At 41.2% G+C, this 123,928-nt stretch overlaps 12 protein-coding genes, 2 long non-coding RNA genes and 1 other non-coding gene across 18 annotated transcripts; 2 read left to right on the top strand and 13 right to left on the bottom strand.

Moving 5' to 3' along the window:
- Window positions 1–4,593: 4,593 nt before the first annotated feature.
- Window positions 4,594–9,527, bottom strand: snrpd1 (small nuclear ribonucleoprotein D1 polypeptide). The gene is made up of 4 exons (XM_085445230.1): window positions 9,386–9,527; window positions 8,751–8,827; window positions 6,640–6,831; window positions 4,594–4,834 (listed from the first exon to the last, which is right to left on the bottom strand). The coding sequence occupies exons 1-4, from the start codon at window positions 9,397–9,399 to the stop codon at window positions 4,758–4,760; spliced, it is 360 nt and encodes a 119-aa protein (XP_085301356.1). The 5' UTR covers window positions 9,400–9,527; the 3' UTR covers window positions 4,594–4,757.
- A 1,932-nt stretch (window positions 9,528–11,459) lies between these two features.
- Window positions 11,460–32,923, bottom strand: LOC146683164 (ankyrin repeat and IBR domain-containing protein 1-like). Of its 2 annotated transcripts, XM_085445227.1 has the most exons (21): window positions 32,657–32,922; window positions 28,850–29,179; window positions 24,617–24,788; window positions 24,368–24,499; window positions 23,329–23,520; window positions 21,093–21,210; window positions 20,763–20,983; window positions 20,080–20,168; window positions 19,838–19,982; window positions 19,532–19,692; window positions 18,964–19,052; window positions 18,588–18,718; window positions 18,319–18,453; window positions 17,168–17,254; window positions 16,862–16,928; window positions 16,485–16,630; window positions 15,881–16,059; window positions 15,627–15,678; window positions 15,382–15,435; window positions 15,092–15,215; window positions 11,460–14,759 (listed from the first exon to the last, which is right to left on the bottom strand). In XM_085445227.1, exons 2-21 carry the CDS (start codon window positions 29,035–29,037, stop codon window positions 13,318–13,320), a joined length of 3,924 nt encoding a protein of 1,307 aa, XP_085301353.1. In that variant the 5' UTR covers window positions 29,038–29,179; window positions 32,657–32,922; the 3' UTR covers window positions 11,460–13,317. The 2 variants fall into 2 exon arrangements, with proteins under 2 accessions (XP_085301353.1, XP_085301354.1); XM_085445228.1 differs by lacking the exon at window positions 15,382–15,435 and having other exon boundaries at window positions 32,657–32,923.
- Window positions 32,924–33,981: 1,058 nt separating this feature from the next.
- Window positions 33,982–36,489, bottom strand: LOC146683163 (receptor-transporting protein 3-like). The gene is made up of 3 exons (XM_085446682.1): window positions 36,360–36,489; window positions 35,995–36,166; window positions 33,982–35,522 (listed from the first exon to the last, which is right to left on the bottom strand). Exons 1-3 carry the CDS (start codon window positions 36,433–36,435, stop codon window positions 35,174–35,176), a joined length of 597 nt encoding a protein of 198 aa, XP_085302808.1. The 5' UTR covers window positions 36,436–36,489; the 3' UTR covers window positions 33,982–35,173.
- A 566-nt stretch (window positions 36,490–37,055) lies between these two features.
- LOC146683162 (receptor-transporting protein 4-like) lies at window positions 37,056–38,757 on the bottom strand. Its single transcript, XM_085446544.1, has 3 exons — window positions 38,673–38,757; window positions 38,310–38,481; window positions 37,056–37,829 (listed from the first exon to the last, which is right to left on the bottom strand). The coding sequence occupies exons 1-3, from the start codon at window positions 38,686–38,688 to the stop codon at window positions 37,469–37,471; spliced, it is 549 nt and encodes a 182-aa protein (XP_085302670.1). The 5' UTR covers window positions 38,689–38,757; the 3' UTR covers window positions 37,056–37,468.
- A 337-nt stretch (window positions 38,758–39,094) lies between these two features.
- On the bottom strand, window positions 39,095–40,335 carry LOC146683161 (receptor-transporting protein 4-like). The gene is made up of 3 exons (XM_085446545.1): window positions 40,229–40,335; window positions 39,936–40,107; window positions 39,095–39,744 (listed from the first exon to the last, which is right to left on the bottom strand). The coding sequence occupies exons 1-3, from the start codon at window positions 40,236–40,238 to the stop codon at window positions 39,390–39,392; spliced, it is 537 nt and encodes a 178-aa protein (XP_085302671.1). The 5' UTR covers window positions 40,239–40,335; the 3' UTR covers window positions 39,095–39,389.
- A 3,254-nt stretch (window positions 40,336–43,589) lies between these two features.
- Window positions 43,590–45,669, bottom strand: LOC146683160 (receptor-transporting protein 3-like). The gene is made up of 3 exons (XM_085446644.1): window positions 45,502–45,669; window positions 45,007–45,178; window positions 43,590–44,210 (listed from the first exon to the last, which is right to left on the bottom strand). Exons 1-3 carry the CDS (start codon window positions 45,515–45,517, stop codon window positions 43,871–43,873), a joined length of 528 nt encoding a protein of 175 aa, XP_085302770.1. The 5' UTR covers window positions 45,518–45,669; the 3' UTR covers window positions 43,590–43,870.
- Window positions 45,670–53,945: 8,276 nt separating this feature from the next.
- Window positions 53,946–67,176, top strand: sack1hb (scaffolding CK1 anchoring protein Hb). 2 transcript variants are annotated; one of them, XM_085445187.1, is made up of 8 exons: window positions 53,946–54,396; window positions 60,031–60,222; window positions 60,304–60,630; window positions 61,499–61,663; window positions 61,799–61,923; window positions 62,007–62,564; window positions 62,698–65,032; window positions 65,510–67,176. In XM_085445187.1, exons 2-8 carry the CDS (start codon window positions 60,100–60,102, stop codon window positions 65,528–65,530), a joined length of 3,654 nt encoding a protein of 1,217 aa, XP_085301313.1. In that variant the 5' UTR covers window positions 53,946–54,396; window positions 60,031–60,099; the 3' UTR covers window positions 65,531–67,176. The 2 variants fall into 2 exon arrangements, with proteins under 2 accessions (XP_085301313.1, XP_085301312.1); XM_085445186.1 differs by having other exon boundaries at window positions 62,698–67,176.
- A 129-nt stretch (window positions 67,177–67,305) lies between these two features.
- LOC146683156 (synaptonemal complex central element protein 1) lies at window positions 67,306–74,191 on the bottom strand. Its single transcript, XM_085445189.1, has 9 exons — window positions 74,048–74,191; window positions 73,403–73,585; window positions 69,009–69,083; window positions 68,887–68,934; window positions 68,720–68,774; window positions 68,152–68,241; window positions 68,005–68,068; window positions 67,848–67,914; window positions 67,306–67,737 (listed from the first exon to the last, which is right to left on the bottom strand). The coding sequence occupies exons 1-9, from the start codon at window positions 74,061–74,063 to the stop codon at window positions 67,637–67,639; spliced, it is 699 nt and encodes a 232-aa protein (XP_085301315.1). The 5' UTR covers window positions 74,064–74,191; the 3' UTR covers window positions 67,306–67,636.
- LOC146683158 (U8 small nucleolar RNA) lies at window positions 69,204–69,336 on the bottom strand. Its single transcript, XR_014917775.1, has one exon. It is a non-coding gene; the product is annotated as a U8 small nucleolar RNA (small nucleolar RNA).
- Window positions 70,451–73,396, bottom strand: LOC146683157 (uncharacterized). Its single transcript, XM_085445188.1, has 3 exons — window positions 72,723–73,396; window positions 71,567–71,849; window positions 70,451–71,385 (listed from the first exon to the last, which is right to left on the bottom strand). The coding sequence occupies exons 1-3, from the start codon at window positions 72,947–72,949 to the stop codon at window positions 70,741–70,743; spliced, it is 1,155 nt and encodes a 384-aa protein (XP_085301314.1). The 5' UTR covers window positions 72,950–73,396; the 3' UTR covers window positions 70,451–70,740.
- A 915-nt stretch (window positions 74,192–75,106) lies between the features above and the next one.
- On the bottom strand, window positions 75,107–88,859 carry grinaa (glutamate receptor, ionotropic, N-methyl D-aspartate-associated protein 1a (glutamate binding)). Its single transcript, XM_085445384.1, has 7 exons — window positions 88,627–88,859; window positions 79,743–80,081; window positions 79,411–79,529; window positions 79,099–79,299; window positions 78,576–78,704; window positions 78,173–78,316; window positions 75,107–76,872 (listed from the first exon to the last, which is right to left on the bottom strand). Exons 2-7 carry the CDS (start codon window positions 80,044–80,046, stop codon window positions 76,723–76,725), a joined length of 1,047 nt encoding a protein of 348 aa, XP_085301510.1. The 5' UTR covers window positions 80,047–80,081; window positions 88,627–88,859; the 3' UTR covers window positions 75,107–76,722.
- LOC146683155 (uncharacterized) lies at window positions 77,169–78,470 on the top strand. Its single transcript, XR_014917386.1, has 2 exons — window positions 77,169–77,320; window positions 78,146–78,470. It is a non-coding gene; the product is annotated as an uncharacterized LOC146683155 (long non-coding RNA).
- A 611-nt stretch (window positions 88,860–89,470) lies between the features above and the next one.
- mapk15 (mitogen-activated protein kinase 15) lies at window positions 89,471–98,696 on the bottom strand. The gene is made up of 15 exons (XM_085445383.1): window positions 98,405–98,696; window positions 98,140–98,291; window positions 96,491–96,589; window positions 95,823–95,852; window positions 95,237–95,327; window positions 94,695–94,825; window positions 94,163–94,326; window positions 93,912–94,051; window positions 93,765–93,822; window positions 93,226–93,363; window positions 92,911–93,016; window positions 91,214–91,541; window positions 90,905–91,035; window positions 90,636–90,788; window positions 89,471–90,435 (listed from the first exon to the last, which is right to left on the bottom strand). Exons 2-15 carry the CDS (start codon window positions 98,236–98,238, stop codon window positions 90,241–90,243), a joined length of 1,863 nt encoding a protein of 620 aa, XP_085301509.1. The 5' UTR covers window positions 98,239–98,291; window positions 98,405–98,696; the 3' UTR covers window positions 89,471–90,240.
- Window positions 98,697–100,841: 2,145 nt separating this feature from the next.
- Window positions 100,842–102,718, bottom strand: LOC146683152 (uncharacterized). Of its 2 annotated transcripts, none has more exons than XM_085445998.1 (5): window positions 102,404–102,718; window positions 102,037–102,213; window positions 101,838–101,897; window positions 101,674–101,742; window positions 100,842–101,557 (listed from the first exon to the last, which is right to left on the bottom strand). In XM_085445998.1, the coding sequence occupies exons 1-5, from the start codon at window positions 102,480–102,482 to the stop codon at window positions 101,454–101,456; spliced, it is 489 nt and encodes a 162-aa protein (XP_085302124.1). In that variant the 5' UTR covers window positions 102,483–102,718; the 3' UTR covers window positions 100,842–101,453. The 2 variants fall into 2 exon arrangements, with proteins under 2 accessions (XP_085302124.1, XP_085302123.1); XM_085445997.1 differs by having other exon boundaries at window positions 102,037–102,216; window positions 102,404–102,714.
- An 8,910-nt stretch (window positions 102,719–111,628) lies between these two features.
- Window positions 111,629–114,344, bottom strand: LOC146683151 (uncharacterized). The gene is made up of 2 exons (XR_014917679.1): window positions 112,783–114,344; window positions 111,629–112,406 (listed from the first exon to the last, which is right to left on the bottom strand). It is a non-coding gene; the product is annotated as an uncharacterized LOC146683151 (long non-coding RNA).
- Between the last annotated feature and the right edge of the window lie 9,584 nt (window positions 114,345–123,928).

Here is a 123,928-nt window from a genome sequence, read left to right as displayed (position 1 = left end):
CACAAAAAGAGCAAGAATTATTATCAATAGCAAAGCGACATCTGAGAAATTCTTTGGAAGGGTAAATACCAGAAGGGATTTTGTATTGGACCTCCTTAGCTTTGGGAGGAATGGGAAGTTTTAGGTAATTTTTTCTGATCTCTTTCTTTTGATCACCGGAGAACAGATGTGAGATGGAATTTGGATTGGATCTATAAGGGAAAAAAACATTAGTAAATAATTCCCTAATTTGGGAGGTTTTTAGACTGTTAGCTGTAATGTTATGCCCATTTACCAAGAGTTCAGAGAGGTCAGGGGATCTATAGTCAGGGTTTTGAAAAAGATTATATGCTGTACATAGAATGTTTTGAGGGATAGCCTTAGTAATGTTTTGAAATTCTTTGTTATTTATTTGCAGATTATAATTGGCTCAACTATTATCAAATCCAGACAGAAACACCTGGTTTAAGGAGTGTCAAGAGCATCTGGCTGCAGCCACTGTGGAGCTCCACAGTAACCGGATACACGTGACCTCCACAGTAGCCGGAAGCACGTGACCTCCACAGAACAGATGAAGTATACAAAACAACAGAACATGAACACAAAAAGCCAAGAGTAAAAGAAAAAGGTAACAATTATAAGAATACACACAAAAATTCACATACATATATTGTTTTGAAAGCCTTTTTGTTGGTGGAGTCTGATATTGATTGTATGTACATTTCCACATCCTTAAAATAATGACAGAAATATGGTGTTTTGTTAGTAAACTTACATTTATGGATAAAAAATTTAGCTAAAAGTATTAACAACTTTATCATAAAAAACATTTATCATACTTCTTGGGGAACTTAAAGAAACAGAATAAAACATTTTCCCATCGTAAAGAAAACTCCCTTAAAATATGGACAATAACAAACCTGCTAAATTCCTTCCAGAATCTCTGTGTAAAAGAACAGTACCAAAAAAGATGTGTCACAGTTTCTGGATGATCCCCACAGAAAGTACAATTAGTATTTATGTCCCTTTTAAATTTGACCATGTAGTGACTGGCTGGATAACATTTATGTAGAATTTTAAATGAGACTTCTTTCACCTTATTTACAATCAAATATTTATGGGGGACCATCCAGACTGTCTTCCACTTGATATCTGGAACAAATCGGTTCCAATAAGATATTATATATGGGAGAGAGACTATCTTCTTGGAATAAACTACGTATTCTCTTATTGCTGTTACCAAGTTCCTGTGAAAAGCAGATTTTTCCTATTGGTGACTCAGCTGGATCAGAGAGAGTGACTGAGGTAGAGATCAAGCTGTCAGTGTTTTTATATAACATTAAAGTCCCTGAGGGTATGGCACCAAGCACCATTGAGAATTCCTGAACACTAATTGGAAAATTATATAGTGCAATAAAGTCGTTGTAAGTAAGTAGTTGTCCCTCTTTACTAACCAGCTGAGCCACCAATAGGATCCCATTTTGGACCCAAGTTTCCAGGAAAAGTGATTTATTTTTATATAAAATATCTCTGTTGTTCCAGATAAGGTATTTGTGAGGTGAGAAGTTGTGTTTATAAATGAGGGTCCACGCTAAGAGGACCTGCTTATGGAAGGATGAAAGCTTTACAGGGAGTTTCTCAACATTGTAATTACAATTTAAAACAAAATTAAAGCCACCAAAACGAGAGAAAATATAATATGGTATAAAGTTCCAGATAGAGGTAGGGTTTTTAAGAAAATGTTTAGCCCAATTAATCTTGAAAGTGTTATTTAAAGTAGAAAGGTCTAAGACGTTAAGCCCACCTGATTCGTACTTATTCATCACAACAGTTTTTCTAATATAATGCGTACGGTTTTTCCATATAAAATTAAAGAGCATACGGTCAATATCTTTACTAATTTTCTTATCCAGATGTAAGGAGAGTAATATTAGTTGCAAGAATTTGTGTGCAAAGTAAAAATAAATATGGTGAAATAGGACATCCTTGGCGAATAGCACGTTTCAGGTCAAATCTCGGGGTGGAGCCGTTAATCATTTTAATAGAACTATTGCCATTTGTGTATAAGGTTTTGACAGCTTTACAGAAAAACTTGCCAAAGCCAAATTTTTCCAAACAGTGGAAGATAAATTGATGTTCAATTGTATCAAAAGCCTTATAAAAATCCAGGAAGAGAATGAAGCTATTGTCAGATACCAAATCAGAGTAATCAAGTAAATCCAAAACCAGTCTAATGTTATTAGAAATGTGTCTGTTTCTCATAAAGCCTGATTGTGTCTCATCAATAATTGTTTCCAAGACCTCTTTAATTCTGTTAGCAAGTATTGAAGCCATAACCTTATAGTCATTATTGAGCAGGGAGATGGGTCTCCAATTATCAATAAAAAGTAAGTCTTTGTTTGGTTTTGGAATAAGTGTTATGAGACCTTGAGTAAGAGAAGGAGGGAGGGTGTTATTCTCTATACTTTCTGTAAAAACCTGCAGTAAAAACAGAGCCAGGAGATTAGAAAATGATTTATAAAACTCTGCAGTCTGTGCAGAGATTTATTGGCCTTAAGTGCAGAAATGGAATTACAAACTTCCTCCACAGTCAGAGGGCTGTCACAATAACTTCTGTCTTCCACAACAATAGATTTTAGGTTTTTAATATTATTGAAAAATCCTGTTGAGACAGCCTCATTATATTTTGAGTTGTATAGTTTAGTATAGAATTCGGCACAGAAATGTGAAATTTCTCTAGGATTGTCAGAGACAATGCTATTAATATTTAGTTGATGAATAGAGTTTGTTTTTGATCTGTATTTTTCAAGTCTGAAAAAGTAAGCAGAATTTTGTTCGCCCTCCTCCAGCCACCTCTTTCTGGATCTTATAAAAGCACCCTCAGCCTTGCGTCGATATAAATCGTCCAATTTATTTTGAAGTTCTAGTAAACTTAATTTATCTTCCTCTGAGATTTCTTCTGGGGACTTCTGGTAATAAGAGCCAATTCTGCTTATTACTACTTGTTCTTCAGCTTTCCTTAATTTAGCAATTTGACTCCCGTATCTTCTCAAGAATTTGCATGCTTCAAATTTAAAAAGTTTTCATTTTCAGTTTTATTATTGTAACCATATATATTTACTGCAATGAAAGTACTGTTATTGTGTCTGATTATTGAGCAGAGGTAGTGTCCTAAGGTGTCACAGTCAGAGTGTAACACATCCCTAGAAAAATAATTTTTAAGCGTGGCAACTCCAGCAGAACGCTCAGAGCCATGGGACAGACTTCATTACCCCATTGTGATTTCCAAAAATTTGTATCAGCAGGTGTGGAATGACTCTCTTGGAAAAAGCAAAAATCTGTTTTAAATTGTTTGGCAAACAAAAATAAAGCTTTGCGTTTACAGGTTTGTCCTAAACTCCTGGTATTAAGAGAAACAAGTGAAAAAGACAAAGTTATTAGAAAAAAGAAAGAGAAAAAGTAAGTTCTAAACCTCTACAGCTAAGAATATATCTATAGAATAAGGGGACCGGGTGCTGCACAATTTAGGTAGTAGAACAGTAAAAACCCTGAGTGACTAAGCTTATAAAAATACAGTATTTAACTATCTGCTATGGTTTAAATATAGCTTTTTTGGCTGCAGCCAGGTGCTCTTGGAAATATGCTTCCCTTAAATTTTATGCTTTTCCGGTGGAACCGACCCTAGCGCCCAACAGCAGTATTGCACCTTGGTTTCAGTTTTTTATTTCTAAAACTAAATAAAATTCACTTCCATTTTATTCATAATTGCGGACACCAACACAAAATGTTTGCTGATATTACTTAATGTTAAGAGCTTAGCCTCCATATGTGTACCTAAATGTATTTTTACTTTCATTATTATTACCACCTACACACACAATGAACTGTACCCGCATACACACAATAACATGGACTGAACCACCACTCACAACCACTAGCACTTTATATAGCCTCTGTAGAAATTATCCACATATCTCACTTATCTTAACTGCACTACTGTATAAATAATCTTTCTGTACAATACAATAATTTTTAAATTACAACTTTATAACCTGCACAGTTCACACTTCTGTATATCTCATATTTCTGTAGTTTTCCATATTTATATCCTGTTCATAGCCTGTACATACTTATAGCATATTCATAACATACATCATACCGTGTACATTATAACATACCATAATAGACCCATTTCTGTAATATACTCACATATCTATGTTATTGCTAATATATATTGTAATATATCTATATCATGGCTAAAGCACTTCTGGATGGATGCAAACTGCATTTCGTTGCCTTGTACCTGTGACATGTGCAATGACAATAAAGTCGAATTCTATTCTATTCTAGTATTGGCAGCTGAAGATCAAAGTTTTAGATCCTTTTTTATTTAACATAAATTAGACAAAGTGTAAGACTGTGTGCTATTTTATAATAACATTCTTCAGATTTTGACCCCTCTCACAACATAACCTGTTGCGTTTTGAGCGCTTCAAATTCATTTTCTGTTAAAATCATGATCATTAACAAAGAAACTTTATTCAACCTTGTAAATAAAGAACAAAAGTTTAACCTGAACCCCTGTCACACAGGTATTGTAATAATGCACTGGAGTCAAGTTTATCCTCTTAATGAGGAACATTTTTAATGTACAAAATAATGAAAAACACACTGAAATTCACAAACTGTTTCCTTTGAGCAAATTGTGGGGAAAAAAAAAAAAAAAAGAATTCCTGTACAAACAGTGGATGGTGAGATGCAGCTTTAAGGCCTTTGGATCATCTCCTTGGTCCACCCCGTCCTCTTCCTCTTCCTCTGCCACGTCCTCGTCCTCTGCCTCGCCCCCGTCCAGCCACTGAGAGGAGAGCAACAGATTTGTCACAAACATTCACCTACATGTGTTGAGTTGCTATGTTACTATAAACATAAGGCAGGTTGTTCTATGCGCAGTTTAAAAATCGAATCTGTGCTACCCTATTCAATTTAAATCTGAGCATTTATCCTGATTTACTTCTGGTTTTAGTAATGTTTAATATATTTAAAAGAAAGTGTAAACACATTGCTTTGAACAGGAGTAACATTTCTTTGAGCAGCAGCATCATTTCAGGGTCTCACATTGCGACTAAACACTGTTGCATGGCTCGAAAGTACAGTACGAGGAGTAAATATGAAGAACAAAACCAGGAGAACCAGTTTTCTGTCACATGTTTAAAGATGCACATGTATGTTGTTTAGTAGGGGTGGGGGAAAAAAATCGATACTGTGTAGCATCGTGATATTTTGTTTTCTAATAATGTATCGATACAGGGACAGCAGAAATCGATATTTTGTTACAAAAAAAGTTTTTGTGGACCCTGACTTCAGAGCATGTTGATCCTTTTTCTGAGCAAGAATAATATCGTATCGTGAGTTAAATATTGTGATAATATCATATCGTGGGATGTATGGTGATCCCCACCTCTATTGTTTAGTGTGGTAAATGGAAGATATTAGAGACTGAATAAAGGCCACATGTCTGTGGTGAGTATAAACTCAGCCATACTGACCGGTGTTTGGTGTTTAACCCCCAATAAATCAATCATCCTTATATCTCCAATCTAATTTTATAAGTTTATCAGTATCAACTTTGTGTCTGGTCATCTCATGCTGTGAAGACAAACTCACACAAACCCTGCTGAAACGCACACCAGCGATAACTCAGCACGAATCAATTTCCATTTCTTAAGGTGACCGTATAACAGCCTGTATCTGACATTTTCTGGGCTTCATGCTCCCGTAACTACAGCAGGACAGAGTGTACAACAGGCCCGAGTACAAACAGCCCTATTAAAGATCACTTAGATACCACAATTTAAAACTGCATCAACTCTGAAAAACTTCCTATATACAAATTTAAAAAACACAGGCCCTGAAAATATAATTTTAATACTGCAGAAGTGAACAAATGTGATCACTGAAACAACCCTGAGCACCCAAGTGATTTCTAAGTGGGCTGTTTAACCACATGTTGATGTGGAAGAGACCAGGCAGAGGGACTAAAAAAAATCTGATAGTACAATTTGCACTAAACAGATTTTAAAAAGACGCAGAAAGAGCTGCGAGCAATTAAAAACCTGCTGGAAACAGGTTGTGGGTGAGTGAGAGCTTCAGACGTGACAGAGGACATCAGTGGAAATGCTTCTGAGGCATTTTATGTTATTGTTACGATAGACGCACCAGTCATTGCTCGCACCAACTGTGACGTCAGCGCAGCACTGTTTTCATTTATGCTCACACTTTAGATGCGCATGAATAGCTACAATGTGTTCCTATATGCTTACACAACTCAGGGGAAAAAAAACACAAAAACAAACAAAACACACCACAGCTTCAGCAGCGGTATGGAAGAACTGTAAACATCAAACACAGCGATCGTGCATAAGGCCGCTACGCTCCCACACCCACAGCCCTCGTTTGCTTTTCTGCACAAAGCTTCCAGATTTAACTTTTCCAAAGGACATGAAAAGCTGCCGTACGGATACTGGTTCACGTGCCTGACCCTTTGTCCACATTCATGTAAAAAGTGTTGGGAAGTGACATTTATAAACCAGCCTGTGGGTACAAAAAACAAGCCTTTAAAGACAACAAAAAGAGCCAGGTGCACAGCAAACACTTCCTCACCTGCTTCTCGCTTCTTGGACTTGATCTTTGGCTCGATGTCGACCAACAAGGTGTCCAACGGGAGGCTGTCCGGCAGGATAAAATAGCGGATGTTGTTGCCACGGATACTCAGCGACTCCAGCTGAGTGGGTTCCCGGTTTTTCAGGGTCATTTTCACCGCCTTCAGGTGGGTGTTCATGCTCACGTCGACACCTACGGAAAGGAAAGGAAAGGAAGGAAAAATCTGAAAACTGAATACAGTAGATGGAAGTAAGACTCTGAGTGAGTCCAAATGAGTGTAGAAACATCTGTTCCCGACTGTTCTGACTTCCATCCTCCACCTGTGTGCTCCAGTGTGGACAACTACAACTAAACTCTACTATATGAACATTATTATTATTTTACCTGCAATGTAACTGCTGCCTTATGTTTTTGGCTCAGTTGGTCTGACAAGCAGATAAAGAAAAAAAAAATGCAGTTTTAAGTCTTTCGGCTCAGATGCCCACTTTCTGTGTTCTGCACTGCATTTTTTGTCAGCCGTTCTCACGTCCCTCATCATTGTACATCATACAAGCACTTGTCTAAAGTCTGTCTTTTATCCAGTGGCTGTGAAGGTAGAAGCGAAGACTGTCATCACTGACACGGTTTAGACTAATGCTGAAATTATGGTTCAGACGTGGTGTGTTGGTTTTCCGTGGACAGCTCATATACCTGCAGAGTGTCTTGTCAGATGGGGGATGTGTCAAAGAAGGGTGTCTGTGGGCCACATGTGCTGATGATCAACCAGCCGACCGTGGAGAAGGGCGAAGTTATGACATAAACACCTGAAGTGTCAAAACTGTGGAAAGTATAATCTCACACCCTACCATCCCAGCACACACTGAGCTTCGCAGAGCACGCCTTCTTCCAACTATTAGATACGTTTACAGAATCAACTGACTGCCTTTGCAAAATTGTATTTATATCATTCACACAAACCCTCCTTACAATCAGCACGATTATCAACACATTGTTTTGCTGACTCCTATTCCACCACTAGATGTCACTGAAACAAAGCTGTGAATGAATGAACCCACTTTCAAGTGGGTCAGTACTGGTTCTCTGCTTCATTTGCACATCACTACTTTGTTGTGTTTCTCCCATTCCTGGTGAACGCCGCTGTTACTTCCTTCCCTGTTGGAACCCACACAGCATCAGCTATGTTGACCACTGTGCAGTTTGGATTATGGAGGGCTGCACTGGAGCACATTTAATAGACATGTCACACAGTACACTGAGTAACCAAAAGCTAACCGTTTTATCTGAGAGTTCTGCGGGAAATCTTTCTAGGTCCTACAACATTTATGCTGTGTGTGGTGCAGTATGTGTTAATTACAGTGCAGTCATGTCCCAACGTTTCATACGCAGTGCCAGCTGATAGAAACAAATAAAATATCTTCGGTTACATCTCTTTACTGAGGTTAGATTTTTTTTTTTTTTTTTAAAACTGTGTTTTTCCACTTCCTCCTTTGACCATTCCCCCTCTTCCATTTTGATAATTTCTACAATCTCCCTCCAGGAATTCACTGACATTTGTAAATCCTTATACTGATGCTATGATTATTCTTTTATTAAGAAATTAAAAAAACAGCAGTGAAAAAGTACAATGCACAGGAGGACTTGATAGTGTTTTCTCACTGAAGTATCACTGGGACATTAAAGGGAATACACAAGCATATGAAGACTATGGAACAAACTTCACTTTTTATGATGCTCACTGTATTTACCAACAGAGGGAGCTGGGAAAGTTGCATTCAGCTAAAACCAGTTTATTGATCTTTAAAATTATTAATTGCAAACCTGGGACCTGCATACTTCGTTTATATTTATATTTAAGTGAGCTATATATAAACATTTCCCAGCATTTCCACAGGACTCTAGCTTTAGGAAGAATTGGGTGCTGGCTTGAAAATGAGCCTTACTGGCCACCGTTACATTAAAATTCTGAGCATTACTTTGAAACGCCTGAACTACAGCATTCTTAGCGGAATGAATTGGCTTAGAGTGGCAGCACAACTAATAAAAGCGGTAAGGAGGTGAGCCCAACACCTGTTTAATACCTGTTTAATAAATCACCTCCAGCTGAGTCTTACCTGTGATGGTGCCGTGGACCTGAGTGCCGTTCTTCAGCTCGATGGTAACAGTCTCATGGCTGAGCTTCATCAAAAACCTGTGGGCATCGTGGAAGAAGATGAACATCTATGTTTGAGTTCAGCCTGGAAATGAACCAAAAACTAGCCTCAAGCTAGCTACTAGCTGCATAGCTTTCACCTGCAAAACAAAACCACCCCTGGAGTGAGACGACCTTATGAAAACCCGCTGAAACCCTCCAGAGTTAACCGCCATAACTAAAATAAATACTGGACTAGCTTTATGCTCCTGCTACTACACATTTAGGCTACGTTTATTTCGTTCGCTGAGTAGCAGCTTAACCGAGGCCGGACCTACGAGTCTGCTAACGTCCACGAACCAAAGTACGTTTAAAAATCGTCGATGCATGCAGCTAATTCCAACTACCGAGCATGAGTTAACACTACAGGTGTAGTTTAACTGTGAATGCGATCACTCTAACTCCGGACAGCCTCCATTCATTCGGCCCGACGGTTCCCGCTCATATCTTATCCTCCTCTTCTTCGCTTTCTATCTAAACCCATCCAGCCGCAACGCCTTCACTTCATCATCCCACGTTCACTCGTTCGTTAAATGGCGCATTCCAGACTCCGCTTACCTGACTAGTTTCATGATGGTGATGGACTGTAGAGACAAATCCTCCACCAAAGAGAAAAATTGCAGCGATCGGGTGAAAACACACACAGGCCGCTGTGGTAACAATTACGTTTGACTCGCGCACTTACGACGTCATTAAAGGAGCGACGGCGATGAAGAAGAAGACACGCTGCACGACAACACTGCCGCCTACTGGTGGAAGAATAAACAGCGTTTTGAACTTATGCTCCGAATCTAACAAATATTTGGATTTATTGAACTTTAAAGAAAATATTTAATAGAAGGAATGCGTATATACATTTTATTATAATATATGTTGTCAAAGTGTCAACATTAGTAAACTATAACGACAGTAAAAACTTACTGTGTGTAAACTAAATAACAAATAATCAGAAAACGCTACAATATAGTGCAAACGTCTTGAGATATCCTTTCTACTTTGCTAGGAAAATGGATCTTCTTGACAGACATCCTTCCAGTGAAAAAGATTTCTGATAAGACTGACCAGTAGGTCTATGAACTGAAGAGCCAGATGCATTCCTGAGCTGTAAATAAAAACTGAAAGACCTTCAGAAAGCCTCAAGAACAGAGATCAAGAAGTTTGGCTGCTTAAAAGCAAAATATAAAGACAGCAAGGGGTGACTCAAGTCTTTTGCACAGTGCTGTGTCTTGTTTAAGTCTTTGGCAGTTTGGTCGTACTTAGTGAGGCTGAGATGCCGCATTGGATTTGTGCTGTAATAGCTGCATATCTAAAAATTTTCCTCCTGACAGATTACAGAAATAAATCGTGAAACTAATCAAACTGAACATTTTACACAATGAAAACAAATTAAAATAAGGAAAGCCTTCCCAAACCCCAAATCAATTTTTAAAAAAAGTAATAAAAACAAAAATCTAACACTTCTGTTCTCCTGATGTGCAGCTGTGTTAAGTTTTTTAAATAAATGCAGTCTAAACCTAAAGATAATGGGTTTACTTATCATTTCCATGTACATGCTAAGAGCTGTTGTGGACTTGACAGCAACATGAAGTGAAAAGACGTCAGTCTACCATGTACATTACGATAAATAGGAGACTAATCAGGGAACATGTTCCCTTTTCTTGCTGATGGAAGCTCAGAAATCAAAGCACTAAAACAAAAAAATAAAAATGTCACTGCAGTGCACTTTCAGTTCTTTTTATTGAGAGTAAACTTTGCACTGACACTTTCATTTTTAGTTTTGGCCACACATCAAACCCTTTCTTTTGACCAGCTGGGAATGTATCAAGTATAATCTGTGAGAGTGCAATTTCAATCTCTTAAACTCTGAAGATGTCAGATGAGGGAGCATTAAATCATAAACACTAATGCAACCGCTTGCGTGACGCCATCGATGCCACACACACACACAAAAAAAAAAAAAAAAAAAAAAAGGGAATATTTAGCCGCTGTCCCTCCGCAGCCCCACCAAACATCCGACATTCGGCAGCATGTTTCTGCAAAACAAAGACGCAGCGTGTGCCCAAACACTGACGTGAATCCCCTCCATCCTCAAGGAGCGGAGCCTGAAATGTCACAACTGCCCTCACATCTCAGCGGGCTTCGTGCAATGCTATGAGCCAGCTACCTTCACAGTTCTCACTTTATCACTTCAGGTTTCAGAAAATGCTTAAAAATCAGTTTTAAGTGAGTCAGTTTGAGTTTTACAAAGGGTGTCTTTGTATTTGTTTGGCATGCCATCAAAGGACATTTAAAATCCCCACATTTATTCTCATTTCACTCCCCAGAGCACCAAATCAGTCCTCATCACAGCAGGCAGTGTTTAGTTCCCTTGTAAACATTGTATTTGGGCAATAAAGTTTAAAGATTTGAGGCTTGATGACATCCCAGCAGTTACATTTCCAAGGCGGCGTCAAATCAAAGTTCAACATTCACATAAAGTGTTTTTTGATCATCGTGGAAAAGCAGCGGATTCCTTCAGAGAGGCTCAAAGAGGTTTTTCATTCAGGGCTGAAAATGTGGGCGCTGCGACTCACCCGTGGGGGGGGGGGGGATTAAACAAAATCAGTGTATTAAAGTGTTATCATCATCATCATCATCATCATCTTTCATTAAGAAGCATGTTTAAAAAGCAATGACACTAATAAATAGCAACAGATAAATACAATCAGAACAAAACAAAACAAAGAAAAAGGCACACAGATCCAACAACTCTGGTCTCAACAGAAAGAAACATCTTCTCTATAATTAAAGGAATAAAAAGAATCAAATACAGCAGAAACCCAAACCCACGTCCCATCGATTAGAGCACACTGCAGGGTGCTATAAGTAGTGGAAAAGATATGATAAAAAGTTACATAAAACCATAAAATGTGCTCACATTTACAGTATTTGTTATGCCTGCTTTGGCTCAGAAACCGCACGACTCAAAGAACCAGCTCACACGAGCACCAAACAATAAACAGATTCATGAATCAGTGCAGCAGCGTTTTAACAATATATTCTCATTTATTTTACAGTCGTATAAACACCGTTTACAACAGCTTCTGTGAAGACAAAACTTGTGAAAGTGGCTGAAATCTCGCTTTTTATGAAAAATCAGCTTGTTTAAATGTGCTGCAGGGTAAAGTCAAACTTTAAAACACATTGTGTATAATCCAAAGTGATAAAGCATATCTTAGTTTACCATCTGCTAACTGTTTACTCTTTTAATTGGTTTAACATTTAATAATTTTGATTGGACGACTTGTTTGAAGCACTTTAAACCTTTTGACTGTATTTTATTTATCAGGTTTAATAAAGTAAAGGATCATTCTGAAGTCAGTCGTCAGCTTAAAATGCCAAATTATTTCCTCCGTGATATTTGTAGTTTTTTTAAAATCAAAGCAAGTATGAATGATCTGAGGAGGTTAAATACTGGATATCATTATTCTCAGATTAATTTGATTGGTTGATGCATTACCTCATTTAATACCCACTGTATTTTGTGTGCTACGTGAGATCTGGTGCACTAGCCAAAGTGGCAGAAAAACACTGTAAATCTCTGCAGATTAAACATGAAGATGCATCTTTGATACAAAACATTTGAAATGTGCAGCGAGTAGCAAAAAAACAAACAAAAACAACCCTCCCCCCCCAAGAACAAAAAAAACAAAAAAAAAACAAAAAAAAACAGAACTCAATCTGCTCTGCAAACAAGCACCCACTGAACTTCCAGCTTTATGGGCGCTGCTCTGGCCTCTGACCTTCACGTGCAGAGAGGTGCTGTAATAGTGTGACGTTTACGCAGCAGACTGTGCCAGTCTGCTGAAAAGAAAGATCAGGACTGTATTGGCACTAACACAAACAGGCACAGTGTGCATGAAGGTCCAGAAATCAGAATTAGGCCCTCTGATTGTACAGCACGCTATAAACAGGCTCCAAAGTTACAGTTATCTTCATATATTTGGCTCTTGGAGCTCTGAACTGGCTTGTGGTTGGGTTAGTGTGAGAATCAAGTGTAGTTAAATGAGGCAAGTTTGGATTTCAGCATGAACAGCACCAAAACTTCACCCTGAACAAACTTAGGAGACAAACAGAAGAGGTGGGGAATTAAATTAAAATAAGAAAAAAACTAAACTAAACTAAAACACGGAGCATTTTGTTGTGTTATGATATCAGTAGCTCTCCGTTCATGGTTTAAACACTTCAAAGAATAATTTGTCTGTTTTTAGAGCAGACAAAAAGCACTTAAAAATAATCAAAACGTGTATGACATCATCTTTCCTGGACAGAGTCTGCAGGTCTTTAAGTCCTCTCTAAATACAGTATAATACATACAGTAAACACTCCACCCCCCAAACACAGGCACCACCATCACACATCTTGCATCATCCATCAGTGCTTCTCTCTGATTGGTTTTCTTTCTCTTTATCTCGGCTCTACCTTCTCTTTCTCTCTAACATCTGTCACTTTCACACTAGGTGTTCCTGCTCCGTCCACTCTTCAGGTGACCGGTCCTCCTCTAACTGAAGGACGAGGTCTGAGTCTCTCTCCATTGCCGGGGCAGTGTGTGCGGGACTGTTTCCATGTTGGGAGTGTGAATGCGGGTGTGTGTGCGCTTCGTCCAGCGACAGGTCAGCCACACACCCTGCATCCACACCCTCTTCTCCAGCGTCTCTTTTTTCCAGCTCCAGAGTGCTCGGCCTCGACGTCTTCACGCCCTCGGCTCCCGGTGGGCCGGTCGCCGACCCTCTGCCTACTTCCGACTCGCCCTCCAGGGGCTGCCGGATGGGGGCGGAGGTCTGGCTCTCAGTCTCGGTGTGTGTGTCGGGAGAGGAGTCTGTCTCTGTGGTGGGCGGGGAGGGGATGAGAGCCAGGCTCTGCGGGTTATTCTGGGGGTTTATGTTGTTGTTAAACCAGGCCATGATGTTATCCAGCAGCTGAGCGCTGGCTGTGGGGTCCAAGGGCTCCAGGCTCTGAGGGTCACTGGGGGTGAAAGGGCCCCCTGGGGGAATCACTGGTGAGAGCAGCAGCTCTGGCTCAAGCTCTGGAGATGGGAGGCACAACTGGGTAGGGGGCTGGGGGTCTGATTTAGGGGGACGTTCGACGGCGTAGGCAGCAGGGCGCTCTGCGGTGTAAGAGCTGCTGTGTTCGGGGCAGGGGTTGTAGGAGCTGTCTGGTTTAGGGTTGCTGTTGTACGTGGCTGCATGTTCCCGGCTATAGGAACTAGGATGTGCGGGGTTTGGAGCGGGGAGGCAGGAGGCGGCGTGCTCAGCCTTGGCTAAATATGCACTCAAATGGCAGGAAGTCTGCTCTTTGCTGTCATAACGAGGGTCTGTGATGGTGATATGATCGAGCACATATGGGGCAGTCAGTGCACTCTGATCCTGTCTGTGGCTGCTGGGGTTGCTGCAGGCAGGTTCAGTGGTGTAAGGAGCAGCATGTGTACTGTGTATGTATGTGTGGTGTGAGCTGAGCTGCTCCTGCGTGTTTGTGTCCAGGTCGTAAGGAGTGGTTATGCTCCCCAGTTTCATAAGGCTGTCTCCCAGCTCCAGCAGCTCTGCGCTGAGGGAGGGAGGAGGCGGAGGGAGGGGGAGGGAGCTGGATACACAAGGCTGGGAGGTGGAGTCTGTCCTGTTAGGCGGGTGAGGAGGATCCAGGATGGACGCGGGGAAGGATGAGCCTCTGGCTCCTGGAGGACCCTCTGTGTTGAGAGAGTGTAAAACAGCATCGACCAGGTCTCCCGCTGGAGCCGCTCTTCTCTCCTGATCCACCCTCCCCTCCATCCCTCCCTCCAGTCCTCGTTCTCGGCGCGACTCCTGCAGCGACAGCTGGATGGCCAGAAGGATGTTGGGATCGTCTTCGTCGAGCGAGCCGAGCGCTCTCCTGCGACCCTCGCCCCTCTCCGTGCCTTCTGAAACACGAAATGTCACATTAAAGCACAGACTGCTGTGCGTGGCTTGATTACAAATTGATCCCAGTGATCGATGGCTCTGGGTGCTTCGACTGGAACAGACTGATGGAGCAATAAAGTAAAATCCCATTTACTGGTTGTCTTGTGCACTGACAAGACAATTTATTAATATAGGCAGGATCCAGAACAGAGTGTTTGCCAATATACTGCCTGTACCGGCTGTATACAGAACAATAAATTAATGAACACTACACTGTATTAATCTGAAAATTTTTTTTTGTTAAATACTTGATATAAGCCAGTTATACGGTGCATTAAAATGCTTGCCACACCTGTGTTGTCACTCCTCCTGCTGGTCTCTGGTGTGTTACTGCTGCTTCTAAGGCTGTGCAAACTCAGCATGTCTCCTCTGCGCCGTGGTCTGTGTCTGCGACGGTACTGGATGTCAGCATAATCCTGCAAAGAGTTATTCGAGTTCTATTATAAGAAAAAGACAACTTGAGGGAGCTATTTTGTGTCAGGCAGCATCAAAATCTCAAGCACAGAAAACAACATTCAGCCCATCATGCTTGTCCCTAAATATGCCAAAAAAAAACAAAAAAAAAAAAAACTGGTGAATTACCTGCGACTGTCTCTCTCTCTGATCTGCTCCCAGTACGGAGTGCCGACTTCCCATCTTAACACACATAAGCAAACTATGTCAGCTGCTGCCGCCGCAGTCATGCATTAATACGACCTCATACACAAGTAGGTCACTAAAGCGGAGGTTTAGGAAGTAGCATTAGCGAGGCATGAGCCAAGATATTAGCAGAACGAAGAGAAGTTAGTGTTTGTGAGTGTGGTGTGACAGAAGGCGTTTGTGTTTACCTCAGGAGAAGCAAAGCCAAGGTACTCCCAATCCCACGATCCTCCAGGGTAACTGAAATGAATGTTAGCACACAATTACTTTTTTTAAAAACACATTTGAAGCAAACTAAACAACACTCAGCTTCAGTTTAAGTTCTTATGCCACTTCTTTATCCCCTGAATCCCTCTAAGTGGCTCTATGTAGTGAATTTGTTAACTTGAGCCAAAATTAGAACCATATTGTCTCTCTGTGCGTTGTGTGTGTGCTTTCTTACTTCCTGCGAGGAGGCTCTGGAGAGTCATTGGGAGCGACGCCACGGGCCACTGATGCCAAGAACTCCTGCCTCTTCTGCTGCACCAGGCGGGCCGCGCTGATGATCTTATGGCACGGCGTCCTCAGGTACGGACGGTTGACCTTCTGGGCCAGATCCTCTACGACCATCTCTAAGTCAGTCTGGGAGGACAAACAGAAGAAAGTGTTGAACACCGTCTTCCCCCCGTCAGACCGTGTAATCGTCTTGCAATCAACAGTGGTAGGTTGATCGTGCTGCTCAACTTCTGCATGACCACTTGGTTGCATCAAGTACTTACACTTGCAAAAATAGCGCAATCACTGATTTTTCCTAATAAGAGGTTTCCATCCCATTTATAATCTAGTGTGACTGAAATGCGAAAAAACCCATTAAACCGACTCTTTTGCGTGTATATTTTAACAGATGTACCCAGTCCTCTGTCCACCAAGGCCACAATACACCCCAAAATTTGTTTATGTTCTATACAGTTTACCCCTACAGAGTCCAGGAATCCCTGTAGGCACTTCAGGGGTGTTAGTCCTGTTCATGCAGAGGATGCACACTTGTTGGATATATATTAAAATACCTGCATGAGCTCAAATATCTCTTTCTGGGTGCTGCCTTGCTGGAGGAAGAAGCCGTATGGGTAAGAGCACTTCAGCACGCGCCGCGTCTTCAGCAGCTCAGTCACGCCGTCCTCAATGAAGCGTGTGTCTGGGGGAGTGCCTTCACCTGCAGAAGAAAAGACACGTGTTTTATAGCTAGCCATGACTTTAATGAGCACAGGATTAATGTCTTATGACCCGGACGCACCAAAGCTTGGGTGTGAGTCTGAAAGGCATGACCTATTTGCGCTTTGGCAAAAACAAATATGCTATTCTCGGGCAAACGGCTTGCAGCTGACAAGCAGTTTACTCAGACTTCTTTTGAATCCTTTTCATGAGATCAGTGCAGGACACTTACGGCTAATGAAGGCCCTGCTCAGCTGCTCCATCTTCTCTTTAGCCGTTTTTAGCAGCTTTTGTTCCAACTAACACACACACAGACACACACAGACACACACAGACACACACACACACACACACACACACACACACACACAGACACACACACACACACAGACACACACACACACACACACACACACACAGACACACACACAGAAGAGAGAATACACACACCAAATGATCACGAGATGTTTCTCTGGAAGCATTTTAGATTTTTGGGCGAGGTTTGCATCGTTATGAACGTATCTGTCGAGTGTATTACCTTGTAACTGTGTTCATGGTTCTTGAAGCGAGTGTAGTAGTGCATGAAACGGTCCAGCTCCTGGAAACTTTTGTGCTTCTTTTCTGCCTGTAAAAAAGAAAAACTCTTACTTCATTTAAACTCCTCTGTGTGTGTGTGTTTACTCACTGTACTCAGTGAAAGAGACTGAACAACTTCTATATTTGTGTGAATACAGACTCACTCAGCTATACCTATTTAGCTGCTCATTAATACATATATCTAATCAGCCAATCACATGGCAACAACTCACTGCATGTAGACAGGGTCCAGACAACCCTTTGAAGTTCAAATTGAACATAAGAGCGAGGAAGAAAGGTGATTAAAGTGATTTGGAACGTGGTGTTGTTGTTGGTCTGAGTATTTAAGAAACTGCTGATCTACTCTAAGGTTTACAGAGAGTAAGAAGAGAAAATATCCAGTGAGCAGCAGTTCTCTATGTGAAAATGCCCTGTAGATGCCAGAGGTCAGAGGAAAAAGGGCACACTGCCATGAGCTGATAGGAACACAACAGTAACTCAAACAACAACATTACAACTACGATATGCAGAAGAGCTAAGAACAGGAAACATACATGCTCAGTGAAATTTGACAGAGGATTGAAAAAAATGTTGCCTGGTCTGATGTGTTCCAATTTCTGCTGCCAATGACAAAGTCAAAAATAACATGATAGCATGGATCCATCCTGGCTTGTATCAACAATTCAGGCTGGTGTTGGTCATTTAATGGTGTGGAGGCCCCCTAGTACCAAATAACCATCGTCGAAACACCACAGCTGCTCCATCCCTATATGGCCACAATGTAAGAGTCTTCTGATTGCCACTTCCAGCAGGATTATGCACCTTGTGACCTCTGTGGCCTCCAGTCACCAGATCTCAATCCAATAGAGCATCTTTGGGATGCAGTAAAACACGAGATTCACATCACAGCTGGGCAGGCAACTGTGTGACCCTATTATGTCAATATGGACCAAAATCTAAGAGCAATGTTTTCAGGGGGAAAGGGGGTCCAACCAGGTACTAACAAACTGGACCAAAAAATAGTGTCCAGCAAGTGTTTTTACATCAGTGGAAGCTTATATGGGATAAAGTGTGTGTGTATTCTCCATTTTATGAGTGAGTAAGTGTTTATACCTCTACAGTCATCTCTTTGGACTGCTCTTCAAGTTGCTGGATGACCTCATAGCGAGTACAGCGATAGTAGCCACCTGTTGATGAGCTGTGTTTCTTCCACTCCTCCAGACAGATCCAACAGAAGTCATACTTACACTACACAGAGAGAAAAACACCAAGGTTAATTTATTAGGAATAAAATTAAATACAGAAAAAAATTTTAATACACCGAGCAATCAACATTCATGCCTTTAAACGAAGACACACAGCAGACAGAGTTTAGTGTTTACCTTAGCACACTGCATGTGGTTGCAGCCCTCATTCTTCTGAATGGGAGACTTGCAGTTGGCACACGGTTTGGAGTTGGTCAGCAGCCACAGGCAGTTAGCAGCATCCTCATAGGCCTCGCTCACACCTGCCACTGTGGGAAAGCACACACAAACACACAGGTGGACGCACACACATTAGCAACATCTCTGCAGTCTAACACCTGGCCTGCAGACACATTCCGGCACATTACGCAAATATTAGTGACTTAAACACCTGCCAGCATCACATAAAATACAGCAGGCACATCCAGATAAGACGTCCTGACAGCTGCTCTTAGCTACCATATTGCTGGGCAGTTAAAGTTACAGTAAAACAAACAAAACAGCACAGGCATACACTCTTCAGGCTTCATCTCTGTGACTTTCTGGAGCCAGTTCCTCCACATCTGACAATCACATGGCTCGTGGGCCTCGCCAAGGCACTCCCTGCAGACACCGGGAGATAAAGAGAGAAGTTAATAAAGTCAAATCCAGCTAACCAAGACTACATAAGCATAAGAGCAAACACAGAATCCTAAGAGTTTCTGGGAATAAAGAAAACAGAAGGGAACACAAAAGAAGTAAAAGTTTCTGATAAAACAGATTTGGCTGGCGTGGTTTCAGATTAAGCAGTAATAACTCTTTTTTGCGTAGTAAGTTAGAACATGTGTATGCACATTTCATAAAACAATATTTATTCATGCCATTATGATCTGTGTGCACAATGCTGACGTTACTGCTCACACAGCAGCCTTTGTCCAGCTGCATGAACATAAAATGACTATAATATTTAGGTGTTCGGGTTAAATAACACACTAGCCTGTAATGTAACAGATCCAGACTTGTGTCCGACTTTGCTAAATTACATGTCAGTGACAGTGTCAATAAAACATGGCCATGTCTGAATCATAAATCCTGCAGCTTACCAGCAGAAGAGGTGACCCTTTCCACAATCAACAGCAGGTGAGGGCAGAAGGGGGAAGCTTGATGGGTCAGTGTCCCCCGGGCCCGGTCGGGTCAGCCTCACCGCCCGCTCGCAACGAGCTGCAGGACACCAACGGATGGATGGATTGTTCTCCACAAATGCCTGCAAACGGGGATGTTGGAAACAATGTCAGAGAACAGACAGGGAATGTGACGAAACAAAGAAAATGTCACTAAATAGTGCAACAAGAAACAGAACAAAGGCCCAGTCTTGAAGAGAAGGTGCAAACGATTATTTTGATTTCTACCTTGATGTCAAACTGCAGATAGCGCTGGTCCATCTCTCTGGAAACCACACTCTCTATCACATGGACAGGCACAAGCTGGTAGCACTCATATGCTGGACAGAAGATATTATGAGCATCTCCCTCCTGAATCTTTACATTGAGGAACCTGAGAAAGACACACACACAGAACTGAGCTAAAACACATCTGCTTCAATAAAAAAAAAAAACACACACGCTTACACACTGAATGTTCATGCGCGTACCCTTCCCAGCAGGCTCTGCAGAACTCGTGGCCACAGGACATGTCCACTGGGTCCTCAAAGACTGAGATGGAGCAGAGACAGATTCCACACTGCAGGGGGGACGGAGCAAATCAGTCACATGATTTCAAATTTTTATTTTTATTTTTATTTCTGTTGATAAGATTACTTCTCTTTGACATGTCATTTCCATCCTCATACACAGAGAAGAAATGCAATAGCAGAACCAGTTCAGGATGTTCTGTCTTTGATTAACTCTGTACTTTTGAGGCCACAGATTGCTGGACTGTTGTACTTTAGCCATATCAGACTCTCTGGCATTTCTTCTACGGCCCAAACAGCTTTTATCTTATTCTGCAAATGTTCCACCTCACAGGTCAAACATTCTGAAAACCTAACAGAAAACCTCAACGTTGATTTTCAGGCAGACTTCCTTAAGACTGACAGTAAACCAGAGGCTAATGTTTATATGGAATGACAAAGAATTACTGCTGATGGCCTTGATCCCCTTTTTAGTAGGATTAGACATTAACCTGCAACCACTAGATAAATGAGACATCGTTTTCTGCCTTCAAAAAGAAAGCGCACAAAGAGTCTACCCTGTACTAAATATGCCTTCATACATGATCTATTTTTCATCATGAATGACTGATGTTCTTATATTAACATATATCGCCACTGCTCACCATGGCCAGGCCCTCCTCTCCAGGCGTGAGGCAGCTGTCGGTGGTAGAAGTGAGAGTGAGAGTGAGGGGAGAGCGTGGGGTCCTAGGAGTGCGGGGGGAGGGCAGGGTGTCCCAGGCGTTGTACCCGCTAGGCGGTGGGGTCGGCATGGTGACACCAGAGCGCTGGCAGCAGCCCTCAGCGTCGGACATCCAGGCTTCCAGAAGCTTTTCTCTGTCCCAGTCTGAGCAAGTCAAACGTTATTAGAAAGACTGAGACAAACGCATGCATCGTGACAACAGCGCTGCGAGGGTTACTTAAGGTCACATATGAACGTCAACTTTATGACAAACCATGTGCTCGAAGCAGGGCCTCTGCAGTGAAGAGGGGGGCTTGCAGCATGTCGGCTGTCTCTACAATCAACATGTCCTTCAGCCTGCGCAGATCCTGAATCTTCAACCCCTCGTAAGGCTGAGAGGATACAGAGGGGGAGAAATGTTAGGAAGAGAGAAAAACCCGCAGTCAGAGAGAAGGTAAAAGATGGAAACAAAAACAGAATATAAAATATAAGACTGAAAAATGCTAAAAGAAGTGAAAAAGATAATGTGGAAACGATAAAAAGGACTGGGATGTGGGGCATTCGGGGTTGGGGGTGGAGGTGGGTGAGACAGATTAAGCATTAGCATGGATTTGGCTGCAGGAAGGAAGATCAAAATGCTATCAGCTGGCAGCAGCCGCAGCTATACAGCGGTGCTGGTGACCTCGGTTTAATTGGGACTCTGAGAGACGTGGTGTGTGTATCTGTGGATCTGTGGATCTGTGTATTACTATATACGTGTAAGAACCACTGTAAGTTGTGGATTGTGAAGAGAGAACATCAACAAGGGACAATCTGGCCAAGAAGCTGGAGACCCAAGTAGAAATATTCTAAAAATCTATAAACAGTGTCTGCACAAATGCAGAACACAAAACACTAAGTACATTTCAGGTTGGACACAGTGTTGAAACAAAATCACATACATGACCTTCAAAATACAGACAGCACATTTCGCCCCCAGATTGTTTTAATCTACACAGATTAGCAATGGTGACTTCACTGTCCTAAGATATATAGTCTTGAATCTGAAAAATAAACACACTGTACAAGTTCATGAGGGCAACCATCTACCTCTTTATCTTCACATGATTTAAATTTGACCTGCTATGCTTACGCTTATTTTCTGTCATATTCATGTTACAATGATAAACGCTTATGTTGATGTCCAAAGTTTCAAATAATGAGGTCAACGTGCGTGTAAGTAATCCGTGTAAGCCTAAAGCTCAGGATTCAGAGTGCCATAAACGCTCTGCTTCACGGACAGAGCGCCTAATCTTGGATCTTTATGATATCAGTGGAAACTGATAACAATTCTCAATATGGTCATCTGAGGCACACAGCTCCGACTGTGAGACAGAAGCTCCTCGCCGTTTCGTTTTTTTGGTCACGATGGGCAACCACTCAGAAGAAAGCCGCCTTAAAGAGAGAGGAGCTAAAGCAGCTTGTTCCAGGCAGTAGATGAGCTTAAGTGCTGCACAAACATAAAATAAATACACATTATTCTATACTGTGAATTAAGCAAAGCTATCCTTGATTAGTGCTGTGCCATATCATATAATGGCAATAATACCGGTATAAATTCTGGGCTTGTCTCATTGTGCAACAACACAGACAAGCAGACACGTCTGAGAGCGAAAGCTACATGTCATTCTCTGATAACAATTCAGTATCTAAAAAAGGAGCCACTACAGTACTTTGCAAAATATGCAAGAAACATTAAATTTGTTTCACCAATTGAGGCAAAACAAACCATTGAGTACAACCAGGCTATGAAGAAATGTGAGGAGCAGATACTAGCAATCAAAACTTAAATGACTGCACCGAGTCCCGCTGGAGCGCTCACTAGCTGCACTCTATATGACAAGAAGACCAAGCTGTGGGTGGAAATTACTGATGCATTTATATGGTGGTAAATGAGGGCTTTAAGCAACTGGTTAAAAAGCTTGACCCAAGATATTTTTGTGCTTATGCCATGTCACTGCTATTGTACGTTCATGCTGCTGCTGCTGCTCTGAATCAATGGCAGTAACTTAATGAAAAAGAAGAATGGAAATGCTATTCATTTCATTTGCACTAATAAATGCTGCTACCTGCAATCACAGATAATCTGCTATTCAGTATTTTGTTTTCTCCATTATCACCAAACCCTAGCATAGATATAGTCCACAAGTGAAAATAGGGAGCTGGAAATGCTCCACCTAAAGAGTAATCTGGTGTAATCACATTATTGCCATACATTTACCAGTCCTCATTATCTTCATAAAAAAAAAGTCGAACCTTAAATCTGATAAATATTTCAATTCTTGTTTGAATTTTTACACAAGAGTTGTTTTCTATGCAAAAATATAATCATAAGATCTAAATGAACATGCTTGTGCACAGTAAGGATACTCCTTGTCAAGCAAATGTTTTAAAGACTCAACAGTGACTAAAAAGCTTAAAAATAACTTAGGCCAGCAGGGAAACCCTACATCGGGTAACCACGGTCTCACCTCCTTGTACTGCAGCAGGTTGGTTTCACCGTGTGCGTCTGTGTGTGACTGCTGAGCTGAAGAGGAGGAGAAAACCATCTGCGACTCCAGGCTGAGGGCCAGCTCGGTGTGGTGGTGCCGCTCGGCGTGATCGCATGGCGTCAGCTTGTCTTCGTCCTCCACAAAAAGGTCCGCCTCACTCTGGATCAGCAGCTAGAGGAGGGACGAGGCAACAAAAGGAAGGGGAGAAAGAGATAATAGAGAGAAACAAGAAATTAAGGCACTTTCAACAAATGACGCAGAGGAAGGAAGAGGCAAAGACAATGGGAGCAAACAGCAGGAACACAAAGGGGAAGATGAGAAAACAACAGGACAGGAAACCAAAAATATGGGAAAGGGGAAGAGATGAAAAAAATTACAAAAGGAGCAAAGGCAGACAGTGAAAGAGATTTAAATCAACAGGAGTCAAAAGACAGTTTTTGGTAAGTATAGATCAAGAAGGTTGAAGGAAGGATGCAGAAGCCAACGGAAAAGTCTTTAAAGTTTTTATCTTAAAAAAATTGAATTTCTGATTTTCACAGGGTCGTACATGTGAGATTTATGAAAACTTTTATTCCAGAAGGTTAATTTTCTGCCGAAGTGCTTGTTTGAGCTGGTAAAATACAAAGCAGATATACGAGGAGTTGGCATAATTCAAAATCATTGGATTGTAGATTATTTGACTGTTCCAGTTACATAAAATACAGATCACCTGCAGAGAAAATAGGTGACCTTTGGGTAGTGACTACACATGCAAGCATTCATACAGGGTTAAAAGAGTCTGTTACTTAACAGACGTATCTGTATTTTACTGTCATTACAACCACTTCATATTCAAAAAGTGTATTTTAACTTTGAATCAACTAAACCACATTTTAAAAAAGGGTTAAATTATTGTTTTTTAAGCACTGCCCTGCTTTTTGACCTTTGGTTGAAGGTCAAACCTCTTTGTTGGACTCCAAACATTTTCATATGCATGAAAAACCCTGGAGTTTGAATAGCGTCCAAGACTTTGTCTCACCTCCACACAGCTCTTCATGCCTGCAGCGGCAGCATAGTGCAGACAGGTGCTGTGGTGGTTGTCGGTGGCGTTAACATTAGCTTTCTCGTACTGGCCTCCCTCTAGCCTGGCCCCAGTCCAGTTCAGGATCATCTGGTAATGGAAAGACACACCACATGTGTCAGCTGTGGCTTCATAGAATGCAGTTTATTCCCACTACCATGCAAGCGTAGACACTAATCTATATTTGCCCCCCCCGTGCGTCTGTACCTGCAGGCAGTCTGCACGGCGCTGCTCGTCCCTCTGTGGTCTGGCCAGTCGTGGTGACAGCGCTCCCTCTGGCAGCAGCAGGATCTGTGGGCCTTGGCACAGCACATGCAGGCAAGTCTCATTGTGCACATTGCGCTTGTTGGGGTTTCCTTCTTTGCTGAACAGGAAGGACCTAAATGATGCAGACAAGAATGAAGAGATTAGATAAAAGAGGGTAAAACCGGTTCAGAGGTATTCACATGTGAGGTGGAAAGAGAGGAAAGGCCTGACAGTAACAGGAGGAAGGCTTGAAACAGAGTCAAAGAGAAGAGGAAGATGAATTATGGAAGTAAAATGGACAGTGAAATGAAGAGACAAGGTAAAGATGGCATAATATCGACTATTTCTGTTTAACATCTTTGAGATAATGGACATGCTGGCTGACGGGTGTGAGCGCAAACACATGCACACAAACACACACACTTAGCGGGTGATGGATGTGCCAGTTGCTCTGGGAGTAAGACTGTAGCTGCAGTTCTGTTTAGTAAAATAGTTTCCCCTGCTTTATGTCTGTGGAAACCTCCATTTACTGATTACCTCTCCACTCTTTTATATGCCTCAGCACCTTTCCCTTTTCAAGTTTCTTTTTACATTTTAAAAACCAAAGTCTCTTTTTGTTTTTCCCCCCACACCTTCCTATTTGCGATAAAGCCAGCGAGGAAAAACAGATTCTTTTTCATCAGCGGCACAGCACAAATAGTGTTGCACATAAAATGATTCTCTCTAATGCAAATCCAATAAAAGGAGAAGAAAAAAATAGGATGTCACAGGATTGACAATTGTAAGGACACCAGCTGAAAAGATTTTGTAAAGCCTCGCCCTCTCTTGCACAATTTGGACACGGCAGTCGATGCTTCTGAATTTGAAGTTTCTCAGTGTGTAGTCCTTCAGTGTATTCCTCCACTGCTGCCCTGCTTTTCCACTTTTGACCCTCTTATCCTGTCAGCCACAAGTCCCTGCAGCTTCTCTCTAATGACAGTGCACTGCCAATTCATCCGCACAGCAATAATCACTAATTATTCCCTCCCAACCCCAACCCAATACCCCCTCCACCACCACCTCGACACACATATGCATGCACAAATCCCGATGTTCAGGATGGATGGCCCTAATATAAGCAGGCTGTGGGGAGGTCACATGTTTTGTGTTGTTGCTGTGAAGTTATTAGTGGAGGGCAGGAAACCTCAGCGGAGCGTTAAAACTAACTACTTTGTCGTACACATGGCTGAAAAGCAAATCAGCTTGAGGAGACTCAATGCGTCCAAGATATAAATAAAAAAATAAATAAATGAAGTCGGCAGTTGAAATGTACTCTTTTGATTCTTTCAACAAAAGAAAAACCAACTGTTCACAATGACGTCCGAGTTGTTATTTACATATTTTTTCCTGTGACTTGTCGTGGAGGAAGGGTTACACTTCCTGAACTACACCCAGTTTTCCAGTAATAGGTCTACTTGAGATTTTCCAGTTTGCACTTCTCACGGGATTACTTGCCAATTCGACCCACAGAGACGACTAGCAGAGAGCGAATAAACACGAAGCAGATACGTGTTAAAAATAATCTGAAACAGACTCTCCATCCACCAGCCCACGCTCGTCCTCTGTGAGTCTTTATTTTGTCTGAGATTTCTCGGTTGTCTCTCTATTGCCACTGTCCAACTGAACTGCTGGAACAAAGAAGCCTTTCCTCTGATGCTTATCAGGAGCAGAGCGCTGCGTTCAGCACGCCTCTCTGGCCCATTATAGGTTAGTAGGAAGGAACACAAATAGCACATGGATTGATTCACTGTGTTATATTCTCAGACGCATTAAGCAGTTGCCGAGTCTCAGTTTTTTTCCACCTCCTTTAAACACAAACGGCCGTGTGCACACATGCAGATAGACAGATAATGAACCCCCCGCCCCCCGACCCCCCGTAATCATGGTAAGAAAGGCTAAGAGAGAGGACAAATGGGAGGAGGAGGAGAGGAGGAAGACTACTGAGTCACTGAATCAGCTGTCATGGTCAAGGCCAGCAGCTTGATTATCTCTGCAGGAGGTAACAAAGGCCCACTGGTGTGCTGCTTGCTATATTTTTCTATAGTTTGACCCCTTTTCTTAAGGCTGTGTTTGACTTAGTGACTCTGTGGTTTTTGTCAGTCTGTTGACTTGATTGCTGTTGATGGTGCTGTCTGTCTATTTCTGCGAACTCTTGTTTTGAGAAAGTGTGCAGGCGGTGAAACTCCTCACAGCACAATAGCCATGCAATGAATTCAAATCTTTTAATACTCTTAAAGAGGAACTGTAGTGATTTAGCACCGCACTTCATTAAGCAGAGAGACTCACAAGAAAGAGCTTTAAAGGAATGTACACAAAAGCGGATGGAATTTCCCAGTAAGACTTGCATAGTACTGGAAACACACAAGCCTTAGATCAGATCTGCCTCTCCAGCATCCTTATCAACTTCTCAAAATTGTAATACAAGCTTAGTCCACATACTCTGTGAAGTCTATGAAGCTTTACATGAGATGACCTGAACAGCTGTATTTTCAGACATTAGGAAGCTTCGTGCTGATGCAAAAATATTCTAACAAGAAGCAAGAAATGTGCCAGTGAAGCTAAAAATACTGAAATGTTTTAGTTACTTTATTTACCAGGATGTTGCGTTTGTCTTTGACTTCACTACAGTGTGAATGTCTCGCTAGTTTCTCTGTAATTTCTCTCACCAGATTTCAGTTTGTGGCTATTACTGCGTGTGTGCGAGAGAGCAAGCAGGCGGGGCACAGTAGAGCAAGCAGCATGGTAGCAGAGCAGGAGTGCTACTTGAGTTTATGACAACTCGTTAGCCTGCAGCAAACATCCAAGAGGTGTTAATTTGTCGAACAACCAAAGGCGGACAGATGCTGGAAGCTACTTAGACCACAAGTAGCTCAGTGTCTGATTTATAGAGGAACCACCTAAGGCCTCAATCACACAGGCCTAGAGATTGGTCAGTGACCATCCAGTCAACCACCGTTCACAAAGGAAAAATTTGTTGGCAAGAGGTAGTTTGAAGCTGCTGCTTTTTGATAGGTGAAATTTGTCGCAAAGAGGATACTGCACTGACAGCCACTTTTCAACTGCTTTGGTTGCTAGCAGGTTTGTGCGATTGCTTGTAGTTTGTATGAAAGATGCCGACTTGTCTGCAAATGCTTGCAAAGTGACAGTGAAACTGTGAGATGTGCGATGCAAAGTGAGACTGACAGATGGAGACCAGAGACTCTCCCATCCCCGCCATCCACTGTTCTTTCTGTATATTTAGGGCTGTGCAGTTTCTATGTCTGGAATGGTGATTGTACAACTTTTACACAGAAGGCTACATTCTCCACTTCTGGTTTGTGAAGCATTCTCAAGTGTCACTAGAGCTCTTAAGAGTAAATACCAAGTGTTTACAGACAAGTCGGCATCTTCCATGCAAACTACAGGCAATCTGCTATCAACCAGAGTAATCACAAAGAAGTTTTCAATGCAGCACTCTCTTTGCGATCAATTTCCAGCAACCATTCGCCAACCAGTCAGGGAATAACATTTTTCCCTAGCGACCAGCAGGGAGCAGCAATCAGTCTCGAGGTCTGCGTGACTGAGGCCTAACAAATCCAGCAGGACCAGCTCGTTTCAAAGACAGCAGGGGAGCAATACTTAAGCCAAGTTTTCTTCTGTGCTGAATAACACAAAACAAAACAGAATGACAGAGAAAACAGCTGTTGTGTGCACGGTCAGCCTAGAAATAGCAGTTCTGATAACAGGTCCCGTGAACTCATCGCGTATTAAAACAACAACAAAAAAAATAAAAATCAGAACCTTTAACGAGACTCTCAGAAGTGCTCATTCAAGCCATTGGTCATTTTTGAGATGGTGGCTTGCAGTTTTATATCTTACAAAGTAAGTGCCTTTAAGGGTCTAACTACATTTTATTTCCACAGCTCCTCATGGCTAATGCACTTTCCCCGCTCCCTGTAACATCATTTACATAATCTTACAGTATATATGCGACTGGCGTCTTTGGGCCTCCGCACATTAAGTGGCCTTTCTTGCCATCAAAGGCAATTACAGATATGGTGATTCTCAGAAATGTCTTAAATCTGACATGCTGCTAATTGTTATTCAATTTAACATGACTCACTGCCCTCCTAACTGCACTGGATAACTGCTGCATTGCATGAGACTGACTTTTACCTGAGCAGACGTGTCATGGCGTGGCGGCACACATAGTGCATGGGTGTGTTGTGCTGGTACTGCTCTCCATACGATGCGTTTGGGTCCAGACCATCCCTGAACTGAGGGTTGCCCTCGTACAGCTGCCAGGCCAGGGCCTCGTCACCGTTCACAAGGGACTTGCGGAACTTGGTGGCTGTGTTTCCCATCGCTTCGGGCTCGCAAACGGCCACCTAAAACGAAGCTGTGGCCAATGCCTCACTACTCCTCTCTTCCTCCTCCTCCTCTTTCTCCACCCCCCCGTACTCCACAGGTCACGACTTAGAGCAACATGGTTCAGCGTTTCCTTCCCTGCAAAGAAGAGAAAGGTGGGAATTGGTTAGAGAGAAAATGAAGTTGGAAAGAAGGAATAAGAGCAGATGAAAAAAAGGCAAACAATCGATTGAGTCCATTCATTGATTAGCTGTGTGTTAGATGGACAGATGCCATTTTATAGAAAATAGAAAAGAAAACAGAGAGACAGAAAAAAAAGACAGTTGTAAAGAAGCCAGGCCAGAGGGGAAGGTTGATGATATCCAAGCCATTGATTTGTTAGTTGGTTGATGAAAGACACAGTCGATATTACCACAACTGACCATTCTGGACCATTGTGTGTCCAGTTAGGTCACTGTTGTAAGATAAAAAAAAAAAATCTGCATGTCTTCGACTGTTTACATGCTCTTCTGCTACTGAGACTCTGAGAGTGTGTTAAACCATGCAGCACTAACATGCTGGACCCAAACCAGTTTTACTTTGGCCCTCAGCCGCTAAACGAAAGAATCACAAGCGTCATAGCTATGGCTGCCCCAGCAGAGCTTACTCTCCCAGCAACAGCTTATAAACCTACTGCAGATTCACAGGTTATCAAAATATAACCGTTGGATTCCCACCATTTCCTTAAAAAGAAAAACTGGCCTGGAAAGCTTCCCCCCCATATCTATCTATATATATATATATATATATATATATATATCTATATCTATCTATCTATCTCTATATCTATATATATATGTATATATATATCTCAAGCAATATAAGAGATGAGAGATATGGGACACAAACAAACACTTCTGTCCTTTCACATATTGTACATTATCTCTGCTTGATGTACACGTCTTCTCCACCTCTCCTTCTTTCTCTCTCTTACTCACAAACACTTACACAGTTTGGTGTGCCTTTAACACACGGTATTACATGCTGTAATGAGTGGACTGTGTAATGAGTGCATGGGCCTCTGTGTGTATTGCGCTGTTGAGGGTATCATTACAGTCTTCATTCTATAGCCATCTGTCTGGCCTTCACAAAGAGCCTCTTTTTAGCCCGGCTACAGTTGGCCGCTGGCTGGCCGGGCTCTGGAACATTTGAATAACATGGCTGACTGCCTCCCTTTTCTTTGCTGTGACAGAAAGGGACACAGACAGGAAAAATACACACTGACAGACCGGTGAATAATAGCCACTGCAAGTTCTCTCGTGATGCACTCAGCAGACCGGATCTTGTGTGTGTTTGTGTATATCTGGAGGGAGGTCGTGGAGGGGGTCGTGGGGGGGTGGTGGTGGTGGTGGTGGTGGGGACTGTAGTTAATAGGTCAGTCTGTCTGTTTGGCTCTGTTTTGTGCATGCTGGTTTACTTCCAGTTCACTTCACATCTCCACGTACCTCCCTCTCTGTCTCTCATACTAAATAAGGACAGGAAGTTTGGACATGAAGGAATTTTGGAATTCCAGCGATCACAAGTGCCGCTGTTCACAGTGGAGTGCAGCTATTGACTTTATTACACATCATTCGATGGTGGGGTGGAACTGAGGCACAGTAAGTGTTCCACTGCTTGTTAACTTGGCACTCATCTGCTAGGCTGAATTTCAGAGGCATGTTTTATGAATCACGCTTGAAAGTCAACAATATTTAGTTAGCCTCATAACACAGAGCTACTCAGAACAGGCCTCTGATACATATGGTCTTCCCCATTTTAGGCAATGCAATAGTTGTGACGTAATGACTCATGAGCTCAAGAATCCTAAACACATGAATCCCGTCAGATGACTCCCACTAACAAGGACTCAGTCATGGTGCTCGAGCTTCTCGGAAACCCAGTCAGCAACACACCCCCATTTAGACCAAATCACGCAAAAAAAGCAATTTATGGTGAAAGTTTGGAAAGCGTCTGCAACTATTGCAACAAAACAAGTAATGGATTGCTCTTTGCTTTCTTTTTTTTCTTTTTTTTATAGACAAATGAATCACTTAATATCAAACAAGATTTAATGTCATTAGGATTTTGACTAGCAGTTATTTTTTACTTATTTATTAGCAGTCTAGTCTCATCCTTAGTCAATAAAATGACAGAAAACAGTTGTTTCAGTGTCATAAATTGTAAGATGACACAAAAAAGACTGTCCTTACTGACCAGTGATTTATAATAGCATTCATACCAGCAAATCTGAATTTTAGAGAAGACAGAATATGGCAGTGTGTGGCTGAGGGACCGGGTTGTGGATTATTTTTCTGCTGATCCAATAACTGACTAATGATTTGAGATCTAATTACAAAACAGGCATTCAATGCTGGGTTTCAGTCAGTCCTGTTAGGCAACAGCTTAAAAGGAAAAACCATACCCTCTTTCCCCTATAGTGTGGGGATCAAGTTGCTCGGTTATGTTGGTGGTGGGTTGGATGACAATGCAACCATTTGTAGGGCACACTGGGTCACTGAACAGTTTAATACGCATGAAAATGATAATAATATTATTTAAGTCCAACTGAAACACCTATTAGGAGAAATTTTGGACTGATGCAACAAATTTAGCATTATCGTGTTTATCAAAGCTGGAGGGATGGAGGGCCTTCCCGAGCATTTTACAGCCAACCCCAAAGAGTCCTGAAGCTGTTCTGAAAACACACACACACTTTGTTTGAGGGTTTCCTTGAATTTGCCAATCTTACGTTCCTCTGATTTTTAGGTTTTACCAGTTATGATGTGCTGCAAACTATTGTGAAAGTAAATTCAAAGAGGATCAAAGCATTTACGTTCAACCTGTCACAAGCCTAATTTAAAGCGATCGCTTTAAATGAAAAACAAAAAACAATCAAACACACATAAAACATGACAGCCACTGGAGTGTTGCTGCTGTTATCAAAAGTTGCTGTCAGCTGTAACACGTCAGTGGTAAAACCTACCCAAACTCTGGGCAATCAAGCCACTCTATAACTGCTGCGGGACAATGTATGGTCGTTAAAGGGGGCATAAAACTTGTGAGTCAAAGGCAGAAGCTGCGTTACAACATTAATAATAATAAAAATAATACGATAATACAGCGCGACTGACTTCACTAGCAGCTGGGCATTTTACCAAAATTAGCTGGGTCGCCGTATATCGGCTAAATATTCAGGTCAGACCTCGTGTGGGTGTCTCCGAAGTGTGTCAGCATGAAATGGAGCACAAAACAAACAGTGGCCGACTTCTCTCTTCATGTTTGTGTCCATGCGGCCCCTTGGTTAAAGCTCCTTTGTTCAGCAACCGTACAGTCTGCTTGAATTACTACCCCAACTGGGAAGCGAGTAGTAGGTGTGTAGTTTCTGTAATGCTGCCGAACAAAACCCTTTGCCGGTAGTTTTAACGTTTTCGCAGGCTGTGGCGGCGCCGCTGGGAAGCGTTAACACCCAGTGCAGCTTACCTTTCTGCCGTTACCGACGCTAGCAAAGCGTCTATTTTCCTGTCTCAGGTTAACGTTAGCGAGATATGTTAGCCTCAACTACCTACAGCCGGGCAGCATCTCCGTCGCTCTACTTACACGGTCGTCTCACTTGGTCACTTCATTCGGAAACTTGCATACATCCAGGGACATTATCCTGTGGCTGTCATTCGCATCCCCGGCTGCGGTTCCGCTGGACCATCCTCTCTGCCACCGGACCCGGTGGGGACAATGATGCTGTTGCCGACAGCGGAGGGGCGAGACTGACTTCGTTCTCTGTGTTGTTGTTGCTGCCAAAGGGAAAAGCGTGTTGCGCATGCGCAGCACTACCTGTCACGCAGAGAGCTTTCACCGGATTGGTCGGCTATCTGCGCTCGCTGGTTGGTTGGTTAAGGTCAATATCAGTTAAGAAAATAATAATAATAATAATAATAATAATAATAATAATAATAATTTTAAAATGTAATTAAACTTTAAAAATCCGAGAAGAAAATTGAAAAAGAAAAAAGAGAAACAATAACAACATTTATGATGACGTATATGAAGGCATGAGAAATACTTTATTTGTCCCATATTTGGGAAATTCTTTTTGTTTTAGCAGTAACGAAAACAGGAGACCTAGCTGGAGGTGCCAGAGCTGGAAATCCTAAGCCCAAAAGAACATTCATGGGTGTAGTGAAAGAGGACGTGCGAAGGAGTGGTATGAAGGCAGATGATGCTACAGTGACCCCTACAGGAAGCAGCTGAAATGATGATGATCATCATCATCATCGTCATCATTTGTGTATGTTATTGGTTGCATGTAAATGCCTTTTATCTCTCTGATTTTGTTTATTGACCTACACCACAACTCCAAATGTCTTTTAGTCACTCAGTCTTTTGGTGTCACCAGCTCCAACAGTGCTCTACCAGCAGACCAACAAACTACACTGCATTCTCAGCAACTGAGTGAAAGCCAAGCGCCATCATTTTGCTGCACGTGAGTTTTGGATACAGCCTCTGCATTTGGCCTTCCAGTACAACCTGTAGATGTGAATGCCTAGGTATTGGACTGCTCCATCAAGTCAACATCTTGTCCCAGGACAGAAACGGGGAATATAGCCATCCTCTTTCAGAAGCAGATGATTACTTCCAGACCACCCCACAAAATCACCCACCAGTGCGCTGTACTAGTAAAAACAACTGAACTGTTATGTTATTTGCCACAAACACTTTGGGGTTAATTCCTTGTGTGAGTTTGACAAATTACCAGTGTGATATATATGAACATAAATGATCATAGGCCAGGAAAGCATTTTTATATCTTTGTCCCCTTACCCTGCACCCTGAGACAATGCACCACATTTTGATTGGCTCAACTTTACAAGTCATCACATGTGAGAAGTGCATCTAACCCTAGTAACACCTCAAAAAGGAACAGGAAATGCACAAGTGTATAAAGAGTTTAATATAAGAGCATAAAATGAAATCTCAACTTCAGTTTTGATATTGAGATATATGATCACACAGTCAAACCTTCAGCCTTTACAGGTTGTGCACATTTATCTATTTAGTTACAAAATGAATATCAAAGATTCCCCCAAAGATTTTGGTGGGATGTGATAACCACAGTTGCAATTTGGGAAATGAACAAGGCGAAACTTATTTATTTGCTTGTTTAATAAAACCTCTCCATAAACATCATAACTTCAGTGTGATACAATATAGAATTATATGCATAGATTGTAACACAAAGTGCAACTAACAAGAAAAAAAACTAGATCAAAGTACTGTTTGATGTACCCACTCTGTGTTTTTGAGCATGCAATGTAGGTACACATGCAGACATATAGTTTGCACACCTCTGTAATTAGTTTGTTATGTTGTGAGAATTTGGGGCCAATCAGAAATCTGCTTGTAAGTGTCTGAGTCATTCAGCAGTGAAACGGTATCACAGCATCGTTAAAACTCCTGTTTTAATATATCAGCATCACATGTTTCACGTTTTTCATGTGAAACCTTTGTCTGCTAAACATAACAAATACATGTGGTGAGAAAAAAAAGCATCAGATGAGTGGAATGATGACGCAAACCACCCATCCATACATCCATACATCTTCTTTCGCTTATCCGGGGCTGGGTGGCAGCAGCAGCCAAAGCAAGAAGCCCACCTCCTCCAGCTTATCCGGGGGAACACCAAGGCGTTCCCAGGCCAGCCGAGAGATATAATCTCTCCAGCGTGTCCTGGGTTTGCCCCCAGCCTCCTCCCTCCTGATAAACCAATTCAAGTAAAAGTACAGTAACTACAATTTTTGGATTATACCTCAAGACATCACACCAAACAAACCAAGAAAATAATCAGGACACACCTTCAGGTTGCACAAAGTCCAAAATAAACACACAACAGTGATGAAATCTTATTATTGCTAATGAAGGTTTTCATATTATTTATTATTATCAATAACTTAGATAATTATGAATAAACCAGCTCATTAAGGAAACTTTTGTGTGTAAACTAGAAAAGAAAGATCTCAAGAAAACAGCAAACAACCAGACTGCCACTCTCTTTACACCTCGCTGTTGCACACACACACACACACACACACACACACACACACACACACACACACACACACACTACTTAACATTTTGATCATCCTGACAGCACAAGCCAAAACAACAGGCCTCACACAGGGTTTTTTCGTGGGGTTTGGACCTCCGTCTCGTAGCGCCTGAGTCACCTTCTTCATTCTTATCCTCCTGTCCATAGCAGTTCTTCCGGATTTCAGAAAACAATCTGAGCAGAACCTCTTTCGCCTCTTCCTTGTAAAAACCAGGGAGATGAAAATTATCGTCTTGGCATCGCCGGCAGGCTTGTCCAAAAGGCCGCATGGTCACCGCCCCCTTACCGCCTCTCAGCCGATAACGGAACAAAAGCACCACACGCACCGAAGGCCAGATCCTCCTGCAGGATGCACACTGAAAACTGTGGGAGAAATTATGACTATAGACTCTGGTCAATGGTGATTTTTCAGGTTAGTAACTCTGTCTGTGTCCCATCAATGCTTTGAACTGATGTTTTTCAGTTTCAGATTGCCACGTCAGCGGAAAGCTTTGATTCGCTGGGTCAATCATACCATGCGAATCGTCAGAGTCTTAATAAAGCAAGATAACTGTTCAATTATCGCTGTAACTAAACTGCAGAACCTGTTTTCCCCACAGAATAGCATTGTTTTAATACCGTCCACTGCTGCTCCCTGTCACACAATAACCTCGACAGGTGACCCACCTGCTCCCGTGAACATGAATAAGGTGGAGACGGAAAAAGCACAAGACAATCTTTCAATTTATACCCACTACCTGAAACATGATTGATGCCTTTTTCTTTCCAGCATAGTTTCTACTATTATTATTACATACAGTGTAAGGTAAATATGATTTCATTAAATTAAACATACTTTCCATAAGCGCAGTGGGAGAAGACCTTCCAGCCTCTCCTATTTTCCTTCTTGGATAATTTGTCTGTCTGTTTGTAGCTGAAGGTGAGCGACCATGGCTCTCCATAGTCCAGCGCATTATCCCCACAGAAGAGCTCCTCAAAGGTGTGTGTCCACAAGGAAGGAGCCCAAGCTGGACAAAGAGGAGAGGGAAGGACGTTAGGCTTATGCTATAGCCTACAGGCAAATCACTCTTATATTTGTCATTACAAGAACACAGGAAACGCTTTTAAACGCCTTGATCAAAACAAATATGCAATGCATTAATTACAAATCAATCACCCATATACGCGTTTAAAGAAACAAATAGTAGCCTGGTGTGTTACCTGTATATCTCGATGGTCTGATACATAAAGTCTGATATTTGGAGACCTTCTGGGAGACGAAATGAAACGTTGACATGAGACAGAGTTTGACTTGTGAATGCTGCTCTGCAGGCAGCCTCTGTTTATTTATGCGTGATGTGTGGAAAACGAAACTTAGAATTCACGTTCCGTCTAGCGACTTGTGCTGCTAGTGTGAGATAGTGCACATCTTGAACTCATACCAACTAAATACACGGCCAGTATTGCAGATACCAAACTTATAAAGGTTTATGTAGGGAGAGCAGTGTGATCGTGATCTATGAGATGAATCATCAGCGGTTTTCCAAATTCTGAACACATTTTAATGATCTCTAAATCACCGTAACTTTTACCTTCATACTATATGAGATTATTTCTTGAGTCTATGAAAGGGCTGTGACAGTGGGCTCTGTCGCTGTGCCGAGAGTCTGGGCCATGTCTGGGGGATTTCCTTCCTCCTCTCTGCATTTATTTTTGCTGCTTGTTCCGGGTGAAAAGTCTTTGCATGCAGTTACTTTATCTGGGAGAATTTGCAAGACTGACTCTATAGCCTGCAGTTTAGTATGACTCCGGCTGTACCTTGGTTTGCTATGCTGTTAGAATTTGGGAGCATTCATAAGCTTCCCTGACAGCTAAAACTGACCATTGTTACTTCTATGGCATGTACGTTTTAGTATAATACCAGCATTTCTGGTTTCATGTTTTTACTTGTATCTGGTATGACTATCAAATAAATGGGGTGGAAAAAAGATCTGATCTATAGATGAATGCAAAGTACAGCAATTTATAGCACGTCTGCCACACAAAACAAATCCATAACACACCAAACACCATAAACAAGACTTGATCAGACTTTATTAATAGCCACAAAATACAATGAACGCACACAAAAGTGATATGATCATATACTGCACCATGAATGTGGATCGTACTCTTAAAACTGTTAACTTCACGTGCAAAACAGATAGAGTATCCCAGGAACCAGTAAACAAGAAAAGAGTTTCTCTGAGCACTTTTAGCACACAAGTAGACACACACACACACACACACACACACACACACACACACACACACACACACACACACACACTCTAGTTATCATCCTTGTCATCCACACAGCAATGGCCCACACGGCATGCCTGGCACAGGTGGTTTTTGTGGGGTTTGGTCTTCGCTTCAGACTCTGATGATGGTCTTCCATTGTCTTCAGCCTTCTCCTCATCCTCCTCATGGTAGCAGTTTTTCCGAATTTTGTAAAACTGCCTGAGGAGGGCTTGTTCCACCTCTTTCTTGTCAAAACCAGGGAGATTGAACTTGTCACCTCTACAGCGAAGACAGGCCTGACCAAAAGGACGCATAATCACTGTCCCTTGGCCCCCCAGCAGCCGGTACCGGAACACCAACCTCACCTGCGCTGAATCCCAGGTCTTTTTGCAGGATACACACTGAAATCTGTGGAGAAATGATTACATGCTGTGAGGTACACATTTATTTTTATGTACTTACATTTATAGCTTGCTTTTTCCACATGTAGTAACTGAGCCTCCCTATGAGTCTGTGGCTCAAACAGTATTGTGTGGTTCTCTGAGTCACCATAAAGAAATTACATTTAGCAGCAGAACCAGTTTTTTAATCACAGAATGACATTGTTTTGATTCTGTGTGCAACCTCCTCCCAGTCACACGATCATTTGTCAGAGAACCTGCACACTCATGTGATCAGAGAGAAGGTGGAGATGGAAAACTACAACTACACCCACAGTCTGAAACATGTTGCCTCCTTTTTTTCTTCTGGTTTTGCTATGCTGTTGCTATGGATTTATATATTTTTATATATTTTTAATATTTTTATGTTGTCTTGCTGTTGTTTCACATTTTCAGTAACTATTACTTTACATATGTTTACGTTTTTATTGTTTATAAGTTAACATACTTTCCGTTTGCTTGGTGAGTGGAGACCTTCCAGCCTTTCTTCCTCTCCTCATAAGTGATTTCATCTGTCTTGTTGTAGTTAACCTTAAGAGTCCACCGGTCTCCATAGTCCAGCTCACTGTCATCATCCAGCAGTTCATTGAAGGTGTCATACCACAAAGAAGGAGTCCATTCTGGACAGGAGAGGGAAATAAGTTAGGCTGATGATCTCAGTGAATCATACACTTTTACAGAGATCAGTGTTATTTAATGTTGTGTAAAAGCAGAAGAAATGGTGTGCTGTGATGTGCAAGTGATGCACACCTAATCAAAAGAAATGTTTCACTGCCGCAAAAAAAAAAAAAAAATACATTTAAAAAGTTACCTGTCGATGTGGCCATGTTTCTCGATGTTTTGTTCTGTAAACCGAAGAACTTCTGGCTGATGCGATAAGTCACTGATGCTTATCAAGTTGCTCTGCTGCACGAAGCGTCTCTATTTACATCCTGAGAGCAGCTGTGCGTTTGGAAAACGAAACTTAACATCGCTTTCATTTTCCATGCAGCCATGTCCGACCTAAACAAGCCGGTTACAACAGAGCATGCTGTTATTAAACTGGCTACAAGGCACATTTCATTATTTTAAAGATTAATTTTGGTGGGTGTGTGCTTTTCATGTCTAATCATGTGTACTAACCACATTTGAACTTCATCTACAGTGTAGATGAGTGCGTCATGTAAAAGTGCAGTAATTTCTGCCTCACAAAACAAATCCAGAAAGTAATAAAATCCATAAAAGAAGACTTAATCAGACTTAAGACTTTATTAGTAGCCACAAATACAATGAAAATCACACAAAAGTAATAGAATCACATACAGTACAATTAATGTGTATCATATAAAGACTGGTAACTTTAAAATATGAAGGAAAGGTTTGTGTGCAAAATGCATTAAAAAATCCCAAAAGAACACCCCCCCGCCCCACACACACACACACACACAAACACACATTAATCATCATCTTACGCGCGCGCGCGCACACACACACACACACACACACACACACACACACACACACACACACACACACACACACACACACATTAATCATCATCTTCATCATCCACACAGCAAATGCCCATGCGGCATGCCTGGCACAGGTTCTTCTCGTGGGGTTTGGTCCTCGCTTCAGACTCTGATGATGATCTCCCACTATCTTCATCATCATCTTCCTCGCGGTAGCAGTTTTTCCGAATTTTGTAAAACTGCCTGAGGAGGGCTTGTTCCACCTCTTTTTTCACGAAACCAGGGAGATTGAATTTGTTGCCTCTGCAGCGAAGACAGGCCTGACCAAAAGGACGCATGATCACCATCCCCTGGCCCCTCAGCAGCCGGTACCGGAACACCAACACTACCCGCGCTGAAGCCCAGGTTCTTGTGCAGGATGCACACTCAAAACTGTGGAGAAACGATTAGACTGTGTTAGGTCCAAATATATTTTACGCGCTTGCATCTTGCTCTTTCCACTTGAATAGCTACGACTCTGGTTGAAATAATACTGTGAGCGCCACATAAAGCGAACAAACACTCATGTATTCATATGACCTGCATATTTGAAAGTTTATAAATGCAGGACGTGCGGCACATACTTTCCACGGGCGCAATATGTGGAGACCTTCCAGCCTCTCCTCCTCTCCTCCTCGGTGACTCTGTCTGTCTGATTGTAGTTGAAGTTGAGAGTCCACCGGTCTCCATAGTCCAGCTCATTGTCCTCATTCAGCAGTTCGTTAAATGTGTCCAACCATAAAGAAGCGGTCCATTCTGGACAAGAGAAGACGATAAGTTAAGCTGATGCTGTCACAAAGCAAAGCGGTCTGTTTTACAGTACACCAAAGATCCAAACAACCAGCACAGGTGCAAATTCTAAGCTAAACCATGTTACCTGTGTCCATGTTGATCGATTGTCTGTTAACTGAAGAGCTTCCAGCTGATGCGATGAGTCGCTGATGTTGTTCGAGTGGTGAATGTGGCTCTGCTGCTGGAGCGTCTCTGTTTATATCCTGAGAGCAGCTGTGCGTTTGGAAAACGAAACTTAACATCGCTTTCATTTTCCATGCAGCCATGTCCGACCTAAACAAGCCGGTTACAACACAGTGTGCTCTTATTTAACTGGTACATTTAATTATTTTGTAGATTTTTGGTGGCTGTGGGTGAAAACTGAATTGGCTAAGAGGGTATCAGTGTATGATCGCCGCCTAACATCACGGGCAAAAGTCAGTCGGTCACCTTCGTGCTTTAGTCAAGAACAGTCAAGAACTGCACAACCTCATTTGCTTTTCATGTCTAATCATGTGTACTAATCACTTATAAATCATGTGTAGTTTCAACGTTAACCACATTTGAACTTCATCTAAAATGTAGATGAGTGCGATAAACAGATAAACTGAGATTATTCATGTAAAAGTGCAGTAATTTCTGTCTCACAAAACAAATCCAGAAAGTAATAAAAGCCATAAAAGAAGACTTGATCAGACTTAAGACTTTATTAGTAGCCACAAATCAAATACAAAGAAAACCACAAAAGTAATAGAATCACATACGGTACAATTAATGTGTATCATAAAAAGACTGGTAACTTTAAAATATGAAGGAAAGGCTTGTGTGCAAAATACATTAAAAAATCCCAAAAGAACCCCCCCCCCTTCTATTACGCATGTGAGTGCGTGTGTAAAAGCAGCAGGATATAGCAGCAGGCCATAGTGACGGGTGACGCCCTCTCGCTGCGACGGTGTGCCCTTCCGGGGTCAGAGGGCGCCCTGTGTGTTGTTGTTGTTGCTGTGCTGTTGCCGCGCTGAGCAGTTAGCTAGCGGCAGTGTTCTTCTGCAGATGTCAATAAACGGCTGTGCTCCCTGGCTAGCTCACGGGAAGCAAAAAGACTGGTAACGTTAAAATATGAAGGAAAGGTTTGTGTGCAAAATGCATTAAAAAATCCCAAAAGAACCCCCCCCCCCCCCCCCCCCCCCCCCCCCACACACACACACACACACACACACACACATTAGTCATCATTCTCATCATCCACACAGCAAATGCCCATGCGGCATGCCTGGTTCTTCTCGTGGGGTTTGGTCCTCGTTTCAGGCTCTGATGATGACCTCCCACTGTCACCCTCCTGGTGGTAGCAGTTTTTGTAAAACTGCCCGAGGAGGGCAGTTCCACCTTCTCAGGTGTGTGTTTGGAAAGCGAAACTTAACATTGCTTTCCTTTTCCATGCAGTCTCCACTATTGCATCATTTACTTGGACTTTTTCCTCTCGATTCAGTGTAGTTTCAGTTCATTTCCAGAGTGTTTGCTCTTTTCAGTTTAGTTTTTATTGTTTGCAAATGTTTCAGTTTTAGTTTTTATCGTTCATGCACGGAGGACATATGTCAGAGGCAAGAACATCTGTACAGGTACAACAATAAAAACAAGCAGCCACTCTTAGTCCTGTAGACAACCATAGTCTCAATAAATGCCTCACCAGGCAAGTTTTTATTATTAATATTACTCATTTATTTACGTCCATCCATCCATCCATTCGCTACCGCTTATCCTTTTCAGGGTCGCGGGGGGTGCTGGAGCCAATCCCAGCTGTCATAGGGCGAGAGGCGGGGTACACCCTGGACAGGTCGCCAGTCTGTCGCAGGGCTAACACACACTCATTTATTTACGTATTCTTTTATTTCAATAAACTAACAGATACTGAAACTCAGGATATTTCATGTTCCTATTCTGGGCTTCTCTGCTCGGGCTGCTGCCCCTGCAACCCGGCGGAAGTCTCAGCTGACTGCAGGTTGATCAGTGGTTGTTAATCAACGGTTATGAGAATTTGCATAATTATGATGAAGGAACTGACCTCACAGCCCTTTGTTCCTTCAGTGGGCTGGTTTCAGTCATTGTGCAAATGTACTGTTTATAAGGTTGGGGAAACCTGCAGTCAGCTGAGACTGAATAAGTCACTTGGATGAGTGACGAAGCGTTTCTCCCACTGAAAACGCTACGTCCAGATGAACAGAATCAACTTCTGGACAGATAGGATAAACTGAATCAAATGATAGTGCACTATCACTGCTGCTCATATCAGGAAGTGCATCCAGTGCAAAACCTGTGCCAGGTCAAAAGATGCAGATATGGGAAATAAAGGAGCTCCTGCAGGAGTCAGGAGAGTGTCCTGAAGTGTTACTTATTACCTGACATAAACAACTAAATATGAAGTTGAGTTTTCTCATGTGTTCTTGATTCTCCTGTGACTTTCCTCTGCGCTGTGGCATTCTTATCTGAAAGCACTTCACACCCGTGGGGAATTTTCTCCTGTGTATTTTGTTAAAACACCCCGGAGCACAGTCACCTTCAGCAAAACTGCTGCATGTCTGTCCTGATAAGCTCTGTGATAACTATAATCTTTGGCTCATTCCTGAATGTTTGGATGAAGAAGAAAGCTTATCAAACTTTTCTAATTGTTTTTACCCAGTTTTAGAGCTTCACAGGTGATTTTTACTGTTGTCTATTAATTTCTAGTAAATTAAGGGGAAATAATATATATTTAGTGTTATGTCTGTATTAATGATGCTTTGGATGCATTTTATACTTGTGCCTCTGTGTTCTGTGGTTACACAATATTTGTGCAAAAAATAATGAATGAAAATAATTGAAATGTTTGTAAATTATTCTTTGAAAGTGAAAATATGCTCTAAACTTTCGCTGTTAAATATTTTTCGCTGCTCTCCCTTTTTGACTTTACACGGTAACAACAATAGAAAATGAAAATAAATGAAAACAATGGGAGGTGCTCAGAATAGGAAGCCTGAAGTCATTGAACCAGTATTCGTGCACACGTATGTCAGTTTAGTAGTTCAGGCTTTAACATTCCTGTGGACTCGAGCTTCCTGTGGTGTTTTATATTTTTATGTGTAGTTTAAGTTTATTATCACGTTCCCATAAAAAAAAAATAAAAAATCAAGGCCAGCAGTTTTGTAGCTCAGCTCAACATAATGACAGTGCTGGATTTTTCCATATTTGACTCAGGTTACTCTAAATTTGTGTTACGTGCAAATAAATCCTTCCTGAACCAAATCTTTCCTCTCGTCAGACATCCTGAAACATCTGCAGGAACTTTTTTTGGGCAGTTCTTTTGAAGGATGATCTAAATTAATTTCAGCTTCTATAAAATCCCATCCCATAAATCCCATTTATTCTCATGTCTATTACAGTAAAAGATCAATTCAAGAAAAATAAAAAAAATAGATCGGAGAAACCCAACTTGATCACAATTTCACAAAATTTTATTACTTAATTAGTACGAATACAATACAATAAAAAAATATAGAAAATTTATCATATCTGGTGATTGGTCCTGTTTTTTTGTTGTTGTTTTTTTACCCGACCAAGAACCTTCATAACAGTAAAGAGCCTTTAAACTTCAAATTGCTGAAGAAAATTTCATGTGCAAACTGGAAAAGGAGGCTGTCATGGCACTCACACTTTGATAGACACACACACGCGCACACACACACACACACACACACAAACACGCATGCACACACTTCTAGCTGTCATCCTGACAGCAAATGCCCATACAGCATGCCTCACACAGGGTGTCCTCGTGGGGTCTGGTCCGCACTACGGTGGACTCTGTGGATGACACATCGTCGTCATCATCATCCTCGCCGTAGCAGTTCTTCCTGATTTTGGCAAACACCCTCAGCAGAGCATGTTCCACCTCATTCTCGGAAAATCCACCAAGCTCAAAACCATCTTGGCACCGACGACAGGCCTGACCGAAGGGCCGCATGATCACCGTCCCGCGGCCCCTCTGAAGCCGGTACCGGAACAACACCACCACTCGTGCTGAGGGCCAGGTCTTTCTGCAGGACGCACACTGAAATCTGTGGAGAAGTGATTAGATACAGAGCACAGAGTTATTTTCAGCCTAGTAGTTATCACTAACCTTGCTATCTCAGTGCAGGCGTTCATTTTTCCCATATCGCAGCTGCTTTATCATATTGCTCTTCTAAACCGTATAACTTTCCAGCCAGATGACTTTATAGGGGAGGGTGGATGGGGCCAGTATGGTTGAGGTTGGATGGAAGGATGATGACAAATCACCACAGGCCACATCAGTCCTTTTCCCCTTCTTTCTCACGCTTATCATTTGCTTATTGAGGTGTGACTGCCACGTAGAGATAAACCACGAGGAATAAGAAATGATAAGACTTTTTGTGCAATCCTCAGTTCTGTTTCTAGAAAATGAACTGCTTCTTTCCTCCCTTGTTCCTCATTAATTAAATGAACGTTGTGCTTCCTTTGAGTGGAAAACAGACTAGGAGACACACAAGGCTTTAGTGGGCAGTCTGGCACCTCGTGGGTCCAACTTTCTTTCTGATTTTAGGTTAGAAGAAGAAACTCGCTCAGGTAACTTATTTAACCAGGTGGCAGAACAAGTTTCTCTCCATTTGAGTAGACTGCTTGGTGAGACAGCTGTCACACAGACATGTCATCAGATCAGCTGTTTGCTCATGTGGACAGGAATGGGTGGAGATTGCGTAACCATAGCAAGGAAATATTTGTATCTATGTCTCCTTTGCAGCATATGTATTAATATTTTCAGTGACTGTTACCTCACACAGGCTCTATTTGAAGGAAATTAACGCAAGAAATGTTGAGAGTATTCAGGGAACGTACTTTCCACGGGCACAGTGGGCATAAACCTTCCAGCCTCTTTTCCTCTCGTCCTTGGTGACTGTGTCTGTCTGGCTGTAGCTAAAGTTGAGAGTCCACTGGTCTTCATAATCAAGCTGATTGTCCTCATACAGCAGGTCATTAAAGACGTCTAACCATAAAGCAGGAATCCATTCTGCACAAAGGAGTAAAAAAAGGAAAAGAAAAACTAAGAACACAAAAACAAACTAAACTACACAACATCACTGTCATTTGGATAGAAAAAAGCAAAAACTAAGAAAAAAAAGCAGACAGTGAAAAATAAATGTAAAAAAATCATCAAGCTCATCAAAAAGCTGTTTTCCCCTCCTCGGTTTTAAATTAAGAAGTTTAACGCGGCTACTTAAATGCTGACGCAGCAGCCATGGTGATCAAAACAAACACTGCAAGAAATTTAAAAAAAAATTTTTTTCCCACCTCAAATTAATAAAATACTCAATGAAATAAATGATGTCTTACCTGTGGATCTGCCCATGCTGCTCGGCTGTGGATTAACTCTGTCCGCTGAGGTGAAACGTCGACGTGAAATAATCAGCGTTTGATTCGTGAATGTTGACCTGCAGGCAGCTTCTGTATATATGCTCTAATATCAGCTTTGGCGTGGAATCGAAACTTAACATCAGTTTCATTTTCCCTTCAGTCTGTGCGAAAATATGACGCAGAGCTCGCGAAACATCAACAACATAAACAAAGTGTTTGCGCCACAGTTTGATCCCAGTTTTCCTGACGTTTGAATATGCGTGCCCTATTTTAGAAGTGGATTTTATGAATAATCTACAGCACTGAATCATGCACAGAGTCGTCAAAACATTAAAAAAGGGCAGCACAATAATGTGAGACTCGGTTAAAACATGATTTCATTTATAGCAATATCAGTGAAAGTGTAACAATAAACCTCAGAATTACAAGATGGGAGTTAACAACAGTTTATTTATTTATCATTTTTCACAATTGATCAATTATTTTACCCTCTTCAAGATCTCCTTTTGTATTTTTTAATCTTATTGCTATCAAGTCTAAGGAAAAACACGTTTAGTCGCCTTCGTCAGTGGATTGCGTTTATTATTCGAGGTTTTTGTTACATTTTGAAGAGATTTGCAAACTATTTTAAACTTCCGCTAAGGACACTTTCAAGTTCCGCCCAGTAGAGGGCAGTATAACACAGATAGCTAACACCATGCTCCACTGCTGATGATCCTCTGGATCTCAGTGGAAACAAGGCTTTAAGGACTCTGGACTCCTGTCATAAGATGGTTTCTTCTAAGCAGGATCAGCTTTCCATTACGATACGTAAGTGTGGTTACATATAACATATTTAGTATGGCTGGAAAGCTGGGGAGAGGAACCACATAAGGTCGTACTGATGACTCTAAATGACCCCCACAAAAGTCACCTGCTAAAAACATCCACAGATATTTTCTGTCTTCAGTGATCAGGGTACATTTCTCTAAATTCAGTCATAGGTCGAACTGTCTCGTCAGCCTGTTTTGTGGCAGATAGCCATCATTACATCGCTGCATGTTTACACCTTTAACATTCTTAGTCACCTGCTGATCTGCAGTTTCATCCTGCAGCCCACATATGACACTTTGGCAGAGTTCAAGTCAGAGTTATTAGTACAAACAGAACCTCTTGAGATTTGCAGTCGTGGTCAGAAGTTTGTATCCACTCATTAGTGACTTAAATCTTAATGTGATCTTGAGCTTTTGATAAATTCTTTGAACTGTTCTTTTTCCAGGGTCGAATGACTGTATATCACATATCTTTAATAATAATTGAGTGCACAAGTATTAATTTATTTTGGATTTTCTCTAATCCCCACAGGATCAAAATTATATATACACTCACTTTGGTCTTTTAGTAAGTGGTGCTGAAGGCTCTATAGTGTACTTTAATTTAAAATAGCCAAGAGCTGTAAACATCACATGACTGACTACAACTGGCAGTTTCTCTTTGCAATCATAAAAAGGATTTGCGTAACTGCACTCACTGGATTGACTGATACTCAGAAGAACAGGAAAGTTCAAGATCAATTTCCAAACAAGTACTGACTCCAAGATCATCAGTTCATACATTTGCAAGTACAAGTTTATTCAGATATGTCGCTACTTTGCCAAGGTCTCTGGGAAGACCCAATCTGTCACCCTCAGTGACAGGAAATTGGTTTGGAAAAAAAGCTATTGTGCCAAGATTGACCATGAAGGAGAGGCCACGTGCCTGTCAAGCATGGTGGTGGTAGCATCATGCTGCAGGGCTGTTTTATTGCTAGTGGTACAGGTACAGTGCACAAAGTGGATGCACTTCTTCAGCTTCTTTTCAAATCTAAGGTAGGTGTTGGGTGTACCAACAAAACTGGTTTTGGATTGGATAAAGCAGATTAACCTTAAGCTTTTGGCTTTTCAAAACACCAACCTCAACCCTCCTGAAAATTTGTGGACTAGGCTGAACAGCATGTACGTGCCAGTAAACCAACCAATCTAAATGAACCCTCCTGCAAAGAAGAGAAGTCAAATATCAAGCCAGAATAGAACCAGAAGCTTGTTGTTGAAGTGCAACTTTCAAAGGTGCAGAGAAATGACAAAATATTAGTGGGGCTGTATGTATGGATACTTCTGACTCTGTATGGATTAGAGAAAATCCAAAAATAAATTCAAACTTGTGCACCCAATTCTTGTCTTTTAAAGTTATTAATATTGTTCGTGGTACAATCTTTCCACTTTGGAAAAAGAACAGCTCAAAGAAATTATTAAAAGCCCTAAAATTACCATGGCATTCAAGTTCAAGGTGAGTGTCTCTAAACTTCTGACCACAACTGTGAATCTGAAGCACGTTTCATGTCTAATAAGGTTCATCCAAAACCACATTATAAAGGTCTGAACTTCACTTAGGAGTTAGCAGTGATCCGTGAGGTCCTGGAACAAATCTGTCTTGTCTGGTGACATTCATGTCCAAAGGTGGACCAAGCCCTCTAAAATATGTAATTTTACCTGATATAAAACTATATTTAAACCCCCCCCAAAAAAAATAGTTGTTAAAGGGAAGGCCTCGGGTGTTCTTGTTTTCCTTTCCTTTTTGATTGACTGAGCAGCAGCAGGTCACAGCAGGCTTTCAGTCGAAAGGCATCCAGCTTTGATAAATCAGCCCCCTATTTGCTCAGACTTTGTGTCCGTCTGTCTGTGAAGTTATGCACATTGTTTCATAAATAATCATTACCATCACGTGTGACAGGTGGTAATAATAGCGTTAAAACGACAACACCTGCCCAAAGTATGTAGTGGCGCTGGTCTGTCATTTCTCTGCATCGCACCAGGAACACATACTTACTGTAAATGAAAACGCTTCACTCTCATTGGGGACTTTCCTTCTACCTGAGCTGTTTATAGTTCATAACAAGGGCCCGCCCAGTACTAAAAATGAACAGAGTCTTCTTGGAAGGCTTTAGGCGTCAGGCGTCAGGCTTCAGGCTCTGGATGAAGCAGAAACGCACACAGTCACACGCCAGTTTGTCAAGCTCATTAAATTAATTTTAGATCCAATTAGCAGGGATTATGCAGGTGTCATCTTTTGGAACAACATAAAAAATATAATCAGGTCATTAAACACTCGGATGTACCAATATTTATCAATATTTATCATCAGACCCTGGGTAGTAATGGTGAATGCAGTGTTGTATTGTTAGCATTAGACTCCACGTTTACTCAAACTCCACAGAAACACAGCTCCCCCCCACACAGCCACCTACAGTACAGTGTACTGTACAGCGTTGGGCACCTTTCCTCTCGGCACAGTGGTGTAAAGATGACCTCAAAGCCTCTGGCTCCAGGGAGTCACCTTATACTCCGGTGTGACATTACATCGTGAGAAAAGCATGCTGGGAAAGCTCACAGAGAGCAGTGTGGAGACAGACAAAGAAGGGCACACTCAAAGAGCAACCTCCTCTTATTGTTGCTCCTAGAAAATGGTGATTAAGTCTGCACTGGAAGCTGCAGCAGACATGGACACACGTGGTGATAAGACATGAAGTCAGATACAGATACTCCAGATTTTGACTCATATCACTCTGTTCTGCACTCTGAGACTAAAGGAAAAAATGTGACTATGAAACAGTCACAAAGAGAAAAATGCCATGGTTTATTAGGGTCTCCTAGCAACACAACAGTACAGCCTTCATGTTTGTTTGACTGATCACATGACGTGAACTTTGCGGTGGTTTTGGGGCTTGTGGTGCTTTTGAATTGCTTCGTATTATACACGCAAGCACAGCACCATGAACATAAATGGGATGGACAAAAATGAGAAACGCCTCCTATAATATAAACAAAACTCTGACATTTCTTTACCTTTTGCTCCCAGGAGGGCCAGCCAGTCGTGAGCAATGGTTCTCTGTGCTTTGTGAAGGTTTTTCAAAGTTTTTCCTTGGACATTGGCTGCCTTTTCTCTTATTTTCAGTCCAGTCCTTGTAACTGGCCATTTTCAGAGAGTCTTGTTTGTGTTTTTACTTATTATATTTCTTAAAACCGACGTATGAATCAGCATCGGCGTAAAAAGGCATCCCTAACTCAAGGGATGAACCTGTGTTGTGTTTACACTTAACGGAGAATCAAGGAATCAATTCTACATTTTCTTTAGACATTTTATTTGGAGAGGTATTCTCAAAAACTAATTAACGGAAAAAAAGTTTATCTGGCAAATATTGACTTTCAAGATCCTTCAATAAGTCGCTGCACCTATTTTTCATTTTCCTGGCAAAGCATAAAGAAATGAGGAGTGTCTCAAAACTTTTGCTCTATCTATCTATCTATCTATCTATCTATCTATCTATCTATCTATCTATCTATCTATCTATCTATCTATCTATCTATCTATCTATCTATCTATCTATCTATCTATCTATCTATATAAAAAAAAAGGTCACAGGATTTCTTCATCTTCATCTAATTCTACTGTCAATTTTGAAGAAGCCTTGTCAATAAAGGTTTTTTGAATTCAAATATACCTGACACAGCCTACTAAGCCAGCCCTGCTAAGGTGCAAGCTTGGATTTAGCTCCTGTCTGGACCTGCATACCTGTTCCAAGCCGGCTGGGTGACTCAAGAGAGGGAGGAGATCAGGGGGGAAGAGAGGGGTTGAGCAAGGAAGAGAGAGTGTGTAAAAAAGAGAGAGGGAGCGAGAAAGCGAGAGAGAGGTTGGGTGTGGTGAGATGCCTTGAGCACATTCCTGGCAGCTGCCGCACCCTGTGTTTCAGCGTCTTTGTACCTGCTAGTGTTTGTTATCAGAAGCCGATCATACTTTCTCTCATGGCCCTCACTTTGATTTCACAAACATGCATATAGTATGGTTTCCCCTTGTCTGCACTCACACAGCTGTATGCTGTATGCACTTCTTAAGTGCATTGTGCTTAAAGCGCGAGCTCAGGAATATGGCCACTGCAGTGTATGTGAGTACATGAGTACTTTACAGATTAGGACATGGATGAACAGGCAGACACTCAAACAGGAGACACACCCTCGGGAACAGGACTGAACATAAGCCATAACTCTGTGTGTAGGTGTGTGTGTGTGTGTGCGTGTGTGTGTGTGTGTGTGTGCGTGTGTGTGTGTGTGTGTGCGCGCGCTATCAGGGGCCTATCAAAGAAGGTGTGTTCTTTATGATAGATGATAGATGATTTAGGACAAAGGACAGCCAAAGTGCGCACCAACACACACACACACATTTCTACCTGCACAGCACTTTGTTTAATGTTATCACTACCGGTGCATTCGAGTACAGGTGGAGAGCCCAGAGAGAGTGAAAAGGCAAACAAAAACAGACAAAAGAAAAGTTAAACTGATAAAAGACTGAAACTGAATGCATTTACTTTATATCAGGAGGAAACACATCACAATAATAATTCATGTTTTCAAGTTTCAGAAAAATCCAAATCCAACCTCATCTCCAGATGATGGTTGGCAGAAATGACCCTGGATCCGTGTGGGATTTGAGGGGTACAAACTGTTGGTAGTGCCTGCACAAACGACTTTGTTACAGTGGACTCTTATAGAAATGAGAACTCTGGAAGTCTGCTGAGTCAGCACTGGTGTTTTGCCATGGAGAAAAACAGCACACTGACTCATTTACAAGGATTCAGACAGGAACACGTTCTCCAAAGAAACCACTTTTTCCTTTAAAGCAGCCAATGTAGCATTTGCAGAAGACAAACTTCTCCCTAACTGCCCATTTGGTGTATTTTTGTGAAATGAGGAATCCCCGATTTAAGGGGATGCTGTGGTTTTAGCAGTTACAGTAAAATGCATTAAAGGTAGCGAGGAAAGATCTTAAACACGGCAGCATAACATCTGATCGTGACAAAGCAAATGAAGCTGTACACAGCAGAATTGTCTTTACTTGAAAAATGCTTCACATTTTGCCTCAAAGAAATGAAACAGGATCAATTTAATTTTTGGTTTTAATGTGCAGTGGACTAGGATGTGTTACAGGAACTTAACATGGTATAACAAAATAAAAGAGCAACATTTAATATAAGTTAAAAGCACTTTACTTAATTTTATATATTAAAAAAAACGTCCATCCATTTTGTCTCCCTTCTGGAGCCTATCACTGCTATCACGGGGTGAGAGGTGGGGTACACTCTGAACATGTCTTCAATCTGTTGAGAGACAACTATCACACCTACAGCCAGTTATAGTCGCCACTTAACCTAATATGCACACTTGAGAAAGCCGGAGTACCTGGAGAGAACCCACACAGACACGGAGAGAACATGCAAACTCCACACACACCTCAGCCATCTGGTGGATTCATGCCCAGGACCTTTTTGCTGTGAGGCAACCAATGCCACACCACCCTAAGCACGGCCGATCTCGTATTATCTTGGAAGCTAAGCACCATCGGCGTAACTTTGTGTTGAACATTGGGTGGGTCAAGATCTCTGTCTAAATAAATAAATAAATCTGGGTAAATTCTCAGATGATTAAACATGCAGCTATTTTGCTTTTAATACCTGAAATGAGTAAAGAAAATCAACAGCCTATTTATGCAAGATAATTCCATCCATCCATCTTCATCCGCTTTATCCGGGGCCGGGTCGCTGGGGCAACAGCCTAAGCAGAGAAGCCCAGACCTCCCTCTCCCCAGCCACCTCCTCCAGCTTATCCGGGGGAGCCAAGAGATATAATCTCTCCAGCGTGTCCTGGGTCTGCCCCGGGGCATGGGACATGCCAGGAACACCAACCCCAGGAGGCGCCCAGGAGCATCCTTGTCTGAACCACCTCAGCTGGCTCCTTTAGATGTGGAGGAGCAGCAGTTCTACTCTGAGCCCCTCCTGGATGGCCGAACTTCTCACCCTATCTCTAAGGGAGAAGCCAGCCACCCTTCGGAGGAAGCTCATTTCCACCGCTTGTATCTGCGATCTTAGCTGTTGACTAAGCAGACCTGGGTGGTTTTGAATTTTTGTTTTGTTTCTCTTTCTTCTTCCTTTCTCTCTGACATTTTCTCAGGTGAAGTTGCGGGTCTAGTTCTGGTCTCTCTGCCTGAGGCTGGTGTCTGTCAGTGTTAGGCTCCCTCCGTTTGTGTCATCTGGCTCAAGAATCAACTTACCTGCAATCTGGTAACAACTCAAGTTGTTGTGGTTCACGTTCGCACCTCCAAATGTCTGTGACCCACTCTCAGGATGTCTGCCCACTTCACAGTCTCAAGAAATGAGTTGATCTGGTTCTATTTACACATCATCCTGCTTTATTCACCTCCTGGACAGCCAATTAACTCTCATTTTCTCCCCTGACAGAGCTCAGTGATCCCATTTGCATTGAAGCCGTTCTTCTTTCCCAGCTACAGTCCTTCATCTGCTCAGTTTCTTTGCAATAAAGTTTACTTAATCAAAAGCCACTGCTTGTTGAGTCTGCTCTTTTACATTATGACTCCAGCAGAATGAAGCTTGGGGAGGGGCAGCCATCTGTCGCACCGTTTGGGAGTGAGGGGAGGGAGACAGGACAAAGACACATTGTGGAAGAGAGCCAGAGTGAAAAGAGGTGAGTGAAGGAGACTCAGTGCATTATGGGAATCCCCCAGCAGCCTAGGCCTATTGCAGCATAAGTAAGAGAGGATTCAAGGTCACCTGATGTAGCCCTAACTATAAACTTTATCAAAAGTCAAGTTTTTGGTCTAATCTTAAAAGCAGAGAGGGTGTCTGTCTCTTGAATCCAAACTGGGAGCTGGTTCCACAGACAAGGGGCCTGAAAGCTGAAGGCTCTGCCTCCCATTCTACTTTTAAATACCACAAGTAAGCCACCGAGTTAGAGCGGAGTCCTTCACAGTGGTGATATGGCACTATCAGGTCTTTAAGATATGATGGAAAGAAGATTAAACAGGTGGTGATCTCATCTCTGTCATAGTCCTCTGATGTAGTACACGTTGCAATTACAGGTTCACTGGTTTTATTACCATTTAAACAGCAACAACCTGCAGTATGAAGTATATCTCTCCTCTGTAAAATTTAAAGACTAGACAACTGAAACATTGATTAAAATACTACTAATTACAGATTTGAGGTAAAATATTAACACTGATTCTTTGCACTTCTTTGGTGTATGTGCAAAAAGCATAGATAACTACATTCAGGGACATAATTTCTTTTTTAAAGGTTAGTGAGTTTAAGGTTGTAGTTTAAATTAAATAAAGTCTTGCTTGTGTTTATAATGTAGCACTAAAATCCCTGATATGATGCATTTTATTGATGGAGAGTTTCAAATTGGTTGTTTTACTGACAAAACATTTCGCAGTGCAAACAACACGAGAGCAAGCAAAAAGGAGCAAACATCGGACAAACATGTCAAAGAGTCAAGTGCAAGGATGAATAAAGCATTCATTGTACGGGCCGCCAGTTGGGCCAAACTCCTGCACGGGCACGGAAAAAGTTTGCGAGTTTGGAGAAACTTCCTCTTTTGCTTGAATCTTTTGCAGCCATGACATAAAAGCTACTTTTGAAACGTGCCCGGGGCGATCAACTGGTCTGGGAGGAGTCTCACCGGTGGGAAAGCCCTGCCTCGCAGGAGTCGCCCCGACGCTTCCGTCTCCGTTTATTGTGACAGCGGCTGCTGCAGGGTCACACACCGCCGGGACGACACTGAACCCGGGCCTGGAGTCCGCGCAGAGTCCGCTCTGTTTGCCGATCGGCGGTGGAGGGTGCACGCAGCTGGAGACGGGGGGGAGGTTTGGGTGGAGTTTTTTTTGTCCGATCCGAGGAATGTGACGCGCGGACGGGAAGCAGACTCGCATCAACGGTTTCACCGGGAGGAGATAAAGCCGTCGGTGCACAGAGAAAAAGAGAGGAGGCGAGTTCAGCAGCAAAGTGAGGAGGTACGAAGTTAAAACGAGGGCAAGCTGAGGGACAAAAGAGCCATTGTCTCGTCCTGCTCTGTTGTGATCTGTCCAGTTTTATATTAACCTCTAACTTATTATCTCCTGTCTTCAAAAAGCGTCCTATTTATCTTCTCCCCTGTCCATAAGCGTGAAATGTGGACTCTGCGGATTAATAAAAAGTGAAATGCAGCCTACTTTCCTCATTTCCTCATAAGCCGCTGGAGGTTTACACAGAATTAAGTCATCCAGGTAGCTGCAGTGCAACAGCGATGTTATTACAGCCCGCGTACACAGAGGGCTCAGTGCTGGGAGGCTGGACGAGACAAACTGTGCTGCTCTTTTTCCAGCCCTGTGAAGACTTTCATAAAAGACCAGAAAAAAAGCACGCTTACAACCTGTTTAGTGCTTTGTCTGCGTGGCTCTGTAGGAACTACAGCTAATAAATAATGCTTGAGAGGGCAGGGACACTTTTACAAGTGTGCCTAATGCACTGGTTGCACAACAGCATGCACGCACTGCCAGTCACTGTCATTAAAACCAACTTGAAATCCTTCCAGTAACACAAAGGCATTAGCCTGTAACCGTAAAAACTTGTTTGTCGAAGAAAGAAACAAACACTTCAGGGAGAATAAAGGTTTTAACCTAAAAAAAAGAAGCAAAATTAAATGTGATGCAAGAACAACTCACTTTATGTTCAAACTATTTAGTCCAAACATTCAGAGTGCATCTCTCTTTCACACCTACTCCCTACCTAAGGCTTTGGTTTAAGGGTTTTTTACTGTGTCTTTATTACAGGCACTTTGGCACTTTTGTTTTGACTTGAGTGTGTATTGATTTTAAACTTCACCATCGCATGCTTTTTCCCTCGCTTCGTTCAAAGTGAGTCACTGTTCAGAAATAGCACGACATGTGGTTATAATTTGAAGAGTAGTGGGAATGTTAGTGCCATTTTCCCCCTGCGCTGGGTCTGTGCATGTGCATGTGTGCTTCCCATTATAGGTTTAATCTTGTCACACACTGGCCTTAAGGCCAAGGCTGTGTGCCATTCATTAATTTGTTTGCACTGCTGTGTGTGGTATAGAAAACGGGGGTCTGGTTACAGAGGTGTTGTTATGTATGCGTGAGGTTTAGTGTGTATGAAGTGGAAATATTTTGATGCCATCGCTGCTGGGTTTTCCATACAGGATGACTGCAGGCCTTTAAGGCGGTTGGAAAGATGGCGGGGATCTCAGTGGACCAGTTTTTCTAGCAGTACTGCTGCATTAAAACCCCAGCTACACACACAACACAAAGGGGAGGATGCAAGCCGCCGTGTGTTCTCACATACTGTATGGATTCATTTAAGCTGTCTTTTGTGCAGCGTTCAACAGCCACGCTGAGGTGTGATGATATACAGGGAGACAACCAGCGCCGTGTGTGTGTGCACATATCTACATCTCTGTAGGTTCATCTGACAAAAAAATGTCACTGAAAGGTTCTGACGGGAGCATCTGGAGATTACTGGCTCATCTCTCCAAACCTGTTTTTAAGTATTGTTTTCTCAACCTGGGTTCACACACCGAATTATCACACAGCACGAACCGGCCAATGGTATGCCGGATCAATTGGAGTGTTTGTTTAGTGAGGTGTGTTCGGATGCGAACGAGAGAAAACAGAAAGAGGCGGCGAGGATGTAGTTTGTGTTTTTTTTCTTGATAGTTTGTGTCCTCGGGCTCGCGTCTAACGCGTCTCATGATTCACATGTCAGGACAGATGTAATTTACACTCCCTCTGCTCTTCACCTTCCAGTTTCTCTCCTTCTTTTCAGCATTTGCGCAGGAATGCTGAGAATGGGCCGTTTGTACGCTTCGTGAGCAGACGCTGTGCACGTCTGAATATTTGGTTTATCGGCTCAGAGACGCCGAAGTCTTGCTGCTGCCTTCATGTCCTGTCTGCCAGGGTTTAGTGTTTCAGACCGGCCTTTGTTTATATGGTACATTTAGGGCAGCCTCGTCCTCCTGTGGGCCTCTGAAAGCTTCACAACAAAGGTAGTAAAGACAGGGATCCTGATCATCATGAGACACTTTCTGCAGTTTGATGCTTGCTGCAGTTGCTATAACAGCAAACAAAGCAGCAGTATTTGTTTGAATATCCTACCAGTAGGCCAGGTGAGGCGGGGAAAGTCTGTCATGCTTCTGACATTGTGTTATTCATCTGTTGCCCCACTCTACGGTGACACAGTGATGACGAGGATGCAAAGGAAACCCCCATCCCCCTCTACCCGCCTTGGCTCTTTTTAATGCCACCATGCTTCTGAATTAACCAATTAGGTCATTTCCTCCCCAGGCTGCCTTCCTTCAAGCTGCTGTCAATGCTTTTGATAATCACTTGATTACAAAAACAGTAACACTGCCAAAAATACTTCTTGTTAGTTATTTTTGCTACATTTCTTTCTCAAACGTGACAATGAACTTATTGCTTGTTCCTACAGATTAGGTTTGTTCAGCTTGCACTCTATAATACAACTTTCCATTCACGAGGGAATTAACTCTGACTTTTGGACTGTTGTGTTGCTACATGTGAGTTTTTCTCTTATTTTGCGTCTGTCATCGGTTATGCACTTCATTTGCAGCTTCAGTGCAGTACACCTATGTACACAATGGGCACCGTGGTGCTGCAAATGACTTAGATACAAAGAGCAAAACTAGGCAAATCAAATGACTTGGAATTCAGGGGCAAAATAATTCCATGCAACAAGCATGTGTGCCCCGGCATTCCTCCCTGACCACCGTGGAGCATGGAAAGCCAACGGCTTGCCACAAAGCCCTAATTTCAATGGCTCCACATGAATAGGGAAACAGGATGTCAGCCATTTTGTCAGCAGATGAATCACCATCTCGGCAGTCTGTTGCAAGTTATCCCCAGGCCACGCCAACCAGGCTACTCGATGACTCACCAGGTCGCTGAGTAAACCGGGTTGTCCCACTGATTGTGGGTTAGGACTTTCAGCCCTTAGCTATCACCGTCATTAATCTCTCAAGTGTGCTTGGAAGTTTGCAGAGAACATGTCAAACACACACTTGTAAAGCAGGTACAGCCTCACTAAATACTTACCCACCCTACCTGTCAGACCCCGGGTTACACACACGCCCTAATTTGCTCAGACTGTAGGTGTATCCACTTCCTCTTTCGACCACATGCTACATAAGAAAATAAGCCACGTATGTTTCCTAACATTGCCAGCTTACTTTAAATACTTAAGCAGCGTGGTGGTTGTTCACTCTTTTCTCCACCAGAATGCAAACCCTCCAGCATGCAGCTGTCAGGACCACATCAAACATCGCTCAGTGGGTGCTCTGGCTGGCTCAGTGATGGTTCATAATATGCAAGTGTGCTGTGGGTTGGAATCAAGCCTGGGATTTTCATTGTTTCTTTATCTAATGCCAAAAAAACCCCCTCAAAAGCCAAATTAGGTTTTTAGTAAAGTATCTACTTTACCTTTCGAAAGCAGGTACATGGATGTACAAAAGTGGCCAACTAAACACTCCACTGTTTTATTTGGACATCATTTACAATCAGCAGTAATAGATGAAAAGTTAATGGGTTTGTTTGTTTGCTGGACGACACTGTGGTCGAGTGGCTGTCTCATTATTAGCTATTTACCAACATACAAGTATCATTAATTACAACAGCTGACAAGTGAAAAGTAAAGAAGAGATGGGAGAGACCATCAACCACAGTGTGAGTGTTGATGTTGTGTAGTTGGTCCATTCTCTTACTTCCCTGTTGGGAGCTCGTGTTTGGAGCTCCACAAGCAACCAGCTGATCCAAGCAGAGTTGGACGGAGCATAAACGACTATGACAATGAAACAAGATTATTTTTAAATTGCACACACACACACCCTTAATGGTGAGTTTTGACATCTTGGTATATATTAATAAGGATGGTTTGATGACCTATAGTTCGGTAGCGGCCACCATGACTAACTAATGCAAATCCAGTTATTTGTTTTATAAGCAGGCCTGAAATATGACAGAAACCACTCCGCTCAGACTTCAAAGAGCTTTAAGGGTTCAACGGCTTTTCTTAGTAAGCTGTCGTGTGTTAAAGAGTTTAAGTGACAAATATCAGTATTGGTTGGGCTCCAGTTAGCATTGTTGACTCACTGCAAGAAGTTTCCTGGTTTCAGTCCCGTGGGGACCTTTCTGTGTGTAGTTTATGTTTTCCCTGTGCTTTTGGTAGGTTTCCTCCAGGAACTACAGCTTCCTCCAACAGTTCAAACACATCTATGTGATTCTAAACTGCTTGTGTGCAGGATGTCAGGCAGAAAACGTGCCGTAAGAAAGGATGGTTTGCTTGATGAGATTAGAAAAGTGCTATATATTACATTTTACAGCTCAAATTATGTGAACATTTATGTTGGTTTTCGGTGCTTCTTTAGCCGATGTGGTTTAGCTGTTTTTAGCCTCTCACCAGCTGCTTTTCCTAACCGTGTTTTATCTGATGACTGTATTCATCCGCGTATGAAACTAGAAGGCCACACAGAGAAATAACACTGAGGCTAAACCTTTGTTTTATCTTGTTTTTTTTTAGAAAGAGCTCGAGATCACCATCACGTCATTTTCACATTTTTGAAAGCTTCATGAGATTGTTTGTGTGTTTGTGTAGGTGTGTTACCCTTGCTGATAGATGAACAATCAAACCTGCGTCTTAGTCACGCCAAAGTCACCTCTTAAAGTTTGGCATGTGAATCAAAAATGTCACTATCTGGTTCTCGTTGAAACAGGCGTATATTCACACAGTGTTATGTAACAGCGGACCTGTGACTTCTTTAAGTCATGCCCATCTAAATAAGTTTGGTTGCCATGACCGGCAGATTTTTCAGGATAAGGTCTAAGCAGCAACATGAATTATGACGCACCAGCGTGGCAAGTTTACTGTGATATGAAAGAACCTGTCTCTACAACTCCTCACGCCTCTCCCACCTCTCCTCTTGCTCTCTTTAATCTCGTCTCCTCCCTTTGCTTTTTCTGTATCCAGCTGTTCCACTTTGTTCTCACCTTTATATACAGTCTTTCAATAAGCCGCACTGAAGGTTGATTAATCGCTGGTATTATTAGAGTGAAGTCTTTTCATTTAATTCAATTAATCATACTTGAGAAATATGATACTTTTACCTGTTCTACGTTTAAGTTGAAGGAGTTGCTCTCTCATAGCACCATTCTTTTATGCATGCTTTCTTCAGTATTACTCATTACTACCTGCAATCCCACACAATGTCAAAAAGTATTGTTAGTTTCATAAAAGTATTCTAATTGTGTAGGCAAGCAATAAATATCTGTTACAGTTGTTAACATTGAGACAAATTTGCCTGTTAAACTGTTACTTGCTGCTAAGCCGCCGTTGACTCAGCGACAATAGTTGCTTTGTGTGCGTGGTTAAAGGTAACGTCTGTTTGTGTGTCCAGACACAAAGGTCTTTTCCTCTCAACACCCAAGGGGATATTTTGTTGAATCATAAGTATTGTGTCTCATGGATGGGGGAGTGGTGTGATATTTACAGTATGTGCAAATAGAGTACAAAACCAGCTGTGATGACGTTAATTATTAATTATTGTGGGACCTCATTTTATATTTTCCTTTTCCTTGCAGGTTTAAATTCCTCCTTCCTCACCTTTTCTTACTCCTGAGCCTTAAACTTTGACCTGACCCCCTCCAACCATGCCGCACCGGTCTCAGAGTTCATCGATAGGCGATAACCCTCTCGACCCAAATTACCTTCCTCCGCACTACCGTGAGGAGTATCGTCTAGCCATTGATGCTCTGATAGAAAATGACACTCAGGTAAGCGTTGCTCTAATGCATGAAAACACATACACACAGCTTTTACGATCTCCTAAACTTTTCTGTCTCTTTGCACACCAGGGCTACTATGAATTCCTCCAGAATGCAGATATGGCCGGTTTTCTGGCACAGCCAGAAATTGAACACATCAAGTCGACAATCCAGGGGCCTAGCCAGCCCACCGGCGTCCCGGAGCTGACGTACCACGAGGGAGGCGTCGAGGACGATGGGTCTTCGGACACCTACTGGCCAGTTCAGTCGGACCTGGCTGCCCCGGGGCTGGATCTGGGCTGGCCGCAGCACAGTTTCGTTGATCCCACAGAGGTCACAACTCTAGTCAACCCCTCTGATCCTGACATGCCGAGCATAAAGGAGCAGGCGAGGAGACTCATCAAGAACGCACGCCAAGTAAGCAGAAGAGGATAAGAATGTGTTAAAACATGCAGGAGTGGTTTTGTTTCACCTTACAGTAGAAAGAAAAATCAACCAAAAAATTCAGTGTTTATAAATTCATATATTTAAGGTGCCGACTCAGAACATGGCACATATCCAGTTTCACAGATAAAACACGAGGAGCTTTTATTTATTTATAGGTAATACTGCAGTACAAGTCTTATTACATCAGAGTGTTATTACCTTAGAAGATAGCGAGAAGAAGCGAGATAGAGAGCTGCCAGGGACATGGTGTGAGCGACGGTTATGTTATCTCGCTGCTGAGTTCATCTCACTTTTTATGCTCTCTGCCAAGTCTGCCACCACGCCCTTTCAGAAACATTTGTAACTGGCTTGCCTTTAGCTAAATAAAATACCTGATTAATGGAAGCGAGAATGCCAAATCCAGTGAGCAGTCAAACCTGTTGGTGTGGTGGGTTGTTTGTGTAACTGTCCTCCATTTCTTGCCCATGTGTTTATGGAATACATGTCTGTATCCTGCCAAAACTCAGAGTTAACTGTCAACAAGCACACAGAGGACACTCAACAACACCCTCTTACTGAAATTTATTCTTAAATCTTATATAAGCCTTTTTTAATTCGTTAGTGTCATATCTGTTGCTTCCACTGGTCTGTGCTGAGTTCTTGTGGCTGATCTTCCCACCATGCTTTCCACATGTGGGTGTGAAAGGGCAAAGAGGTCCCAGGATAGCCGAATATAAATATTAATTACTACAGATCAAAATACCAGACTTCCTTTTGACTACAGTTGTCCTGACTGAACTGAAATAGACTTTTGTTGATGAAAAAGAAAAACTTTTTTGTGTGTTTGCTCCTGCTCCAGGTTATCGCTGTGGTGATGGACATGTTCACAGATATTGACATCTTCAGTGACCTCTTGGACGCAGCAGGACGACACGTTCCTGTTTATATTTTACTGGATCAGCTGGAGGCTCATCACTTTGTCTCTATGGTCCTCAACTGCAAAGTCAACCTGGAGTTTATTCCGGTCAGTTTGAATTTTATGATATTATCTGAAAACAACATTAAAAAGAAAAAGGCGCTAACAGCTGGGTCTTGTTATGTATTTGCTTATAATTATCAGATATGCATGTGTAACAGAGTTGAAATTCTGATTTTATAGATGATACGTGTCCGGACTGTGGCGGGAATACCTTATTACACCCGGACAGGGAAATCATTTAAGGGGCAGGTGAAAGATCGTTTCCTATTGGCTGACTGCAGAGCTGTACTCAGTGGGAACTACAGGTGACTAATTTAATAGTATTAATAACATCAGCACTCAGTTATTCTTTAAATAATCTTTGCCTCTACTGTTCTTTATGTTATAGTTTCATGTGGTCCTATGAGAAGATCCACCGCTGCATCGCCCACCTCTTCCTTGGGGAGCTTGTTGCCACCTTCGATGAAGAGTTTCGCATTCTGTACGCTCAGTCAGAGCCTCTGGTTATTGACCCAAACAATACAGCGCTTACTGTCTCTGATCCCAGCAGCACCGGCAACTATTTAGGCAGCCAGTTTGGATTAAAGAGGTCCCAGTCTTTGCGTAACACAGTAGGTTACCGAAGGCAGCCTGAGATTCCACCTGCCTTCCCCTATGGTGACACTGATCGTAACCCCGTGCTTCCTTTCCGGAGAAATGACGCGTTTCGTCAAACCCTGGAGCCCGGGTCAGGAATTACTATTGGAAAGTATTCACAGCAGCAGTTTCGTCTTCAGCAGTCATTCCTGGAACAGGGGCGGTCCATCGTGTCCAGGCAGATGGAGATGAGCGCCAGTGCCTTCAAGAGGCACAGCTATGCAGAAGGAACCCAGGAAACATATGCGTCTTCAAGACAGTTTATGCAGCAAAGAGTCATGAACAATCTGGACGAGACAGACTTCCACAGGTAGGAAAACCTTTAAAACCTCCTGCTGTGATCAGAATAATGCAGAATTATCACATGGACCATAAACATAAAATGTATGGTTTATTATTAAGTTATTAAACAATAAACAATATGTGCTGCACTTTCGTTACAGAGAACAGATTCAAAGCAGCCATTTTTACAGTGAAGGGCCCGGGCCAGGTTCTGGCCACGGACACTTCGACAGACTTCGAGGCCGTCCTCCGCACCTCTCCATTGACCAGTATTCAGACTCAAGTTATCGCTCAGACCAGGAGCCTCCACCTGGGCAGTATGGCAGAGACTACTTTTCATCTGAGGACCTGAGAGGACCCGAGGGCCACAACGCCCCTCCGTTAGCTGGGAGGTATGGGGGAGGATCCTCCCATAAGAGGCCAACCATAGGACAGGCGTATGCTTGTCAGAGCTCACCAACACACCCCCACCCACCTGAGAAGAAAAACTTTAACAAACAATTTGATCAAGAGCATGAGGAGGACTCAAGTGCAAAGCAAGGCCTGAGAAGCTGGAGAATCCACTCCTATCTAAATACTTATGAGGACACTGGAGAAGAAGGCCTGGCTCAGCCTATGGGTCCTGATGCTTTTGATGAACCTTCTCAAGCTGTGCAACCAACTGAAACTGAAAGTTCAGCTCCACGCTATGGAATAAAAGAGCCACCAAATGTTCCTCCCAAGCCCAGACCTGATATCCTGAGGCCACGTTTTGGAAAGCCTAAACTACCTGAGAGCAGCAATAAAGACTCTGGCCTACCAACATCCAAGGATCTACTTCCTTCCCGCCTTGTACTGGACAGAAAAGAGAGGGAGGAGGAGAAGGAAAGAGAGCCAGAGAGGAGTAAAGCAAGGGAGGGGGGCACAGATGTGGAGGCGAAAGGTGCTCCAGAACTCCTTCTATCCAAACACGAGTCATTCCGGTCGCGTGTTAACCCGCTCCTTCAGCGCAGCTCTCGACTGCGCTCCTCACTTATATTCTCATCTTCTAAAGCAGAGATACACAGTGGTAGCTTAGGTCTAAAACCAGCGACGGAAGAGGATGAGGAGTTGGATTCAGTGCGCACTTCATCCATTGTGGCCCAGATCCTAGAAAAGAGGAGGTCATTAACTCGTGAGCCTTTTGATTGGCGAAGGAAGACCGAGGAGAAGAAGGAGAAAGAAGAAAAACAGGAGAAGCTAGAGGAAAAGGAGATACGGTTAAAAGATGAGATTAAACCTAAAGAGGAACCTAAAGAAACTAATGAAAAAGTAAAGACAACATTTACGCTTGAAAAACCTAAAGTCACAGATTCATCATCTCTGAACATGAATGATCCGGCCAGCCGTTTGCAGTACTTCAAAGACCTAGCTGCCAAGACAAAAGTCTCGAAAACAGAGACAGAGCCATCGCTAAAAGCCTTAGAGCCCGCTGAAAAAAGGCAAGATCTTTCTGATAAACCTCCCAACATTACAACAACTTTGAAGACCCCAGCTGTCACACTCAGTACAGCAGAGCCTGAGCAGACAAAGCCAGACATCTCAGCAAAACTGGCTGAGATCAATAATCGCAGACCTTCAGTCAGTTCATCAAGGCCACCACTAATCTTTCCCAAGCCTTTTATAAGCTCACAGAAGCCTTCAGAGATAGTGCAGTCTCAGAAAGAGGAGAGTGCATCAGAAGGTCAAAAGAAAGATCTATTCAAGTCTCTAAAGCCTCTGCATTCACCTAAGATCTTCAAGAAGGAGCCGGTGAAACTTAAAGGGATACATCCTCGTCGCATCTCCTGTGGGGAGGAAATTTTGACCACAGATGCTACAGACGCAGAGAAGACTGAAATGAAAAAGAGTCGCTCTCACAGTTCTTCAACTCTGTCACATGAAGACTCTAAGGAAGGGCTGCAAAAGGTTATGGGCTCTACCACGTCCATCAATACCATTGGTGAGGGAAAGGGTGAGGGTAAGACACTCGACTTCCTAAAGAAACAGACTCAGAGGCTAAAGGGATTCCTGGGACCCAAGGACAAAGAAAAGAAAACCTCAGGAGAGGATAGGGGCATGAGCACGGTCATAGAGGTCACTGACAATTCGAGCAAAAAACAGAGCTCATCGTCTAAAGATACAGCGTCTACGACTGCTGATCAATCCACCACCAATCATAAAACATCAACAACCGGAACATCTGTCATGCCCCGATACCAGCCCGCAGGCGGCTCTGTTCTGTACAGCAGCAACTTACGAGACGACACCAAAGTCATTCTGGAGCAAATCTCCGCCAACAGCCAAAAGAACCGCCAGGAGCGGGAGGAGACGGGAGGGAACAAAGATGGAGATGCTGGAGATAAAGGAACGGAGAAACAGAGCTCCTTAAAAAGGAACCGATTTCTGCGACCGCAGGGCAACAACCAGGAGCGGGAGGGACTGCTGAGGAGGATAGAGAGCCTGAGGAAGGAGAAGAAGGTCTACAGCCGTTTTGAGGTAGTCTATCACAGTAAGGGAGATGTTTGCAGCGTAGATGGGAAAGCAATATGAGGAAAAACAACAACACAAAAATATGTTTAGGTGTAAACCACCAAGAGGGGAGGGAAAGGAATCCAAGAGGGAAACCAGGGTTTTAGCTTAAAAATGATATATTTTGAAATGTTTGAAAATAGTGTTTGTTCTCAAAAAGCAGCAGATGAATGTTATAAATTAGCTTCTGAGCAGTGACTGGCTAAATGTGATTGTCTTATATGTACAGTAAGAGACTGGCAAAACCACAGTTCATCACTGTTATGGATTTTTATACTACTTTAAAGAGAATCTGCTTTCAGAAAAAATAATTAACAGATTAAGCTGAACAAATGCAAGCGTGATTATGGCGCAAAGAGCACGGTACGTCCTGCTGAAGGCCAGCGAGGAGGAAAGGCAGGAGGTAAAGAGATTTCACTGTTATCCCTGTTGTTCTGTTAACAGATGGGGAATAACCTGGGATAACGAAAGATGGAGGAGCGACCTTTTACACGGAAACTTATTTAATGCAAGACTATCAAAAAACCTCTACTGTCCACGTTTGTGCCAACGACATTGTGAGAGTTCCTCTGGGCCTTAACACTACAGCGTTTTCTGGATTTTTCCACAAGAAGTAATAAAACTTGAAAGGACGACTTATAAAATGGTGAAAACAAACTCAAGTCATTGAGTCTGGAATGTGCCTTTTTGCCAAGACCTTGTTCTATTTTTTTGCCTTATATGGTGACTGAGAGAAACAAGACTCTACTTGGATACTGGCTTAATGGGCCGGTACGTGTCTCAAAAAAAAAGAAAGGTAGCACAGGTTTACCTGTAAATGAGCTTTTGTGAACAGGACTAAAAGACGAAAAGGGAAGTGTTGCATCTGAGAATCAAAAACATATAATGTGCCAGTCACAAAACACGGCACACGTGTAGTACCAGTGTTGTGTGCAGGCCACTTTGTAGATGGAGCTTGCTTGAAACTGAATGGGAGAAAGTGTCTTTGTGGATTCACCATGTGCCAGTGGCCCATTGAGGGTTTTGCCAAGGTTCTGGTGGGGGGTCATTATTAGTAGTAGTATTAGTATTAACCTGGACAAATAACCAAAACATAGGAATAAAAAGACAGCTGATGAAGAGTAAAGGGTAGAGAAGAGTGAGATCAGAGGGTAGAGTCAGTGTGAAAAGTGTGGGAGGAAAAAACTGAATCAGAAGGTGAAAATGTTGGGGGACTACAGTTTGGATGGATGGTAGCGGCTGTGGTGAACGTAACACACTCGACTTCTTTCTAATAAGCCATATACCCCCTTCTCAGGGTTGAAAATAAATAAATAACAATTCCTAGGAGACCTAGACGCTTCCATGGAAAGGGGAGTGGTGTTTATGTGTGTTAGTGTTCGCCTCATGTAGTGTAAATAAATATGCAAGATTTCCAGTTGGCCTGAATCAGAGTAAATAATAAAACAAAAAACTGACCTCCGTTTTCCTTCTTGAAAACCAAGAATTACCTCTACAAGGTATACAAGAAAGAACAGGTATATTACACAGTACTGGAGCAGCGCCACGCTTCCTTACATAACTCATTTAACTCCTGAGAGCTACGCCCTGCACAGGATTCCTAACTCCTTTGTTGGTCGGCACAAACTATTAAACCAAAGACTTACTGGCCTCGTGTTGCCTGATATCTCGACAGGGCATCAAACCACTTACGGTTCACTGTGTTTTTGCTGAGTACGTCAAAAAAGATTAAAGTATATGTTGTATGGCTGTAAAGACACTTCTGGGTGAGGGTGGGGTGACACTTGTTTTCTACACAGGATTATGCTGTAAATGTTTATGTTAAAAAAAAGGGGGATTGTTTATATTTTAAGTGATGAACTAGATTGTGATCGCCCTCACTGCGCTCTGAACGTGCCTTGTGTTTATTTTGGATTATTTGAATTGAAATGTGAGAATGTGGTTTGTCTGTAAAATAGAAAAAAGAAGTAAAAAGAAAAAGCAATTGTCATTAATTCGGGGAAGTCATTGTTGCACAGGTTTAATGTGTTCTTTTTTAAACCTCAGATAGTATTACATTTTGTTTGAAATACTGCAACAAACTCTTCCATTAAATCTCTTTTAAAATTGAACGCGACTGTGTCTCTGTGCATATGTATGTATGTATGTATTTGTATGTATGTATGTACACAGCAGGTGTGCATGTAAACTGCAGGGAAGGGTTGTGCTACTTTTAGGATTTCAGAGTGATGAAAACAATGTTACAACAATTCAAACAGGCTTTATAGTTTTTAAATATATGAACACAATAAATAACCTAGTATCAAACAGATGACAGTATATAGCATGTCTCTATGTGAAAAACACTAAGAGATCAACCAGAATTTATCCGTACAGCAAATATATTATATGATATGAGAAAAAACATCAGAAATACCCAGAATTCTGTGGTCAGATATCTCAGCTGGATGTCAGGGGTATAAATAATCACTTAGTTTGAACGATTCCGGCTGATAAAGTTGAACTTGGAACTTAGACAAGACAGATGTGTGATCACAGCATATACCTCTGATTCTTTAAATCAGAGCAAATTTACTCCTGAGTCTCTGCAGCTGCTTCCTGAGCCTGCTTCTGGTTCTTCATCTTTTCCAGCTCCTCATCGAGGTTGTGCAGCTGAGTGAGCTTTAGCTTTTCTGTCAAAACACAGAAGAAATTCAGTGACAGTGCTGGAAAGTGAAAACAAACGCTGTATTCACACACATACAACATTTGTGCTGAGAGAAGAGTGTGCGGAGATGCTTACCAGCTGCCAACAGCTGGCTCTTTGTATTCTCAACACTCTTTAATTCATCTGGGAGTCTCTCTGGAGTCTGAGTAAAGTCATAATAATAATATAATAATAAAGTCACATTTGAATCTTCTCACAAGAGTTGTGGAGAGAATTTAGCACAAACACTTACAAAGACATAGTGCAGATTCTTGTGCTGGTCTATCAGTTGATGAAGCTGGTTTTCAAATCTCATCCTGCAGAAACATGAGTTTCTAAATGTGTAACAACAGCCAGAGGTTTTTCACAGAAAACGAGTCTTTGCACTATTAAACAGTACCGCAGTTTTCGGTGTTTAAGCTTGACATCCTGGATTTCATATCTATACTGCTCCAGCAGCTCCTCACTTTTCTTATTCAGTTGTAAATGTCTGAAACACACACACAGATATAAACACAAAATACAATAAAACTTAAAAAGATTAAAACTAATAAAAGATTTTCAAACAATAAATGTAATAAAAAGCAGATTCTAATCTTAAATAAAAAACCATTATATCTCTGACTACCTGTTTACACTGACTGAATGTGGGAAGGTGCATCCTTTTCAGGTATTTAATTGAATAAATGGGCAGATTGTGGGCAATTAAACACAATTGAAAGAAGAAGCAAAAGCTAAGACAGCAGTATCGGGCTGTACAACATTATCTAACTATATAAAGATTCAACCCCAAATAAAATAAAAATAAAATAAAAAAAGTATCCAGGATGCTAAAAAAGACAGATTACTGCCATCTAGTGTTCAACATCAAAAAACACAAATGAAGCCCATTGATGGTTCAGCAAAGAATGCTCCTTATGACTGAGCAGATCCAGTAAATCTCTTCAAACTTTCAGCACGGAGCTCACCTGGCAGCGTCCTGCTCAGACTCTTCACACTGAAACTGCAGCTTATTGCACACCTCTGAAGAAACAGACGAGCAACTATGTTCATCAGTGGGCTCACATTTAATGCCTGTACACTTATAAATGATGAACTATACGTGTACAACTGTTTGCCACTAGCACTTGCATACCTTCCTTTTCTTTGTGGATTGCCTCCAGTTGGAAGACTTTAGTTTGTACTGTGAATCAAGGACAGTATCTCAGTTGCTGGTTTAGTAAAGACTGTGTGAAGATCATTAACTTCGTGTCTTACAGTTTTCCAGCTCCTTCTCCAGTGAGTCACTGACTGACTTTGTCTTCTCAATTTCTTCTTCCAGGGCTCTTTTACCTTAAATTGAGAACAATGCCTTAGACACAGCACAACAACATTACATAACATAGGTTTCCAACAAATAATACAAAGACAGGATAAACTTTGCAAAATATTACAATTACATTTCACAAGTTAATCAGAATGGCTCTTAAGGAGTGTTGCTGTTCCCCAAAAGAGGGAGATACTAATCATATCTCATAGCTCTCCATTCATCATTTTCTGCAACTCCATAAATGGAGTAACAGGTAAGGATATACCTCACTGACGATACCCAACCATAGTTCACAGAGACATTATCAACAACGCATATGCATGTTTTACTCACGGTTTTAAATTTCTGTGTAAATATTTAGCACTTACATTCTGCCTATAGTGCTATAAACAGCACGGATGTTATGTAAATTTGTAAAGAAATTGAGCTATATTCTATAATATTTCTGTTAAAGTAAACAGGGAGCGCGTGTTCATTAGCATATCGCTATATACTGCGCTCTCATTGGTGCGCATAAATAACGTTTCTATCCCTCCGTAAAAAAGTTGTTAACGTGTTTTTCACGTTGTACGCGTGTCTCATCACTTGAGAAAACATGAAAATGTCACAAATTCGCATGCTATCGCGATTTTTGTCTAATATAAGGAAAATTATACGGGGCTTGCTACCGGAAGCGGAACTTGTGACTACCTCCCATTTGGATAGAGACACATTATGAGCTGACAGACGGACTGGTTTGTACTAAACACATGTACTTAGTTACATGCTTAGTGCTCCTACAGATCAAGTGAATAAGCTCATTATTCGACAGATAAAAATGACGCCAACGGCGGATTTATTAGTTATCTACAGGCCTTTGTATAACGACACGCATGCGCGTCGCTATCGCAGGTCAACACGAGACGGAAAGACACGACAACGAGTTCGTTTGCTTTACACGAATCCTTCGATTAAGCCAAATTTACTGCAAACACAGCAAAACCAGGCCCACAAGGCTTCCGATAAAACCCAGAGTCGTTTATCATTTTTATTATTATTATTATTAGTAGTAGTATCATCATTATTATTATAGGCGAAACATTGTTCGTCTCCCCAAAACTCGTCTGAAAAAACCGGGGAGAAAAGGATCACCGGCAGATGTCGCTATTGAGTCTGAACAGTCTTACCGTAAACGTTATATATCTGCCGTCCTGTTACAGTTTTTGCCCACTGCTTGAACACATTTTGCAAAACTCCGCTCTCTGTGCCAAAACTGTACACACAAGTACACATGACACAACACTGGGAAATATACCATTCACATCTGTGCCAAATTGAAACTCTACTCCCAAAACCTAAACTCTGCTGTCAAAACCTGACATTCCTTTGTCAAAATGTAACTGTTGACAAAATGACACATACTTGCATCATATGCAAACACTGACAGATCAGGGGGAACACACTAGTCTTCTTTATATAAAACACTGCAGTCCTTGATTTCCATTGTTTATTCAGAAGGCACATTTACAGGAGACACATTTTCAAACAACCAAAAACGCAAATAGACCTACTCAATATTGTACATTGCAGTACCATGAATTCAGATAAAGCAAAAAAAACAACAACAACACAATAATACTGCAATAGAAAAAACACTATACTGTAAACACAAAAAACCATGACAATTGTGCATAAGTGGGCTCATGGATCCCGCCGTCTGTTGGGGTCTGGCCACAGGACCTCATCAACATCGCAAGCAATGTCCTCTCCCGCTAGGCACCGGGGAAAATATCCTCTTGCATGTCGAAACCATCCATGGATTGCTGTCACCTGAATGTCGCCGCAGGCCTGTTCCATTGCCTGCAGAAGAGGCATGCGGGCATGTGGTTGGCGGTCATATACTCGCCATCTCCAAGCCGAAAAAAATTCCTCTATAGGGTTCAAAAATGGTGAGTAAGGGGGCAAGTATACCACTTCAAATTGATTGTGGTTGGAGAACCAGGCCTGGACCAGAGCAGCCCGATGGAAACTGACATTATCCCATATCACCACAAACCTGGGCTGATCTGGTCTGTTCTGTACAACTATATCATGGAGAGCATCTAGAAATGTGAGTATGTGTTGGCTATTGTATGGACCTAGTATTGCATGATGGTGCAGAAGCCCTCGAAGGCATATGGCGGCACATAATGTGATGTTTCCCCCGCGCTGCCCTGGGACGTGCACAATTGCCCTTTGGCCAATTACATTACGACCCCGTCGTCTTGTTTTGCTCAGGTCGAATCCAGCTTCATCAATGAAAATGTATTCATGAGGCTGTGCAGCTCCATCCATGGCCAAGATTCTCTGAAAAAAAGGGGAACATATCACTGTACTACAGTGCTACACATTCAGCACCCTCACCCCATCACACAGGTACCTGTGTAGCTCTCAGAATAGATCCATGTGGTACTGATATGGTACATATTCAGCTGCTACTGGACTTCACCAATACTCTATTGTAAATGTAAGGGACAGTTACACGTACCCGTACATATTCAGCTCGAAGTCCTTTGACCCTGTCACTGTTCCTCTCGAATGGGACTCTGTAGAGCTGCTTCATGGTGATGCTGTGTTTACCCAAGATGCGTCTGATGGTGGTGATGCTCACATGGTCTATGTTGCTGAACACTCGCCTGTCTGCAAGTATTTTCCGTCGTAGCTGGTGGAGACGGATGGCATTGTCTGCCCTCACTAGGTCCACAACGGCAAGTTCCTGCTGTTGTGTGAACAGGCGTTGCCGTCCTCCCCCAGAAGGTCTTCGAGTCATTCTGGAGAAATATGCTAATTTGTTGAGAAACCATCCCAACAACAGACTGTTCTCTCTGTTGAGGTCAGGAAAGCGATTCCGCTCCCTGAAGACCAACACAGAGAGACTGAGGAGGAGCTTCTTCCCGCAGGCGATACGGTCTCTCAATCACACCACCACACAGTACTGACCCACACATATGGTTCTTACACACACACTGGACTTTCTGGACATTGTTTTTGCACAACACTGGTCACTATATTCTTCATTTCCAGTTAATACTTGTACAGCTGCTGTTATTGTGTATATATTTATTTATATTTAGATTTCTTCATACATTCTTATATAGTTCTATATTGTGTATTGTGTATTTTGTTGTACAGTTATTTTATTTTCAACTTTAATTTATATATTTTATCTTATTCTTCCCAGTTAAATTTACCCTTCATTCTAATTTGTGTTGTACAGTTATTTCATTTTTAACCTTAATTTATATTTTATTCCTTCCTAGTTAAATTTACCCTTTTTAATTTTTCATATTTATTTCCTATCTTATTCATAGCCTTTCCTTTTTTGTTTTCTTTAGGTCACGAGCAGTTGTCCAAGCATTTCACTACATATCGTACTGTGTATGACTGTGTACGTGACAAATAAAATTTGAATTTGAAATTTGAATTTGATATTGTCATCGGTTTGCTTATTTTTCTTACAGTACTTTACTGTATGTACTGTGTCATCCACTGTACAACACTGTACTTCAATATAAGGAATCAGCCACTTTGGCTGCAAAAGGAGCATTAGCACCCCGTACACTTGATATGGTAATGTGATATACTGTAGAACAGTGTTATAAAACCATCTGAGTAGAGCAGAAGGTATGGAGGTGAAGACATACCTGTTTTCTAGTCGGAATGTTCGTATTACAGATGCCACTGTGAAGCGGCTTAGATGTGGGTGGACTCTCTGCCCAGCTTCCCTCATAGTCAGGCCATGGTTGATGACATGGTCCACCAAAGTTGCTCTTATTTCATCAGAAATATGGGTCCGTGCATGGCCTCTTCGGCCTCCTCCTCCTCTTCCTCCTCTACCTCTTCCTCTTCCTCTTGCTCTCCCTCCATCCATGCTTGCAAAGTTCTTGAAATGGCTACGCTGAGGGCTTTTTGTAGTTGGCTAATTGGTGTTCGGTTTTGCAAGTAAGTGCCTTCAGGTGTGTATTTGAGTGGTTGCAATTACCCGATGTGTTTTGTATTTTGGATACATGTGTTTTCCGAATGGCACCCTGAAATTTCATTTTGTGAGCGAAGTGTCTTATGTATGAAATGGAGTGTAGCATGCAGGACCATGTGTGTTGCATAAAGGAGTAGGTGTGTTGCATAATTGGAACTGGGGTGCAAAGCAGCGCTTTTGTTTAAGGTAGGGGTACATGTGTTTGAGGTATGGTAACAAAAGCTTCAACTTGTGTTACTTTAGTCTAGGCATGGGTTCATGGTGTTCAAGCAACGGGCAAAAACTGTAAGTAATACATTTAGCAGCTATTCAAAAAACATCTGATAGAACAGATCAATCATACATTACCCTGTTTAAGCCTCCCGAGTTTTCCGATCAGCTGTTCAACCTTTGGCTCGTGCATTTGTCCACCTGAAGCGCACGGAACCGTATCAGGCTCGAGGTTTTGAAGTTTATCAGTGTGCAGTGAAACGTCAGCTGGTTTACCTCCTCTCAGCGGTTTCACATTAATCATGTTCTCGATGCTGAACCCTGTCACGTAATAAAGTGAAACGTTAGAGTCATGTAAACTTGTAATAACTTTACCTTTCTATAATATTCTTACTTACTCTGGTTATAATCTGGTAATAAGTACAAAATAAATAAATAGTTACTTTTATAAATCATCTTTAACCTGAGGTTAAATTTAAGCAGGTAAGGTTTTCTGGCTAGCTTGAACACCTGCCCGATAGGTAGCCAAGTGGAAACGCTAGCTTAGTTTTTTTGCTAACCTAAATAAAGACTTATTTAGGCTAATATGAGAGGCTTTAATGTTTAAATTAAGATGATGGTAGAATATTTCACAAAGAGGTTATACTTAAGGGGTAAAATACTGAACATTTACTTTAAAACCTTTGGCAAATATGAAACCAACGGTTGTTTAGCTTTTTTTTTCCAGGTTATTTTTTAGATCAGTGTAAATTTCTCTCTCCAGCTTAATGTACATCGCTTTACCTTCGAAATCACTCATCTCTATCCTGACACCACCTTGTTTTCTTTAACTGACCACAAGAGCAACTGACAGCTTAACTGACGCGCGAAGTTTCTCCTCCTTGCTCCGCTCTCATAGGTGGGGCGGCAGCACGAGCCGCAGTACTGACGGGCGCGTGCACAGCACTGCATGATATTTAGCCCTTTTGCTTATTTATAGCGTAAAACAACTTAATATTACAATAAATAAATCATAGCTGAAAAACAGGGTGGTATGTGCTTTACCTGGTAATTACAGTTTCACTATAAATGTTTTTAATTAGCATAAAGCAGGAGCAAGACATGTTCGTGTCCGAGTGCATAATTCATGTTTAAAATAATGTATTCAATTATGACTGTTGGAATTTTTTCAATACCCCCCCAATGCAACTGTGTAAATAAACTGACCAAGAAGACCATTAAAAGGGTGATCATAATATGTTATCATTATTATGTACATAATACACTTATTTTTAAAAAAATTTTTTATTTTAATTTTTGCTGAAATACTAAAAAAAATGTCCTGAAATGTGATGTTTCTAGGATGTCAGGGTAGCACAAAGGTTTTTATTCATCAATTTTTTGAGTGAAGTTAACCAGAGCAATATGGAAGCTCCTTTCCACCACTGAAAAATGGATTTAATAAATTCACTGACTAAACGAAAGGGTAAAAAAAAGAAAAAACAGAAAGAAAAAAAAAGAAAGACCATTTCAGTAAAATTTGATTACTCAAAAATGTTTTCATTTTCTCACCATTTCCAGTACTAAGGCTCAGCTCTAATTTGTAAAGACTTTGTGATACCAACACTGAAATTTTAATATAACAAAATGTTTTTACTTCCAAAAGGCAAATCAAATTTGGTGTTTATATTTTCCTCCCTTTAGTGGCAGAACCAGTCTTCCACAGAGCCAACCTACTGCACTGGCTGTGCTTTGTTTTTTTATTTAAAACAGAAGTGTTATTAATAAGGCCCAGAATTTTGTATTTCCTTTACGTGATCATTTTATCACAACTGAAACACAAAAATCAACACACAGAGCTCAAACTTGTTAATCACTGTATCCATTTTAATGAAAAGCCAAACAGCTGTGTAGGGGGGTTTAGTTCAAGTTTGATTTGATGCAAATATACAATGCGAACAGACCTACAAAGCCCAAAACTTACTTTACCTATACACACCACTAAGGAGCTCTATATACAGACATGTTAGTTGAATACAAACACAGGAATTTTAAAAATAGTCTAATTGGGGTTCAATACACCAATGTGTCCCCAAAACAAGAACAGCTGTACTGTGTACATTTTTCACACATGCAGACGAGGAAAGGGTCATGCAAGGGGTGAAAAAAATCAAAACAAGTTAGAGAATAAAAATATTGTTTCATTCAACTTCAATGTCATTGCATGTATTTTGGCTTCCAGTGCGTTAAGATTTATTCTGTGAGTTTCACTTTAAAAAAAACAAAAACAAAAAAAACCTGCAGTCAGTAAGTAATGGTTTCAAAATGCTATTGTGTGATGACGTTACAGTCTCCAAGTTTCCTCTAAACCTTGCACCAAATTCAAAGAAACCCCAGTATCTACCACAAGTTCAAAGTTTCATGTCTTTAAAGCCCAGTACCTGTCTACATTAGTTTTTAAACATGGACAAAAACTGCAAAACCAAAAATAATATTAGTTATGACAAAGAAACCCATACAAAGAGTAATTTTTAATTCACATTAATGACCCCCCCCCCAAAAAGGAGTAAATTAAAGAAACGGGAAAATGAAGAGAACATTTCAGGTTTTAGAACAACAAAAAAGAAAAATCCTCATTTTGAAAAGATATTCTGTAATAATACAATAATTTATGTTCATTTATGTTACACATCCAACAACAAGCTTCATTCTTATGCCATTCAAAACATTTACCATTTTCAAAACAGCTTTTACTCGTTGCTGGACACATCCATATAAATTACTCCAGCACATCTTTCAGAGGTAGGGGGGATACTGGCATCATATACAGTAAAACACATCAACTATTTACAGCTGTGACAAGCAAGCTAGAGGCATTCCTCTTATAGCTGTAGATAACCATACCACGTCTTTAGTTGTGTTTCCAGTTTGCCATGCAGAGTTACTTTACACCAGCAGGCTGAAAGGGAGAGACAAAGTTTGTGAAAACAGACAGTCGAAGGAAGATGGCATTCCTAACACTAACTTCTCTTTAGGCAAAGCTGGTTTCATCTGTGTGTCGGCATAATCATTCCTGCTCTTTTTCTATTCAACTTCTGCAGCAGAGCCTGCATGTTTAATTCTGCCATACGAGAAGTCGAGGTGTAGGTATAGACATAGCCTTCTGTGTTAATAGAAGCAGAGGACAGTTAGAGCAAGCACAATGGTCAAAGGTGAGGACAGATGATTATGCTCTGTCATTAATTGCAATATTTTTATTCCACTAAATAAATAGTGCCCCTCTCAGCTGACTGTCAAGACCAGCTGCATCATCTCCTCAGCACCTACTACCTCTTAAAAATAGAACTCTGTGTGATGGGAGAGGAAACAAAAGGGGATCAAATAAAGTAATGAAGTCAACGAGAAGGGGCATTTTAGCAACATTTCAAAATAAAGGGAGGCGTTCCCCATCTCCCAGCTGTTCTCCTCTAGGTGCTGCCTCACTCGCGGGAGCGTCCCACGATTGCCAGGATGTAGAGGAAAATGTTGATGATGTCAGTGTAGAGGTTAAGTGCGGCAAAAATGTATTCCTCTGGACTCAGGGCCAGCTTCTTGTTTCCCAGGAGAAGCTGAGTATCAACAGCCAAAAACTGCACAGACAAAAGATGGAATTAGTACACTTTGTATACCATACACTGATAAGGCATTGCATTGTGACCATCTGCCTAATATTATATTGAACCCCTTTGTGTGGTGATATCTGGCACCAAGATGTTAGCAACAGATCCTGTGAGGTGGGGCCTCACATCCCACACATGCTTGATTGGATTGAGATCTGGGCAATTTGGAAGTCAAGTCAAACTCGTTGTTGTTCTCCTCAAACTTTTGCTAAACCATTTTTGTTTTGTGGCAGGGTACATTATTGTGCCAAAAGAGGCCCCCACCATCAGGGAATACCGTTTCCATGAAAGGGTGTCAATGGTCTGCAACATTGCAGAGGAAGGTGTTATGTATCAAAGTAACATCCACATCGATGGCAGGACCCAAGGGTTCTCAGCAGAACATTGCCCAAGGCATCACATCGCCTCCACCTGCCAGGTAAGTAGCGCACATGCACCCGGCCATCCACACGAGGTCAAAGAAAACACGATTCATCAGACCAGGGCCGTTCTGATGCATGTGCGCCCTGACTGATCAGTGGCTATGTAGCCCTATATGCAACAAACTGCGATGCTCTGTGTATTCTGACACCTTTCTGTCAGAACCAGCATCAACTTTTTCAGCTGTTTGAGTTACAGTAGCTCGTCTGTGGGATCGAACCACACGAGCCAAGCTTTGTTCCACATGTACAACAATGACCCTGTCACTGGATCAACACAGTTTCTTCATTGGACTGTTTTTAATACAGTGACCACGTCACAAGAGCTGCAGCTTTGGAGATGCTGTGAAACAGCCGTCTAGCCATCACAATTTGTTCCTTGTCAAACTTGGTCAGATCCTTACAATTGCTGATTTTTCCTGCTTTTAATGCATCAACTTTGAAGAGATTAACATTCCCTTGTTCCCTAATATATCCCACCCAATAACAGGTGCCATGATGAAGAGTTAGTTGGTGTTACTCATTTCGCCTGTCTATGGTCATTATGTTATGCCTCATCTGTGTATGCTGCCTTAAACTGCCATTTGCACACTGAACATGATAATGTAAGGTATATCGTTTTGCTTTAGTTAATACTGTCATGTATATTTAAAAGTGACCTCAGTTTTGTAAAAGTTTACTTTGTAACCCTTGCAAGCCAAATATTTCTCACCATTTAGCAGGGCACTGTCAAGAAATGCAAAAAGCTGACAGATAAACCACTTGGATGCGTAACAATCCTTCAAACTCATAAGTATTTGTTTTTCTTTTTTTTTTGTACATAGAAGGCGAGATATATGTGCGGCACTTACGCAAGTGAAGAGTAGCGCTCCCAGTGAGGCATAGACGATGTGCAGGATCTTGTGGCGGATGAAGATGCACAGGATGGAGAAGAGCAACAGCACGATCAGACACACGAACAGCACGCCCCGACAGGAAGTAAAGTCATACTTGCTCTGTGAAAGAAAAAGAAAATAGAACAGAAGAAAATTAAAAGCAAGACGTTTAAAAATGGTAGACACGGCACTCTACGGTTAAAGAAATGTAATTCTGAAGGAGCTTTTATACACAGTCTGAGTATTTGCTTGTTATTGACTGGGTAAAACACCACAGTGCGAACAAAAACAAACAAATGATCTCTTAAGAGAATGATGTTTGGATGCTTTTATGGACACTCAAACGCATTTACAGAAGCAGCTGTCTGCGCGTGCTGACCTGTAGCGAGAAGAGGACGACGGTGAAACAGACCACCGCGGTGATGCCCACAGCCATGATGACGCTGTCTGTGTCATAGAAGCTAGCGATCATACCCACCATGTAGGAGAGACTCAACGTCAGGATGGACTGTACGAAAGAAAACAGACAAATTACTTATAAAACTGTTTACAAAGAAACATTCAGCTTTGTGTGTGAGATAGGTCACCTCTTATTATTACTATAAAATCAATCTTAACAGGACAACCTTGTGTGATTTCCATCTGGCCTGTTTTGATGTTTAATTCATCTAGATTAATTTGATGCGAGATGTCCAATCTTGGCAGTATCACCTATATGATGGCACTTACTTAATGGGTCTTAAAAATACATTTGAAAAGCTCAGCAGCAAGCAGTCCATTTCCAGAAATCAAGGCCTGCAGCTAGCCAAAAATACAGCTGCAGAATGGAATGTATACATAGCATTCCTTTCACAACTGTCTAAGCTGTTAAAGGAGTGGAAGGAGTTTGGAAAAGTTCTCACCAGAGCAACCAAATTCCAGGGGTGCTTGCGGCGGAAGTCACCACAGCAGCTGAGGACAATCAAAGACACGAAGAAGACTGCGTAGGACACGTAGTACGTCCACGTATTCTTACGCACAAATAACTTGGCTTCATCGACAAAGGTGAAGACAGCAACGAAGGAGAAAGTGATCAGCAGCTGCACAGTGAGAACCATGAAGACCTGGAAATAAGGAGGAATTAAATTACTTTGATTAGGGATCTTGTTTTGGTTGGATTGTGTGTTCACGTCAGTTATGTTCTATATTCATCTGGTAGAAACAGAGGAACCTACTTTTCTGATGAAGGCTTGTCGGATGTTCTTGTCCTCGAATCCGGAGTTGGTGAACTCATCGTTGTCGTAATAAGATGGAGGCCCGTCACCATGATAACCAGGGCTACCTACAGGTGGTGCTACGAAAACATTAGAGCATGATAATTTGGGATTAAAAAGGGAAGAACACATGATGTTTTAGCACATTTTGACTGTCATGTGTCATTTTGTTAGCAAAGTACGAGAAGAGTGAATATTTAGATCTGTGGACTTTTTGACTCTTATTGCTCATTAAGAGCTCTTTACACAGACACACTATTAGTTTTCTAATGATCTTTAGTATAACCACTCACCCATGGGGTCTCCAGGAAAGCCTGGCTGTGCAGGTCCTTGCTGATATGGCCCCTGAGGGTACGGTCCCTGTGGATAGGGCATCTGAGGGTAGGGACCGGGAGCGAAGCCTGGGCCTGCCTGGGGAAAGCCCGGCTGTCCGTATCCGGGCTGCCCATATCCGGCTGCAGGTGGGTAGGGCCCCCCTGGGGCTTGGCTGTAGTTTGGGGGGGGTACACCGAACCCTAGCTGAGGGGGTCCATAGACATCATTATGAAGTGGGTTGGTCTCACCCATTATGGGGTACCTACTCTTGTCCTGGGACATGATGTAGAGAAAAGCTCACTCTGCTTCAACAATCTCTGAAAAGCAGAAAAGCAAAAATATAATGTAGCTACTTACAAATATGTACAGAATAAAAGCACATAATATAACACCAACATCTCAGCCAAACTGGCAAAGACACAAACACCGCATCTGCTTGATTAAAAGGAGAGAGGCGAGTAAACAAATTCAACAAAGGGAAAGGCAAAGGCACTAGGCAGACCAACAGGATGTTCAAGTTTTGTTTCACAAGCAAAAAGTCAGCTATTTTATCATTACCCGGAGCAAGAGCAGGCCTAGAATTAGTGTTAGCTTGCATCATTGAGGCAGCTGAATGTCTGCCTCTGGGTGCCATCACATGAAGATGTAGTTCTTGAGACAGTTACATCAGTGGTAAATACTACAAACATACTGTTTTATGTTGTTGTAACTAGGGCTGGGCTATATCATACCGTTCACAGTAATACCGGTGTAATGTTGGGCAACGATAAGAAAATGAAATATCGCGATAGAATATGGGTAAAACGCGCATGCGCAGTGCCTTTGTTTACATGCGCACATGGCGGCGACGCAGAATGAGAAGAGCGAAAGTGGATTGTTGAATGAAACGGATGAACGAGAACTGGTTTGTAAAAATGCTGCAACTTCAGTGGTGTGAAACTGGTTTGGCTTTCATCCGTCAGATACACAACAAAGCACTATTTTTGGTAGAGCATGCTAGCGGGCCGTCGTTATTACTGTGTTTTTTGGAAAATACGGCACACTTAAAATCAATTCTTTGATTTTTCTGAAAATCGACAGTGCCCCGTATAATCCCGTGTGCCTTATGTATGAATTCTGGTTGTGTTTACTGACCTCGAAACGACTTTATGTGGTACACGGCGCTCGAAAATCTGTCAAATGTTTCAGTACGACTTTGCTAAGCTACGAAGCCGCACCGCTTGATGGATTGTCGGAGCTTTACAGCTATCGTAGGCAGGAGCCTCGCGGAGTGATACGTACTGTGCTTCAACATAATATTACCGTATTGTGTGTGTATAACCTCTTTTTAAGTTTTGTGGATATTATACATGGTTATGCTGAGGATATCTCGGCCAATTTCCACTGGAAATGCCTTTTGGTTAAAGTGTCAGCGAGGAATTTGCATTTGCACTTAATTTTTTATATAACTTTAATGCACTTAAAAAGCTGCTTGTTTAATTGAAAATACATTGATGTTTTTTGTTTTTTTTGCACTAATAAAGTTGAGGAGTTGTAAAGTATTTTGTCTAGTGTCAATTATATCGTCAGTTATATCGTTATCGCAAATTTTCAAATGTATATCGTGATAAATATTTTTGGTCATATCGCCCTGCTCTAGCTGTAACTGTGAAAGAGGCACTCACAGCTTCACAGGTGTGTAGCTGGTCTCTAAGTGAGCTGGGTGTGGTCCAACCACTAAGTACACAAGGGTGTTTGAAGCAGGTGTTGCACACTCAGTAACCTCATGTCTATAGGGTGAACTTCTTTTTCTTTCAGCTGTACATTTGTTTGAATTTAATGTTTCAGTCTGTTTAAATCTACTCTTTGCCTCTGTCAGAGCACTTTGTAAATCATAAAGGTAAATAAAATCACAGTATTAAAAGCCAGGCTAAGTTTATATATAGGTGTGGTGACAAGCACATGTCTTCTGTTAAGGCTGTTTGTGCCACTGAAGCAGAGCAGAGGTGGAAGAGACCAAAGGGTACGACCTCAGACTGTGGTATTTCAGTGTGAACCACTGTAGTGCAGTATGAGTTAATGTCAGGAAAAAAATGGCCAAAGGTTACTGTCTGAACACTAGACAAGACACTTGCAACACACTCCTCTGTGAAGAAAGATAAGGGGAGGAGTGTCTGATAGTCCTAAGTATACAGAAGTACAAGCCAACATAGAGGAACAAAAACAGGAATATGTCACAATGTTACACAAGTTGGTGGCAAAGACCGCAGACCCTAGAAAGACAATTTGACAATACACATATTTAGCCAGATAATGACAGTACACTAACATTGTTTGAGTAGCCCCACTACTACTCTTAAAGGGATAGTGTATTATTGTTACCAAGACATCTGAAGTAGGTAAAATAAAGGAGTTTTTATTTTATTTTCTTTACACAAACAACAGATGAATCTTTGCTACTACAGATGTATGCGGTTTTGTCAATAAATCCGATCTGAGCGAAAACTTTCAGAAGAATGACCGGTTACCCTGATATCTACTTAAAGCTGTCATGGACGTGAGAGGCAAAAGGAAAAGAAACTACAGTACAAACATTGCTCACACACTGGTGCTGAAAGTGTTTCCATGGATGCAGGCGCCGCCTTGGTAACTGTATGTATTATTAATCTGCTTCAGGAGGCAACCTGACATATTGGCCATTACTGCAGTGACCCTCCTCCCACCTGGGCTCCCCGCACAACTTGGGTCAACAGGTTTATATCCTGTAATCTGTAATCTATAATGCTAACAAGGCATCTAAAAGCACAGAGCTCCACAACAGAAAACAAAATTACTCCGCAGAGAGGTGCACAAGGCAAGCAGTCGCCATCTTCCAAATGTGCTGTGCAGGTTTCATAATAAGGCCTGAAGTTCCCAGAGGAGAACTTGCTCAAAGGGCAGGGAGCCAAAAAGCCACTGAGTCAATTGCTGACTTCAAAAGAACACCTGGGGTGCTATTCATTATGTTAACGTTTGCCTCATGTCCTCTCCTTAAATTGGGAAAACGTTCTCTCTTCCCCATAATAAATTACTTTCTAATCTGTTAATTTGACTTTAAGCAAACAAGGAGAGTGGAGGCTTCTAGAGGAGATTAGAGAGAGGAAACCTTTTTTTAAATCAAGTGCATGACATTTAAATGCCACTGCTTAGAAATGAATATTTCTTCCATCATTGGATCTTATCCTTGCATCACTTAAACCATTTTACACATCCAATCAATGAGAATCAAGATGAGATATCCTCCACATTTGCCTTCGGCCACACATGTAGTAAACAGCAGGAGATAGCCAGCTTCAGATACAATGTCCTTTTCTGGAAATACTGCATCGGGTTTATTTTTAGGGTGACACTGTGGTTATGTATACAAGAGAAGAAAATCACCCTCTGTTAGGACTATAGCTCTATTCTTACAAAGCTACAACTGGGTTATGGAGGACCAGGAGTCATACACATTGACATAAATCTTTTCATGAATGAATGGATATCTAAATTGTGCAATAAAATATTAATTAGTAAATTAAGTAGCAAATTAACTGTTAATGTATTCTATTTATTTAGACATTCAAGTAATGCATTATTTGAATATTTAATGGACAATAAAAAGAGTATTTATAAATACATTTTTCAAACTACTAATCCATTAATAAATAGTTCAAATACAAAAGGGATTTACAAAAAAGTCAGTAAAAACATTTTCAGGTTCAAAAAAATAAAAAATTAAATAGTATTTTCAAAATCTTTTAACGTAAATGGATTAAAAAAAATAAAATTAGGAATACAGTTTTTCCAATTCTATTTCTTTTCCTGGGAGCTATTGGACTAGTTTCTCCATTTAGCATTTCCATGGCTCTTTTTCTCCTTTTGAAAGTCAGAAAACAAAACAAAACCATGTGGTGTGATGTAAGAAGCTCTTCAATAGGATGTGACCTCCTGGATGTTTAAATCGATGAATTTTACTCTGATAGCTTTGCACGGCTAAGGCATTTTTTAGAAGTGTTTAACATCAGCATAAGCATGCACAGACTGTGAAAATATTACATCCCAGCAGTAGTAGCTAGCTGACATTTTTTAATAAACTAATGTGCTTGTCACAAGAAGCTTAGAGCAGCAAAAACTGTTAGAACCAGGAAGGAGCCCTGTTACAATTCTACACAGAATTACAGCAATGACTGAAACCTACAACCTTAAAAATGAATAAAAAGCTGTCTCTAAACACTCATCAGTTCAGATGTTTTTACACTACTTTCTGACACTTAAGAGTTAAAAGAATTGAAATAATGATACAAGTCAGTCCAAGTAAGTCACTGAAAATAGATGATATGTACAGTTTTAGTTGTTACATGATGGCTGTTCAGGCCCACTTTTCAACTTTTAGTTTCACTTTTCAGTCAGCATACTACTGGCACGTAGAAGGTTGGGCTATGTGCTGCTACTTTATTGAAGGACTGCACACAGGCACTTCTGCGTGGGTTTCATATTCTTCACTGCTTACAGCCAAATATAAATGCATACAAAAATGCACAATGAGAAGCAATGGTGGAGCAGACTGCAGGTTACCTTTATAATAATAGAGAAGCCTGTGGTGTTTAGACTACACCTACTACGTGTACAAAACTGTAAACAGTACAAATACACTGAGTACTGAAAAAAAATACAGAGGTGGATGGAAGTATCCATTCATTTCCAGATCAATCTAGTAAAAGTTGTTTACTCTTTCCCCTTCCTCTCTTTTCAGGGCACACCGAATTAATGGTGAGTGTTATGCAACACTGCTCCATTTCACTCTGGCAAATGCATCCGGACTCCAGTGTGCATCCTCATGATCCCTATCTGTCCATCAGTAGGACAGTGCAGTGAGACACTGCAGACAAACAAGCTGGCAGTGCTTCACAGTGACAGTCTGCATTAAGACCATAACAGATTACAATCATTATCTGAGGAGTCAAATCCCTCCCCGAACAACAATGGTTGCATAAGAGGGATGCAGTATACACCCAGTAGCATATTTTTGTTAGATTTCTTGAAGAATCCAATATGTGGTCAATGTTAGCTTACATAAAAAGATTACCCTCCCCTTGTATAGACAGAAATATTAGTCAATTAAAGTAGCCCTGGTGAAACTATAACCAAAGAGGCCTTAACTAATTACGTGAGTCACCCAAAGCATGTGATATCCACCCCGTCCAATGTTTACAAAAAGTGTGAGTGTGCAACTCACGGACACTTCATGTACACTTTTCAAAGCTATACACATCCCCATTTTATCAGTTACTGATTTTAACTAATCTGGGTTTTTTTGGTTTTTTGTTTAAAAGGGAGCTTGTTAGGCTTTGAAGTCCATCATTAAAGAGAACATTAAAAACTGAGAACATGAGAGAAAATTTTGAACTTCACAAAAAAAGCAGCTTCAAAGTCCTCGTAGCTGACTGCTCACTTGCTTGTCTTGAGTAAAGCTAAAACTTCAGGATCTTTTTCTATTAATTTGTAACAGCTTAATGTAAATGATTATCTATATAAAACTTCGGTAAAACTTATCTTTCCCAGTTGCATAAATTCAAAAAACATCAGCTGTTTTTATATTCATGTTACATTTAACAGCCGTGACTTCGCACTGTGTTTTTGATTCTGAATTTATCTGCACTGCTCTGTTTGTGGCTATGTAGAATGGATTACCTCCTATAATCCAAAGTAACAACACAGAGTTCAAAAAACACGACAATATTGTCAGAAATACACATTAACCCTCAAGTTCAAAAATTCAATTCAGCAACCAGTAACCACAACAGTTTCACTTCACCGTCTGGGAAAGAGGTTGGTATAGTCACAGTTGGTTTTTTTTTTAGAGTGAGTTTGAGGCATGGTTTGTACAGCTTTACAAGCATTACGTGAGAGATTTCAAATCCTCTTAGGACAGACGCTCCATCGCCGTGGATAAAGACAGTGCTGCTATCCCTGGCTTCTGCTGATAGCTATCGCTAGTGGAATTAGGTTGAACGGAGGAACTCAGTGGGCTAGACAGAGAGCCAAGTTAACACAATTAGGCTACCACAATACATCGACAAACCCACATTCAAAACATCACGTACATGCCTGAGCCACACAAGACGACAAAGTGACAAAACAGGAACAGCTGCACAAAACAGTGGGGCCAGTATGGAGGTGAAATATCTGGCACTGCAACAACTTCAAATGAGAAGTGCTACACTTGAAAGTCCAACATATTTAAAAACAAAGCATACAACACTACAATAAAACTGTTCAACACTTCCTAAAATCAGAAAACCCAAAAGCTTTTCAGTTAAAGTTTGAGTTAGTTTTCAACTCAAAGATGTAACTGGCTGAGCAGGAACCCTTTGCTTTTCTTTTAGTCGCTGTAGCATGACTAAGTGATATCATCAAAATAAATGCTGTTTCACAGTCACACGGTGTTCATGTAACTCTGCTGCAAGCCTGTTTTGCAACATAAAAAGACCCCACGTGCTTTAAAACCACTACAGAGACGGCTGTGCTTTAAACCAAACCCCTCAGCTGACACTGTTCATGTCCTATTAACGAACAGCTAACTGGACCACTTGGCTGAGAGAAGCCTACACTGAGTTGCTTCCTACCAGCCAGCCAGGGCAGCAGTATGATACTGTCATCGTGACATACCATGTCAGCAGCAGCTTTGACTTTGTCAAGCCTGCAGACACCTTGCCTTGTGGCAGATGGATACACTTTAGGTAGGTAGGTTAGCACAGAATAGCAACAGACTGCCACCACTGTGGCATAAAAAAAAAAATCTACTCAGTTTCTTCTGAAAGTAGAAAAATTACATCATTATAATGATATTTATTTTGTTCTCATAGTTCTATATTAAGAGTTACATATTTCAGCCGTTTTTCTCATTTGACGTAATACGCTCTCATTGCCGTGTGAAAGTTAATATTGTAACAACATAATAATGAGATACTGAGTTTTTAAGCTCACAAAATTAATGTAACTTAGACAATAGAGTGCTGTAGCAAAACTGCAACTACAAGAAAGCTATTTATTACTAGCTCAGAGTTAAAAATCAAATATTCACTCTCTGCGGGGTTGCCAGTTTCAGGAGGTGGTGCTGGCAAGAGAGATGAACTGTTAGTTGTGTGGCCAAATCTTATGCATCTCCAAATGTTTAATGCAACTCCTCTACAATATTTCATCATCATCAGTAAAACACTACAGCCATATAGAATTCAGTAATCAAGGTATAAGATAAGATAGATAAGACAGATAAGATAGATCTTTATTGTCACTGTTAGCAGAACAATGAAACGCAGTTTGGCATCTCTCCATTTGTGGCTGTAAGTTTTTACATTCAACATTCAAGCAAGTTAACTTACTAAGCAAGTTAACCTACAACTGTACAATATTTTTCTCCACATATCACAGGATCATGGTTTTGTCTTTCTCTGTACTTTATCAATACCCCTGTCAAATGAAGAATTGACAACTAAAACTGTCAATAATTTATTTGGAGGTTTGTAATTACAAAAACAACCGAAGATGTCGCTTCTTTACCAAACTGGGTATATTTTAAAGGTGTGTGAATTATTCATGGAGGTTAGAAACAGGACATGAGTAATATAACACAGTCATAGTTTCACAGTTTTAGAGCACATATCTCAAAGTCTAGGCCAAATCTAGCCGCCCATATCAGGATAACATAGTTTTTATTGTAGCCTCTCCTTTTTTCACATTGTATTTTTAATGCTCAGCCCTCTGAAATATTTTGTTCAACACCTGTTACATATATGTGCAAGAACAGTGGTTTACACATTCACATAACGAGCAAAAGAGCCTTGGTTCGTGTAAGGCGACTCTAGGATACAGCAGTATATCCCCACGGTTTAAGCTGGAGGGAGCCAGGAGTCAGAGTTTCTTTCTTCCAAAAAACATAAACAAAAAAACCCACCTTAATATTTGTCAAGGTGTGCACAACCAGTAAATACTAAACGCATAATTTTGTATATATATAACTATGATGACACAGAAAGATAGCGATTTCATGCGACTCAGTCCGGATTCTACCTTCTGAATCCTCGTGATTAAATAATAAAGCCACTGCTATGAATACTGCGATATCTGCTCAGTCACACACTGAGAAACACCACAAATACTCATAAATACGACGCAAACTCACTGATAAAAACACCGAAATGTCAGAAAGACTAAACTCAAACAGAAATCCGGACTAAAAGTGGAGCAACGCGACATGTTTAGATGAGGTGAGCGACTCTAAACCAAAAACGAAAGCATGCATCGAGCGGTCTCTTTTTCTTTTTTTTTTTTTTTTAATGCTGCACCTGTATTTAGGCGCATCCCCTGCAGGCCTCACCAGCGCTGATAAATGCGACACTGCTACCATCTACTACATGGCATTCACGAACGTTACGCCCAAGCTGCCGAGACCACCATTAATGTCGGAGCGTGGATAAACTACGAGCGTGTGGGCCACAGACACCCGACAGCACCGAGCTAGCCTCGCCATGATGAATCCAATCTGGGTTAGCTACGTTTTTCGGACGCTGACCACACGCCTCGCCCCCAAGCTGAGGACACCGAGAGCTCCTTTTAAAGCCAAATTGCAGTTACACAGACCTTTTGGTATCTGGGTACAAAATGATTAACTAATAACCCTAAATAACAGCATGTGTTTTTGGAATTTACTGCTTTCTATTCCTCTGACAGTTGGCGATAGGCAAGATGCTGACGATTGCTAACAAAAAAGAAAAAGGCGCTCATCATCCATACGTGTTTAATAAAGGGGAAAATTACTAATAAAACACAAAATACTCATTAAAAAACATTACAGCTTTTTACCTGAGGTAAGTTTACTCCGAAGTAACTGCCGAATTGTACTCTCGCCGTCTCCTCCTCCTCCTCTGTGCTCGCGCTGGGTTCTGGACAGCGGCCCCTGACGTTTTCGACACAGCGTGGTCACGTGTTGTGTGGGAATCACCAGTCATTACAGAAAACCGACACAAATGACTTCACAAACTGCCACATGACATGCTTTCCCCTCCCATAACATCATCGGGATAAAGACAAAACAGAGCCGCTCAATTAAATATGCAAACAAAATGCTTCTGTGGAAAGATCCAGATTAATCTGGAAATTACTGCAGGACTCATGCTGGTCTTAAGTCACGTGGTTTATTATCGGTCGCGTTTACGGGTTTTTCTCTTTAACCGAATATATTCACCTGCTTTTACTTTGTCATTTTCAGATAGAAATGTATAAAAACAAACACAGTTTCAAGATTAACTGCTTTGTAAGTTTGGCTTGTGCTCCCTTTGGGCTTTTTAATTAAGTGAAAAGAGCAAGGTTTTCCGACAGCGATTCACTGATAACTACATTATGTTTAATTTTGTCATTAATTTCAGTATGTGATGTAGTCTGAACCGTTAACATACAGCAGGACGAGTCCATGCTTTCATATTTATGTCAAATTCTGATCCTACAGTTTGAATGTTGGGGCAGAAATTGAGACTCATCAGACCCAGGCAACATTTTTCCACTCTTCTGTTGTCCAATGTTGGTGAGCCTATGTGAACTGTAGCTTCAGTTTCTAAGGACCTTGGAAAGAAAAGCGACTGGACTTCTTAGGTTTCTTGAAGATATTTCGCAGTCAGTTTTAGAAACAAAACTGTGGGAGGAGAAGAAATGTGTAAAAAACAATGTTTACTTTGTTTTTTCTTTACATGGCTGTTCTTTTACAGAGACACTGAGAGTCTGAGTTCTTCCACCTGAAATTGTTCATAGACATTTAAGTGATTCAGTGTTAAACATTATAAAATTCTGTACACATCAGAACAACAAGTAGAATTCTTGCTGGTATGTTCACAAATGAAAAATAATCACTTATTAGATATAATGAATTCACCAAACCATCTATTTGCATATTTTACATGTATCTGCAAGTATTCTGCACCCAAACCACTGGTTCAATGTTCCTAATGTAGTATTAAAACATTAAGCCTCTAGACCAGAGTCAACATGAGACACCAGGGCTTATTTTAAACCGACAGACGCTCCTGAGACAAATGCTCAAACTTACTATTTAGCATATGCACTTTAATACAGAGCCTCTCTACAGACAGACAGGCTAATCCAGCCTTCTAAGAAAAGGTTTCCAAGTTTTTTTTAAAAAAATACACACATTTACATATATTCATACATTGGTATTAACGCCTAGAATTGATATATATATATATATATATATATATATATATATATATATATATATATAGTCACAGACAGTGAATAAATTCATGTATCCATGGGTAAAATCTAAATGTGACATAAGAGATGTTTGTTTGATCTGCCTTTCAGAATCGTTTCTAGTCCTAGTCTGAAGGAGATCAAAGCAAACTTTGTTGTGTGTTTAAACACATGTGGCACCGGACCCCTATGTAACTGCAGGTATGACAGCAGTCACTGGTTGCAAGGGCGGCCCTGAAGAAGACTGTCCAGTCCAGTCTTGTTGATGGTGCCATAGGCCTGCGAATAGCTGCCTAGTTTGGCTCGTGGGTCGCCAGCTGCTGCCACGTTACAGTTAGTCTGAAACACTTTCTTGCTGAACCGCGGTGGTGGCCGGGCCTCATGCACCTGAGTGGTGGAGCGATGGTTCTGCATGAGAAGAAGAAAAAATTAAACCTGGTCAGACACACGTGACAGTGACCAAGTTTCTTTTCTTGCCCCTAAAGCCACCAAGTTTCAAAATAATCGCCATCTATTAAATCCTCAAAAATGTTTTAAAAGTCACTTCATTTTTTTAAAATTGCATCTGTTCTTTCATATAATATTTTACATGGATGTAGTGGACTGACCAGACGTGCTGATGTGATGTAAAGCCCAGAAGACAAGGATGTCTCATCTTTGCGTACTAACGGGTTATTCTGGGTGTGGTTTAGGGACGAGGAAAAGGAATGGTTATGGGCCACGGGGGCTGAGCGACCACGCTGCAGAATCTGGTCCATCGACTAGCAGAAGTAGGGTGAGGAGACAGAGAAAAGTACAAATGGTAAGTACAAAAAGAAACAAGGCTTACATCACTAAAGGAAAACAAAGCTGAAGTGGACTGAGGTCTGACGCTTACTACACCAGCGCTGGTGCCCTCTGTTGGTGATGCAACTGCATTACTGTAGCTGCTCTGTCCCACTGGTTTCCTGCTGGCTGTAGTGGATTGGTAGGAATGAGGAGGATCACCTGGACTCCGAACAAAGACATCTGAATGAAGAAAACAAGAGTTTGAGGCAGTATAAACACAGCTGTTGTACTGTGCTCATTAAATACCTGACTTTCTGATGGCTTAATAATTATGCTTTTCAGGAATTTTCAAACCCCACCATTTTTTAAACAAAAAGACAGGTTTCATATTTTACACCAAAAAAATAAACTCTCATACTTGGGGCATGTGTGATGGGGTTATATGTAAGTTTTCCTATGCCAGGGCCAGCTAGAGGGCTCGTCTTCTCTGCTGCAGGTGGGGTGGATGCATTCACCGCCTCGGTTTTGCCAACTCCTGTACATGGAGGCGCATGGGTCGTCTCGTCAGTTTTTTCAGGTTTTGGTTTTCTTTCATCATCACCATCTCTGATGCTGTTTGCAGCCACTTGGCTCTTCACTCCTTTATCACACTTCACACTGGGCTTCTCACTGCTGCTGACACAGCTTCCTTCCTTTGGCTGGATCAACCTCAACATCCCTTGGTTAGTTCTCCTCTCCAGTATCATCTGCAGGTTAAAAAAAGATACAGACTCTAGCATTTTTAACTAGTTTGATTAACTTCCAGTTGTCTCATTTGTATAGAAAATTCAGAGACCATGAATGTTCAAGCATGATCACACAGGTATTGTTTTAAAGCTACCTTGTGTGTCCAATGAAGCACTGAAAAGCCACCTTTTGTTTTTAAACTGTGGAACAGTCTGCCTTTTGTTATCAAATGATGACTTCTTGAAAGAGATAAGCACAGTGAACCCAATTCAACGCATTCTTTATAATGACCAGCAGAGACCGGAACATTGGAATAATTGTATAATTGCAGTAGATGTATTGAATTATACTGAAACTGAAGTAAAGCCAGATGTTTCAGAAGTTGCCTTGGAATCTTTCGGTTTTCAAAATCTCTTCAGCATTAAAGTAATGCAGTGAAAACAAATATGGATTAAAACAGCTCTTGTATTGCTGCCACAGTGTAACTCAGGTTAATGCAGTAACCTGAACCTGACCATCACAGAGGTTGAGGCAGCACTCCTTTGAAAGTGTTTTTCTGTGACGCGTTCAAAACTGTCAAAAGTCCGTTTATTAAAGTGAGCAGATTCGAGCTTTGAGAGCAGAGTTACCCCTGAGAGCATGAACCTGCTGCATCGCTCACACACCAGAAACTCTCCTGTGTGTGAAGGCTTCGTTGTGCTGTTGAATTTACATGTGAGTAAATTCATCTTGCAAGTGGCAATGAACACCTCCGCTCGCGAAAGTAAATTATTTCCTCCTGATTACATTTTTTTTACTGCACGCAGCTTTTGACATAAATATAATTCCATAGTTGTGTCTTAAGGCCTAACCATGAATAAGATCTCCAAATTCAATGTGCCACAAAGTCCTCTGTACATTTCATCAGCTGCATTTGTTTACATGCAGCAATGTTAATATGTATCATGCCTGCTTTATAAATAAATATAATACAACTCATGATCCGACTGAAAATGCTCAGCTTGAGGATTTCGCTTGGGACTAAATTCACTAATTGTGTGATGGCACAGTAACTATGTCCATCTTTTATATACAGTCTATGTCTTAATATTTAGAAAAGCAAGCTGAAAGCCCTAAATTCTTAATTTGGAACAACGTTACAGCACATTCTTATGCTGTGAGGGATTTCATTTGTTCTTGACTCATTTTTTGAAATGTATTTCTAAATTTTGAAACTGTATTGTTTTCTTACATTTGCTTCTTTCGGTCTTGCTATGTGAAGCAGGCAGAGTTGCATGTTTGTGTGAAGGGTCCTACAGCCTACAGAGCTTTTTCAGTAGTTTTTTGTAGTATACCTCAAAGTAATCTGATGTACTCAGTACTCAAACTCAGTTATAAGTCACACTGTACCTCATATAGTTTGTTGCGGTATTGAACCACAGATAGCTGGATGTCATCATCCACTGGCAGCACTACGTCGTAGTTCAGTGTTGGCTCTTTGGCTGGATTGTGAAATCTTCAGAAATGGATAGCACACTTATAAACATATGACAGCACACATGAACATATAATGACAGTAAAATCATAAAAACCATTTACAGATTACAGATTTACCACAAGGGGAATAACACACAAATCTATTCAATCTGACCAACTGAGCAACAAGAAAACAGAATAAAATTTGACCACAGCTCCTAATCCAGGGGCCAGTCTGATCCTTAATACCTGGCTAAGTATGGGTGTTGGAGGGCTTGCTCTGCAGTTAGCCGCTTGTCTGGGTTGAAAACCAAGAAACCCTTCAACAGGTCGAGAGCATCGGGAGGCACAGAAGGCTGAAGAAGATCCTCCAAAGGCACCTGTGGTCTGGTGAAGGATGAACAGATGAAGAAGAATAATTAACAGGGGTTTATTATAGTGATCTGTCTTTCAGTTTCTGTGGCCTATTTCACCTGCTGTTGCTCAGTTTACTGTTCTGCTGCATCAGTACTTCTGCTCCTTAAGTATTTAATCAGCCTTGCTTCCACTTGTAAGCTCTAATTCTAGTTTTTATGCTGAAGTGGAGGAAATTTGTTAACCTAGCTCTGTGTTAAGAGTGACAAGGTCAGCTGAGGCCACGCATTAACTGTACACACTGTGTACTCACATAAAAATAAAGGGCAAAAAACGCAGGGTTAGTATTTAAGATTACCAGATTCAAACAGACATTTGATGAATAATTTTATGATTTTCACAACATAAATTGCAAACATAAAATATTGTCTTACTTTAGTAACATTCTCTGTATGACAGAGGATCCATATTCTGACTTGATTGCGAGAATATCTGAAAATTAAGGCATATTTAATCAATCCAAAGTAAAAGTAAAATGTCAAGCAGTTAAATACATTTAATCTGGACTTTTGTGAAGCCACCTTCTGGGCTGGGATGTGGAATGGCACTCATGATCTTCTCTATTTGGTTGATGGTGGATGTCCCAGGGAACAGGGCTTTTCCCAGCAGCATCTCTCCCAGGATACAGCCGAGACTCCACATGTCCACGCCTTTAGTGTACCTTTGGAAAATACGCTGATTATTCAGAAGCACCGCCTAAATTTAACGTTTAGACTCATTTCTGTCAGTGAAAAACAAGCGTTAGCAGCAGACGCTCAACACAGTCGGGTACCTTGTGGATCCCAGCAGGATCTCGGGAGCTCGATACCACCGTGTGGCCACGTACTCCGTCAGTGTAGGATTCCCACTGTCCTCTTGGATCTGGTTGAGCGATCTGGCCAAGCCGAAGTCACACAGCTTGACAACACAGTCAGAGTCCAAGAGCACATTGGACGGCTGTGGGAAACAGACAAGAAAAAACATTCTTACCAAAGAGAATTTTCTCAGGTTTCCAGTGCTTGCTTAAAAGATGAAAATGTGAATATGAATGTTCAGTGAGCAGAAAATGTGGGATGAAAAACTATTTTGTGATGCCAAGGACCATTTTGTGAGGTCAACTCAGCAGAGTTTACTGCACAAACCTGCATAGGATAAGGAAATGCCACAGTTTTACACAGGCCACAAAGAAAAAATAATTAGAACATTAACATGTGACAAGAGCAAAAGTGCACTGTACATGCATGATACAGGCATTCATTTGGGATTTTTCTAATCCAAATAAGAGCATGCTTCTCACATTCTCACATCTGTTCCATCTGCTGTACCTTTTGGTCCCGGTGGATAACATTTCCTGAATGCAGGTATTTCGTGGCTTTGAGGAGCTGGTACATCACGTAACGTTTATGGATGTCTTTCAGTAGGGTGCCTTTCTTTATCACTGCATGCAGGTCAGTATCTGGTACAAAAGCAGAAACAGGAAAAAACCTGTTATGGGTGTTTATGTAATGATCCAATTCTAAATAATCATTAGTTATAAAGATAACCATCTACGGTGTTGTTGAACATACAAATCCTCTATGAAATCACACACGCTAATTTTAATGCAACGGCATGGCTGAAATCAAATGAAATGTAAGCAGTGGGAGTCTGCACTGTAATGCTGCAGTACTGTCAAGGATTAGACTGCATAGACAGGGAGGGCAGTCTGTGGACTCAGCAGTAAGACAGCACAGCCGGCCAAGAGAAGCAGAAGCCCACACACACACACACACCTTTTCAGTGCCAGGTTAAGCTACTAAGAGCCCCCGGGGCCTTCCTCATGCTGCTGTGTTACAAGTTCAGATGATGAGCTGGGCTTTACACTCACCCATATATTCAAAGATGAGGTAAATGTCTTTATCGTTCTGTGCTCTGATGACATTTAGAAGCTTAACGATGTTGGGGTGGCCTCCAAACTCCTGCACACAAAAAGAAAAGGTAAACATGCTTACTCTCAAACACAAAACTCACACTCTGGCTACTGTTTGACCAGTAATAACTGGCAATGGTTTTGTGACAAGGTTGTGCAAACAGCAGGGGAAGGTCACATGAAGGTAGGTCAGCAGATAAGGAGGGAAACATTTATGTGATTTATAAAAACAACATGGAAAAACACATTCCCTGTTTACTTATTTTGATATTTCAAAAAGAATTCACAAGGATTCTTAAGAATATTATATATATGCAACAGTTTTGTGGAGTACTAACAGACTGAACATGTCACTGGTCGAGTTGTAGAATATTATTAAATTCAACTAAAGGTAATTTACATGTAGAGAGATCCAGTACAGTCGGTGAGACTGAGACTGACATTATCGTTGTTTCAGTCTTCATAAATGGAACTAAAAGACATGACAGTGATTTGGAAAAGTGTTAAGATTATTTGACAGGAACATAATAAATACTTTGGTTACCTGGAGGAACATGATTTCTCTGAACGTTCGCTGTAAAAAGAAAAAAGAAGACACTGAGGTCATGATCAGGAAATATGCAGCTGTAAATCAGGTGCACACAAGCCACCTGTCCTATGCAAACACTTACTAAACTTGTCTTTAAACAGATAAAGGAGGAAATTAATACCATGTAATACCCAGGATGAGATACAAGCAAAATGTAAGAAGTGGCATGACAATCGTGAAGCAAGTAGAGCTGCTTCTACTTTTGCTTTAACAATTTATTCAAATGATTGCTTTTCAGTCAAAATGAAGTGGACATTTGAAAGACTGCAAGCAGGAAATGCTTAATTTCAAGTACTTAAAAAGAAAATTATGGAAAAATAAGAAGCCGCTTTTAGGCCCAAGGGGTCATGCTGACAGAGTTCTTTCATTTGTTACAGCAGCATTTTTTTTATTGTGTCCTGAAAACGAGATTATTGAAATTCCACTTCTTTTTCTTATATTAACATATCTCGGGGATTAAATGTGTAGCTACACTTCTTACACGCACAAAAAGGGGAGTCTCACTGTTTAGGCCACTCAGGATCAAAGTGAGCTGTATCTGGCCCATGGTGTAAAATGAACTTGACATCCCTGCTTTAGAACAACAGCATTGTTCCACTTACTGCAGATCACATGGTACACACCTGGGCATCTGTCCTGTTTCTGAAGGCATCAAAGATCTTTTTCACAGCCACAATCTCGCCAGTCTGTCTGTCAACTGCTTTCCAGACAATGCCGTAGGCCTGAGGCAAACACAAAACGCAAGTAACATGTCACCAGGATGCTTCTTGTACCTACAGGATTGGGCTTATATCCTGTGCAAGATTTTAACTATAAAAATCAAAATATGAGAATACTGGCATCTGAGTTCAGTTAGGACCACTGTAAGTCAAAATGATAACTTATTCCTGCAGATTTAAGTAACTATAAATTATTCCCATCTGCACTGTGGACTTGCTCTCCCCACAGCTCCATGTGCATACATGGAAAATAAAAGACGGAAAGAGCATCAGCAAGAACCCAGCAAAGAAGAAAGATTCTGAGTGGATGTGGTTTGGAAAGCAGTTTGCAGATGTGCAGCTATAGTGGGCAGGGTAATGCAGCTTTACTGCCCTTATGAGTCTTACCAGTAGGATACAGCGAACTAACCCTGCCTGACATCATACATTTAAGTAGTTCTTCTACCAGCAGCTAATCCTATATTCATTAATAATTTTGATTTTTGCATGTATTTAAAACCAGCTAATATGCTGTTTATGTAGAGTCACAAACTGTGTATTATTCCTGCTGGACTAATCTTCACTCCATCAAGAATACAAATCCACTATATGCACCATGTAAAAAAAACTCTTGATCTCTATATTGAATAAAACATGGATGACATGAGCTCTTTGACTTCAGTGATAGCAGGGTGTGAGCAGCGTAGTGAAGCCAAGCATAACAGAGGCAGCAGTGAGGCAGGAGATTATAATACACTCTAATGATACGTGGAGGAAAGAGCACTGGGGATGTGTTTTCTTTTTTCTTCTTCTTCTTCTTCTTTTTTTAATCAAACAGCTGCAGAAAAACAGACCTATATAATACACTGACATTTTTTAAACCTGGTATTTGAAGCTATATTTAAAATAAAATAAAATACATCCACATTATGATTTTTGAATGCATCTGAAGTCATCTGATCAGAGCTGTTCAGCATCACAGTGCAGGTGTAGGATGCTGCCTAGGTGCAACAGGTTGAACAGCTGTGGGTAACATGAGTCAAAGCCACCCTCAGCATGTCCAGCCAGTTATGTGGTTTCTACGTGGCAGCTATCAGCTGGCTATTTAGAAGCAGAGCAACAACTTGATAATCTCCTGGGGCAAACGGTGGAAAGAAACCGGGCTGTTTTTAGAACTGTGGAAACTACTGGAGACAAAGAAAAACAAAAACAAAAGGGATCTGGACTCTAAAGAGAACAAGTGTCCTCACACACCAGCTGATCTGCAAAGAAAGAGTTTATTTTCTTGCTGCCAAAGTAAATAAACCTCTTGCTTAAAACACTGGTATCCACTGAGAACTGTAAGTCTGGAGAATTTCAGGAATTTAAAGGCTTAAGTGCAGAGGAAACTTTAACTGAATTACTGCACATGAAGGCAGAAGAGTTAGAGACTGCAAAAGAAAAAGAAGACTGCAGTGAAACTGGTTTTTTTTCCGGTTTGCTCAAACAGCAACTTGGAGTTTCGTTAGTAACTGTACAGCCTGAGCAAACAAGTTCATTTCCACTAAATTAAAAAGAGAGAAAAAGTTGCTCACCCCTTTTCCAAGTCTCTTCTTGATGTCATACTTCAGAGAAATGTGCTCTTCCACATCGGAGATGTTTGCTGATTCATATTTTTTGCTCATTTTTTCCATTCACTTCGTGCTCGTGCTCATTCAGTAATCATCACCAGGCTCTTTGATCACTCCTGGAAGAGATCAGGAGACTCTGAAAGCTGGCAGTCTGGTGGCGATGGCCGAATGAATCAGGAGTGCATCGTGCAATATTTCCATAACAATCAATAATTGGAAAGAATCTTACGTTAACAGGCGGATCTCTCTGCAGTGCAGGATCTTGGATCTCACCTGGCAACCCTCGTGCGACCATATGAGTCATACCCCGCGTCACTTATCAGTCGAGAGGCGGAACAGTTTTTACCTCCATTTAGCGCCTGAAAATTACACCTGATTCAGCCTGTGCTGTGCAGTATCTCTTGTTATTTATCAAGGTGAGCTCCCACTGCTCTCTGCCTCTACTCTCAAAGGTCCTGCAGGAAACACACGGGCCAGTTTTGTCTTTATTTGTTGTCCTGACAACGAATACGCTACTGCTCGCAGGTCTTAAAGTGACCGCCGCACATGCGCCGCCCGCATCGCTGCTGTAAATGTGCTGTGAGATAATCAAATTGTGCAATAGATTACCAATTACCAAAACCAATAGCGATACTTTTAACGGCAGCTTATGTAGAACAGGGCCTCACAATTTATGAGATGACTGAGTCATTTATTGCCATTGAGTTCCCCGACCAGGCCGATGCGGTGAAAGAGCTGAACCACCAGACACTGTAAAAGCATGGTTCTCACTTTGCAGGATGATTAGTTAACACAACAAAGCACACCTTTAGGCTTTTCATGTATTTTGACCTTAAATGTGTCTTTCTCTAAGGCACTTTGGTTCCACTTCTGTTTTTTAAATGTGCAGGTGACCCTGAATCCACCCTCATTATGATGGAATCAGGCATCACCAACGTGTTTATATACCACTCTTCATTTAATTCTGGGTTATTATTCATCTCTGGCTCTGCATGTCTTTGCCTGTCTCCCGCCCCTCACCCCCAACCCGTGACGGTAGATCGTTGCCCTTCCCTTAGCCTGGTTCTGCCACAAGGTTCTTCTTGATGGAAGGGAGTTTTTCCTTCCCATTGTTGCTAAAGAGCTTGCTCATCGGGGTCGTATATTATTGGAGCTTTATATTAAGCACCTTGAGGCAACCGTTGTTGTGATTTGGTGCAATATAAATAACATTTAATTGAAAAAAAAAAAAAAACATCAGCAGAACCCGGCACAGAATATAACAGATTAAATGAGAGACAGGATGTGGAGAGGAGTTTGCAGATGTGCATCTACAGTGGCAGGCTAAAATAGCAACTTAAATAGCACTGCCTATATTATTCTCACCTGTTGGATACAGAGAAGCTGATCTGCAGTTGAGCCTGACTTCATGGCCTGTCTGAACTACACTGCCTGGCTGCCTACCCCTCCCTGAGTCTTGTTCTGTCAGAGGTTTCTTCGTGTTAAAAGGGAGTTTTTCCTTGGTGACAAGGACAGTATACTGGTCATTTAGATCTGAAATGACCAGCGGTAGCTGTAGCAATCACTCATTTCTATGCTGCCACCCTTTATAGTTAGGACCTGGAGCTCCTAAACAGCTGATAATTCTGGAACACAAATTGGACAAAGATTCTCACATCATGGAGGTGGAGCAGGAGTTCCAGGCTTTTCTGTCTGACCACGATACCACTGTGGTCCTCACAAACAAGGCCAGACTTCAAAAAGAGACGGGCAGCTCCAGCTCTCCACAGTTAGGTAGAGTGCATTAGACTCTACTGCCACCTGTGGTCTTTACCAAGTGGCGTTTCGTTGCAACTGATGTTGACTTGTTTGAATTTTCTATTTATTTATTTATTTATTTATTTATTGTTTAGATTAAACGTCCTTGAAATTTTTTCATGATCAAAACAAAGTCAGACCACATTAGTTTTGATATTTTTGCACAATAGAGTTCTATTCCTGCACAAATTGGATTCGAGCATTTAAGGTATTCATGAAAATATGTATACACACACACACACACACACACACACACACACACATATATATATATATATATACATACATACACACACACACACACACAAATTATAGGTATTATTGTCCCTTTAAAAGTTATTCAGCAGTTCTAAGGGACTGGTGGAGATATAATATTTGACATATGACCCATCTGAATGACTTCCAGCAAGTCTGAAGCAGAAATATTGTTTCAGTGACAAGATATAGTCCACAATCACTTTTTGGCAGGTCGAAAATGGCATATTATGGGTATTAATGTTCTTTTAAAAGTTATTCAGCAGTTCTTGGAGAGTGTTTGGGATATAATATGTCACATGTAACCCTTCTGGATGATATCCAACAATTTTGAAGCAGAAACATTGTTTCAGTGACAAGATATAGGTGGCAATCACTTTTTGGCAGGCTGAAAATTGCATATTGTCAGTTTTATTGTTCCCTTAATGGTAATTTAGCCGTTCTGAGGGATTGTTTGAGATGTAATATTTGACATATAACCCTTCTGAATGACATCCACCAAGTTTGAAGCAGAAATAGTATCTCAGTGACGAGTTATGCCACAATCACTTTTTGGTAGCGCTAAAATGCCATGTTCTCAGTCGTTATTCTGAACAAACAAGAAAGAGTCATGGTGATACTGGCACAAACGGTCTTTATTGTTTTAACTACTATTCGACAGTCTTATAACAAATATGAACAACGAGAGTAGACATACTAAACCTGTAGGCATTAATTATTCCATCGTGATACGTGTAGTCATTCGTGACTGCGCTACACACCGAAAGCAACGTTCTGAAAAGCGTCATAATTCAGTTACAAGAAACGTTGAAGTTTCATAAATGCATACCTTTGCCTAATAACAAAGGCATAAATGTGTTTGTTTGCCCCCCCGCCCGTTATATCAGTTGCACAGAAGTAGCTGGCAACGCAAGTAATCCGGGCGCTACAGCTTTAAGCAGCTGCGCGCGCTCCCGCGGACGGCAATCAGTTTCTGGCAGACAATCACTTTTTGGCACAACACCGGCACGCCGTTCGTTTTCAATGTTTTGAAGCAGGGCTTGCAAAGCGTTTTCTAAAGGCTGTAGGGGGTCGATCGGTGGGGCTATATGATCAACGTCTCTGTTCAATTCTGCCACGGCTTCCAACAAAGCGTCAGGAATGCTGCGTTCTTCCGACATGATTTTCTTTATTTCTTAATTCACAGACTTTTACATGTGTATGCTTTTACTTTGCATCCCTTTACTTTACAGATCATTGTGTCGATATATTGATGCATATGCACAGACTGTTATGGCGTACATGAAAGCGAGGTCTCCAAGGATTCTCTTCTTATGACGTAGCCGTCGACCTGTAAGAAAAGACAGACAGAATGTATTTTTAAAACATACATTTTTTTATAGAGCGGAGAAGTTTATTAATACAACATAATTATTTATTAGGGTCGATTCATCCCCCGTCAATTACCTCTCAGTCTCCTGAGAGTTGGAGGAGCTCTGGACGGTTCCTCCTCCGCCTGATTTTCTGTATCGGTCTCTGTCGAGAAATAAAACAGAAGAGAGAAAAGTTTTAAGAAAACAAATTGTGTCTCTCCTCCTTCCTATTTTTGAGAATGAAAAACTTTTATTTACCTCGCTCCTCCATCCGATTGTCTGTAGCGGGGGTTTGAATAGGTATATTCTCAATCTCGGCTGTCGAGAAATAAAACAAAAAGAAAAAGATTTTTTAAAAAAACAACTTTCTAGCACACTTTATACCACTCCAAGTCGGGAGGGGCGGTATAGCATACTCGGCTTTTCGAATACGTTATTTTGTAGAAAAATTGATTACCTTCGGTTTTAAAACTTATTTCTCCGCAGTTCTCCTGGTATGCGGAGACGAAAATAACGTCGTCTTCTTGTTCTTCTTTTCGCTGCGGCGGCGGCGGAGGTTCTGCGGGGAGGATGGCGTCTAAATCGCCTCGGAAAACGGCCGGATTTATGCTGCTACTCACCGCGCTATCGATAGCTTCTGTAAGTAACAGAGTTTCGTTAAAAAAAGTCTATCTAAACTTATTTAAAAAATGATATATACTTATTTAATCGCACCGTAGTCCACTTGCGTGAAATCATTGATGTAGAAATCAAAAAGAAAGTAATCAAATTATTGACATCTCTGTTGATATATAATTTAAAGTCGTAAAGAAAAAAAGACTTACCGGGGTGAGGTACGAATACTTCTGGCGAGATGGCCCTGGCGCTCTGATCGGCGGTGTTGTTTGAACGGAATGCTGACATAATATTCTCGGATGCTTCCTCGCGATTGGTAGAACTGTCACAGTAGGGTTTGAGCAGATAACGGCTCTTTTAACTCCCCTCTCTCATTTTATCCTCTTCTAGCGAGGCATCTGTTTTTTCGCTGCATCTGTATTGTCAGTTAGAGAGGGGTTTTTTTTCTTCTCATCCTTCGGGTCTCTGTTTTGTGTGTGTGTGTGTGTGTGTGTGTGTGCAGTCGGGAGAGTTGGGGTGTCCAATTTCCTTTTTTGGGAGGGCTGTCTGTTTTCCACATTCTGCAACGGTAAAATACGACTTAGAGGCGGATATTTGTTTTACTTTATGGGCAACAGTTGTTCTTGCTCGCCTCCTGTTGACAAAACTGACCTCATGGTTTAAACTCGACTCTGAGAAAAAAAAACTCTTTCCCACAGAGGGGGGTGCTTTAATAAACTTATTCGAATATGAGCTTTTTTTTCCCACTAAGGCTTATTTTATGGGGAGATGTACGAAATTATTTACCGGGTTACAAGCAATGATAATATCGGCTGTTGACTCCTCAGCGTCATCATTTTCATTTTCTGTCTATTGAGAAAACCCATTGTAAAAGTAATGAAGAAAAAAACTCTACCGCTGTCTCATTCCTCCTTGACCCGCGGTGTGTGTGTGTGTGTGAGTGAGAAACAAGATCGCCTGTCACGGCAATTATGGTTTGTTTTTCAGTCCCTTGTAAAAGGGACTCTCAAAAGGAAAAGTAGTATTCAAAGAAAAGTATTCACTAAGGGATATTTATTCATTTTTACACGGGAGAGAGATAATCCCATACAGTTTATGACAAAATTTAATCCGAAGTGATTGATGGCCCTAATCACGACCTTTTGACCTCCCCCCCTCCCCCCCGGAAGTGTGTAATGAGCGTGACGAATCGCATCCGGAGAAGGGGGGGGGGGGGGGGTGAATCCCGGAAGCGCGCCATCTGTTGTTGGGAAAAAAAAGTTTTTAGAGGGAGGGTCTGCAGCAGGGGAGGAGAATAAAAAGCAGAGAGGAGGAGTCCGTCACAATTTCTAAGTCACAGACACACAGGATGGATTTCCTTCTGCAGCCCAGCAGCGCTCCTGTGTCCGATGAGATCTGCTCTCCCAAAGAAGAAGGCTTTGAATATGACATATTCAAATACAGCATATTTACTATGGAAGGCCTCGATCCTACCGGAAATACTCCGGAAGTGTCTAGTCATTTTCAGACCTGATGCGTCATGTTCCCTAAGCACAGCGGTGATGCAGCAGATGATTCTGTGATGTATAGAGAGACAGAGCGGCAGCTAGTTTTCCGCAAACTCATAGTCTGAATTCTGTTTCAATATTATGACAATTTTCTCTGTTTTTTTTTACAATAGCGGGTGTAATTTTACTTTCTTAAGCTGCACCGGCGTTTGTAATGGAAATAAAGAGTGACTTCCTGTAGAGATTTCAATAGTATTTTATTTTCCTATAATACAGACGCTGTAAAAAACCTTTAAGATACACCATAGCTTGTGATGAAAAGAAGAACTTTCTATCCGCTTGTAACCTACAGGCTGCCTATGTGTAAAAAACGAATAAATATCCCTTAGTGAATACTACTTTTCCTTTTGAGAGACTGAAAAACAAACCATAATTGCAGCGACAGGCGATCTTGTTTCACACACACACACACACACACACACACACACACACACACACACACACACACACACACACACACACACACCCACCGCGGGTACTTTTACAATGGGTTTTCTCAATAGATAGAAAATGATGACGTTGAGGAGTCAACAGCCGATATTATCATTGCTTGTAACCCGGTAAATAATTTCGTACATCTCCTCCCCTAAAATAAGCCTTAGCGGAAAAAAAAGCTCATATTCGAATAAGTTTATTAAAGCACCCCCCTCTGTGGGAAAGAGTCAACCATGAGGCGAGTTTTGTCAACAGCAATTGTCCATTTGGTAAAACAAATATCCGCCTCAAAGTCGTATTTTACCGTTGCAGAATGTGGAAAACAGACGGCGTTCGCAAGAAGGCACACACACACACACACACACACACACACACACACACACACACACACCGCGGGCCAAGGAGGAGTTTTTTTCTTCAATACTTTAACAATAAGTTTTCTCAATAGATAGAAAATGATGACGCTGAGGAGTCAACATCCGATGTTATCATTGCTTGTAACCCGGTAAATAATTTCGTACATCTCCCCATAAAACAAGTCTTAGTGGAAAAAAGCTCATATTCAAATAAGTTTATTCCCCTCTGTGGGAAAGAGTTTTTTTCTCAGAGTCAACCATGAGGCGAGTTTTGTCAACAGCAAGAACAACTGTTGCCCATAAAGTAAAACAAATATCCGCCTCTAAGTCGTATTTTACCGTTGCAGAATGTGGAAAACAGACAGCCCTCACAGGAGGCACCCAGGGGCCCACCTCACACACCATAGTTAAAATATTTAAATTTCAACTAAATTTGTAGTAATGATCGGATTTCCTCACTTATCTACACCACACTCCTTGTCCTTGATTTCTTATCGTTTCTTATCGTTCCTCTGTCCCTTAATAGAAACCACATATATAGAAACTATCCTCCCTTTCAGTTGTCTTTTGCACTTCCATATCGCAAAGCAGTTACTGTAGGTTATTTTCTGCTTATGCATTAATGTAATTAATTAACTTATTTATCCTTAAGTAAGGTAATGACTTGAGTTCTAATGCTTTTTGTCTCTTGAGTTAGCTGTCAATGTGGGATTTTTTTCCCCTTTTGTCCAGTTAAAGCTGCCTTTCATTCTTCAACACAGCTTAAACTCTAATAGGTAAGCTTTCTTGTAATTTCTTAGTTCTGCAGGCTTCTTGAAAGACATCCGAGACTCTTCTTTGGATGCTGGCTGCCTTTTGTTTTGTTTTCTGTCAAGATGATCCCACACTGCTTCGATTATCTTGAGGTTCGAACCCTGGAGAGATCAATCCATGACTGATGCGTTGTTTCATCCAGGCATACTTTGACTACATTGGCAGTATGTTTGCGATCATTGTCGTACTGAAAAATGAAGTTGAAGCCAATCAGACACTACGTGGTATTACATGGTCGATCAAAATCTGGTGGAACTTTTCTACATTCATAATTTGATTAATTTGGATAAGAGCTCCAACAACACTGGCTGAAATCCAGCCTCAAAGCACGGTAGAGTATCCACGCTGTGTTAAAGACGGCTATAGACATTCACTGTTGTATCTCTCTTCGGACCTCTTCCATGCATATTTCAAATTTGGATTCATTACTCCATAAGACATATTACAGCTGATTTCTTTTTCCAGTCAATTTCTTGTGTAATTTGGCACACCTCAGCCTTATTTTTCTCTGTTCTCCTTCCTTAAGAATGGCTTATTAACAGCCACCCTTCCAACTCAGATAACTTTTGATGAGGTTTCATGAAATGTTTACAGCACTTGAGTTACTCGCCACGGCCATCCTAAATGCTAAAAACACTAAACTTTAATTCTAAATTATGTAATTAACGTTAACCAGAAAAAACAAGCCAAAGTCGAAATGTTGCTGAGCTGACCTGTGGTATGCTATGTCTTCTAAAGCACGTATAATGTAAACAGAACTGGTCTTTGCACAGAAGCCTGTGGAGCTTCATAATTAACCTCAGTGTGTGAAGAGGACTCTCCATTTAATAATAGCTGTAATAAAATGTTCTGGCCGACGGTGTTAAACGCTGCACTTGGGTCTAGCAGGGAAGATTTCAACTTTTCAATACGAATGAAGGCTGAAAACTGATTAGATTAATGTCTGATGATCTTTTCTGTGCTTCTTCAAGTTTGTAACACCAAACATATTAAAGGATGATGTAAGGCTCACAGGAAGAGTTTAATTAGACACACATTTACTATTTTTCTTTATACTCTTTCTTTCTTGACATGTTTAATATGATTACTATCAGAGGAGAAAATGAACCTTGTGTAGTCTAAAAACTTTTTTATTTAATCAAACTGTAATGTTGTTGAACTCTGACGGACGTGTCTTTTAATCTTGTCAACAAATCCTTAATCATCTAAATCTGCCATTTATCATCTTGTAAAATGTTCCCTCTGCTTCTGTTGCACATCTCCCCCGACACTCTCTGCTTCACCTGTCCTGTGCAGGTGGTCCAACCCCTGCCTGCCTCCTTAAACTGGGGTGTTTAAATCTCTTTACCTCTGTTGTGAACTTCACACAAAGTTTGTGGTAACAAAATCAAACTGACGAGGATCTCGTTTGAAAAACACACACACTCACGAGACAAAATAAAAACAGACTGCTCAAAGCAAAAGCAGAGCCCTCACAGCTGGTAGTACAAACACAGTGACAACATGCGTATTAGATACCCTCAGTGCCAAAAGCATAAATATGAAAAAATGTGATCACCAAGAATATCCTAAAAATGGCATTGAGGTGGGTGTTACAGTAAAGAAAAAAAAAAAGTAGCCAAATTTTCATCGGAAAATGTTGAATTTTAGTAAAAACAATGCTCTGTAGTTTGATACTGTCGTTACAGACAAAGCAGATGTTTAAAGCCTTTGGACGCACATTTGAAATGCACTCATTCTCCTTATCAGCTGGAAACATTAAAGCCGTAAAATGACTTTTTCAAACGGATAAAAACTATTGAACAGCAGCAATGTTGAGCCTGTTCCAAAATTTGAATGTACATGTGTTGAAGGTGCGGGTCTTGTTGAATTATTAAACATACATTCTTTAATTTTTCGAGCCACAAAAACAACAACTTTTAATTTTCTTCTGCTTGAGTCTCGGCCTCGGGTAGCTCTACTTATCATTGCTCAGTCAGTCGTCTGTTTGTGCTACTTTTTTTTCAAGGAGCAGTGGATTATTGGTAAGGGTGACTTTATGTGTTTAGCTACTTAAGTGGAAGTACTGTGGAAAGTTTTACCTTACATACATAGATCTACCAGTACAGCTTCTGAGGTAACTGTTTACAAAATGTTATAATCTATTCAAAGGTTCTTTGCAATTTTACATTGATAAACATTATCCTTAACACATTTGGCCCACATAAAGTACTATGGCCATCACACGGTCATTTAGAATTGTTTAAATAACTCGTGTCTTAAGTCCTTCCATCAAACAGAAAATTTAAAAAAAAAAAAAACATGGTTCACTTTTACATCACAAAATGTTAGAAATATAAGCCGTTCATAACAACCTGAAAGGTTGGGAGTTTAAAATGCAAACCGATGGAAGCAGAAGTAGAAGACTATAATGTCTCAGAGCACACGGTGTCTATTAATGTGTAGACATGTATAAATAAGAGCTTAATAAAGATGCTTAATTTCTTAAGAAATAAACAGGTGGAGTGATCTTTATCAAAAGTGGATGTTGCATCTGTGGCTAAACCCCTGTACCCAAAAAAACTTTAAAAATCTACTGTGTGTGAGGCTGTGTAAGTAAAGCTTGCCCTTCACACCTGCGTGTAATAAACCATTTGTTGGGGGTTGTGGATTTGGCACCTCAGCATTGTGAAAGTGGGGAAACATGTTTCTGGCTGTGCATAAGATTCCTCCTTACAACTTAGAATCTCAGTTCTAAATGAAATTCAGATGTTTTTTTTTAAGTATGGCTAATGTATTAATTGACTTCTAAGGCGCGCACACACACACACACACACACACACACTCACTCACTCACTCACTCACTCACTCACTCACTCACTCACTCACTCACTCACTCACTCACTCACTCAACTCCACTCACTCACCTGGAGGATCAACACTCAGGCTAATGATGCTGATGTGGTTATTGCTCTGGGGAGCTAAATCATGTGTAACATGTGAATTTCCTGAGTGTGGCATTAATAAAGTCTGTGTCTATGTCAAAGCTGACGTTTAAATTCCTTTTTAAATTTACCAACATTTCTGATTTGCGGTTAAGACTGTGACATGTTTTCACCATTTGAAAGCCAGAAGAGTGATCACTCTTGAAGCCTGGTTGCTGCAGAATACTAGGACTACTAGTACTAGTTCTAGTACTACTGCTACTCCACAAAGCACATTGTTCAGGAATTTCACAAATTTGCTTACGTCTAATGTGTTGGCTTACAGGTAAACTTGTTTTGCAGATGGATAGGTTGAAAACTTCCAGCATCACATAATGTTTTCCGATCAGTAGGTTTGGAGTAAAAAAGAACTGGACATATATTTGTCTTCTTTGGGCTACTTTTATGTCAAGAAAGTTAACTTATTTAGAACTGTGATCAAGGATAACACATAAACCCTTGCAAATGTGATGGTAAAAGAGTCTAACATCTAGGTGTTACATGGTGTTGCAGGTGATAAAGATCCATAAACTACTTCCATTTGTTTAGAGGTGATTGCCAGTTTTGTTGGGATTTTTAGAGATACAGAGATCCTGTTCTGCTTTACTTAAAAAAAAAAAAAGGATTTTCAGAGCTGTTGATATATTAATCAGTGTTCATAGAAACATGGATCAACCCTGTTTTGACAGTGAGAGTGTTACATTGTGACAGTTTCCATAAAAGTCTGCAAATTCTCTGAACAGGTAGCCATGAAGCAGCCATTTTTTTAAAAGATTAATTAAACTTAATATTATTTGTATGGCCATATCACAACAACAGCATAGCCTTAAACCAGGTTTGGAGTAAAGAGAACTGGACATATAGTTTCTTTTTTGGGTTACTTTGAAGTGAAGAAAGTTAACTTGTTTAGAACTGTGATCAAGGATAACACGTAAAACGTTGAACGTTTCAATATAAAAAGTGTACAAACTCCAGAAAAGTGGCAACTGAGGTGGCAAAATTGCAGGCAATTTTCACTTAAGTAGAAGTACAGCTGCTAGTGTCAAAAACACTCGAGTAAAAGCTTGATAAAGTATCGGGTCAGAAATGTGCTCAAATTGAGGAAGTCAAAGTAGTAACCTAACTGAAACTTGTGCTATAATAAAAAAATAAAATAATATTAGTAGATAGGACTACAAACTTAGTCTGGTGGTAAAAGGCACAAAGGCCTCAGGGGGACATTTGGCAGCCAGGGTTAGAGCTCAGACACCTGGAGCCTGGGGGTTGGGGCTAACAACACTGACTGGTAAAAGAATCTAACATCCAAGTGTTACATGGTGTTGCAGGTGACAAAAAGCCATAAACCACTGTTTAGAGGTTGTTGTGGAAGTTTTCCGTTTAATAAAGCCTGCAGACAAGTGATGAGCGGTAGCTACCATTCTTTAATCAAGACAAAGAACAGAAATCAAGCTTGGTGAGGGACTGCCATCGCTGGGGCAGAGGGTGAGCAGAGTCTCTCACTGAGCCTAGCATGGCTCTCAGTTTTGTCTTTCCCGCAAAGAAAGTTTCACACTGCCTTGCTATCTTTTACAGTGGAGAAAAGACAAAAAGACTCTTCCTGTGGAGTTGTCTGCTTCCCCCCAACTTCCTTACCAGACCCCACTATCTGTTAAACTGTTTAAATGGAGTGTGAGGCAGACATGCTAAAACAGTGACCTAAAAGCATTACCAATAAACAATGGGATCAATACATAAATGAAAGAAATGCAGCTGATAAAAAAGCCATAAACTACTTTCATTTGTTTAGTGGTGATTGCCAGTTTAGTTGGGTTTTTTTGAGACACAGAGAGTGAGAGATCCTGTCCTACATTACTTTAAAAAAGAAGATATTTTCAGAGCTGTTGATATATGAAGCTCTGAGCATTGAGTGTTGCATTGTGAGAGTTTCAGTAAAAAGCCTGCAAATTATTGCATTTATACTGGAGAGCAAAGAAAAATTAAATTCTACTTGTACTATGGAAAATCAGTTTCATAAAAGCTACATAAACAGAGCTGAAGAAGACTGCGTTTGTAAAACTAGCGGTAACGTGTGAGAATTATAAGTTATAAGACTGTTTCTGCTATCGATACAATTTGTGTTGTTAATCCTAAATGATTCACGGTGACAACATCATAAGAACAAGGTCATTTTACTCCACACACACACACATTTGGAAAATCACATAGTTTGACCATAAAAATTCCCAGAATAATTAGTATTTGAGATTGCTGAAGCAACATCACTAAAGAAAAATATCCTTGCATGTCACTTTCGTTTAAAAATATAAAAAATGTGAAGTTTTTTTTTGTAAAACACAAAAACAACAAAACTTAAGACCTTAAGAATCTCCTTATGAATGTTGTGAATATCTAGATCATTGGTGTTTGGATTTGAGGGTCAACAGGGCGAACACTGAGGCTGGGTATTAGAAATACAACATGGCAACATGAGACATGTTAACTCTGAGAACACTAACATCTAGATTAAGGTGTGAGAGGTAAATACATAACAGAAGCTAAAAAGGAGTTGCTTGTCTCTAGATTAGTTAAAATAAATTGAAAATAAACTGATTTGAACACGTTTGATGCATTATACAAAAAAAGGTTCATGATATAGTTCACATGATCTAAGCAAGAGTAACTCGGAATCTCAAATGTTAAAGTACACTTACTGATTGTACTTTTACTACATGAGCTAATGTAGATGCTCTAAAAGCACGCTGGCTGAAAAAGAACCACACGTTTGGAGAAACTGTGCTGTAACTTCTCATACTGTGAAGTTTTCTGACAAAAGTGAATTGAAAACTTATGCTGTACAGTTTACTAAGGGGTCCTTTGCTGGGCCATGTGCAATTACACAAAAGAACAAGTTAAATTTCACCATAACACTGACTGGAGAAAAGCCAAATTGGGATTCTAATTGAGATTACAACTGAAATCAGTGCTGTGATAGTTAGTTTAAGATCACAACCTGATTTAAAACACAGTCTAACATCAACATTCTTGCCCCTGAAAATAGGTCAGGATGGCCGAAAAATGTACTTTAAAAATGAGATTTTCTTTTTGTTTCATTGGAACAGTAAAGTACCATTACAAAGAAATGAGTACACCTTTGTAGATATCACTGATATGGAGTTTTTCATGTTTTACATACAGACTTTCTCATTTAAACCATGGTGACTTAAGTTTAGCAGCAAGACACTTGTTTCCTTTGTTCCATCAAACATTTCTTTCAGCCATCTGTGTTTATCAGAGCGATATGTGACTAATTTTTTATTGAATCACCAGAAAGTACACAAATACAAGATTAAATATTTTATTTATTTATCAAAAGATACATAATTACACATTGATACAATGAATAAGGTGTCTATAAAAATTACACATGGTGTAAGAAAAACATTATAACATACAAATAAGTGTTTTAAGATAATCTGACATACTTTAAAAGCATAAGAATAAAAGTTTTTTTTTTTTAAAAATCATGTTCTTTGATGATCACATTACATGTATCACATTTTTTAAAGCATAACGTAGGGTGTTCACAAAAACAGTTTTATGATTACTTTTTCCACAGTGCTTGTATGCCTCTTGCAAAACTATGTACTTATCACCATATGACATAATAACTCACGATTATGCAAGACCAGCCATGAAATGTCCGTCGCTTCATTACAATCATTTGTCCCCGCTGCTGCCCTCAGACCCAGTCTTCTGTACTGTGGGGTAAAATTGCTTTTTTGGTGGTTCATAAAAAATATCTCAAAAAGCGATGTTAGTGAGGGGACCAGAAACACTGGGTTGCAGAGCAGTTGGTAAGGACTTGTATATTTCTGGAGAGTCTGCAAAAGCTGTCTTGCTCGTGCTCCTGATTGGATATGTGGAGCCCGGCTCTGATATCTCACTGGTGGCAGCTAAAGGTAGGCATGCCTTGGAGGCGGAGTTGGTCTCGGGCGCAATCTTTCAAACGAGCCTCACGGCATTTCAGGCAACCTCAGGCCGGAAACAACATCCGGTCACTCGCGGTCAAAATCCACGCAGAGCTGGTGTTTCGCAGGGATCAGGTTAACACATCTGGGTCTAAAAATATAAAGAAAAACAAAAAGAGTTTTAAAACACGCAAACTAGCAAAATATCAAATAACATAACAATAACAAGATGATATGAGATACCTGATGAGGCCATGATAGGTGATGTAGACATGTAATGTATAAACTTTTACGGGAGTTAAAAGTGGAGCTTATATATATTTTAAAGTGTATTGTACGTGGGATAGGCTCCAGCGCACCGCGCGAGCCTAAGAAAAGGATAAGTGGAGGCGAATGGATGGATGGATGGTGTATTGTACCTGTTACAAACCATTGTGATGTTTATTTATTTTTTTAAATGAAAGGATTGACAGAATGGTAAAAAGGAAAATGCAAAAATGTAGTTAGAGAGGAATATTAACACTTACCGAATGATATGCGGATAAGGAAAGAGACGCAAGTTGCTGTTGAAATCGGCCGCTCCCTATGCGAACTCGCAAGCAGTCTGAGCGGCGCCAGTTGTTGATACGTCTGAAGTCAGATGTCTTCTGGGGGTTCGAAGATAGTCTTAACCTCAGCGGGAGATCGTAAAATCAGACCTGGAGCGGATTGGCTAACCGGGGTGCGAAGGGAGCGGTGCAAGGGTTATGTGATTGGCAGCGGGGCGCAGTGAGGCGGAGTTGGTCTAAGGGGGGAATTTTCAAACGAGGTAAGCAGCGCATTAGGGAGCAGAGCGGGGAGCGAACAAGCAGGAAAAAATTGTGCTCTGCAAGAAGTTGTGGATCGGAGATTAAGAGCGAGGTAGAACTTAGAGTGTGCGTTGAATTTTAGAGCTTGCTAGTAAGAGGGAAGTTTTTGAAGGAAAAAAGAATAAGGATTTTCCCTGTTATCGAATATAAGGTTTTTGGGAATAGAGGGGTAGCTAACAAGTTATTCTAGGGGTTTTGGAGAAATCGCGGAGAAATTTTTAAAAGGGGTTTTGGCTTTGTTTGGCTGAGCATGAAGGGAGCCGCGGGGCGCTGAATTTGAGAAAAAAGACTAAGGATTTTTTCAGGATTTCCCCTGTTATCGAATATAAGGTTTTGGGAATAGAGGGGGTACCCTAACAAGTTATTGTAGGGTTTTGGAGAAATCGCGGAGGGTTTTTTAAGGAGTTTTCCCTGCTTATGTATCTAAGGAGGGTTAGGGGATCGCGAGTATGAGTTTTATTCTAAATCTACAAATGCATATAAATCGAAATAAAGTTTTCCCCCAAGGCATGCAGCATGTGTTTGTGGCCATACTGAACGTTACAAAAGCACAAGTTTAACTAAACAATTTTAATATGGTTTAATACATTTTTAAACACATGAGCACGGAGCCCGAGAGAGCACGGTCCGGAGACACGGGCGCGCCCCCGCGCGCCCAGACACACAGCCTCGGGCGCGCGCGGGCGCGCGCACACACACTGACCCGCCACCAGATGGCGTTTTTTGAGCATAAAAAAATTAAAATAAAAATTTAATTGCTTAAAGAAATAAAAGAATGCTATTTTTTGATATATAAGAAACTTTCTAAATAATCAATTATATTTTTATGAATATCATATTTTTATGAATATCATATTTTTATGAATATCATATTTTTATTACTTAATTACTTCCTACTTCCGGAGCTCATGAATAATTTAATTACTTCCGGACTTCCGGAGCTCATGAATAATTAATGAGCTCCGGAAGTAACCTGTCACTTTTTTTGACGAAAGGGGTATAATATCACTCTCTTATGTTTGTCATGCAATTAAAAATTCAAAAATATAATTTTTAAATCAGTAACTTTGCAAATTTAGCGCGGACCCTCACCCCTCCCTCCGGCTCCCACGGCCCCGCTGTCACCGTAAGACTCATACTCTTCCCCCACGTATGCTGCTATTTCCCCGCGCCCCAATAATTCTTGTCCTTTTTCTGTTGCAGCCTCCCACAGTCCCGTGTTCGGCGTTCCTGCGCGACTCATCTCCCGGTCCCTTGGTTTCTCGAGTTTCACGCGTGTTTTCCTTCTACCCTCCCGGGACACCTTCAGTTAAAATAAAGTTTATTTTCTCGTACTCCTGTGTGTGTTGGCTCTGCTTCTGGGTCCAGCTTGTGCGCTGAACTTTGGTTCATGACACTAATAGTTTTAAATAGAGCACCACAAACAACAGGTATTCCTTTAGAAATAAACTTTTCTTGTGTTACTTCTAAAAACTACAGATTCTTAACTCTGCAACAGTTAGAGTTGGTTACAGTTAGGCCCTCAACAGTCAGCAAAACAAGTCATAAAACAATAAAAGAGGCTGCCTTATCAAGAGCATCCCAGCACTGTAGTTCCATTACAATCAGTTTCCTTTATTTTATCTTATCATGTCAGAGGCCAACTGAAACCAAGTCCACCTATATAAAAACACCCCATCAGACACACAGTAGTTTCCTCAGCACTTCACAACTGCCGCAAGGTATAGCGTTTTAACTTTTTATTTTTTCGGATCCCAGACACAGCGGTGTGAGGTAGTTAGCACACAGTTTGGACGTGTAGAAAACATTGCTTGTTTGGAACACATCAGCAGAGAGGTAGAGTTCATAGCTGTTCATAAGAGTTTAATTTAATCAAACCTCATTTTACGGATCTAAGTGGCTCCTCATCACTAGCCAATTCACCATTTTATTTAAATATCTGAATTTTCGGAATGAGGATCCAAGCGGGACACAGAGGCTGCTTTAACGCACCAGAATGCAAATATAAATAAAAGCCTGACTATCCTGAGAGCCTAGCTGCAGCGAGACCTTTCTTTCACACGGATTCCTGGATGTGCGTCGGATCCGACTTTGCTACCCACACAGAGCGTTTCTGACAGTCGGGCGCTGCTTATACAATAGAGAAAAGCAACAATACACCGTGTTTCTCTGCTCCAAGGTAAGGATGTCTGTTATACCCAGCGCATAAATGTCTCTGTGTTAACGCTGATTATTCAAACCCTGTTGAAAATGTGACACATTTGTTATCCAAAAACATTTCCTCTAAATTTGCAAAGTTACTGATTTAAAAATTATATTTTTGAATTTTTAATTGCATGACAAACATACAATAGACTCTTGAGCATATTTATATAGCTAAATACACAATGGTATAACCGTGCTAAATAAAAGAGGCCCAAGTACCAAAGCACTCTAATGCAAGCCTCTAAACTGCATGTTGATAAGTACATGAAGCGTACCTCTACAGCTGAAAACAGATTGTATCCATACTTTGAGGATCTGCTGAATTGTTTTTAATGGCACTTTTTTTTTTTTTTGATGAACTGCAGATGATGATGAATTCCTCTTTATTGTAGAAACAGTCCCTAAGCTGTTGTTGCTCATACTTACTGAGTTCCCTAGCTACTTCCTTACTATGTCAGTAAACTTTTTGAAAAGGAAGCTGCTGTAGATTTAAAGAAACACCTTAATTGAAGCAAAGGCAAAAAAATTGGAATGAATTTTATGTGACTGTAAAGCCAACAATAAGTGAAAATCCAAAAACGCCTCCAATCCTAATGATCTCCCCCTCTCTCTCTCTCTCTCTGTGTGTGTGTGTCCTCACAGAAGGAAGGTCACGACAGGAGCTTTTTTCAATCAGTTTTTACAAGAAGTAGCTCATACAATGGTATAAATGTATTATTTGCGATACTTTATAAATATGAACCTCTAAAGATTTTGAGTTCGTGCACATTGTGAATCAAGAATCTAAATATTTGTATCACAATGATTTCTATAAAAGCAATTTTGTTTATGGGGATAATGTGACAAATCTTTTGTGACCCTATTAATGATCAATGGTAATTAAAGAGGAACCCTGGCTCTGGACATTTTCATGACAAGTGACAGCGCAGACAACTACTAACGAGAGAACATGTTTTATCATCATAAACACGGTGATAAGACGCATCGTTAAAGCGTCACTTCAGTAATGTTGACTCATGTTTTTAATAATGACTTTAAAACACTAAACTCTAATTTCTGTGGTTATTTTAAGTTTACAGAATATAACATGTGGTAAGACGACGAGTTTTACTTCTCATGTTATGTGTATCTATTTATCATGTATGCTACTTTGCTCTGTGGACTGTAAAATGTTTCATTGTGTTCATGAAATAAACCAGACTTTCACTGTCTGCATCTTTTACTGTTTTTCTGCTTTTGTTCACTCCAAGTTTGACAAAACCTACAGATATCCAGAGTTAACTCACTAACAATGGGGAGCAGTCTCAGTGTATTTAGCTGCTTTTTCCCTGAACACAACCAACCGAGAGAAACGCCTGTAGGCCTCACTTTGGTCATTTTGAACGCTGAAGGAGATTTGTTCAATAGACACCTTATACTAGTGTTTCCTGCACTTAATCCATCACTACTATGTTCTATATAAATCCAGATTCCTTTTATAGTTTGCAGTGAAATTTGTTAAACCGTTGCTTAATGGGACAGAAGTACAAGTCGCTCTTTACTAACACATTTGTAGATGAGTTTAATGCTGAACAACACAGCTAGCAGTCTCACACACTCTTTAGGTTTTTCAAGTTATGTGTGTAAGGGTTTAGTCTATCAAACCTTACCCTTTTCTCCTCAGTATCACAACAGTATGACTCCCAAAGTACGGCTCAGTAAACAACCTATGACTCTAAAGCCAGAACAGAAAGATACAGTTGGAAGATGAATGATTGCGTTTTTATGATGTGTAGTAAAACGACCCCCTCTTCTTCTTCTCTGTGTTGTTCTTGTGTGTGTGTGTGTGTGTGTGTGTGTGTGTGTGTGTGTGTGTGTGTGTGTGTGTGTGTGTGTGTGTGTGCGCGCCTTAGAAGTCAATTAATACATTAGCCATACTTAAAAAAACATCTGAATTTCATTTAGAACTGAGATTCTAAGTTGTAAGCAGAAATCTTATGCACAGCCAGAAACATGTTTCCCCACTTTCACAATGCTGAGGTGCCAAATCCACAACCCCCAACAAATGGTTTATTACACGCAGGTGTGAAGGGCAAGCTTTACTTACACAGCCTCACACACAGTAGATTTTTAAACTTTTTTTGGGTACAGGGGTTTAGCCACAGATGCAACATCCACTTTTGATAAAGATCACTCCACCTGTTTATTTCTTAAGAAATTAAGCATCTTTATTAAGCTCTTATTTATACATGTCTACACATTAATAGACACCGTGTGCTCTGAGACATTATAGTCTTCTACTTCTGCTTCCATCGGTTTGCATTTTAAACTCCCAACCTTTCAGGTTGTTATGAACGGCTTATATTTCTAACATTTTGTGATGTAAAAGTGAACCATGTTTTTTTTTTTTTTAATTTTCTGTTTGATGGAAGGACTTAAGACACGAGTTATTTAAACAATTCTAAATGACCGTGTGATGGCCATAGTACTTTATGTGGGCCAAATGTGTTAAGGATAATGTTTATCAATGTAAAATTGCAAAGAACCTTTGAATAGATTATAACATTTTGTAAACAGTTACCTCAGAAGCTGTACTGGTAGATCTATGTATGTAAGGTAAAACTTTCCACAGTACTTCCACTTAAGTAGCTAAACACATAAAGTCACCCTTACCAATAATCCACTGCTCCTTGAAAAAAAAGTAGCACAAACAGACGACTGACTGAGCAATGATAAGTAGAGCTACCCGAGGCCGAGACTCAAGCAGAAGAAAATTAAAAGTTGTTGTTTTTGTGGCTCGAAAAATTAAAGAAAGTATGTTTAATAATTCAACAAGACCCGCACCTTCAACACATGTACATTCAAATTTTGGAACAGGCTCAACATTGCTGTTGTTCAATAGTTTTTATCCGTTTGAAAAAGTCATTTTACGGCTTTAATGTTTCCAGCTGATAAGGAGAATGAGTGCATTTCAAATGTGCGTCCAAAGGCTTTAAACATCTGCTTTGTCTGTAACGACAGTATCAAACTACAGAGCATTGTTTTTACTAAATTTCAACATTTTCCGATGAAAATTTGGCTACTTTTTTTTTTTCTTTACTGTAACACCCACCTCAATGCCATTTTTAGGATATTCTTGGTGATCACATTTTTTCATATTTATGCTTTTGGCACTGAGGGTATCTAATACGCATGTTGTCACTGTGTTTGTACTACCAGCTGTGAGGGCTCTGCTTTTGCTTTGAGCAGTCTGTTTTTATTTTGTCTCGTGAGTGTGTGTGTTTTTCAAACGAGATCCTCGTCAGTTTGATTTTGTTACCACAAACTTTGTGTGAAGTTCACAACAGAGGTAAAGAGATTTAAACACCCCAGTTTAAGGAGGCAGGCAGGGGTTGAACCAGCTGCACAGGGCTGGTGAAGCAGAGAGTGTCCGGGGAGATGTGCAACAGAAGCAGAGGGAACATTTTACAAGATGATAAATGGCAGATTTAGATGATTAAGGATTTGTTGACAAGATTAAAAGACACGTCCGTCAGAGTTCAACAACATTACAGTTTGATTAAATAAAAAAGTTTTTAGACTACACAAGGTTCATTTTTTCCTCTGATAGTAATCATATTAAACATGTCAAGAAAGAAAGAGTATAAAGAAAAATAGTAAATGTGTGTCTAATTAAACTCTTCCTGTGAGCCTTACATCATCCTTTAATATGTTTGGTGTTACAAACTTGAAGAAGCACAGAAAAGATCATCAGACATTAATCTAATCAGTTTTCAGCCTTCATTCATATTGAAAAGTTGAAATCTTCCCTGCTAGACCCAAGTGCAGCGTTTAACACCGTCGGCCAGAACATTTTATTACAGCTATTATTAAATGGAGAGTCCTCTTCACACACTGAGGTTAATTATGAAGCTCCACAGGCTTCTGTGCAAAGACCAGTTCTGTTTACATTATACGTGCTTTAGAAGACATAGCATACCACAGGTCAGCTCAGCAACATTTCGACTTTGGCTTGTTTTTTCTGGTTAACGTTAATTACGTAATTTAGAATTAAAGTTTAGTGTTTTTAGCATTTAGGATGGCCGTGGCGAGTAACTCAAGTGCTGTAAACATTTCATGAAACCTCATCAAAAGTTATCTGAGTTGGAAGGGTGGCTGTTAATAAGCCATTCTTAAGGAAGGAGAACAGAGAAAAATAAGGCTGAGGTGTGCCAAATTACACAAGAAATTGACTGGAAAAAGAAATCAGCTGTAATATGTCTTATGGAGTAATGAATCCAAATTTGAAATATGCATGGAAGAGGTCCGAAGAGAGATACAACAGTGAATGTCTATAGCCGTCTTTAACACAGCGTGGATACTCTACCGTGCTTTGAGGCTGGATTTCAGCCAGTGTTGTTGGAGCTCTTATCCAAATTAATCAAATTATGGATGTAGAAAAGTTCCACCAGATTTTGATCGACCATGTAATACCACGTAGTGTCTGATTGGCTTCAACTTCATTTTTCAGTACGACAATGATCGCAAACATACTGCCAATGTAGTCAAAGTATGCCTGGATGAAACAACGCATCAGTCATGGATTGATCTCTCCAGGGTTCGAACCTCAAGATAATCGAAGCAGTGTGGGATCATCTTGACAGAAAACAAAACAAAAGGCAGCCAGCATCCAAAGAAGAGTCTCGGATGTCTTTCAAGAAGCCTGCAGAACTAAGAAATTACAAGAAAGCTTACCTATTAGAGTTTAAGCTGTGTTGAAGAATGAAAGGCAGCTTTAACTGGACAAAAGGGGAAAAAAATCCCACATTGACAGCTAACTCAAGAGACAAAAAGCATTAGAACTCAAGTCATTACCTTACTTAAGGATAAATAAGTTAATTAATTACATTAATGCATAAGCAGAAAATAACCTACAGTAACTGCTTTGCGATATGGAAGTGCAAAAGACAACTGAAAGGGAGGATAGTTTCTATATATGTGGTTTCTATTAAGGGACAGAGGAACGATAAGAAACGATAAGAAATCAAGGACAAGGAGTGTGGTGTAGATAAGTGAGGAAATCCGATCATTACTACAAATTTAGTTGAAATTTAAATATTTTAACTATGGTGTGTGAGGTGGGCCCCTGGGTGCCTCCTGTGAGGGCTGTCTGTTTTCCACATTCTGCAACGGTAAAATACGACTTAGAGGCGGATATTTGTTTTACTTTATGGGCAACAGTTGTTCTTGCTGTTGACAAAATTCGCCTCATGGTTGACTCTGAGAAAAAAACTCTTTCCCACAGAGGGGAATAAACTTATTTGAATATGAGCTTTTTTCCACTAAGACTTGTTTTATGGGGAGATGTACGAAATTATTTACCGGGTTACAAGCAATGATAATATCGGCTGTTGACTCCTCAGCGTCATCATTTTCTATCTATTGAGAAAACTTATTGTTAAAGTATTGAAGAAAAAAACTCCTCCTTGGCCCGCGGTGTGTGTGTGTGTGTGTGTGTGTGTGTGTGTGTGTGTGTGTGTGTGTGTGTGTGTGTGTGTGTGTGTGCCTTCTTGCGAACGCCGTCTGTTTTCCACATTCTGCAACGGTAAAATACGACTTTGAGGCGGATATTTGTTTTACCAAATGGACAATTGCTGTTGACAAAACTCGCCTCATGGTTGACTCTTTCCCACAGAGGGGGGTGCTTTAATAAACTTATTCGAATATGAGCTTTTTTCCACTAAGACTTGTTTTATGGGGAGATGTACGAAATTATTTACCGGGTTACAAGCACTGATAATATCGGCTGTTGACTCCTCATTTTCATTTTCTATCTATTGAGAAAACTTATTGTTAAAGTATTGAAGAAAAAAACTCCTCCTTGGCCCGCGGTGTGTGTGTGTGTGTGTGTGTGTGTGTGTGTGTGTGTGTGTGTGTGTGTGTGTGTGTGTGTGTGAAACAAGATCGCCTGTCGCTGCAATTATGGTTTGTTTTTCAGTCTCTCAAAAGGAAAAGTAGTATCACTAAGGGATATTTATTCGTTTTTTACACATAGGCAGCCTGTAGGTTACAAGCGGATAGAAAGTTCTTCTTTTCATCACAAGCTATGGTGTATCTTAAAGGTTTTTTACAGCGTCTGTATTATAGGAAAATAAAATACTATTGAAATCTCTACAGGAAGTCACTCTTTATTTCCATTACAAACGCCGGTGCAGCTTAAGAAAGTAAAATTACACCCGCTATTGTAAAAAAAAACAGAGAAAATTGTCATAATATTGAAACAGAATTCAGACTATGAGTTTGCGGAAAACTAGCTGCCGCTCTGTCTCTCTATACATCACAGAATCATCTGCTGCATCACTGCTGTGCTTAGGGAACATGACGCATCAGGTCTGAAAATGACTAGACACTTCCGGAGTATTTCCGGTAGGGTCATAAGGTCCGGATCGAGGCCTTCCATAGTAAATATGCTGTATTTGAATATGTCATATTCAAAGCCTTCTTCTTTGGGAGAGCAGATCTCATCGGACACAGGAACGCTGCCGGGCTGCAGAAGGAAATCCATCTTGCGTCTGTGCCTTAGAAATTGTGACGGACTCCACCTCTCTGCTTTTTTATTCTCCTCCAACAGATGGCGCGCTTCCGGAGGTTTCCCCCTCCCTTCTCAGGATGCAATTCGACACGCTGGCGCGCTTCCGGGGTTCCCTCCTCCCTTCTCCGGATGCGGGGGGTTTCCCACCCCCCCTTCTCCGGATGCAATTCGTCACGCTCATTACACACTTCCGGGGGGGGAGGGGGGAGGTCAAAAGGTCGTGATTAGGGCCATCAATCACTTCGGATTAAATTTTGTCATAAGCTGTATGGGAATATCTCTCTTCTGTATTATAGGAAAATAAAATACTATTGAAAGAAACTGTTCTCTACAGGCAATAGGAAGTCACTCTTTTTTTCCCCATTACAAGCGCCGGTGCAGCTTAAGAAAGTAAAATTACATCCGCTATTGTAAAAAAAAAAAGAAAAAAAAAAAGAAATACAGAGAAAATTGTCATAATATTGAAACAGAATTCAAACTATGAGTTTGTGGAAAACTAACTGCCGCTCTGTCTCTCTATACAGCACAGAGTCAACTGCTGCTGCATCACCCCTATGCTTCAGGAACCCTCTCTGATCTCCCCCCCCCGGCAACCATACCCCTCCCCTCATGCTTATGGCACATGACGCATCAGGTCTGAAAATGACTAGACACTTCCGGAGTATTTCCGGTAGGGTCGCAAGGTCTGGATCGAGGCCTTCCATAGTAAATATGCTGTATTTGAATATGTCATACTCAAAGCCTTCTTTCCGCGGAGCGGCGGTTGCTTCGGATCTGTTACTGTAGACGGTGACGGGGGTGTCGCTGATAATCTGTCGCTGATAATCTGATAAGTATGTGGCAGGGACTAAACACGATCACAGACTTTAGAGGGAAAACCAGCACACCGCAGACCACGGCCTCTCTGTGTGAGGATCTAAACGTATTCTACGCTAGATTCGACACAGCGAACACCATGAGACCGGACAGTGTGCGCACCGCGGATGACGTCAGTGCGCACACTGTGTCTGAGGAGGATGTGCGGAAGTGCTTCAGGAAGGTGAACGCACGCAAAGCTACTGGTCCGGACGGGATTCCCGGCCGCGTCCTCAGGTCATGCGCGGCTCAGCTGGCTGGAGTGTTCACGCACATCTTCAACCTTTCCCTCTCTCTGTCTGTAGTCCCAGCCTGCTTCAAAATGGCCACCATCGTCCCTGTACCCAAATCCTCCACCATCTCCTCATTGAACGACTGGCGACCTGTAGCCCTGACCCCCATCGTAAGCAAATGCTTCGAGAAGCTGGTCAGGGACTTCATCTGCTCTGCACTACCCGACTCACTGGACCCTCTACAGTTTGCATACCGCCACAACAGGTCCACTGATGATGCCATAGCCCTGACACTACACACTGCCCTGTCACACCTGGAGAAGAGAGACACGTATGTGAGGATGCTGTTTGTAGATTACAGCTCAGCATTCAATACCATCGTTCCCTCGAAGCTGGACAGGAAACTGCAGGATCTAGGACTGAGCAGCTCCCTCTGCAGCTGGATCCTTAGCTTCCTGTCTGACAGACGCCAGGTGGTCAGACTGGGCAGCATCACCTCATCCCCCATCACACTGAACACTGGTGCTCCACAGGGGTGTGTACTGAGCCCTCTCCTGTACTCACTCTACACCTACGACTGCACAGCCACTAACAGCTCCAACATCATTGTGAAGTTTGCGGACGACACTACAGTGGTGGGTCTTATCACCAACGGTGATGAGACGGCTTACAGGGAGGAGGTCAGCGCCCTGACCCACTGGTGTCAAGACAACCATCTCACCCTCAACGTCGCAAAGACAAAGGAGTTGATAGTGGACTTCCGGAGGTGCAGAGAAGTACACACCCCCATCACCATCAACGGCGCTGCTGTGGAGAGAGTGAGCAGCTTCCGGTTCCTTGGAGTACATCTGGCTGAGGATCTTACGTGGTCAGTACACACAAACAAAACAGTGAAGAAGGCGCAGCAGCACCTCTTCTTTCTCAGGAGACTGAAAAGATTCGGCATGAGCCCCCGCATCCTCAGGACCTTCTATCACTGTGC

Source organism: Copadichromis virginalis, linkage group LG22, assembly GCF_057382275.1.
Source record: "Copadichromis virginalis isolate Kocher_CV1m ecotype Utaka linkage group LG22, C_Virginalis_male_GT1.1, whole genome shotgun sequence".
Classification (NCBI taxonomy): Eukaryota; Metazoa; Chordata; class Actinopteri; order Cichliformes; family Cichlidae; genus Copadichromis; species Copadichromis virginalis.
Note: the sequence above shows the minus strand (reverse complement) of the source record. Positions and strands in the feature narration are given on the sequence as shown.

Bases quoted from the DNA above. Each gene is read 5' to 3' on its own strand.
- snrpd1 (XM_085445230.1), bottom strand. The intron at 6,832-8,750 runs GTAAGACTCAGC...TCCTTTCCGTAG, and splicing joins GGTCCACGGCACCATCACAG to GTGTCGACGTGAGCATGAAC. The intron at 4,835-6,639 runs GTGAGGAAGTGT...CTCTCCTCTCAG, and splicing joins GTCCAAGAAGCGAGAAGCAG to TGGCTGGACGGGGGCGAGGC.
- LOC146683164 (XM_085445227.1), bottom strand. From the start codon at position 29,037: ATGGGAAACACAGCCACCAAGTTCCGCAAGTCCCTTGTGAACGGTGAC. The intron at 23,521-24,367 runs GTGAGACAAAGT...TCCCTCCTCTAG, and splicing joins GCATGAAGAGCTGTGTGGAG to CTGCTGATCCAGAGTGAGGC. The intron at 18,454-18,587 runs GTAAACACTAAA...CTCTCTGTGTAG, and splicing joins ACCACATGCAGTGTGCTAAG to TGTAAGTATGACTTCTGTTG.
- LOC146683163 (XM_085446682.1), bottom strand. From the start codon at position 36,435: ATGTCAACGTTTCATTTCGTCTCCCAGAAGGTCTCCAAATATCAGACT. The intron at 36,167-36,359 runs GTAACACACCAG...CTCTTTGTCCAG, and splicing joins CAGACCATCGAGATATACAG to CTTGGGCTCCTTCCTTGTGG. The intron at 35,523-35,994 runs GTATGTTTAATT...TTTCTCCCACAG, and splicing joins TCCCACTGCGCTTATGGAAA to TTTTCAGTGTGCATCCTGCA.
- LOC146683162 (XM_085446544.1), bottom strand. The intron at 37,830-38,309 runs GTATGTTAACTT...ATTTCTCCACAG, and splicing joins ACTCACCAAGCAAACGGAAA to ATTTCAGTGTGTATCCTGCA.
- LOC146683161 (XM_085446545.1), bottom strand. The intron at 39,745-39,935 runs GTATGTGCCGCA...GTTTCTCCACAG, and splicing joins ACATATTGCGCCCGTGGAAA to TTTTGAGTGTGCATCCTGCA.
- LOC146683160 (XM_085446644.1), bottom strand. The intron at 44,211-45,006 runs GTACGTTCCCTG...ACTTCTCCACAG, and splicing joins GCCCACTGTGCCCGTGGAAA to ATTTCAGTGTGCGTCCTGCA.
- sack1hb (XM_085445186.1), top strand. From the start codon at position 60,100: ATGCCGCACCGGTCTCAGAGTTCATCGATAGGCGATAACCCTCTCGAC. The intron at 60,631-61,498 runs GTAAGCAGAAGA...CTCCTGCTCCAG, and splicing joins TCATCAAGAACGCACGCCAA to GTTATCGCTGTGGTGATGGA. The intron at 62,565-62,697 runs GTAGGAAAACCT...CTTTCGTTACAG, and splicing joins GACGAGACAGACTTCCACAG to AGAACAGATTCAAAGCAGCC.
- LOC146683157 (XM_085445188.1), bottom strand. From the start codon at position 72,949: ATGGATGGAGGGAGAGCAAGAGGAAGAGGAAGAGGTAGAGGAGGAAGA. The intron at 71,850-72,722 runs GTATGTCTTCAC...ATATTTCTCCAG, and splicing joins ACATTCCGACTAGAAAACAG to AATGACTCGAAGACCTTCTG. The intron at 71,386-71,566 runs GTACGTGTAACT...CCTTTTTTTCAG, and splicing joins TTCGAGCTGAATATGTACGG to AGAATCTTGGCCATGGATGG.
- LOC146683156 (XM_085445189.1), bottom strand. The intron at 68,775-68,886 runs GTATGCAAGTGC...CTGTTTCTTCAG, and splicing joins AATCCACAAAGAAAAGGAAG to AGGTGTGCAATAAGCTGCAG. The intron at 67,738-67,847 runs GTAAGCATCTCC...GTGTTTTGACAG, and splicing joins GAGCCAGCTGTTGGCAGCTG to AAAAGCTAAAGCTCACTCAG.
- grinaa (XM_085445384.1), bottom strand. From the start codon at position 80,046: ATGTCCCAGGACAAGAGTAGGTACCCCATAATGGGTGAGACCAACCCA. The intron at 79,300-79,410 runs GTAGGTTCCTCT...CCTTATTTCCAG, and splicing joins GACAAGCCTTCATCAGAAAA to GTCTTCATGGTTCTCACTGT. The intron at 76,873-78,172 runs GTAAGTGCCGCA...TTGTCTGTGCAG, and splicing joins GAGCGCTACTCTTCACTTGC to TTTTTGGCTGTTGATACTCA.
- mapk15 (XM_085445383.1), bottom strand. From the start codon at position 98,238: ATGGAAAAAATGAGCAAAAAATATGAATCAGCAAACATCTCCGATGTG. The intron at 94,327-94,694 runs GTACAGCAGATG...TGTTTCCCACAG, and splicing joins TTATCCACCGGGACCAAAAG to CCGTCCAATGTGCTCTTGGA. The intron at 93,017-93,225 runs GTATTAAGGATC...CCATTTCTGAAG, and splicing joins CAACACCCATACTTAGCCAG to ATTTCACAATCCAGCCAAAG.
- LOC146683152 (XM_085445997.1), bottom strand. From the start codon at position 102,482: ATGTCAGCATTCCGTTCAAACAACACCGCCGATCAGAGCGCCAGGGCC. The intron at 101,743-101,837 runs GTAAATAAAAGT...ATTTCTCGACAG, and splicing joins CAATCGGATGGAGGAGCGAG to AGACCGATACAGAAAATCAG. The intron at 101,558-101,673 runs GTAATTGACGGG...CTTTTCTTACAG, and splicing joins AACTCTCAGGAGACTGAGAG to GTCGACGGCTACGTCATAAG.